The sequence below is a fragment of the Lagenorhynchus albirostris genome, chromosome 19 (genome assembly GCF_949774975.1).
Source record: "Lagenorhynchus albirostris chromosome 19, mLagAlb1.1, whole genome shotgun sequence".
In the NCBI taxonomy this organism is placed as follows: Eukaryota; Metazoa; Chordata; class Mammalia; order Artiodactyla; family Delphinidae; genus Lagenorhynchus; species Lagenorhynchus albirostris.
In genome coordinates, this window is record NC_083113.1 from 46,152,114 (window position 1) to 46,254,966 (window position 102,853).

The following is a 102,853-nucleotide window of genomic DNA, read 5'->3' on the forward strand; positions in this document are numbered from 1 at the left end:
TTTGTTAATATGGTTTATCACATTGATTGATTTGTGTATACTGAAGAATCCTTGCATTCCTGGAAAAAACCCCACTTGATCATGGTGTATGATCCTTTTAATGTGCTGTTGGATTCTGTTTTCTACTATTTTACTGAGGATTTTTGCATCTATGTTCATCAGTGATATTGGTCTATAGTTTTCTTTCTTTGTGACATCTTTGTCTGGTTTTGGTATTAGGGTGATGGTGGCCTCGTAGAATGAGTTTGGGAGTGTTCCTCCCTCTCTGATATATTTTGGAAGAGTTTGGGAAGGATAAGATTTAGTTCTTCTCTATATGTTTGATAGAATTTGCCTGTGAAGCCATCTGGTTCTGGGCTTTTGTTTGTTGGAAGATTTTTAATCACAGTTTCAATTTCAGTGCTTGTGATTGCCCTGTTTAAATTTTCTATTTCTTCCTGGTTCAGTCTTGGAAGGTTGTGCTTTTCTAAGCATTTGTCCATTTCTTCCAGGTTGTCCATTTTGTTGGCATGTAGTTGCTTGTAATAATCTCTCATGATCCTTTGTATTTCTGCAGTGTCAGTTGTTACTTCTCCTTTTTCATCTCTAATTGTGTCGATTTGAGTTTTCTCCCTTGTTTTCTTGGTGAGTCTGTCTAACGGTTTATCAATTTTGTTTATCTTCTCAAAGAACCAGCTTTTAGTTTTATTGATCTTTGCAATCGTTTTCTTCATTTCTTTTTCATTTATTTCTGATCTGATCTTTATGATTTCCTTCCTTCTGCTAACTTTGGGGTTTGTTGTTGTTGTTGTTCTTCTTCTTCTTCTTCTTTCTCTAATTGCTTCAGATGTAAACTTAGGTTGTTTATTTGAGATTTTTCTTGTTTCTTGAGGTAGGATTGTATTGCTATAAACTTCGCTCTTAGAGCTGCTTTTGCTGCATCCCACAGGTTTTGGGTCGTCGTGTTTTCATTGACATTTGTTTCTAGGTATCTTTTTATATCCTCTTTGATTTCTTCAGTGATTTCTTGGTTATTTAGTAGTGTATTGTTTAGCCTCCATGTGTTTGTATTTTTTAAAGTTTTTTTCCTGTAATTGATATCTAGTCTCATAGCGTTGTGGTCAGAAAAGATACTTTTCAATCATATCTTTCAAAAGATATGATTTCAGTTTTCTTAAATTTACCATGGCTTGATTTGTGACCCTAGATATGATCTATCCTGAAGAATGTTCATGGCACTTGAGAAGAAAGTGTAATCTGCTGTTTTTGGATGGAATGTCCTATAAATATCAATTAAGTCCATCTTGTTTAATGTGTCATTTAAAGCTTGTGTTTCCATATTTATTTTCATTTTGGATGATCTGTCCATTGGTGAAAGTGGGATGTTACAGTCCACTACTATGATTGTGTTACTGTCGATTTCCCCTTTTATGGTTGTTAGCGTTTGTCTTATGTATTGAGGTGCTCCTATGTTGGGTGCATAAATATTTACAATTGTTATATCTTCTTCTTGGATTGATCCCTTGATCATTATGTAGTGTCCTTCTTCGTCTCTTATAACAGTGTTATTTTGAAGTCTGTTTTTTTCTTTTAAAGATTTTTTTTTAATGTGGTCCATTTTTAAAGTCTTTATTGAATTTGTGATGATATTGCTTCTGTTTTATGTTTTGGTTTTTTGGCCACGAGGCATATGGGATCTTAGCTCCCCGACCAGGGATTGAACCTGCACCCCCTGCACTGGAAAGCAAAGTCTTAACCACTGGACCTCCAGGAAAGTCCCTTGAAGTCTATTTTGTGTGATATAACTATATGATGGTTATAACTATCACTAAATATTTAACTGCATTTTCCCCATTTTACTGGTAAAAATAGTACTGAAACTGAGTAATGAAAATTTACCTTTGTTAGAATTCATTAGAATATTCAGGAATGTTAAAAAAAAGTAATAAAAAAACGAAGAGAGCAACAAAACCAATAAACAAGTCCATCAATGATAAGAAGCGCTAAAAACTATACTAAGATAAACATAAAAATCAGAAACTAGTCAGTTGTATACAGCAAACCCCAAGCCTACAGTTGCTCCCAAAGTCTACCGCCTCAATTTTGGGATGATTCATTGTCTATTCAGGTATTCCACAGATGCAGGTACATCAAGTTGACTGTGGAGATTTAATCCGCTGCTCCTGAGGCTGCTGGGAGAGGTTTCCCTTTCTCTTCCTTCTTTGCAAGCTCCTGGGGTTCAGCTTTGGATTTGGCCCCGCCTCTGCATGTAGGCCGCCCTCTGGTGTCTGTTCTTCACTCAGACAGGAGGGGGTTAAAGGAGCAGCGGATTAGGAGGCTCTGGTTCACTCAGGCCAGGGGGAGGGAGGGGTACAGAATGCAGGGTGAGCCTGCAGTGGCAGAGGCTGGTGTGACGTTCAACAACCTGAGAGGCACCATGTGTTCTCCTGGGGAAGTTGTCCCTGCATCACGGGACCCTGGCAGTGGCGGGCTGCACAGGCTCCCGGGAGGGGAAGTGTGGGTACTGACCTGTGCTTGCACACAGGCTTCTTGCTGGCTGCAGCAGCAGCCTTAGCGTTTCATGCCCGTCTCTGGGGTCCACGCTGATAGGCTCACACCCGTCTCTGGAGCTTGTTTAGGCGGTGTTCTGAATCCCCTCTCCTTGCGCACCCCGAAACAATGGTCTCTTGCCTCTTAGGCAGGTCCAGACTTTTTCCTGGACACCCTCCCGGCTAGCTGTGGCGCACTAGCCCCCTTCAGGCTGTGTTCACGCAGCCAACCCCAGTCCTCTCCCTGGGGTCTGATCTCCAAAGCCCAAGCCTCAGCTCCCAGCCCCAATTCGCACTGGTGGGTGAGCAGACAAGCCTCTCAGGCTGGTGAATGCTGGTCAGCACCGATCCTCTACGTGGAAATCTCTCCGCTTTGCCCTCTGCACCCCTGTTGCTGTGCTCTCCTCCGTGGCTCCGAAGCTTCCCTCCCCACCCACCCACCATCTTCACCAGTGAAGGGCCTTCCTAGTGTGTGGAAACTTTTCCTCCTTCACAGCTCCCTCCCAGAGGTTCAGGTCCCGTCCCTCGTCTTTTGTCTCTGTTTTTTCTTTTTTCTTTTGCCCTACCCAGGAACGTGGGGAGTTTCTTGCCTTTTTGGAAGCCTGAGGTCTTCTGCCAGCGTTCAGTAGGTGTTCTGTAGGAGTTGTTCCACATGTACATGTATTTTTGATGTATTTATGGGGAGGAAGGAGATCGCCACGTCTTACTCTTCTGCCATCTTGAAGGTCTCCCTCTGATTGGATTGTTTGTTTTTTTGTTGTTGGGTTGTGTGAGCTGTTTTTATATCTTGGAAATTAATCCCTTGTGAATCTCATCATTCGCAAATATTTTCTTCCATTTTGTAGGTTGTCTTTTTTTTTTATGGTTTCCTTTGCTATATAAAATCTTGTCAGTTTGATTAGGTCCCATTTGTTTATTTTTGTTTTTATTTCTATTGCCTTGGGAGACTGACCTAAGAAAGCATTGCTATAATTTATATCAGAGAATGTTTTGCCTATGATCTCTTCTAGGAGTTTTATGGTGTCATGTCTTATGTTTAAGTCTTTAAGCCATTTTCAGTTTATTTTTGTGTATGGTGAGAGGGTGTGTTCTAACTTCATTGATTTACATGCAGCTGTCTGACTTTCCTGACACCACTTGCTGAAGAGACTGTCTTTTTCTCATTGTTGAGTTGAAAATACTCATTTGAAACCATTAAAAATGTGTCTTATACCAATATGAAGTGAGTCTTTATATTTGTCAAAGATTTATTTAGCTCATTAATGATAGAACAGGAAGATGAGAAAACTGGTTCAGAGGCATATGGGGGAGACCAAAGCAATTCTGGCTAATGCAAGACAGGATGTTGAAAGAAGATGGCCAAGTCAGTTCCCAAACTGCCTAAGTCATGCAGGTAGAGTAAACAACTGCCCCTGTTTGCCCAGGATGGTCCTAGTTTTAGCACTTGAAGTCCCACATCCTAGGAAACTTCTCAATCCTGGGCAAATGGCAACTGTTGGTCACCCAACACACATGGTAATAAGTTATAAATTTTGAAGTTATTCTTCCTACTAGATAAGAAATCATTTGCATCTTTACTTTATAAAAAATAATTGTAGGGACTTCCCTGGTGGTCCAGTGGTAAAGAATCCACCTTCCAATGCAGGGGAACACGGGTTCGATCCCTGGTTGGGGAACTAAGATCCCACATGCTGCAGGGCAGCTAAGCCCACGTACCGCAACTACAGAGCCCACGTGCTCTGGAGCCTGTGTGCCACAACTAGAGAGACCCCCATACACCGCAACTAGAGAGAACCCCATGCGCTACAACAAAGTGCAGGCATGCTGCAACAAAAGATCCTGTGTGGTGCAATTAAGACCAGACACAACTGTACACCTGAAACTAACACGACATTATAAACTGACTATACTTCAATTAAAAAAAATTTTTTTAAAAAGCACTTATAATTGGCAAATCTTAAAGAGCATCCAGCTTTACAGAGCCTGAGCCTGAATCAAGAGCAAGTGATAAATCAAACAAAGGTGCACTACCCTAGAGAATCAATAGTTTTGGGCAGGCCTGTTAATGCTCCATGTGACATTGAAGGCATACAGTTATTTTCCCTCTTACATCCAAGTGTTGAATAATTTTTCTACACCTCATCCACAAATACCCATTTCTCTAGAGGAAAGAGATATTGTCAAGGGCAAGCCCAGTCCTTTGAGCCTGGGGGACTCCGCTTGGTGTAAGCCATCCACTGGCATAATTAAGATTTATCCCTCCCCGGGACTTCACTGGTGGTCCAGTGGGTAAGATTCTGCGCTCCTTTAGAATATATATTTTAAATCTTTTTTTCTCAATAATGTAAGGTTTAGAACTTTGCTTTTATATCTCCTTTGATATTAAATTGAATTGTCATGAAGCGGTGTATTTTGGGTGATGCATTTTTGTTGAGCACATACTATGAGCTAAGTGTTGGAGATGTAGAGGTAAAACATGGTTCCTACCTTCATGAGCATACAATTCAGTGGAGGAGACAATGGAAGTCAAAGAAATAATCACACCATAAATATGATATTGCGCTTACAGTTAGTGCCAAGAAGTAAACCATAGTGGGAGCTGACATAGGAGATGTCAGGGAAGATTTCCCCAAGGAAGTGATGTTTGCACTGAGGTCTGTGGGATAAGAGTGAGGCTTAGTTTGATGAAGAAGGACCGGGGAGTTCAAGGCAGAAGAAAAAGCACGTGCAAAGTCCCTAAGGTAAAAAGGAGAATGGGACAATCCCAGAATGATCGGACGACCAGTGGGGTCTAGAAAAAGAAGCTCTACAGTGGGCAGTCAGACAACTCAGGTCTTCTGAGAGAGTGTTAGGGATTTTTTTCTTTTTATCTTAAGAGCAATGGGGAGTCAGTCAAAGATTTTAAGCAAAAGGTGAAGGAAATGAGTGTGACATGATTAGAAAATACCTTTGGACAGTATGAGTGGCTACAATATGGAGAACAGAGTAAAATGAGGGTAGGGACTTCCCTGGCAGTCCAGTGGTTACGGTTTCGCCTTCCAATGCAGGGGGTGAGGGTTCCATCCCTGGTTGGGGAGCTAAGATCTCACATGCCTCGCGGCCAAAAAAGCAAAACATAAAACAGAAGCAATATGGTAACAAATTCAATAAAGACTTTAAAAATGGTCCACTTAAAAAAAAATTGTTTTAAATGAGGGTAGATTTCCAAAGAGGTGATTACAAATAGTTCGGTCAAGAGATGATGGTAAGGGTAAGCTGGGACGAAGTGAGAGAGTGGCATGGATATATATACACTACCAAATGTAAAATAGCTAGCTAGTGGGAAGCAGCCGCATAGCACAGGGAGATCAGCTCAGTGCTTTGTGACCACCTAGAGGGATGGGATAGAGAGGGTGGGAGGGAGTTGCAAGAGGGAGGAGATGGGAACATATGTATATGTATAGCTGATTCACTTTGTTATAAAGCAGAAACTAACACATCATTGTAAAGAAATTATACTCCAATAAAGATGTTTAAAAAAAAAGAGAGATGATGGTAATTAGGGCTAGGAGGAGGTGGTGGAGATAAAGAGAAGGGAATGGATACCAGAGATATATGACGAGTAAATTTGCTTAGGACTGGGTGGTTGATGATATCTGAGAGTGAGGAGAGCAGGACTTTTGGAACGGCAGAGTGAGGAGCATGGCAAATCCTCTTCCCCCAAAGGAATAATAAAACTGAAAAAATTGTCAAAAACAATCCACTTGGGGCTTCCCTGGTGGCTCAGTGGTTGAGAATCTGCCTGCCAATGCAGGGGACACGGCTTCGAGCCCCGGTCTGGGAAGATCCCATATGCCGCGGAGCGGCTGGGCCCGTGAGCCACAACTACTGAGCCTGCGCGTCTGCAGCCCGTGCTCCGCAACAAGAGAGGCGGCGATAGTGAGAGGCCCGTACACCGCGATGAAGGGTGGCCCCCACTCGCCGCAACTAGAGAAAGCCCTCGCACAGAAACGAAGACCCAACACAGCCAAAAATAAATAAATAAAATTTAAAAACAAAAAACAATGCACTTAAGGATTCTGAAAGTTGACCAAAGGTGGACAACAAATTGAGAAATGTTTATTCAGGAAAAACTACTCAGCATCAGGTATGAGCAATGAGAGTTTATGACTTTCTTGTCTGGGACAATTCCCACCCTGGCACCCAATTCTTTTGGCTGGTAATTCCACCAGAGTGAGCTAAGCTATACAATAACAGCTACCTTGCCAGAGGGGACTGACGTGATTTGGAGCAGGACATGGGGAAAACCAAATGCCCAGGGTTTGGTAAAAAACCGCAGTGATCTTAGTGGCAGACAAATAAGGGAGGCAAATGCCATAGCTATCCTGAAGGTTTGGGCAAGGAACAGGACAGTAGATTGGCCAGAAAGTTGATAGGGAGATCAAGAACTGAAACAGTCATAGTGGGTCTTGATGAGCTCCCATGGACCTCTGGTGATCCAGAAGGCCGTGTGCATGAGCAGCTATCTAAATGGCTCTGGATCATTGCTGAGCATTAAGTTGTACTGATGAAGGGACAAGTCCAAGGAAGCCAGACTTAAAAATAATGAAAAAGAAAGAAAAAGCAAAACATGCGTAGATATCAGGGGCTGCCCTCTGTAAACAGCCGCTACAGCACTAGTCCAGGCAAGTCACTAAACAACCAAAAAGAAAAAAACACACAGCAATAGCAACAACCCTTAGGGAGAAAAATCAGAATTTAGAGCTGCTACAATATATTATATGAGATGTCCAGCGGCTGCTGCCATTTGGTCTGACTACTAGGGACGTATGAAGTTTGTTACCTCTGAGGTAATCACATGTGGAATTGTAAATGACAGATGATTGGAAGAAGCTGCAGAAATAGCTTGAGTATCATCAGAGGTCCCTAAGCTTCTGGGGAGCTTCCATTCTAAGCTATCATGTTACCAAAATTGATGTGACATACACACTAACATATCAAATAACTTAAAGTAAGTTTTATATATTTGGGTTGGCCAAGAAGTTCGTTCGGGTTTTCCATAAGACGTTCTGGAAAAACCCAGACGAACTTTTTGGTCAACCTTATACTTTGGCATTTTCATTGCTGTTTCCTTTTTCAATCTGTGATTTAGCCATGGCTTTTAAGAAGTTTGAGAGTTATTTACCACTTACTTAACACCCAGGTCAAAACCACTCACGGTAAAGATAAAGGTGACTGGCAAATTCTTGAAGAGCTTTTTTCTGGTCATATATTAGTGGTTAAGATAGATCTGGGAGCCAGGCTATCTGGGTTTGTATCCCAGATCCACTACCTGATAGATTTGTGAACTTGAGCAAGATATTTAATCTGTCTGGACTTAAGTTTCTTTCAAGGAAATGAAAAGTTTTCCTTCATTGAAAATGAGCATAGTAATAGAGCTGACCTCATAGGGTAGTTGTAAGAATTAAATGAATTAAGATATAAAACACTAGAATTGGGACTGACATATAATAAGTTCTATGTAAGTGTTAGCTGTCATGTTTATTTTCTCTCTGTCACTTTACACCTGAATCCTCCCATATTTTGCACAGAACCCTCCCAAATTTTGCACAAAATTTTAAAAACTTTTTTTAAAGAGAAGGAAAAATCATGATAGATATGACTTGAAGATGCATGGAGAAGGACAACTGGAAGTTGGAACATTACTGTTGTGCTGGAATTTTCTTCTGATCCTGCCTACATCAGACGCAAGTTGTGGTTCCCTGTTGGGGATTGTCACTCAATGCTGAAAAACCAAGACATATGAACTTGCCCAAATTGTCATTTTTATTAGTTAGTATGTATATTTTGGTCTGATTTATTTGGCACTTGTAAATCATATTTTTTATGAGTTTCAAAAAATGAAATGTATGAATGTGTTATATCTGACTTCCTCTTGGAAATAAACATTGACCTCTTGATTAAATTGGATTAAGTACTCCCTTGTGCATGGAACTGTCTAGAACTGTATAAAACAAGTTAAACAAATACGGCCCCTGCCCTCAGAAATGCACAAACATGAAAAGAAACAGAGATATATACACTTTCCCAGAGTCCACACTTTGGCACAAGCCAGGAACACATTGATCAAATATTTACAAGACACATAAGCGTTACAGTTAATAATTTTCATGTTAGGGCTCACTGACATCTAAGTGGGAACTTAGTGGTAGTTAAAAAATCAATAGAGCAGTAAAAATCAGAAATTTTTTTTCAACATGTTTATTGCAATATAATTGCTGTACAATGGTGTGTTAGTTTCTGCTTTATAACAAAGTGAATCAGCTATACATATACATATATCCCCATATCCCCTCCCTCTTGCATCTCCCTCCCACCCTCCCTATCCCACCCCTCTAGGTGGTCACAGAGCACCGAGCTGATCTCCATTTGTAAGCAATTTTATTGGTCACTTTGATAGATTGATCATACATAAAATCTCTTGAGAAAACACTACTGTATATATGTGTGTGTACTTATAACTGTGATTTTATTTTTAAAATTTATTTTAGAGAAAGGAGACAGCGGTTCCTGGGAGATCCCAGAACAGCTAGCATTCAGATGCCTTGTAGGTATGGGTTATTGCTCAGATGTCAGGCAGTATTCCATCACCATCTCCACAAGCCCAGGGCCCTTGTGGGTGGGAAACTTCACAGGGTTAATCTCCAGCCACTGTTTTTTGGTTCTTTCCTCACTCTCTTTATCCCTTGGCAGCCCCTAGTTATCCCCCACCTCATTTACTAGGATTTAGCTCTGCCTCGACTACCTGATGCTCATTTTGGGGGTCAGGGGGCAGGAGAAGAGATTTATTCCGTGGCACACGCAATAAGATGCAACACTGAGTCATTGAGTCTGTTTCTTAATATTTGCTCTGGCAGAGATAGGCGGCCAGAGCTGATCTCTTGTTGCAGGGCAGTGAAAACCATTCTGTAAAGAGAGGGGAATGAGTCCATCCAGCCTCGGGTCTGGCGGGCAGGAGGTTTGCCTGGAAGTGAGTCCAGCCTTCCTTTGCTCCCGCTTGGCAAACTGACTCCTTCATGTTTCAACCCGAGGGTCCACAGAGTCCTCTCTCTTCCTCTGGGCTCATCCTGAATCTCCTTACAGACCTCCATGGTGGCTATCGTTGGTTTACCTCCTTTGTGAAACAGGGCTTATAATAGTACCTACCTCGTGTTGTTGTTGTGAGAATTAGATGAGTTAACATTTGTATTTAGAACTTGCAAAAGTGCCGAGAATATAGATGTGCTCAATCAATATTTGGTGATGAATAAAATTATTATTTATTTTTAATAAATAAATTTATTTATTTATTTTTGGCTGCGTTGGGTCTTCGTTGCTGCACGCAGGCTTTCTCTAGTTGCGGCGAGCGGGGGCTACTCTTCGTTGCGGTGCGTGGGCTTCTCATTGTGGTGGCTTTTCTTTTTGTGGAGCAGGGACTCTAGGCACGCGGGCTTCAGTAGTTGTGGCACGGGGGCTCAGTAGCTGTGGCTCGTGGGCTCTAGAGCACAGGCTCAGTAGCTGTGGTGCAGGGGCTTTGTTGCTCCGCAGCATGTGGGATCTTCCTGGACGAGGGCTCAAACCCACGTCCCCTGCATTGGCAGGCAGATTCATAACCACTGCACCACCAGGGAAGTCCCGGACAGTTTCTTTGTAATATATTTTATCCAGTAGGCACACTCATGCATGCAAACAGTTCTGGATTACAAGACTAAAAGGTAGAAAAGACAAGAGCTTCGGGAACCGGAAATAATAACTGCTAACGTTTCTCGAACATTTACAAGGTCCCAGCATTGTTTGAAGTCCTTTACACGTATTAATTGACTGAATCTCACCACAACCCCATGATGTTGGTACTATCATTATTCCCATTTTTACCAATGAAAAAACTGAGGCACAAGGATTAAGTAATTTGCCCAGTTTATACAGTTAGGAAATGATGAAACTGAGATCCAAATCTAGCTGGGGCAATGGTCTTCAGGTGGGGATGAGCTTGGCTTGCTCAAGGACCCAAAAAGCCAGTATGGCCAAGCTTGGAGAGGTGGGGGTGGAGGTGTATGGTAGGATGTGGTGTTTTGTCCACAAAGGACACTTCTACTTCCTAAAAGAAAAACAAACCACCCTCCAGGTGATGATATCCCATCTGTTTAATCTGCAAAATAACTTTCATGGCACCCTTCTCAGTACAGGTGTTTTGGTTTGGGTTTGGGTTTGGGTTTTTTTTGTTTTTTGGGCAGTAACTTTGTATTCTTCCTTTTAAAAAGTGAAGGTGTAATTTACAAACAGTAAAATTCACTGGGTTTTTTCTGTGTGTGTACAGTTCCGCAGTCTTTGTCAAATGCATACAGTCATATATCTAGCACCACAAACAAGATACGGACAGTATCCTTCAAAATTCCTATGTGTAGCCCTCCCTTCCCCAGCTTCCAGCCCCTGGGAAACATCTGAGTTGTTTCCTATCCCTGTAATTCTACCTTTTCCAGAATATCCTATAAATGAAATCATGCTATATGTCACCTTTTCAGTCAGACTTCTTTAACTTATCCTAATGCATTTGAGATTCATTTATGGTGATGTGTATACTGGGAGTTCTTTCCATTTTATTGCTGAGTAGTATTCCATTATATGAATGTACTACAATTTATTCATTCACTAGCTGAAGGTCATGTAAGCTGATTCCCATTTTTGACAATTATGAATAAAGATACTATAAACATTCACATCCAGGGTTTTGAGTGAAGATAAGTTGGTTTTTTTTTCCTATGAGTAGGATGTCTTTTCTTGGTGTTGTATGACTAAGTGTATATAACTTTATGAGAAAATTGTTTTCCAATCCAGAAGACTCATCTTAAAAAAGAGCATCAGTGAAAACTGTTGTTATCTTTATATGTGCTCTCAGGAAGTGGCTGCTAGTATCACAATAATAAACAAATTTGGGTTAATGGATCATTAAATATTATCTTGAAGGAGCATTGAGGTGCTTTTCTTTTTTCTTCTTCTGTGAACTTCCTCTGCCTTTCACTCAGAGGTACCCACTGCACAGGGAAGACCAGGACGGTTACAGCAGAGGAAGAATCTAAGCTCAGCTTCTGACTTCCAAAAAGGATTCTCAAAGTCCATTTTAGACATAATAGCTGTGAAAGCCAGAGATTTTGATCCTCTTGGCTTTCTGAGAGAAAGGAAAAAGGCTTTTGGCAAATCAAATGAAGGGCCAGGGTTTTTTTTGTTTTTTAACATATATTTTATTTTTTTAACATTTTTATTGGAGTATAATTGCTGTACTATGGTGTGTTAGTTTCTGCTTTATAACGAAGTGAATCAGTTATACATATACATACATCCCCATATCTCTTCCCTCTTGCGTCTCCCTCCCTCCCACCCTCCCGGGCCAGGGTTTATCTCTAGGCAACGGATTGAGAAGAGAGACAAGAGGAGGAGGGGGTAAGAGTGGGAGGTGAATTGGGTGGGGGGGGGGGCAAGGAGCCGGGAACTCTGTGGCCATCTTTGCGTGTCCCTAACCCTCCTGCAGAAGACTTCCCACCTAGAGACTGAACTTGGAGGACCAGCCCTTCAGTAGCCAGGGGTGCTCACTAAGCCCCGAATATGAGAGATGGGCCCAGTACCTGGGGCAGGGAGAGGGGAGAAGGAAGGAGGGAGGCTGTCTTTGCTTGGATGGGAGAAGCCCAGCCCCAGCACTTGGGTGGGATGCAATCCAGTCATCCCAGGTGATGTCCTTCCATGCTCGTGACAGTCTATGACTGCCTAATAATTTCTAAAACAAGAGTAAGATATTTTAAAATAAATTAATATATTAATAGCTTTCCCATTCCTCTATAAAACCTGTCAGGGTCCTACAGCCATAACCACTGTGATCAAACCGTCACTCTGCAAGGCTCTCAGGTGAGGGCCAAGGGAACAGCTGGATTGGAAGGCCCTTGGGTGAGATGGAGGCGAGGGTATGGAAAATCCCTGTGGGGTGGAGTCACTTCCTGGGGATGGCTGCAGGGATGTCCCCAGCAGAGCCCCAGTTCTCTGTAGACTCAACCAGAAGGATAGCCCCCTAATTCCCATCTGTATCTCTGTCTGGTCCCTCCAGTCTGTGCCCAACAGCCAGAGTGAGGTGACCCTGCTGCCCCACCGCCAGCAGCACATGCCTTTCGCAGGTTTTATTTTAGTTTGCGAGGGCTCAGCACTGATGCAGACACGCTCCCAACCCCTCATGTCCGAAGGCATTTATTGGTGGTGAGTTGGAGCTAGAGGACCAGTCTGGGGCCGTGAAACAAATTTTCCTATGTTAAACTAATGACCTAGTTAGTCCTCTTGGTAGCAAGACTAAAGCACTTTCTCTCTTACTCCATCTCCTGCCACCCTCCACTTTGCTCACTCAGCCCACTGGCCTGGTCACGCCCTAAACACACCAGGTACTACCCCACCTCAAGGCTTTGCCCTTGCTGTTCCCTCTGCCTGGAACGCTTATTCCCCTGTCATCCGCTGGACTCATTCTCTCTCTTCATTCCCATCTCTATTAAACGTCACTACCTCAGGGAGGGCGTGGGGGATTGTTCTAATGATGATACACAAAGTAGCACCCCCTCTAATCCCACACTCTACTTTATTTTTCTTTGTGATATCGATGCCTCCTGACATATATTTCTTTGTTCCTTACTTCTCTTCCTCCACAGGAATGTCAGTTCCAAGCATGCAGGAACAGGGCTTAGTTTGTTTTCTTCACTGCTGCATCCCCAGTATTAGGAAAGGGCCTGGCTCATAAATACTTAGGAGTGAATTTATTAATGAAAATTGGTTGCAGAACTCTTGCTGTGGCAGAGCTTTAAGTGACAAGTAGGCACAGTACCCCACCTCTCCCCATGTTTTGGTTCAAACCTGAATCCTATTATCCTGACTCGTTCTTTTTTTAAAAAAAAAATTGAAGTATAGTTGATTTACAATGTTGTGTTTCTGGTGTACAGCAAAACGATTCAGTTATATATATATATATATATATTCTTTTCCATTATGGTTTATTACAAGATATTGAATATAATTCCCTGTGCTATACTGTAGGACCTTGTTGTTTATCTTTTTTTTTTTTTTTTTGCGGTACGCGGCCCTCTCCCGTTGCGGAGCACAGGCTCTGGATGCGCAGGCTCAGCAGCCATGGCTCACGGGCCCAGCTGCTCCGTGGCATGTGGGATCCTCCCGGACCGGGGCACGAACCCGTGTCCCCTGCATCGGCAGGCGGACTCTCAACCACTGCGCCACCAGGGAAGCCCTATTTTATATATAGTAGTTTGTATCTGCTAATCCCAAACTCCTAATTTATCCCTCTCCCACCCGCTTTCCCCTTTGGTAACCATATTGTTCTTTTTTATTCTCTCCCTCCCAGTCCTCCCACTGAGAGAGTTGTGTACCCCGTGGCACTCTTCTCAAGTACTAGAGACTCCATTGCGTCTCTTTGTTTCGTCAGGGTCTTGTGGGAACTTGATGTTCCCAGACTTGGGTAATTACTGTGGCTTGGCCCCCATCGACGGTCCTCTCCCTCTGTGGATCCCAGCAGTGAATCTGGACAAAGTTTGCTGAGTTGCGTCACCTCTGGCACTTGTTTCCAGGCAGAAGAGTGAAGGAGTGTCCTTGAGGCCTCATTGGGGGATGGCAGCAGCAAACACTTTAACCTTTGGAACAGTCTATGCTTCTTGGCTGAGAAACTTCTTCGGAACTTCAGACCTATGGAAATGTACTCGGGACTTCCTGCAGCGCAGAAGCCAGGCTCAGCACCTGCCTGGTCTGGAAGGAAGACCCTTATTACCCACTAAGGCACAGGGCAGGGGATGCTTAAGTCTGTGTTGGGCTACCAGGAGATGCTCTTCCTCATAGAAAGCGTGTCTTGTGACTCAAATCTCTGACTGCAGGAGGTAATGTAGGCTAAAGGATGGGTCTCCTAGGCTTTAAGGATCCCATTGAAGGTCAGCAAGAGAGAGAAACGCTTTGTATTTCATATTATTATTTTAGCTATCATTTTAGTTGACTGCTCAGAGCTCAGACTTGTTGGGAAGAGAATCCCTTTTTTCTTTCTTTCCCTTATATGTATGTGTTATATCTATATCTATATAGCCTACTCCTATCTACAGAACTAGGTAGACATTTACAGGAGGGGCTGAGCTCCTTTTTGGATACCACCACCCATGAAATTGTTCCAGGAAGGACAAGGAAAAAAATGCAAGGATTGACCAATTAATTATAGAGCCCTTGAAGAAGCTATAAAGACCCAATATGTTTGGCCTGGAAAAGAAAAAGTTGACACTTTTCTTCTGCTGCACTTGTTCTGTCTGTGCAGCTGAATGATCTGTTCTCCTACATGTGCTCTTGAAAGTGCCTTGTGAAAAGTGCTGAAACAGGTGACTGAGGTCCTGTGTTTAAAATAAAATAGATGGAGACAAATGGATGCAGGATGACTTCAAGCTGATGGCTTTCCAGGATTATCCCAATCCCTGTCACTCATAGGATTGTGTGATCCAGGTTAGAAGTTAGAGTGGGTTTTTGTTGCCAGACACTTTTGGTTGTCATCTATGGGGTCCCAGCAGGAAACAGAGGGTGCATACAAACGAGGCAGTTTGAAGAGAGTTTAATAAAGGAACCATATCAAAGGTTTTCTGGCATAAAATAATTTACTTTGGATCTCTTATGGTTCTGAGGGGTGACTGGAATAGTTGGGTGAATCTCTTTTGGGATTTCTCATGCAGTCGTAGTTATCTTGGCCTGGTGTAATCTGAAGGCTCAGATGGGCTGGACACCCAAGATGGCTTCCTCACTTACCTACCTGGCACCTCAGTGCTTCCCTAGGTGTCCTCTCTCTCCAGCAGAGTAAACTGAATTTCTTACATGGAGGCTCAGGGTCCCAAGAGCAGGGAGTAGAAGTTGGTAGACCAGTTAAGAACTATACCTGGAAATGGCACAGTGCACTTCCCTCAGATTCCATTGGTCAAAGCTGTCACAGTGTCCAGATTCAAGAGTGTGGAGGATAGACTCCATCTCTCAAAGGAGAAGTGGCAAAGCCACGTTTGCTGAGGAGCATGTGAGTGGGAGTATTGTTGCAGCCATTTGGGGGGACTACGTCTGCTATAAAAGGTATAAATAGGGCTTCCCTGATGGTGCAGTGGTTGAGAGTCCACCTGCCGATGCAGGGGACACGGATTCGTGCCCCGGTCCGGGAGGATCCCACATGCCGTGGGGCGGCTGGGCCCGTGAGCCATGGCCGCTGAGCCTGCGCGTCCGGAGCCTGTGCTCCGCAACGGGAGAGGCCACAACAGTGAGAGGCCCGCGTACCGCACAAAAAAAAAAAAAGGTATAAATAGGGTTTAGAGAAACCAACAGGGAAGCTGTCCCCACTGAGGCCTAAGGGGGCAAGGGGAAGAAGTGGTGACAAGAACCTGGAGAGGGTGGCTATATGGAGACAGCCTCCTGATGGTAGCTATGGTCTTCAGAAGATGAAACCCAACCAGAAGGGAGCCGACCTCATACACCCCTGACCCCACTTTGGATCTCCTACCAGTGACCCACAGTGGCCAAGGGGTCCCACTGATGAGTTCATGCAAGTCAGGTTCCTGGGGCACAGAGAAAGGAGAAGGGCAAACAGTGGATCTGAAGAGACAAAGGGAAGATAGCCAGCATCCCAGTGGATAACAAAATATCTAGGATATGTAACCCATGGGCAAGAATGAGATTTGGGACCAGAATTGCTCCTCTTAGGACTGGAAGAAAAATTCCCTAATTTTGAGCAGCTTGAAAAATTTCTAAATGCCCTGGAGTGTTGGAAAATAGTGTTAAGCCTTTTTCTTTGGTAAGAAGATGGTGCTACATTTTCTGATCACCTTCTCCATGAGCATAAGCTGGTCAGAGACTCCTCTGTACTTCCCTAGCCTCATTGTCCACTGCTCCCCTCTTATTCGCAGTGCCCCACCACTTCCTCTCAAGCCCCTAGCCCCTCAAGGCTTTCAGCATGCTGGTGTCACAGCTTGGAATCTCTCTCGTTCTTTTCTTCTGGCCAAATCCTTATCTTCCCAACCCAACTGAAACACAGCTTCTTCAGGGAAGGCTCCTTCAACCTCTCTCCTCACTCATGATGTTCTCTCTGCACTTCTCTGTGGCACTTATCCTAATAGCCATTTAAATATCTATTTGTATAATGATTTGGTTAAAGTCTGTCTCTCATTAGACATTAATAGTAGTACCCTGACAGCAGGGTCTAAATCTGTCTTGTTGAACCCTATATCTGTAGGACTTAGAACAGTGCTTAACAAATAGTAGGTACACAGTAAGCAGCTGTGAGTCAATTATTGAAAGAATATGGTAGAAAAATCAGCAATGATTTCTATAGAGGTGGGTTTTTTGGTGTTTTTTATGTATTTGTTTTCAGCGATAGCCGCTGTTGGCTGTTTTCATGGGGCCTGGAGGTAAAACATGAATGGGGATTAAGAATTAGGAAGATAAGGTATGACGCCAGGAGCTGAGTCAATTGGTAAATAACGAACAGCTATCAAAACACAATCAGTTAAGGAACAACCTCAGTATCTATCAGCTGATAAATGGATAAACAAAATGTGCTGTATTTCATCCAATGAAATATTATTCAGCCATACAAGGAATGAAATCCTGATACCTGCTACAACATGGATGAAACTTGAGGACATTATGCTAAGTAGACGAAGTCAGACGCAAGAGGCTACCTATTATACAATTCCATTTATAGGAAACGTCCAGAATTGGCAAATTCATAGAGATAAAAAATAGATTAAAGGTTGCCAGGGGCAAGGCAGGATTGAGGGACTAGAAAGTGACTGCTAATAGGTACAGGGTTTCTTTTTGGAGTAATGACAGTGTTCTGGAATTAGATGGTAGTGATGATTGTACAACATTGTAAATATACTAAAAACCAGTGAATTGTACATTTGGAAAGGATAAATTTTATGGAATATGAATTATATCTCAATTTTTAAAAACAGGGCCAAAAATAATATTTTTATTATTAGAAAAATAGTGAGAAATTGTAGTCTAGAGATAGGCTGATGGATTGGAGCATAGTTGAGACTCTAGATTATTCTGAACATTGGAATGGCAAGAACACAGAATCATTTCCCAAGAATCTAAGCTTATTTGCTTGGTGACTCCCCCTGTAAGTACAAATGACACTCTTTCCTGATGAATGCTAGGAATTGGAGTGAGATTGAAGTTCTGGCCATCCTCAAATGAAAGAACTCCAAGTTCTGACTAAAGAGAAATGACTGAGTTAATGGGAGAATGGTTTAAATGATTATGCAAAGCACAAAACAAACAGGATGGTATGATTTGCTAAACTCCATGAGAGAAGTAGCAAGCAGGTGCTTTAACCAGCAAACAGATGAAAGCTTTATTTCCTCTTTAACCTTTGTGAAGTGAGTAGCCATAACATTAAAAGCTCAACTTGTCTTTCTTTTACCATGAGAAAAACATCAGACAAACCTAAGTTGAGGAACATTCTACACAAAACTGCCAAGATCATGAAAAATAAGGGAAGTCTGAGAAACTGTCCCAGATTAGAGGAAACTGTTTGAGATTAGATTAGACTCAGGGGACATGGCCACTACATGTAATGTGGTCTCCTGGATGGGACCCTGGAACAGAAAAGGTGTGTTAGTGGGAAAACCTAGTGAAATCCAAGTGAAATATGGAGTTTGCTGAAGTTTAATGGACCAATGTTTATTTCTTAGTTATAACTAAGAATATGCCATGGTAATATAAGATGTTAAAAATGGGAAAAACTGTGTGAGGTGTATGTGAGAACTCTTTGTACTATCTTCACAACTTTTCTGTAAATCTATTCTATACAAGTTTTTTTTTTAAATAAATTTATTTATTTATTTATTAATTTTTGGCTGCGTTGGGTCTTCATTGCTGCGGGCGGGCTTTCTCTAGTTGCAGCGAGTGGAGCTACTCTTCATTGCAGTGCACAGGCTTCTCATTGTGGTGGCTTCTCTTGTTGCAGAGCACGGGATCTAGGCGCGCAGGCTTCAGTAGTTGTGGCACGCAGGCTCAGTAGTTGTGGCTAGCTGGCTTAGTTGCTCCACAGCATGTGGGATCTTCCCAGACCAGGGCTCGAACCCCCGTCCCCTGCATTGGCAGGCAGATTCTTAACCACTGTGCCACCAGGGAAGTCCCTCTAAATCTGTTCTAAAATAAGAAAGTTTACTTTAAATTTAAAAAGCGCAACCAGGTTCACCTGTCTGTTCTGATAGCCTTCTTCTATCTGTCTAGCGCACAGGTCTGTGGTTTGTTTGCGGGGTTTTTTTTTTGTTTTTTTTTTAATTACATGAGATAGTGAATGTGGGAACAAACTAGGACCTGAATTCCTCACCTCCTCTTCTATAACTGTGCAAAGGCTTGGGTTTCCTCTCATTTGACCACCACTCCTGCCATTCCTTTCCCTCTGGTTTATGTACTATTCACTGCCAACTGGCGAGGAAGTATCGAGTATGGCTGATAAAGTCACCACGCCAGACCTGAAGGAGGATGTAGGGAAGTATAAGGAATGCTCCCCACCTGGTACTTCCTCAGGGAGCTTACTATCCACCAGGGGAGTTAAAACATATGCATTCCTCTGTACCCAACAGATGAGTGATCATTGGGAATGGTTCAGGATGAAAAGTGACAAAGTAACTAATTATAAGCAATAAAAGGCAGGTGAATCCTTCATGCTTAATCCACACAGTTCATTCATTATTTTCTTAAAGTTAGCCCCAGCAACTCTCCATGTTTATTGTCCGCAATGAGAAGCCCGTGCACCACAATGAAAGAGTAGCCCCCCTCGCCACAACTAGAGAAAGCCTGCGCACAGCAACGAAGACCCAACACAGCCAAAAATAAATAAATAAATAAAATTGATAAAAAATAAAAAAAAATTAAAAAATAAAATGGGGCAGACTTCTGTAATGGGATCTGGAGCTGGATGGTGAAACTGGAACTGCAACTCACCACTCACTACTGTGGGACTCATTTTCATCTGTAAAGTGGAGGTGAAACAGGCCCTACTTCTGGGATGTAGATGAGGATTATGAGTTGATTTGGGTAGAGCATATCAAACAGTGCTGGGTATGGGATAGATACCCAGTGAGCATAAACTCTTATGCCTGGGTCGAGAAAAAAAGGATGTGGAAAGAGATGTATAAAAATGGGAGATCCTGGGCTTCCCTGGTGGCGCAGTGGTTGAGAGTCCGCCTGCCAATGCAGGGGACACGGGTTCGTGCCCCGGTCCGGGAAGATCCCACATGCCGTGGAGCGGCTGGGCCCATGAGCCATGGCCACTGAGCCTGCGCGTCCGGAGCCTGTGCTCCACAACGGGAGAGGCCACAGCAGTGAGAGGCCCACTTACTGCAAAAAAAAAAAAAAAAAAAAAAGGGAGACCCAGGGTTTTAGGCGATCCCTAAAAAGAAATTCAAAAAAATTTTTACAGTCTTAGGAAGATCACAATATCATGTAAAAAGAGACTCGTGGAAAACCAGATTCTGATATAGAAAGCCTGTGGGTGTACCCTTTGGAAAAAAAAATATTTCAAAATATTAATTGTGGGCAAGATGGTTAACAGTGGTTATCTCTGGGTGGTGTAACTATTTTTAAAATACTTTCCTATCAGAAAATAGAAAGGTAGAAAGTAGAAAGGTGGTTGCCAAGGGCTGTGGGGAGGGGAGAGGGAGAATTAGTGTTTAACGGGTATAGAGTTTCAGATTTGTAAAATGAACAAGTTCTGGAGATCTGCTGTGCAACAAAGTGAATATACTTAACACTGCCGAACTATACACTTAAAAATGATGAAGATGGCAAATTTAACGTTATGTGTTTTTTTACCACGCACATAGAAACACTTTTCTATGGCAAACACAATAGTGTTATACTCAAGAACAAACTCAATGCAAGGTTAATTTTTAAGTGAAAGCCTTAATGGCTGGTTGGTGTAGCTTTTAGTGAGTATTTCCACGGTTTACTGGGCCCTGACTGTCCAGTGAAGGTTACCTGGTGGCAGTTAGGCTCCGTAAGCAGAGTTGGGCCTTCTCTTTTGTTTTCCCCCCTCAGCTTTCTATTGAGAGAAAACATGAGCTACAGAAGAAGGGTGTGACCAAAACTTGTTTGTTTTGTCTGTTTTCCCGTCTGATCTGGGTTCGCTTGTCAGCTACTGAATGAGGGCGTGCCATGGGGATGACCTTCTGATACAGCAGCACCTGTCCCCTTCACACCCCCTCGGCCCTGCTGGTTCTGCGTCAGCTGCACTATTTGCAGGACCATCTGCCCAAACCCCGTGCTACTCACTGTTCTTTGATCTGTAAACCGGAGTCTGAGCCAGCTGGGTTGAAACAGAGGAGGCTGGGCCAGTGATCTCAGTGCAGCTGTTTTGTTGCCTTGCGGCAGCTTCCTCTGTCCGGGTCTCACCTAAGAAAAAGTTGAGCCCCTGGGCAAGACAGGTGAGGGATGTGAACAGGTAATTCACAACATGAGAAGAGCTAATATTAAATCATGAAAAATGACTGCCCTCACTAGAATATAAAGGAACAGAAATAACAGCAACCTTTAATATCCTTTTTTCCTATCAATCAATTTGGCAAAGATTTTTGTGGAAAATAATTCCCAGGGTTTGCAAACAATTACTGATAGGAAGGTTATTGGCCATTCAGAAAGGAAGCTGCCAATGCATATCAAGAACTGTAAAATTTTTCATTCTAGAATATAGTATTCCATAAAGGGTTAGGAAGGTAGAAGAATTTAGTACAAGATAAAGGTGACATTTCAAATTAACGAGGAGAGACTTTCATTTTTGGTGATATTGAGGTCAGGAGGACCTGGAAGATCTCCAGTTATAAAAATATCTAAAAATGGTGGGTTAAATATAACAAAATACCTAACTGAGCTCCAAAGATAAAAATGGAATGCCCCAGGGGCCAAGCAATGAGAAGGACTGAAAACCAGAGATACAGATGAGCTGACACTGCTGCCGCCCCAGGGGGGATTAACAATCTGAATAATGTAAGGCTCCCGGTTTATAATGTCGAGGTGGGAACAGGACACCAAGCCTATTGTCTGTGTGTGGGGGAGGGCGAGTTGAACCTGAGTCTCCAGTGTAGCTGGGATCTTTGAAAGTCTAAACCTTGAGTGGCAATAGCTTCTAACATTGAGACAATCGCATCCATGCCTGACTTAACTCTTGCAAAGGCCAATATCAAGAGGAGGTCTTAATCTCTGAGATTCTTTCCATCTGGAGAACCACTGCTGTAACACTCAGTTGATTCCCTGTGTCATCTCTCAAGCAGGATATGTTGTTCTGACAGCTGGTCTGAACTCCAAGAGGTTGTCAAAATAAGACATATTTGTGTTGTCTCTTCTCCCTATAGTCTAGTATTTGATCAATTGGCAGGTCTATCAGTGTTTGAAATGTGATTCTTCCTCTAGGAAATTATCCCACAAATTACAGGATACTCATAAAAATTCCCAATCATAAATAATGTGTGTTCAATATGATTTATTTGTAATAGAAAGAAAAATTGGAAGCTGCCACATAGCCAACAACAGTGGAATGGTTAACTGAACACTATGTAGCCATTAAAAGGAATTAAGTTGATCTCTATGTATGAAAATGGAAAGAATGACCACACAACATATAATTAAGACTTTTTAAAAAGCAAGCTATATAATCATTAGAGAAATGCAAATCAAAACTACAATGAGGTATCACCTCACACCAGTCAGAATGGCCATCATCAAAAAAATCTACAAACAATAAATGCTGGAGAGGGTGTGGAGAAAAGGGAACCCTCCTACACTGTTGGTGGGAATGTAAATTGATACAGCCACTATGGAGAACAGTATGGAGGTTCCTTAAAAAACTACAAATAGAACTACCATATGACCCAGCAATCCTACTACTGGGCATATACCCTGAGAAAACCATGATTCAAAAAGAGTCATGTACCACAATGTTCATTGCAGTACTATTTACAGTAGCCAGGACATGGAAGCAACCGAGGTGTCCATAGACAGATGAACAGATAAAGAAGATGTGGCACATATATACAATGGAATATTATTCAGCCATAAAAAGAAACAAAATTGAGTTATTTGTAGTGAGGTGGATGGACCTAGAGTCTGTCATACAGAGTGAAGCCAGAAAGAGAAAAACAAATACCGTATGCTAACACGTATACATGGCATCTAAAAAAAAAAAAAAGGTTCTAATGAACCTAGGGGCAGGACAGGAATAAAGATGCAGACATAGAGAATGGACTTGAGGACACGGGGAGAGGGAAGGGTAAGCTGGGACGAAGTGAGAGAGTAGCATTGACATATATACCCTACCAAATGTAAAATAGCTAGCTAGTGGGAAGCAGCCGCATAGCACAGGGAGATCAGCTCAGTGCTTTGTGACCACCTAGAGGGGTGGGATCAGGAGGGTGGGAGGGAGATGCAAGAGAGAGGGGATATGGGGATATACATATGCATATAGCTGATTCACTTTGTTATACAGCAGAAACTAACACACCATTGTAAAGCAATTATACTCCAATAAAGATGTTAAAAAAAAAAAGCAAGCTACAGAACATTATTCAATAGAAATGGAATGCAAACCACATAGTAATTTCAAATTTTCCAATAGAAATATTTTTAAATGTCAAAATAAATAGATGAAATTAATTTTTTTTCTTTTTTTTTTTTTTTTGCGGTACACGGGCCTCTCACTGCTGTGGCCTCTCCCGCAGCAGAGCACAGCCTTCGGACGCGCAGGCCCAGTGGCCATGGCTTACGGGCCCAGCTGCTCCGCGGCACGTGGGATCCTCCCCGACCGGGACACGAACCCGCATCCCCTGCATCGGCAGGCGGACTCTCAACCACTGCGCCACCAGGGAAGCCCAGATGAAATTAATTTTAATAGCATACTTTATTTCACTCAATAGATTCAAATATTATTTAAGCATGTAATCAGTATAAAACTATTGATGAGATATTTTACATTACAGTATTTATATGTCTTTGAAACCTGATGTATATTTTACACCAACAATACATCTCAATTCAGACAAAGCACATTTCAAGTACTCAATAGCCACTTATGAATCGTGGCTACAATAAGAGACAGTGCAGCTTCAGAATAAACATATAGTATATATATAATTTTGAACAACTCCAAAACCAGGTGTACAAGTATTGTGTAGACACTGAAGACACTTGGAAAGATAACCAAGAAATGGCTCAACGGGCTATCTCTATGGAATGGGATTATGGGGAAAGAAGGTATTAAGGGTTTAGTTCATAAACATCTAAATTTAATTTTATTATATGATGATATATTATACTTTAAATTATTAGGAGAGTAAAAGTAAAACCAAATGTTTATTGTCTTCAATTCAGTAAGTTAATGTATAGTAAAATTTATCTTAAGGAGATAGTAAAGTGTATGAACCGATATGTACATAAAATGATGCTCTTGGCAGCATTTCTTACAATGATAAAAACTAGACTCCACATTATGTCCAACAATAGGAAAATTATTCAATAAATTCTGGTACTTCTCTATGATGGAATGTTGTTCATAACATGGGAAAATATTCATGATATAATTAAAAAATTCACAATGCAAACACTGTCCATAACATGGCCCAGCAGCTCTATGCCAAGGTACATACCCAAGAGAATTGAAAACATATGTTCACACAAAAACCTGTATACAGATGTTAATAGCAGCATTATTCATAATAGCCAAAAAATGGAAACAACCCAAATGGCCAGCAGCTGGTGAATGGATGAACAAACGAAGTATATCCACAGAATGGACTATTTTCCAGCCATAAAAAGGAATGAAGTACTGATACACATTACAACATGGATAAACTTTGAAAAATATTTGCCAAGTGAAAGAAGTCAGACACAAAAGGTAACATATTGGGGCTTCCCTGGTGGCGCAGTGGTTGAGAGTCCGCCTGCCGATGCAGGGGACACGGGCTCGTGCCCCGGTCCGGGAAGATCCCACATGCCGCGGCTGGGCCCGTGAGCCATGGCCGCTGAGCCTGTGCGTCTGGAGCCTGTGCTCCGCAACGGGAGAGGCCACAGAAGTGAGAGGCCACAGAAGTGAGAGGCCCGCGTACCGCCGAAAAAAAAAAAAAGATAACATATTGTATGATTCCATTTGTATGAAACGTCAGGAATAGGCAAATCCATGGAGACAGAAAGTAGATTAGTGGTTGTGGGAGACTGGCAGGAGGGAAGTGGGGAGGGGCTCGTTCATGGGTATGGAGTTTCTCTCTGGAGCAATGAAAATGTCTTGGAATTAGATGGTGGTGATGGTTGCACAATGTTGTGAATGAACTAAAAAAAATCACTGAATCTTACACTTTGAAATGGTGAATTTTATGTTATATAAATTTTATCTCAATTTTAAAAATATGTATATAGAACAAGATCCAAACTTTGTGGGGGAAAAGTAAGACTAATGGATTAAGAGTGGTGGTGGATTATAAATGCTTTTAATTTTTTCTGATTTTCTCCAGCACATACATGTTATATTTTACATGTTATATTTTAAATGGCGGCGCTGGTGGAATAAAAGCATTTAGGAAAGAGTGGTCTTCTCTCTTGACAAAATCTATGTGCTTTGGAAATAACACCATGTTCTCACTTGGCAACTTAACCAAGGGCAGTCCGTCCAGCCTGTGAAGTATACTTCTTTCTGTACAGTGTTTCACTGCATTTAGTAAAACAAGCCATTCACCTTTTGCTATAGGGTGCCAAAGAGCAGAGCTGACTTAAGCCTTTCCTTTTCTGTCTTTTTAGATGTTGTAGACATAGCTTTTTGAAGCAGAGCAGTCTGGATTAGCTAGCTCAGGGCTCAGAGCTTCAGAACCTAAATTCTCTTTGACCTGACTGGCTTCCTGCCCTTACCTGGTGCTTCTGCTTCTCCACTGGTGAGATGAAGTGGTAAATGCTCACTTCACTGGAGTGGGGAAGAGAATGCATTAGGTAAGTCTTTCAAAGCACTAAGAGATAGAAGGACCAGAGAAATAAAAGGTTATTCAACCCCACTGGAGACTCAAATCACCGATAAGCAGCTGGAGAAGATGGAGCTTATGTAACAACTCTTTGTCTCTCAATAAATAAACAGATAGGATCTGAGTCATGGGGTCACTGAGGCTCCTCTTAACCCTTGGGTGGGTGGTACTTTTCATAGGCTCACAGGAATGCTGAGAGCTCTGCTGTGCTTGCTTAGCAAAGTTTTTTATTTAGATCTCACCTGACATCTTATTTTTCCAGTAGCTCCACAACAGGAAAATGAAGGAGAATTCACAATTGCACAGGTTTTGGTTGCCTTGGAGACCATGTACTTTTAAGATATTTATGGAGGGAGCCTTAGTTTACTCTAACTGTGCAGTATGTTCCAGCTGGAGTAGAACTTTGTGGACTGACAAGGAAAGGAGCCCAAGATGTAGGAAGTAAGTAAGTATGCTGCCCAACAAGTTGTAGAGCATGATCTCAGCTGTGTTTTGAAAATACATAAAATTCTGTAACTATGTATCTGTCATCTAATCTATCATCTATCTATCTATCTATCTATCTATCATCTTTAGATCAATTGATCTACTATCATCTATCCATCTTGGTGAATGGATAGAAATGGCCAAATCATTACCACCGCTTGGCCCTGGGAGTGAGAATGGAACATACAGAGAGCAAGACTCTCACTTTTTACTCTATACGTTTCTGTACTATTGAGATTTTAATAGGTTGTTTTGTAACAAAAAAGTTTTAACAAAAGTTACCAACTGTAATCCTAACTACCTCTCTGACAGTCCTTTCAAACATCTCACAACGTACGTGGAAAGAGTTAACGCAGAGCCAGTTCAAATTCCTGATTTGGTGGTGGAGGTGGAGGCAGGGTTAGAGGTAAAAAGAAGCAAAAAGTGGGGAGGGGAGGGAAGAGGAGGGCTGGCTGCTCAGTTCTCACCTGAACCAATAGCATGAACGTTTCAGGCCCAACGCCCATTTGTGGGACTATTTCAGGAGTCAGAGTTTGCATCTGAATTCACTGTCACTGTAACTGGCCAAAGAACTAAGACGACTTCCTGGTTTGGCTACTTGGAAGCTGCTTCTCCTTTACCCAGAAGGTAATATCTCAAGCCTCAGCTAATCTGGTGACGGTGACTTGGAGTGTGCACTTTTTTCTTTGTGGTGTATTGACTTCTTTATCCACAGGACAGTAGGATGCTTATGGAATAGGGCTTTATTTTTACTAATGACGATATTAACACTAAATTTCTAACAAGGTGGAATGGTTCTCCCTGGTTCTTCTTTGCACAGGACAAGACACAGTCTGTTGAAGTGTTAGGGAGGAACACTTGCATGGAAAGGAAGGAACACATATGCTTTCATTGTTTAACAGTTCTCATGTCATTTTTCCTTGGTTTCACTGGGAGCGTGGTTACATTTTCATGGGGATTACAGTTGCACACAGCGAATCTCACAGTAGGTAAGTATATGATGGAACACTCTCAGCTAATATTGTAGAATGGGCTCTTGCTTATTTTCCATCTCAGGGAAAAGTCTTAAAACTCCCCACATTCATAACAAAGCTACTTTACATGAGAAAGGAGTTTGGAAAGAGATGTCTGGTGAAATCACCCCAATGTTTTGGTCCAACTGTAGCCCCCCCAGGATGATGTCTGTTCTTAGTGTCACAGCGACCCCTTTTTTCCCCATAGTCTTTGTTAGTGATGGACCTATACATGATTCAGTTGCACGACCATGGCAACCTCCCCTCAGTGCTGGATGTGCATGTCAACATCCCTGGGAGAAGCTCTGTGCCGGGAAAAATGAAAGGCAGGAAGGCCAGATGGTCCGTGAAGCCCTCGGACATGTCCAACAAAACTTTCAATCCCATCCGGGCCATTGTGGACAGCATGAAGGTGAAGCCAAATCCAAACAAGACCATGATTGCTCTGTCAATTGGTGAGTTCGAGACACTTGACCGAGAGGCAGGCATTGTTCCTCCCACCCCCATCCTCATGGGTTGGTTGGAAAGGATGGAAGTGGAGGGTGGGTCTGAGCACTGGGCATGGAAGAATAACCTCTTGGCGGTTCTTTTTTTTGTTTTCCCATGAAAAGGGGACCCTACTGTGTTTGGAAACCTGCCTACAGATCCTGAAGTTACCCAAGCAATAAAAGATGCCCTTGACTCGGGGAAGTATAACGGCTATGCCCCCTCCACTGGTAAATTCCTCCTGAGACTCTAATCTGGTGGCTTCCAAATCTTTAGTGCTCTTCTAATAGGAATACATTTCTAGCATTCTTCTTTGCTTTCCTGATGCATAATTCCTAAGGAGAAGCTAAGATAAAATGGCTGTTGGATTTGGGGAAAGGGGTCTCAGCATGCTTAACCTCAAGCCATCAAGGTCTAACTTCTTTCCTGGCTTCCTCTGGCATTACGGCACCTCCCTGCTCTAGGTTCCCATTACATACTTATTTCTCAAATAACACTCCTATTCTATCATCGCTAATTCTAAACGGAGGCCTTGAGTGTGGCTGCACCTGCTTCTTTACAAAGCCCTCTAGCTCCCAAATTAATTTAATTACTGCCCTGTGTAAATAGCTTCTTGGCCTTATTTCTCCTTCTCTACACATTCAAGGTTTAATTTAATTATGGTCCTAATCACACTCTCAATGTAATTGTACTTGTTTCAAGGCAAAAACAAAAAACAAAACCAATAAAACCAAGAATAGCAAAGAATGAGCTGACCTACTGGAGGATAGAAGGTTTGTTTAGGACAGAAAGAAATTATTCTTAGGTTTAGGTTTAACTCTCTCCATCTATTAAACATTTCTACCCTAAGCATTTTGGTAAAATAAGTGATTCCTTGACTTTGTTTCAGTGTCGCACATTTCCCCGCTGTGTATATGTGCGCGTAGAAACATATTCTTTTTTTTTTTTTTTTTTTTGCGGTACGCGGGCCTCTCACTGCTGTGGCCTCTCCCGTTGCGGAGCACAGGCTCCGGACACGCAGGCTCAGCGGCCACGGCTCACGGGCCTAGCCGCTCCGCGGCATGTGGGATCCTCCCGGACCGGGGCACGAACCCGTGTCCCCTGCATCGGCAGGCGGACTCTCAACCACTGCGCCACCAGGGAAGCCCCCTAGAAACATATTCTTAATGCAGAATAAAACTCCAGTTTCATGCTAAACTAGAATTGTAAAAACACTTTAAAGAGATATCAGGGATGTGATTTTTAGGTTGATTATTTACATTTTATGAAGTTTCATAAATAAAAATCAAAACAAAATAAGACCAAAAGTTAAGTTGTAAAAAAAGTTTATACATAATGGAAAAGAATATGAAAAAGGATGTATATATGTATAACTTAAATCACTTTGCTGTACAGAAGAAATTAACATAACATTGTAAATCAACTATACTTCAATAAAATGTTTTAAAAGTTTATAATGACTTTTATATCCAAAGTATTAGGAAACTGACTTAACCTGAAAACCCCAAACCAAGTCTCCATTTGACAAAATGCAAAGGATATGAACACTTCATGCCAAAGGAAACACAGATAATAATATATATCTAGAAAATACTCTTCTTTATTAGTAATTAAGGAAGTGCTAATTTGTGTAACATCAAGAGACCTATCTCTACCTATTAATTTAACAAACATTAGGAAATACTGCCTCTAGTCTTGGTAACTGAAGACAATCTTTCTGGAGAGCAATTTTGTAAAACATAATAATTTGTATGAAACTGTCTATACTTCAAGCTTGTAAACCAACATTTGGAACTATTGTATGAGAGTATAATTTAAAAGAAAAAAATTTTAATTTCAATATAATTTTTAAAATTTATTTTAATTTATATTATTTATTTTTGGCTGTGTTGGGTCTTCCTTGCTGCTCACAGGCTTTCTCCAGTTGCGGCGAGCGGGGGCCACTCCTCACCGCGGTGGCCCCCCTCCCCCCGCTGTGGAGCATGGGCTCCAGGCACAGGGCCTCAGCAGTTGTGGCACATGGGCTCAGCAGATGTGGCTTGCAAGCCCCAGAGCACAGGCTCAGCAGTTGTGGCGCATGGGCCGGTTGCTCTGTGGCACGTGGGATCCTCGCGGACCAGAGCTTGAACCCATGTCCCCTGCACTGGCAGGCGGACTCTCAACCACTCCGCCACCAGGGAAGTCCATCAATATAAGTTAAAAGGAAAAATACTAATAGGTATACAGTACAATGTGAAAAAGTTAAAATGGACCCAAGGTAATGAATTCACTAATTACAAGTTTTCAAAAAATATAATACCTGGGGCTTCCCTGGTGGCGCAGTGGTTGAGAGTCCGCCTGCCGATGCAGGGGACACGGGTTCGTGCCCCGGTCCGGGAAGATCCCACATGCCGCGGAGCGGCTGGGCCCGTGGGCCATGGCCACTGAGCCTGCGCGTCCGGAGCCTGTGCTCCGCAACGAGAGAAGCCACAACAGTGAGAGGCCCGCGTACTGCAAAAAAAAATAAAAGAAATATATATATATATATATATATATATATAAAATACCTGGAAGGGATTTAGGAATAATCTAAATCCTAACTAATCTAATCCTATTTTAGATTATTTAATCTAAATTTTAGATTAAATAATCTAAAATAAAATAAAACATATCACAGTAACCAAGATACTGCAGAGTATTTTATAGTTTGGGGAACTCTTTTTGTTATTATTTATATATTTGTGCTCATTATAAAATTGTAAGATATAAAGTTAATCTCTTTCATCTATAGTGACAGAGAGCTAAACTAAATTGTCTGTGCTCTGAGCTGGGGCAGAAGGTAGCCTCGAAGCCCTGTTGACTTAAGGGCAAAGCTGTCAGTTGTGGAATGAAAACTTCCAGCTTCCTCATTCTGCTCTTTTCTCTCAGGCTACTTATCGAGTCGGGAGGAGGTTGCTTCTTATTACCACTGTCCCGAGGCACCCCTGGAAGCTAAGGTGAGCCCTAGACAAGGAACCAGTTTGGGAACAGTATTGGGCAAACTCTACCCTTTTCCTTGTTTCTGTGCCATGAGGAATAAGGGTTTCAAGTGGAACAAAAACTAAGGATAATTTCCCTTTGGCAATTCGAGGACTTTTCATACGGGGAGGCCACTAATCAGTGATTATATTTAATGTCATTATAGTATGATAATAACGTTGCCTACAACTCGTATAGTGTCTGTCTCAAGGAGGCTTAAAGGACTCAGAGGTCACCCTATATTTTGCTTCTCTGCAAAAGATCATTGAAAAACAATAATTCATAAACATCAAATAATTGAAATTTTAAATTTTACCAGTAGGTCTTTTATGAATCTGTAGCTTCCTTCACTGCCCTTAAGGTCACTTAGATGGGAATATAGAGCTTCCATGGCATACTGGATTGACGGCAGGGCCAAGTTTAAATGCTACCCTCTGCTCTGTTGTCCACTGGGTGGGGGTCAATATTTCTTAACATTAAGAGGTGCCCTATATCTGTCTTTCAGAAGAGAGTCAGGTTTCAAATCTCTGGTCAAAAGTAAATAAATAACCAGGTGAAAAAGTCCAAGGTCATAATGATCTCTCATGGAGGTCTGCTGAGTCACAACCAACCCGTCCTTTTTTAAGTGATTTATTTCTCTTAAGTGGCCAACATTTTCAACAACTTTTAGATATGCACATATGTAAATATATTCACTTCTTTCAATTTTGGCTTTGTACAGTCCCCACTACTTTACATAGAATTTGTAAAAATAAGGTTTTTTTTGCTTCCCTCTCATTCATCTGATAACCTTTCTCCTGTTGCTGTTGGAACCCCTAACAAAATGAAACTTTTCTGTTCTTTACAGGATGTCATTCTAACAAGTGGCTGCAGTCAGGCTATTGAACTTTGTTTAGCTGTGCTGGCCAACCCAGGGCAAAACATCCTAGTTCCCAGACCTGGCTTCTCTCTCTACAGGACTCTGGCGGAATCTATGGGAATCGAGGTCAAACTCTACAATTTATTGGTAAATGACTTTTAAATTTTAGACACAAGAGCTCAATTACTACTTCATAAAAAATATATGACCATTATCTTAGCAGAGAAAGATCTGGAAGTGGGTGGTCGAGGCCACAGACACATTTTGTTATTTACATTATATCTTTGAGTGAAGTGAGTAGTCCTACATTTTTCAGAATCATCTTAGTCTCCCCGTTTTTTCCTCCCCAGCCAGAGAAGTTTTGGGAAATTGACCTGAAACAACTGGAATCTCTGATTGATGAAAAGACAGCTTGTCTCGTTGTCAATAATCCATCAAACCCCTGTGGGTCAGTGTTCAGTAGAAGTCATCTCCAGAAAATTTTGGCAGGTGAGTCCAGCAGACTTCACTTGACAGGGGAGAAGATGGGGATGGAATCCTTCAGGTGTTTCATGGAACGAGAAAGGAGTCCTTCACTAAGTTCCAAGCCTAGGATGGAGGTGGGAGGGCTCCACTGGGGTCTCTAGTGAGTGGTGTGCCCCTGGAAAGGTAGGAATTTCCTGAAAGAAGGAGAAAAAGAGGAAATACTTGCCTCTTCACCACTCCCATCATGTGGAAGAGAGGGTTTGAAATATCTAGTTAATTAAAGAGCAAATTTAGGCTCTGTACCCTGGAAGAGTATAAGAAGAGTTTATAGTTCTTAAAGAGGAAGATGAAACATACAAACATGAAATGCAAAGTATAATAAGCCCAGGTAAATATTAAATGCTAAGGCAATTCACATTAAAAATGATTTCAGCATGTTTCTCTTATTTTCAGTGGCTGCAAGGCAGTGTGTCCCCATCTTAGCTGATGAGATCTATGGAGACATGGTGAGTCTCGGGTAGGATGCATCACTGCCATATTCTCAATCCCAAATTATCTCATGGCACCTTTAGATGTGGCACCTAGAATAATCAGAAGCAAATCCTAATCATTTCAGTACAGCACCAATCAGTAGCATCCCTGCGCTCTAAACAGATATACAGATAACCAGCCCTTAGCCAGTTTTCCAAGATCCAAAAAGCTATACAAATCTGAAGATTTTTGGAATTCATTTGGTGGCAAAACCTGACTTGGCCTGATATAAAGCTATTTGTAAATCTTTATGTATCTCACTTATGGAGCTATATAAGAGTGTAAGGAAAGGGGCGGAACAGTTACTGTGCTTGATATAAAGCTATTTGTAAATCTTTATGTGTCTCACTCATGGATCTATATAAGAGTGTAAGGAAAGGGGCGGAACAGTTACTGTGCTTGATTAGGAGTGCTGTCCCCTATTGCCCTGCGGCTGTTACATAATATATGGTACATGTGCTATATAACCTTTCTAAAATCCAAACAGTTCTACATTTTGCAACACACTTGAGCCCAGGAATTTCACATAAGGGATTATGGACCCATACCTTATTGTGAAATCTGTAACTCCAACGGTCATTCATTCCCTAGAGCCAAGGGTTATACCTATTACTGGGCTGGGGTCAGTTTCCTCATTTTAGGCTTCCTTTAATCTAGACTAGATACTGGGTTCAATGTATTTGGGTGTCCCCTCTGAAGCCTCTTGAGATCCCAATCATGCTTCAGGGTAGGAATGAGCCCGTAAATCTGAGACCCTGTCCCTAGGGATATAAGGAAAATTTTGCAAGGCATGGGATTCAGAGGAAAGTAAACCAGAAGACAACAGTAACAAGCACCTCTTCTCCTCAGGTGTTTTCAGATTCCAAATTTGAACCTCTAGCCACCCTCAGTAGCAACGTCCCCATCCTGTCCTGTGGAGGGCTGGCCAAGCGCTGGCTGGTTCCTGGCTGGAGGATGGGCTGGATTCTCATCCATGACCGAAGAGATATTTTTGGCAATGAGGTGAGAGCAATGTGGTGAAATCGTATGTCTAATTTAGGGGTGGTTATAGACATATATTTTTCTAAATATTTATTTATTTACTTTGCATGCACAGTGGTAAGGAGGTAAGGAGTTTTTTTCTTTCTTCTTGGCCCTGTAGTTCCGTATGCCTGGAAAGACACTGGATAAAGACAGTACTGGTTATTCCTCTCCAAAACTCAGTTTTTCTGTCTTGGTGAGGAAGTTCCATCCACCTCCAATTTTAGTACCACAAAAAAGAAAACAGTAGCAGTAATGATACCTAATATTGTTTGTGGGATTACAATGTGCCAGAGCTTTATGTACTTTATTTCAATTTAATTCTCCTAACAACCCTGTGAGGCCAGTATTAGTATTACCTCCATTTCACAGGTAAGAAATATGAGACACAGAGAGGTTGTATAATTTGCCCAGAGTCACACAGCCAGTGCACGGCAGAGCTGGGCTACAAACCTAGGTGGTCTGATCTAAGAATGACACTAGGCACCATCACTTCTCCAGAGATTAAAAACTTGATAGAATTGGCAGAACAAGGATCTCCACAGTGGGGATGCCTAAGAAAGGCTAAATAATGTGTTTGCTGGGGGGCTTTTTAGATCCGAGATGGGCTGGTGAAGCTGAGTCAGCGGATCCTGGGACCCTGCACCCTTGTCCAGGGAGCTCTGAAAAGCATCCTGCATCGCACCCCTCAAGAGTTCTACCACAACACTCTAAGCTTCCTCAAGGTAAGGGCAGCCCATGACTTTCCACTTTGGGAGTCAAGGAATGCCACCAGTGGAATTTGAAATAATGGGTCCTCATTTCTGGAGCAATGCTCCATTATGGGGCTTCCAAGCCAGGAGGTGGCATCAGTGTAAATATCTACCCATACATTTCTCTAACTTCTGGCAATCCACCCTGCTCCTGGCCAAAAGCTTCAAGTGGCAGAGTTTTTATCTGGTTACCCCTTATGCCAGGAGGGCAAACTTAGGTTCCCTGCCTTTGATGTGGGCTCTCCTTTTAATGACTTGGTTTTTCTTTTGCTTAACTTTTCATTCTTGATGTCTCTGTCTCCTCTCGTAGTCCAATGCGGATCTCTGCTATGGGGCATTGGCTGCCATCCCTGGACTCCGGCCCATCCGCCCTTCTGGGGCCATGTACCTCATGGTGAGTATGTGGGTGGCAGGCAGTTGGTGGTGGTGGGGGAAGCCAGTCTGCAGGGCTCACGAAGACAACCACATGGGCTCCTGAGGCAGTCAGTTTAGGAACTGCCTTGTTCTGAATTGTCCCATCGATGTGGTTTAACCTCAGTGCTAAAAAAAAGAAAAAAGAAGAAAAAGAAAAAAACTCTTAAAATGACTTAATTCTTCATACAGAGACTCATTTTATATGTAGATACAGGGATGACATAAGACACAAATAAGAGGCTTTTCACACTACTGTAAGTCTCACCTAGGAGAGATCTGGTTCCCTAGGAATGTTTGGGGATATATAGGAATTTTGTTTGTTTTCAGAAAGACTGTGTGGGGTGCTATTGGCATTTTGTGGGCCAGGGATGCTAAATATTTTTCAATGGGCAGGGTAGTTCCATGCAATCAAGAATAGCCTGGCCCATAATGATTATAGTGCCTTTTAAAAAATAATTAATTAATTAATGTAATTTTGGCTGCGTTGGGTCTTCGTTGCTACGTGCGGGCTTTTTCTCCAGTTGCGGTGGGCGGGGCTACTCTTCCTTGTGGTGCGCGGGCTTCTCATTGCGGGGGCTTCTCTTGTTGCGGAGCACGGGCTCCAGGCGTGCGGGCTTCAGTAGTTGTGGCTCGCAGGCTCTAGAGCACAGGCTCAGTAGTTGTGGCACACGGGCTTAATTGCTCCGCGGCATGTAGGATCTTCCCGGACTAGGGCTCGAACCCATGTCCCCTGCTTTGGCAGGTTGATTCTTAACCACTGCGCCACCAGGGAAGTCCCAATAGTGCCTTTTTTGAGAAACACTGGCATCCTATTTCCAGCTTTCATTTATTGGCATCCAAGAAGGAACCCTTCAGTAAACTAAAACATTAATATAAATACATCCTCTCTTCCCTATGAAAAATGCTGTGAGTTCATAAGAGCAAGAACTCTTAGTTATCAGTAGTGGAGTTCCAAGATGTTTTTTAGAGCAGTCCCTACCTTAATTTGTGGCATAGGGAGTTGGCCTGTTTTCCCTCCTGATAAATTTGCATCTCCCTGTTATTGGTATAGGTTGGAATTGAGATGGAACATTTCCCAGAATTTGAGAATGATGTGGAATTCACTGAGCAGTTAGTTGCTGAGCAATCCGTCCACTGCCTCCCGGCAACAGTGAGTGCTTACGTCTCTCAGGACACTCTCAACGGTTTCTAGAGCCTCAGGAACTCTCCCTGAGCTGGTCTTTAGCCTGACTTTCTCTCCCCCAACAAAGCATACTGTCGGCCTTCATATACTCAGGTTCCTCATCCACGGATTCAACCAACTGTGGATGGAAAAATATGAGGGGAAAAAAAAAAATCCCAGAAAGTTCCAGAACTTGAATTTGCTGCAGACTGGCAACTATTTACATAGCATTTACGTTGTATTAGGTATTATAAGTAACCTAGAGATGATGTAAAGTACACAGGAAGACGTATGTAGATTATGCAAATACTATGCCATTTTATACATGGGACTTGAGCATCCTCGGACTTTGGCACTCTCAAAGGTTCTGGAACCAACCCTCCATGGATACCGAGGGACTACTGTATTCTCTTTCGAAAAGATTCAAACTGATGGGTCTCATGACCTCTATTTAAAATTTGTTTCTCCCCCATCCAGGAAGAAAAATTGTGGTTGAACATTCTAGGTGAGAGGAAATCAAGCTTGTCTCACAAATTCCTTTTAAGATAAATTAACTCAGTTACTGGCTTAGCAGTCCAGTGGTGGGAACTGAGTGAAATGATAGCCTTGGGTAAATGGCATCACTGCTTTGCGCTGATTAGGGCCCTGGCCATATTAGGGTGGTCCAGTCCCTGATTCAATTGCTCTGAGAATAACAGGCTTTTGTTTTTGCAGTGCTTCGAGTACCCAAATTTCTTCCGAGTGGTAATCACAATCCCTGAAGTGATGATGCTGGAGGCCTGTAGCCGGATCCAGGAGTTCTGTGACCAGCACTACCATTGTGCTGAAGGGAGCCCGGAGGAATGTGACAAATAGGACGCAGTCCATTCTCCTGAGTGTGTGTCCCATCGGGCTGGGGAGAGCGGGACTGAGCCCTGCTGCTCCTCAGGTGCCCCTGCTGGGAGAGGGGCCTCACAAATACCACGACAAGGGCTCAGAATTGCTCCAGCTTTCCCCCAGCTGTATCCACACACACACTCTGAACCCCAGATTTCATCGCACTCTGCTCTGCTGGAGTGACTCACTAATTCATTAATCCACCCCTATGACTTCCATCAATCCATCCTCCCATATGACTTCCTCCTTTTAGCTTGAGAGTACCAGGTGAACAAAGTCACCCAGGAAACGGTAGAGACAGGAAAATTAAGAACTCAGGATTAGAGAATCAAAAGATTGAGGGAAGTTGTGCCCCCAACCATTTCCTCTTACTCTAAGTAAGAACACATTCTCTTCAGTCAGGTCTGAAGCCCAACTCTGTTACTGGCTCACTTCAGGTATACATCACTGTATGCAATAATGCTATAATGAAAGAAGTTGGGGACACATGTATTTGGTTACTTCTAAACACATTAGGAAAGCTTGCCAATTTGAAGGATCACTTACAGAAACTTTTCGTTGATTTTTTTTTTTTGTAGAGAATTATTTTGTGATACAAAGAAATTTAATTGATAGAGTTTCTAAATGTAGATATATGTGTATCAGGCTTTCTTAAAATGGCGGCACATCTGTACTAAAAAAAGGAGGAATCAGAGGACCTTCCAGGAACGCTGCTGTGTAAGGGCCAGAATTTTCTTCACTCGTCACTGTTATAGAATCATTATTACTTTTGCTGTAACATTGATATTGATTTATTGATATATATGTATATTATCTTTTCATATGTTTTCTAAGAAACATTTATATTGAAAAGATCTTTTATTTTGCCAAGGGCATAAATTATTGTTTTCCTTTTTCTTTTTTTTAAAATAAATTTTACTAAGTATTCTCTTCTGTGATGTCATTTTTCTCCTCTGTGGGGAATTTCTATCCCCAGGTGCTACTTATTGCTCAGTCTGATTGATTTATTACCCACTAGGTTTCATTTATTTCTTTGTAGATGTACTGACATTTGGAGTCACTTAAGAAACACTATTCCTAAAATATTTTATTTGGGAGCTCAACTTCTTGCTTGTACTTACAAACAAGACAAACTAAGAAGCAACATTATAAACACCTGGCCTCTGACTTCACACTTTCAACTTTTGGGATCCCCACTCTCCAATTTCCTACACTTGTCTAGATCTACTAACCACTCACTGGGTAACAAGTTGAACTGGTTCAGCTAATCAAGAGAATGAGGTGTGTCCGGTGTGCTCATCTTTCAGTATGAGCTTTTTGTCTGCAAATCCTCTTAAGCACAGTTGCCTGATTTTTTCCTAACCATTTCCCTTGGAGGAGGGAGCCTGAAGTTATTTTGCAAGGTTAGGGGCAGGAATATACCATAATCAATCTGAGAATTCTTCACTAAGGGATGTTTTCCTTATCTAGAATAGGAACTTCAAGTCTCAACTCTGCCAACCACACCCAATTAATTTCCTTTACAAAAATAAACATCAAACATCCCCTTCCCATCTATGTCGGACTTCGGTGAACTAAAATTTACCCTTCAATTTTTTTCAGCAAAACCAAGAGGAATATACAATGATTGAGATGAAAAACATTTGTTTCCTGTATGCCACTCCTGCCGATTTTTCGAAAATTCCTGGCTCCTCTTTTCCTGTACCTCTGGCCCCAACTCCCAAGGATATCTGTCCAGAGATAAACAGGAAGACTTAGTGGTTTACACAAAACGTTTTATCTTCACACGTATGTATAATTCTATCCAGCATTACTGAATCTAGACAGACTTCTTAAATTTCCAAATTTCCTTGATATCTACCATTTTGGTAAGGGAGTCAAATGAAAATTCAAAGATTTAAAAAACAAAACGGGACTTCCCTGGTGGCGCAGTGGTTAAGAATCCACCTGCCAATTCAGGGAACATGGGTTCCAGCCCTGGTCCAGGAAGATCCCTCATGCCGCAGAGCAACTAAGCCCATGCACCACAACTACTGAGCCTGTGATCTAGGGGCCATGCCCTAGAGCCCACGAGCCACAACTACTGAAGTCCACCCGCCTAGAGCCCGTGCTCCGCAACAAGAGAAGCCACAGCATGAGAAGCACGTGCACCACAGTGAAGGGTAGCCCCTGCTCACCACAACTGGAGAAAGCCCCTGTGCAGCAACAAAGACCCAATGCAGCCAAAAATATATAAATAAATAATTTTAAAAAATAAAATAAAATAAACAAAACAAAAATACATGCACATTGGACATATTTCAAACGATGCAAAAAAATAAAAAAACCCACTCATGCCAGTCCTTCAGCACCTTTTCTTCTCCCCTGAGGTAATCACAGTAGCAGTTGCTGATCCATTCTTTGACATTATTCTGTGTACACATAAATGTTTTTGCGTGTGAATTTTTCTTTTTTTTTTTTCCTTTCTTCAAAGTAACTATTACTCAACTTTTTAATTCAGCTTCTGTGGAAGTCTAAGGGGGGATGACATTTCTGTCCATCATGTCCTGGGTGATTCTGAATAAAAAAGGGACCCCCTGGTCGGGGCTGCTTCCAAACAAGATTAAAATTCCCAAGAGACAATTCCCAGCTGCTTCGCGGATGGCGGCAGTAGGATGGTGGCTTCCGAGCGTCCCAGGATAAAACAAAGGATGCTTTAAAAGGTCGGAGACAAGGGCTCGCAGCTGTGAATTCACCTTTCTGTCTAACCTACGGGATAACTGGCGAGTTACCACTGACCCGGTACCACACACCGTCCCACTCTAGTCCCTAGCAGTCACCAACGACGCAACCCTGCTCTGGGTGACCGTGTTGGAAGAGGAGGGGGTCGGGGGATGGAGCGGTGGGGGAGTTGCGGTGGGGTGGAGCGGGGGAAAGAACCCACGGCTGCGCAGGCACAAATGCTAATGAGGGCGGCGCACTACTCAGGGCGCATGCGCAGTCACGGGACTAGGAGACGCCGCAGACCGTGAGGCGCCGGCGAGGTCGCGTATCTCTAGTGGGAGCGACTACCTTTTCTCCGGATGTTCGGTTTTGTTTCCTCCTTCAGCCTATTTCTCGGACCCGCGCCTTTTTGAGAGATTCCCTTCCTCCTTTGCCCCCTTTTCGGGCCACATCAGGCGGGAGGCTTCCAGAAAGTCGACAAGTCATCTTTAGGTATTGTAAACACCTGTTAACCTTTTCCTAGCTGTGGGCGGGTGCCAGTAAGTCCCATAAGTTGTGAAACAGAAGCAGAAGTTCCCAGGAGCTGTTGTCAGTTTTCAAAAGTATCCCTGGAAATTTTCTTAGAAGAATCGTATCCTTCACGGTCCCGAGTGCATGGCATATATGTTTGGATTTCTGCCGAGCCAGAAAGGTGACTCCTCTGCTGTGCTTCACGCACACCACACTTTACTGTGCAGGAGGGCCTGTATTTTAAGTACTCTAAAGGTCGAAGTATTGAATCTGTTGGAGAAGTGAATCCCCGGTACATCTTATTCATACTCTTATTTACTTTAAACAGTTCGTGTGTTTACAAACGGGTTTCATAATGATGTCATAGAAACCGCACATCCGGATGCTCTCTATGGGTCAGATTGTTGCAGAGCACCTTCCAAAGAAAGTCACTTTCTGACACTCTAATTGAGGTGTGTTATGTAGGAAGCAGGTGATGCTAATTCTGCGAAGAAAACAGTCTGCAAACTAGCAAGTGTGTCTTAATTTTTGTCAGTGTTTCAAGCATAGAAAAGAATTCTTGCTCCTTGAGACATTTACTCATTTGAAAATTGAAATGCAAAGTACATTATGAAATTCAAAGTACGTTATCCCGGGCTTCCCTGGTGGCGCATTGGTTGAGAGTCCGCCTGCTGAGGCAGGTCACACGGGTTCGTGCCCCGGTCCGGGAAGATCCCACATGCCTCGGAGCGGCTGGGCCCGTGAGCCATGGCCGCTGAGCCTGCGCGTCCGGAGCCTGTGCTCCGCAACGGGAGAGGCCACAACAGTGAAAGGCCTGCGTACCGCAAAAAAAAAAAAAAAAAAAAAAAAAAGTACGTTATCCCGTGTTTAAAAAATAAAGCCGCAGGGAGTTCTTGCTTTGTCAGCACATATACTAAAATTGGAACAATACAGAGAAGACGAGCATAGTACTAGCAATCCAAATACAACAGCCCATTAAAAAGATTATGTACCATGACCAAGTGGGATTTTTTGTTTTATAAATTTATTTATTTTTGTCTGCGTTGGGTCTTCATTGCTGCGTGCGGGCTTCTCATTGCAGTGGTTTCTTTTGTTGTGGTTCACGGGCCCTAAGTGCGTAGGCTTCTGTAGTTGTGGCAGGCAGGCTCAGTAGTTGTGGCTCACGGGCTCTAGGGCGCAGGCTCAGTAGCTGTGGCGCACGGGCTTAGTTGCTCCGCGGCATGTGGGATCTTCCCGGACTAGGGCTACAAACCTGTGTCCCTTGCATTGGCAGGCAGATTCTTAACTGCGCCACCAGGGAAGCCCCGACCAAGTGGGATTTATTTCTGGAATATGGGAATGGTTCAACAAATGAAAAAACAGTGTAATACACCTCAATAACAGAATGAAGGACAAAAACGACCTGGTCATCTCAGTGATGCTAACAAAACATTTGGGAGGTCTGAGGTCTTCTGCCAGCGTTCAGTAGGTGTTCTATAGGAGTTGTTCCACATGTAGATGTATTTCTGATGTATCTGTGGGGAGGAAGGTGATCTCCGCGTCTTACTCTTCCGCCATCTTGAAGCTCCTCCGAGATTTCTTTCTTTTTAATTCATCCTTTCATTCAAGCTTAGCACTTGAAGGGTCCTGACTTCATGCAGAGTTTAAATTACAACTCCCTGCCTTACATGGGCCTAAGGTTTCCTCTCTAGTCTTAAAATCCAAACCTCTTGGTTACTGAGGTAGCACCAGCATAACCATAATCTTTTTTCCTCGTTTTCAGTTCCCTCTTTATTTGTGCTCCTTGGGAGTTACCCTTACCCTCTTGCAAAGTTAGCTCCGAATCTGAAAAAGTGTATGTTAGATTTTATCTAATATATCTAGGTGTTTTGAAGCACGCACATTTTCGCATTATCTAGTTTGTGATATTGCTATAGAAATTCCCATACTTTTAGCTCCCTCCAGCCTGATGCTTTCTCTTTCCATTCGTTCCCCCTGGAATTCTTCTTCCATGGCAGATTAAAATTCCCTGCCATTCCCAAATTGTTGAGCATAGTTCCTTCACGTCTTTGCTTTAACCATAACTCGGCTGTTCCCCCAAAGATACTGCCACCCCTACAGCCAGCTTGAAATTGCTTTTTTTTCACCTAGTCTAGAAATCTAACTTACTGTCCTTTCAGGATTTCTAGTCTCTCAGAGTCATGCAATAACCATCCTTTAAAATATAGGCTATAACACAACATTTTAAACCAACTATACTCCAATAAAAATTTTAAAAGTAAATAAAATATAAGCTATATTACTTTATACCCTTTCTGTACACTCTCCTTTATTTACTTAGGGCCTTGACATATGGGAAGTTTCAGTATTTCTTTGGATAACCCAACCAACACCTATAACGGCCTCCTGCCTATCTCGAACTTGAGGAGCTATATGTAAATCTTACTGCATTATGGCCACCCACTCCCACAGACACACCTTGTTCTTTTTTTTTAATAATAAATTTATTTATTTATTTATTTTTGGCTGCATTGGGTCTTCGTTGCTGCGTGCAGGCTTTCTCTAGTTGTGGAGAGCGGGGGCTACCCTTTGTTGTGGTGCATGGGCTTCTCATTGCAGCGGCTTCTTTTGTTGCAGAGCACAGGCTCTAGGTGCATGGGCTTCAGTAGTTGTGGCTCAAGGGCTCTAGAGCGCAGTCTCAGTAGTTGTGGCACACGGGCTTAGTTGCTCCGCGGCATGTGGGATCTTCCCGGACCAGGGCTCGAACTCATGTCCCCTGCACTGGCAGGCGGATTCTTAACCACTGCGCCACCAGGGAAGTCCCTACTCCTTGTTCTTTATCATGATCTTGAACTAGACTATTTTAGGAATCTTAAATCCTGATGTATAATTAACTCACTACAATCTTCTTCCCCTCCAACTGAATCACAATTTACACCTAGACATTATTCAACCCTCTGATCTCTCCACACTTTTCTCCTAAGTCCGTCAACTCCCCTGTATTGTTACTCTTCTCTTTCTTTCCAACATATACCCCATGGTGCAATACATACCCACATTCTTGCCAGCCACTTGAACTTAGCTTCCTTATCTTTGTGTAGCATCTACTGTGGAAAGTCTCTACCTGAGATTAATCTAACCCTGAACTCTCCATTTCTATACCTAAAAAAAGAAAGAAAGAAAGAAAAAAGGTAAATTGGTGCTATTGGTGCATGGTGTCCAGCCTCACTGAAAATCCTTTTACAAATACTGGACCAGTGCCGCCTTAGAAGCCTTGAGTTGAAGTTGGCAGAGCACATAATGGAAGGAGCCCAAGTACCTGCATTACTGCTTAGAGAAGAGCCATTTACTGAACATGTTGGGCTTTATCTGTGCAAGAAAGAAACTTCAGTTGTGTTTGAGCCACCAAACATTTGGGGATTTGTTATAGCAGCTTCCATTGCCTTAACTAATGCAATGAGATACCATTTCGAAATTTTAATTTTCATCAGTAATAAGAGAAAATTTTATTTAGGAGCAGTAATGTAAAATTTAATCCCTCTGTTTTATAATACATCATCAATGATACAATTAAAAATAGCACATGCTTTGGAGGCATTTCTCCAAAAAAGCTACTCAGTGGCCAATAAGCTCATGAAAAGATGTTTGACGTTGTTGATCATTAAGGAAATGCAAGTCAAATCCACAATGAGATATCACTGCACACCCACTAAGATGGCTATGATAAACAGACAAATGGTAAAATAACAAGTGTTGGCAAGGCTATGGGTAGTTAGGGACTCTCACATGCAGCTTGTGGGACTGTAAAACGGTACAGCTGCTGTGGAAAACAGTTTGTTGATTCCTCAAAAAGAGAAACAGAATTGTTAGCAATTCTACATTTATATCCAAAATAATTGAAAATAGGAGTCCAAACAAAAACCTGTTCATGAATATTCTTGGCAGCACTAAGCCATAAGCCATATAGCCATAAGGTGGAAACAACCCAAATGTCCATTAATGGATGACCAGAGAAACAAATTATGATGTATACACAAAATGGGATATTATTTAGCCATAAAAATGGATGAAGTATTGATACTGCTACAACTTGGATGAACCTTGAAAATATTATACTAAGTGAAAAAAGCCAGACACAAAAGGTCACATATTGTGTGATTCCTTCTGTATGGAATATCGAGAGTAGGCAAATCCATAGAGATAGAAAGCAGATTGTCAGGGGCTGGCGATAGGAGGCTAGCGAGTGATTACTTAATGGCTATGGGGTCTTCTTCTAGAGCGATGAAAAAGTTTTGAAACTAAAAAGAGGTGGTTGTACAACATCATGAATACACTAAATTTCACTGAAATATACAGTTTAAAATGGTTAATTGTATGTTGTGTGAATTTCACCTCAGAAAACAGAAAACTACCATGAAACTAAAAAGGAAAAAAAAAAACTTAACCCCCCGGTATTCCTCGTGACCAGAGATGAACACTGTTACCACTTTGTTGTGCTGAATTTCCTTCCAGACTTTTTTTTAATGTGTACTAAACGCATTGATTTGTAAAACATGTTATTTTATTTAATAGACCATCCATCTTCAAGATTTAAAACATAGCACACAATGGTGATGGAAATTGTCTGTATCTTGACTGTATCAGTGTTAATATCCTGGTTGCGATATTGTATTATATGTCTGCAAAATGTTATCTTTGGGGGTGGGAGCACTAAAATCAGTTTCATTAGAAAATATAAAATATGAAACATATTGGAAAATTACATTTTTCCATATTTTAAAATTTAATTTTTTGAATAGGTGATACAGTCACAAGGTTCAGAAAATTTTAAGTAAAGAGTCATAATAAGTTTCGTCCTTACTTATCATCTCTGCAATCCACCCTGCCTTATCCCCTATGGGGTCACTGTTTTTAGTGTCCCGTGTATCCTTCCACACTTTCTCTAGGCGTATACAAGTAAATTGTAATACAGATTTATATTCCCCATTAGTACAAAAGATAGCATAAAATCACAATTTTGTACTTTTCTTTTTTCTTTCACAGTGTATGTATATTGGGGAATTGGGGAGCTTTCCATATATGAACACAGAGAAATACCTCTCTCTGTCTCTCTGTCTCTCTCCACCTCTCTCTCTCTCTCTCTCCACCTCTCTCTCTCTCTCTCTCTCTCTCTCTCCTGCTACATAGTATTCCAACGTATGGTTATACCATAATTTTTGCCCCCAAATGTTGCCTATCACTAAGGCATTGGTTAGTCAACTAATTAATTGCTTAATAAATAAATTATGGGGGCTTCCCTGGTGGCGTAGTGGTTGAGAGTCCGCCTGCCGATGCAGGGGACACGGGTTCGTGCCCTGGTCCGGGAAGATCCCACATGCCGCGGAGCTGCTGGGCCCATGAGTCATGGCCGCTGAGCCTGCGCGTCCGGAGCCTGTGCTCCACAACGGGAGAGGCCACAACAGTGAGAGGCCCGCGTACCGCAAAAAAAAAACAAAAAATAAATAAATTATGGTATAGCTGGAAGGACACTGGGAGAAAAACCCGGCGGCAGAGCACCTTCCCCCAGGAAGCAGTGGCAGAAGACATGGGGGCTGCCAGCAGAGGCTTGCCTAGAGGGTGAATAGTAGAGCCCACCAGGTAGAGAAACGCATGAGCCATCCTCCAAAAATAGTGAAGGTGACCCCACTGCTGGCAGGAACACATTGCTTCTAGAAGCAGTGAGAGTGACACTGAGGTTCTCTCCCAACACACTTCTCGCTCAGGCTTGTGACTCAGCCCCCCTACTGCTCCCTTCCAATATTTCTGCATCAAAGCCTTCCCTTTAAGAATCAGAGGTTCCCATTGATTAAATCCTCCCTTTCTGAGGCCACCTTATCCATGCTTCAGTAGCCATAAGTTGATTAACCCCAAATGTACATCTCTAGTCTAGACTTCTCTTCTGAACTTCAGAGTTGCACGTCCAGCTGCCTTCTTGCATCTCCACTTGGAAGTCTCAAAAGCATCACCAATTCTTCATTTCCAAGATATGACTCACGTTACATCTTCCCATATCTGGCCTTCTTCCAAGTGCTCCTTCTCTCAGAGAATGGCATCTCCATCCAACTGCACAAGCTACAAACCTAAGACATCTTCAGTACCTCTTTTTCCTGCATTTCCCCATATCCAGTCTGCCCAAATATCCCCTTCCATCTCCACTGCTCATTCTAATACAAGTAACCACAGGTTACCACAATCTCTTAACTGGTACGTTGCAGCCAAAGTGTTTCTTTTTTTTTTTAAACTTGAAATCTCATGTTGTCACTTGCTTAAACCCTTTAGTAACTTTCCATTGCTTTTAAAATTGAACAGAATTCCTAGCATGGCCTTTAAGGTCCTACATGGTCAGACCCTGCCTACTTTCCTCCATTCTTACCTTGCACCACACACCTGCCGGCTCTTGGGCCTCTCCTACTGCAAGGTCATGCTCCCTCCTGCCATAGGCCTTTTGCTCACACACTTTTCCTTCTGTCTGTATCATTAACTTCTATTCAGTCTTTAAAGCACAACTCATAGAAGTCTTCTGCTGACCCTCTGCTTTGGTCAGCTTCCTTTTCTTCATTGCTCTGATCTCCTTTTGTTTTATTATATATATATATATATATATATATATATATATATTCCTTTGAGTGTTTCCAACATTTGATCAACATCTGTCTCCTCCACTAGGCTGTAAGCAACCTGAGTCTAGGGACTGCCTGTTTTTGCTTATTATTGTCACACAGAAATTAAATTTTGAATAAATGAACGACTGCTCTCGGCATAGCAATGCACCCTTACCATCTCCTTGGAGACACAGCCCTATCTCTTGCTGCCTGGGGATGCTGCAGAAGAAGAAGCATCCACCAGCCAGGAGCTTGTACTTTGGAGTCAGGGAGATCTGAGCCTGTTTTGGCGCTGCCATTTACCAGCTGTGGATTCTTGAGCAAGTCCCTTTATCTCTCTGAACTTAAGTTTCCCAGTCTCTACAAGAGGGTTACCACTTACCTCATAAGGTTGTTGTTGTTGTTTTAGTCACACCCAGTACATTTAATATGTATTTTTTAAAGAATCATCTTGGGGACTTCCGTGGTGGTCCAGTGGTTAAGACTGCGTGCTCCCAATGCAAAGGCCCAGGTTCAATCCCTGGTCAGGGAACTAAGATCCCACATACCACAACTAAGCCCGCGCGCTACAACCAGAGAAGCCCACGCACCGCAACGAAGAGCCCTCACGCTGCCACAACAGACCCATTGCAGCCAAAATAAATAAATAAATAAATTTATTAAAATAAAAAGTCATTGTGGGGACAATTAGAAACTTGGAAAATGGACAGTGTATTAGATGATTCTTTTTTTTTTTTTTTTTTTTGGCCACACCGCATGCATGCCGGATCTTAGTTCCTTGACCAGGGATCGAACCTGTGCCCCCTGCATTGGAAGCACGGAGTCTTAACCACTGGACCACTGGGGAAGTCCCCACAATGACTTTTTTGAATCTAGGATCCAATCAAAGTTCACCCATTGCATTTAGATGTCATACCTCTTTAGTCTCCTTTAATTTAAAGCACTTCACCTTACTTTTTAAATCTTTTGTCTGTCATGATGTTGACACTTTGGAAGAGTCCAGGCCCATTGTCTGGTAGAATGTCCTCTGTTCAGCGTTTGCTGCCTCCTGTTTAGATTCAGGTGAGACATTTTTGGTGAGAGGACCGCATCAACGAGGATGTGTACTTCCCCATACTCTCCACCTGGGGGCATACAGTACCATTTTGTCCCAGGATGGGTGATGCTAAATTCAATCACTTGGTTAAGGTGGTGTTACGTAACACAGCTGTGATGGGGGATTAAATGAAGGAATGTACCTAAGGGGTCTGGTCCATAAACCTTAGTTCTTCCGCATTCCCCTTCAGCCTTCACTTTGCGGCAGATGCACAACCAACCTTTTTTTTTAAAGATTTTTTGATGTGGACCATTTTTAAAGTCTTTATTGAATTTGTTACAGTAATGCTTCTAGGGGCTTTCCTGGTGGCTCAGTGGTTAAGAATCCGCCTGCCAATGCAGGGGACATGGGTTTGAGCCCTGGTCTGGGGAAGATCCCACATGCCGCGGAGCAGCTAAGCTTATGCACCACAACTACTGAGCCTGTGCTCTAGAGCCCACGAGCCACAACTACTGAGCCCATGAGCCACAACTACTGGAGCCTGCGTGCCTAGAGCCCGTGGTCTGCAGCAAGAGAAGCCATCACAGTGAGAAGCCCGCGTACTGCAATGAAGAATAACGCCTGCTCGCTGCAATTAGAGAAAGCCCTCGTGCAGCAACGAAGACCCAACACAGCCAAACAAATAAATAAATAATAAATAAATAAATACATTCTTAAAAAAATAATAATGCTTCTGTTTTAGGTTTTAGTTTCTTGGCCCTGAGGCATGTGGGATCTTAGCTCCCTGACCAGGGATCAAACCCACACCCCCTGCATTGGAAGGTGAAGTCTTAACCACTGGACTGCCAGGGAGGTCCCAAGATATACAACATTCTTGACTACACTTTCTCACCACAAGTGCCTCTTGGTGGGACTGGTAGTTATCACTAATTTGAGACTACTTTTTTTTTAATTAATTAATTTTTATTTATTTGGTTGTGCTGGGTCTTAGTTACAGCACGTGGGCTCCTTAGTTGTGGCATGCGAACTTTTAGTTGCGGCATGCATGTGGGACCTAGTTCCCTGACCAGGAATCAAACCTGAGCCCCCTGCATTGGGAGTGCAGAGTCTTACCCACTGTGCCACCAGGGAAGTCCCAAACTTGAGACTACTTTTTAAAAAAATATTTTATTATGAAATTTTCAGGGGACTTCCCTGGTGGTTCATTGGTTAAGACTCTGCACTCCCAATGCAGAGGGCAAGCGTTCAATCCCTGGTTGGGGAACTAAGATCCCTCATGCCACACGGCATGGCCCAAAAAAAAAAAAAAAAAGATAAGCAAGTGTGAATAAAACACAATTAAAATTTTTATTATGAAACTTTCAAATATACACAAAAGTAGAGAGAGTAGTTTAATGAATCTCAATGTATTCATCACCCAGTTCAAAACAATTATCACTATTTTACCAGTAAGCTTTGTAATTACTTTTGAGTTTTGTCCTTTGAGCCTCTTCTTTTCTTTCCCTAATACACAGGTCTTTGAATTCTACAGGGGACATTTGGGAAAACTTTTCACTTATGAATTTTCCTTGTTCCATTGGTCCAGCTTGCAGGTAAGTGCTAATGATAAATGCATGCTGTTGGAGATAGTAGGCACTGGTTCAGCATGTCCAGAAGTGCTGCGGCACTTCTCAGACTGCACACCAGTCACCTGGGGGTCATGTGAAATTACAAATTCGGACTACATAGCTCTGGAATGGGGTCTGAAATTCTGCATTTCCAAACAGACTTCTAGGTAATGCCAGTGGTGCTTGTCTGAGAAAAAGCTTTGAGCAGGGAAGTGTTCTTAGAAGGTAAAACCTTGATATTTTGGATACAGACGATAAGAAACATCTGATAAGAAAGAAAGAAGCTAAGTAATGCCTGAGGTTCCTTCAAGCACTTAAATTCTTTGAGTCTTTGTTCCTAGCCTCTAGCAATTGCAGAAGTAACTAAGCACAATGACTTCACTCCTACTTGTAGGAAGAAGCAAGCTTGAATTAAAGACGTGAAACCCCTGCATAAAATTGCAGTACGTTTGTTCCAGTTCCTCCTATATAATCAACAATCCTAGTGTCGAGTTCGAGGCAATGGAAGCACTGCTCAGACTGTCACACAGATTTTTCCTTACCTTTTAAAATATTTGTTTCTGTAGGCAGGCAGATGTATAGTTAAAGCACGGATGAACCAGTCTGTGGAGGTATGACCCAAGAATTTTTAATTCTCTAAGCACTGAGGTGACAGTTCGTTATAGTCCCGAGAAATGAGAGGAGTGGTTAGAAAGTTCCAAAATATTTGCTCATCCTTTCACCTTAGATTATCATGTTGGTGTGGAATTTGGTCAATCAGCCACCACATATTAAGCATCTACTATGTGGACAAACAAGACAGAAACATCCTAGTGGTAGAGGAGACAGAAAATAAACATGCAAACAAATAACTAAGACAATTTCAGATACTGAGACATGTTCTAAAGAATTGAAACAGACCCTGCTTTTCCTTGTTTCAGGCTTTACCTCCTTTTTTTTCTTTCTCCTTTCCTTTCCTTTTTTCCCCCTTTCTGTCAGTCCTTCCCATGAACTTAATTAGCATTAGATGATTGAGAAGGCTTAAAGATAGCTCTCAAAAGAACCCTTTCAACTGCTACCAAAATAAGACTACACCAGCAATTACAAGAAAGAGGCAGGAATATCCCAATATATCCCACCCTTTTAAACTGCAGTGTTTTGCAGCAGTTACAGATAAAGAAAATTGCAGCTTGGGACAATACCATAACCATATACCCCTTTCTGCTCTTGCCTTATAAAAACTCCAATTCTGCTGCAGCTCAGGGAGTTAGCTAATTTTGAGGTGCTACCTGACACGCATCAGCTGAATATCTGAATTACTTTATTTTTTAGTTCCTTGACAGAATATAAAAGAGACCATTTTAAGGGGGAGAGACTGCTTTACTTGGGATGGTCAGGGAAAATGTCTCTGAGGAGGATTCATTTGAATCGAAAGTAAATAATAATAAGGTCAGCTTGAGATAATTTGGGGTAGAATGTTCTAAGCAGGAACCACACATAAAAAGTCCAGGAAATTTGGTAGAAAGTGGAGAACATGGATGCAGGTGAGTGAATGAGGAGAGAAGGGCCACGTGGGTTGGAAACCCCTGGAGGTTTCTGTTTTGTTTGTTTTAACAGCTTTATTAAGACATAATTCAGAGAATTCCCTGGCGGTCCAGTGGTTGGGACTCCGCACTTTCACTGCCAAGGGCCCAGGTTCAATCCCTGGTTAGGGAACTAGAATCCCGCAAGCTGCACGGCGAAAAAAAAAGACATAATTCATATACGATTCACCCATTTAAAGTGTACAATTCAACGTTTTTTAATATGTTCACGGAATTGTGCAACCATCACCACCATCAAGTTTAGAACATTTTCATCACCCCCAAAAGAAATCCCATAGCCATTAATATTCATTTTTTACCTTCACACCCCGCTCTCACCCCCAGCCCTAGGCAACTACTAATATATTTTCTGTCTGTATGAATATGCCTATTCTGGCCATTTCATGTAAATGGAATAATACAATATATAGTCTTCTGTGACTGACTTTTTTCACTTAGCATAATGTTTATCCATTTTTATGGATAAAACATCCATAAAGTTTATCCATGTTGTAGCATGTATCAGTACTTCATTCCTTTTTACGCAGAATAGTATTACACTGTATAAATATGCTACTTGTGTTTATCCATTCATTAGTTGATGAACATTTGGGTTGTTTCCACTTTTTGGCTATTATGAATAATGTTGCTATGAACATTCACATACAAGATTTTGTATGCAAGTGTGGGTAAAAGGTTGTATTTCTCTTGGGCACGTAACTAGGAGTGAGATTGCTATTTCATATGGTGACTCTATGTTTAACCTTTTGAGGAACGGCCGAACATTTATTATCTTTTTATTTCAGCAATCTTAGTGGGTATCTCATTGTGTTTTCTTATGTACTGTTTTTTTTTTTACAGTTTTATTAAGATATAATTGACATACAGCACTGTATAATTTTTATTTATTTAAATTGAAGTATAGTTGATTTACAGTGTTGTGTTAGTTTCATGTGTACAGCAAAGTGATTCAGTTACACATATATACATTTAAATTAGGTTATTTATCTTTTTATTGTTGAAGTGTAACAGTTCTTCATATATTCCAGATACAAGTTCCTTATCAGATATATGATTTGCACATATTTTCTCCCATTCTGCAGGTTGTCTTTTCACTTTCTTGATGGTGTCCTTTGAAACACAAAAGGTTTTAATTTTAATTAAGTTCAACATCTCTTTTTTCGTTAGTTGCATGTGCTTTTAATGTCATACCCTAGAAACCACTGCCTAACCAAGAGTCATGAAGACTGACTTCTATGTTTTCTTCTCAGAGTTTTATAGTCTTAGCTCTTACATAAGAGGCCTATGATAATAGATAATAGTTAATTTTTGTATATGGTGTGAGGTAGAGGTCCAACTTCATTCTCTTACATATGGATATCAAATTGTCCTAGCACCATTTGTTGAAAAAACTATTCTTTCCTGGTGGCACAGTGGTTAAGAATCCACCTGCCAGTGCAGGGGACGTGGGTTTGAGCCCTGGTCCAGGAAGATCCCACATGCCGCAGAGCAACTAAGCCCATGCGCCACAACTACTGAGCCTGTGCTCTAGAGCCTGCAAGCCACAACTACTGAAGCCCGCCTAGAGCCCGTGCCCTGCAACAAGAGAAGCCACCGCGGTGAGAAGCACACGCACCACAAGCAGAGTAGCCCCTGCTCGCCGCAACTAGAGGAAGCCCACGCACAGCATCGAAGACCCAATGCAGCCAAAAATAAATAAATAAAAATAAGTACATTTATAAAAAACAAAAAGAAAAACACTATTCTTTCCTCTTTGAATCGTCTTGGCACCCTTTGAAAGATCATTTGACCATTTATGCATGGATTGATTGATCTATTCCATTGATATATTTGTCTGTCTTCATACTACTACTACATTGCCTTTTTTTAAAAAATAAATTTATTTACTTATTTTTCGGCTGCGTTGGGTCTTCGACGCTGTGCACGGGCTTTCTCTAGTAGCGGTGAGCAGGGACTACTCTTTGTTGCGGTGTGTGTGCTTCTCACTGCGGTGGCTTCTCTTTGTTGTGGAGCACAGGCTCTAGGCACACGGGCTGCAGTAGTTGTGGCTCATGGACTCTAGAGCACAGGCTCAGTAGTTGTGGTGCACGGGTTTATTTGCTCCGTGGCACATGGGATCTTCCCGGACCAGGATTCGAACCCATGTCCCCTGCATTGGCAGGCGGATTCTTAACCACTGCCCCACCAAGGAAGTCCCCACACTGTCTTAATTTCTGTAGCTCTGTAGTAAATTTTGAAATCAGAACTTTGTTTTTTCCCACAGTATTTTAGTATCAGCTTGTCAGTTTCTGCAAAAAAAAGCCACCTGGGATTTTGATAGGGATTACATTGAATGTGTAGATCAGCTTGGGGAGTATTACCCTTTTAGCAGTATTAAGTCGTCTTCTCTATGAACATAGGGTATTTTTCCATTTATTTAGATCTTTTTATTTCTTTCAACAGTTTTTTATACTTTTCAATATACAGGTTTTACACTTCTTTTGTTAAATTTATTACTAAGTACTTTATTTTTGATGCTATTGTAAATTAAATTGTTTTTTGATTTCATTTTTGAATTGTTTGCTAGTATGTAGAAGTAGAATTGGTGTTTGTTTATTCATCTTGTATCCTGCAACCTTGCTAAACTCCTCTATTAGTTCTAATTTTTTTTAGTGGATTCCTTAGGATTTTCTATATATAAGATAATGTTATCTGCAAATAAAGATCATTTTACTTCTTCCTTTTCGATCTGTATGCCATTTCTTTCTTGCTCAATTGCCCTGGATAGAATCTCCAATATATTATTGAATAAAAGGGTGAGAATGGACATGCTTGTCTTGTTCCTGGTCTTGTGGGGGGAAATATTCATTTCTTCACCATTATGATATTAGCTGTGAGTTTTTTATAGATGTCCTTTGTTTCAGTTTAAGGAAGTTCCCTTCTATTCTTAGGTTACTGAGTATTTTTAATCATGAAACGTTTTTGGATTTTTGTCAAATGCTTTTTTTTTTTCTTGCACCTATTGAGATGATCAAATGGTTTTTGTCCTTTATTCTATGAATGTGGTGCATTAAATTAATTGATTTTCCAATGTAAAATCAACCTTGCATTCCTAGGATAATTCCCACTTAGTTATGGTGTATAATTCTTTTTATATACTACTGCATTCAGTTGACTAGTATTTGTTGAGGCTTTTGCATCCATATTCATAAGAGATATTGGTATGTAGGTTTTTTTGGTAACATGTCTTTCTGGTTTTTGTATCAGAGTAAACTGGCTTCATAGAACGAATTGAGAAGTGTTTCCTCCTCTCCTATATTTTGGAAGAGTTTGAGAGGATTCATATTAATTCTTTAAATGTTTCATGAAATTCACCAGTAAAGTCATCTGGGCTTGGGATTTTCTTTGGGGGAAGTTTAAATTACTAATCCAATCTCTTTACTAGTTATAGGCCTTTCCAGACTTTCTGTTTCTTCTTTAGTTGATTCTGGTAGTTTGTGTCTTCCTAGGACTTTGTCCATTTCGTTTGTTATATAATTTGTTGGCATATGTTTCTTCATGGTATTCTCTTATAATTCTTTTTTTTCCTGTGAGGTCAGTAGTAATGTCCCCTCTTTCATTTCTGATTTTAGTGATTTCAGTCTTCTCTCTTCTTGGTCAGTCTAGCTAAAAGTTTGTCAGTTTTGTTGATCTTTTCAAAGAATGAAATTAGGTTTTATTTTTTCTTTTCTTTTTTTTCCCCTCCTGTTCTCTATTTTGATAATTTCCACTCTAATTTTTATTGTTTTCTTCTTTCTGCTTGCTCTGGGTTTTGTTTGCTTTTTTTCCCCCCTGTTACTTAAGGTGGAAATTTAGTTTATTGATTTGAGATCTTTCTTTCTTTTTTTTTTTTTTTAACATTGGCATTTATAGCTAAAAATTTCCCTCTGAGCACTGTTTTAGCTCCATCCTATAAGTTTTGGTATTTTGTGTCTTCATTTTTATTTATTTATTTATTTTTTAAACATTTTATAACTCTCTTATTGATATTCTCTGTTGGATGAGATGTTGTCAACATACCTTCCTTTAATTCCTTAAATATGGTGTCCTTTAGTTCTTTGAACATATTTACAATAGGGGCTTTGAAGTTTTTGTTAAGTTCAACATCTAGGCCCCCACCAAAGCAGTTTCTGTTGCCTACTTTTTTTTTCTTCTTGTCATGGGTCACATTTTCCTGTTTCTTTGCATGTCTCATAATTTTTTTGTTGAAAATGGAACATTGCTACAATAATATGTTGTAGCAACTCTGGATTTTGATCCCTCTCTCACCTGGGGCTTGTTTTCTTATTTATTTCTTCAGTGACTTGCCTGGACTAGTTCACAGAAATCTATCAATATTTTCTCCACAGTGCATAGTCTCTGATGTTGCTCCTCAAAGAGTGAAGCTTTGACTATGTGCACAGTCTTCTGACCACCAGGGATTATTGTAGTTTTAGCTCTCTTTCCCTGGTCTCCCTGTTAAGCTGCTAGGTGATCTGACTTTACTGTAACACTCACAGCCTTTAGCCTCCAGTAATTGCTAGCTGACTGCTCTGTTGTTTTTGGCAAAGTCTGGGGCATAAATTGTTCCACAGTGTGATCCAGCTAAAGTCAGACCCCTTTGTGGGGGCAGTCTTTGAGGCTTGCTCTGAGCTCAGAAAGGCCCTTCTTATCTGTCTCTTTCCCTGGTTTACTCTCTTAAACTTCTAGCTGGGCTACTATTTTGTTTGTTGCTGCTAGTTTAATGGAGCTAAGAGCCTCGTCTTAACTGTTTACCACGAAAATCTCCATTGTTTTTGACAATACCCTTATGCATGAACTTCCCCACATTGTCTTCCCAATAAAGTATGTCCTCTTTGGGAGAGCTACTGAGCTCTCTGTTCTTTTTTTTTTTTTTTTAAATTTATTTTTGGCTGCGTTGGGTCTTCGTTGCTGCGTGTGGGCTTTTCTCTAGTTGTGGCGAGTGGGGGCTACTCTTTGTTGTGGTGCTCAGGCTTCTCATTGCAGTGGCTTCTCTTGTTGTGGAGCACGGGTTCTAGGCACGCGGACTCAGTAGTCGTGGCTCGCAGCCTCTAGAGTGCAGGCTCAGCAGTTGTGGCACATGGGCTTAGTTGCTCCGCGGCATGTGGGATCTTCCCGGACCAGGGATTGAACCCGTGTCCCCTGCATTGGCAGGCGGATTCTTAACCACTGCGCCACCAGAGAAGTGTCTGAGCTCTCTGTTCTTATGGCCTTCCTCTCCCCCACCTTCCAACAGAATGCCTGTACTACTGCATTAGAGTAGGGCATGGGCAGGGACTGTTGTCCACTTCTTCTGAAGTGATAAACCTGGGTTGCTCCACGAGTGGGGCGTTGGATGTGGATGGCAGCCCCTAGTCTTTTGGGCTTGCCCTCCTGGCATGGAATCTATGAGTGAGCTGGGGTGGGGGCAATTGGGACCCAATATTCTCAGCTTTCTGTGCCTAGGTAAAACTTCCACCCTATGAGTGGGACCTGGGATTTGGAAGGGAGTCCCAGTCCAGGCCCCTGCCAGAAAAAGGGATGACATGCTGGCCACTTGCCCTTCCTTGGGTGAAACCATACTCCTAGACTAGGAGCTGAAGGGAAAGGGAGTCCTGTCTTCTTTGACCTCCCTGCTTGAAGTAGAACTTATGTCACAGTGAGCTGGGAGGAGATAGAATCAGACAGTGGCTCAAATACCATAGACTCTTACTGTTCTTATCAAGATTTACTAAACTTTCTTGAATAAATGTTTCTCCACTTTCTGTATACTCCTAGGACAATATCCAGAGATTTTAAATGGTTGGTTTTTTAAAAAATAATTTTCGCTAGTTAAATGTTTCAGTGGGGAGATGAGCTTCTCACGCTGCCATTCCAGAAGTGTGGTCACCTTGGCGTTTTATTTCCCCATCATGTTTTAGTATGAAAAATTCTAAACAGCAAAGTTGGAAGAATTTCACAGTGAATACCCATATTCTCCTTACTAAGATTCTACCATTAACATTTTGTTATAATTGTTGTATCATATCTGTCCATTTATCTATCATTCACTCTGATGTATTTTTGGATGCAATGCAAAGTAAGTTGCAGACATCAGTAACTTCTAAATTCTCTCATATGTGTATCATTAACTAGAATTCAATATTTGTTTGCAGTTTTTTTTTCTTTTGAGGTAACTTTTGCATACAATGAAGTACATAAATCTTAAGTGTACAGTCATTGAGTTTTGATAGATTCACGCACCTGTGCAACCCAAACTCCTGTCAGGATATGAAACATTTCTATCACCCAACAAAGTTCCCTCATATCTCTTCCCCGTCAATCACCATGACCTCCCCGCCCTCAGAGGCAACCACTGTTATTATTTTTTTCTACCGTATATTAGGTTTTTCCTGGTCTACAACTGTACATATTAAGAAATCATATAGTATGAACTCTTTCATGTAGAACTTCTTTCACTTAGCCTAATGCTTTTGCAAGGCATCCATGTTGCATGTATCAACTATTAATATTATTACTGAATAGTATTGCATGATATGAGTTTACCAACTTATTTATCCATTCTCCTTTTTACAGTCACCTGGGCTATACTTTACTGGAGGACTTTAGGCGGAGAATTGGCATCTAATTTACCCTTTAGATAGGTCATTCTGGTTAGTAAATGGGAGGTGAACTATGAGAGCAGGGCAAGAAGAGGCCTGTTAGGAGGTTCTGGCAGCAGTTCAGGTGAGATTTGAAGTTGGTTTGGATGAACATTGTAGCAGTGCAGATGTTGAGTGGAGATGGTCTGATTCAGGGTACATTTTGGAAGTCAAGCTAACAGGACTTGCTGATGGACAGGATTGTGGAAAGTAAAAGAAAAGAAAGAATCAAAGGTGACTCTATTCCCCCAAGACATTCATTAAATAAAATTTTGCCATTATGAGGGTGGAGAGGCAATAAAAAAACAAGCCATAAATTTTCTGCTTGGAGATTTGGCTAAGAAACAGTTGCAAGGCAATCACTAAGCAAATATTTGCCAATTGCATCCAGAAGGCAATTGGTTAGTTCATACACCTTGTGAACACATGCAGCTCTTTAGACAACCAGCATAATTTGCAGCTTCTCTTGCTATGATAATATGTATCACTATACATATATATATATATATTTTTTGCGGTACGCGGGCCTCTCACTGTTGTGGCCTCTCCCATTGCGGAGCACAGGCTCCGGACGCGCAGGCTCAGCGGCCATGGCTCACGGGCCCAGCCGCTCCGCGGCATGTGGGATCTTCCCTGACTGGGGCACGAACCTGTGTCCCCTGCATCGGCAGGCGGACTCTCAACCACTGCGCCACCAGGGAAGCCCTTGTATCACTATTAGAAATACAATTCAACTTAATTTTTGAATCTCTGCTTTATCCACCCTCCCACCTGCCACCCCACTTGACCTAGCACTTCAGAGCTGTTGGCTTTAAGATTCAACTTCCCTTATTTCACTCAGACAGGAAACTCTTAAATGTTGGTTATTTCTTATCTGAATCTTTAAATATGTCACTGTGTTTCTGTGATTGGCCTTTTAAAAAGTATTACATAAAGACTGATCCCTTTACATAAAATGAGGCTGAGATCAAGCTTTCGTTTATTAAACAAATATTTATTGTGTGCCTACTAGATGCTAGGAACTGTGCTAGGCATTGGTTATACCACGGTGAGTAAGATAAGACTCTGCTCTCAAAGAGCTCAAAGAACACATAAATTGGGCAGTTTTTTTTTTAACATCTTTATTGGAGTATAATTGCTTTACAATGGTGTGTTAATTTCTGCTTTATAACAAAGTGAATCAGTTATACATATATTCCCATATCTCTTCCTTCTTGCGTCTCCCTCCCTCCCACCCTCCCTATCCCACCTCTCTAGGTGGTCACAAGGCACCGAGCTGATCTCCCTGTGCTATGCAGCTGCTTAAATTGGGCAGTTTTATTACAGTGTGATAAATACTATAATAGAAAGCATGTAAAAGTGGCATTCAAGGGCTTCCCTGGTGGCGCAGTGGTTGAGAGTCCGCCTGCCGATGCAGGGGACGCGGGTTCGTGCCCCGGTCCGGGAGGATCCCACATGCCGCGGAGCGGCTGGGCCCGTGAGCCATGGCCGCTGAGCCTGCGCGTCCGGAGCCTGTAGCTCCACAACGGGAGAGGCCACAGCAGTGAGAGGCCCGCGTAACGCAAAAAAAAAAAAAAAAAAAAGTGGCATTCAACAGAGGCTTAAGGATCAAGCCAGGAAAAACTTCCAGAGGGTATGTTTTAGTTGAGAACTGAGGGATCAAGAAAATGAGCCAGAGAAGTTGAAGGTGGGACAGAACAGGGTATTCCAGGTGGGAGAAGCAGCATGATCTAAGATCCAGACATGGTACATTGGTAGAACTTCACATTTGAGATGGGGGAAGTGGAGTCTAAGAGGGAGTTATTAGAGAAGGATGCAAGGGACGGATCTTGAAAGGCTTTCTAAACCTGAAAGTCCTTTGGAGAGGGGGAAAGGGTTGCAGGTGAGTGTTGAAGTGATCATAAATTGATGGGGGTGATTATAACTGCCTGTGAACTAAGCTGCCCTCATGTGATTTTCTCCATTCAGAATTCGCCTGCTTGGGCTTGGGAGAAGGCAAGGAGAAGGCAGAGTGCTGGGAACGTCCAGGGTTGTGAGTGCTGAAGATAATTCAGCATTTCTCCAACTGCTCTTTCTCTAAACATTCTACTGACAGATGTTAACAGGATGAAAACATCCTTGGTCAAAGAAGTTTGGGAGAACTGCTATATACTCTAATCCCTTCTTAATATACACATAAACATATTTGAAGTTCTGAGGGTCTCACATTTGAAAACCCAGTTAAATTTAGTGTAGTCAACTTTTTAAAGCTTATTTGCATCTAGAATGGCCTGTGTGTGTGTGTGTGTGTGTGTGTGTGTGTGTGTTGCATCTGCTAAGGTCTCATAGTTTGGTTCATGATGGATCAGATAATCATACACCTTACCACTACATAAAATAATAGGAGCCTTTATTTCTTTTCATTCAGCATGTTTAAATTATAGGCAGTTAGTCATTTAAGTCCACATTGATTTAGGGTAGAGCAATGGCTAACTTTTTCTGAAACGTACCTCATTCTTTATGAACCTATTTTACGTTCCTATTCCATTTGTTACTAACTCTTGTCATAAATTTAAAAAACAAACAAAGCATAAACTAGCTTCCTTATTTTTCATCCAGGATCATAAGAAGCCAGTGTGAAAATTGGCAAGGAAAGCTGGACCATGCCAAATGGTTAGGATTAGGGCTGGCGGGGAGGACAGCAGTCAAGAATTACTTGTATTATTATTTTACTAATAATAATAACCAGCGTTTTCACAGTCTTTACAGTTTACAGATTACACTTATATGTGTTATTTTACATAATCACATTCAATTATTGATGAGCAGGGTACAGCTATCATTGGTGAGAGCAAGGAACATAATTTGGGGAGATGACAAATGAAAAGACATGTTGAGGAAAAGAAAGATAGGAGCTGGGTGGGAAAGGAGTTTAAAAAATACTAGGGACGGTAGTCTAAAGCATGCATTCCCAATGGAGGTGAAAATTACCAAGGGGGTGAAAAGCAGTTTTGGGGAGGCCAAAAAAAAAAAGAGTAGATATTATGGTGGTTTGTGACCCTCCAAAGGGCCACCATACAAAAACAGACATGCAGTGTATTTACGGTATTAACATTTCATGGCAGAGGTGCAATTAGGGAAAAAATGTCTAAAAAAGCTTGTTGAGGGTGAGGGGGTGATAATAAAAAAAAGGTTGAGGAACTGTGATGTAAACTCTGTGGTGCCCATGGAACTTTTTGACGTTTGTCAGTGATTCTTCTGTTCTCCGACATGTTAGACAACTCATTTGTCTAGCACAGTGTCTGCTCATGGCTTCATTTGTCTGCCCATCTTCCCCAAGGCCCTAAATGGCCATGTTTTGCCCCTTTAAACTCTTCTCTTCAAGCTACAGCTGACTGAATTAGGGTGGATGCAAGCAAAGACCGGTTAAGGCATAGATTGCCCAGTGAGTGACCGGGAAGCCTGGCTGCACTCACTTCCTCTCATCAGACTTCCATGGTGCTGTATTGGTGTAATGTCTCCTCCACTTCTCCCTTTCAGATGACTTGAGTGGGTATCAAAAGAGCCCAGGTTATGACATCTCCCCAGTCAAGACGCTTTCAATCTCATTTGAGTGAGATTGAATGTAATTGAATGAAGATGGAAGAGAAATTTATTTGAATCATTAGCTCTTTGTCCTTTGTATACTAATCATATATTAGTTAAGGGAGGGCTTTCCTGTACATTGTAGGTTTAGCAGCACTCTAGGCCCCTCCCCAGTAGATTCCAGAAACACCCCCCTCCCAAAGTGTGACAACCAAAAATGTCTCTAGGCGTTGCCAAATGTCCACTGGGGGGCAAAGTCATCTCTGGTTGAGAACTACAGATATTGAGAAACTAGAATATCAGAAAATTATCAATCTCCTAATGGTATCATTATGATCAGAAATGCCATAAAGGGTTTGTGATCTGCTGTTAAACATCACCTTAATAAGGATGTTACCAGAAATTATGGAAGACAGTCCTTGAGAGCCGAGACCAGTGTTGTTACCAAGATATTCACAGCTAACAATAGTGAGCAGCAGATGCTTTCTAAGCATGTTCCGTGTATTAACTCATTAGTTCTCCTGGCAACTCCAAGGAGTTGGTACGACTATTATTCTACCCACCCTACAGGTAAGGGAACTGAGACATGAGATGTTAAGGGACTTGCTGAGGTCACCCAACTGGTGATAGCAAAGTCACCCAGGCAACCCAGTTCTAGAGCCCACATTCTTTTTAAATTTATTTATTTTTGGCTGCGTTGGGTCTTCGTTGCTGTGCACGGGCTTTCTCTAGTTGTGGCGAGCAGGGGCTACTCTTCATTGCGGTGCGTAGGCTTCTCATCATGGTGGCTTCTCTTGTTGCAGAGCACGGGCTCTAGGCGCGTGGGCTTCAGTAGTTGTGGCACACAGGCTCACTAGTGGTGGCTCGCGGGCTCTAGAGCACGTGCTCAGTCGTTGTGGCGCACGGTCTTAGTTGCTCTGTGGCATGTGGGATCTTCCCGGACCAGGGCTAGAACCCATGTCGCCTGCATTGGCAGGCAGATTCCCAACCACTGCGCCACTGGGGAAGCCCCCAATTAGGCATTTCAGGCCATTATGTTTTCTCTAGACATGAAACAGCTCATTCCCCAAACCTAATTACTAGCCCTGAGAAATTTAGATCAAATTCATCCCTCATCTATGTTCAAACTCATCCTTAGATCTCATGCAGCTCAATAGGCTTGGGAGGCAAACAAATGCCTTCCTATTTGGGGGTTGGGGGCTGGAACAGATACCTCCAAAGTGGAAAGGCTGTTTTGCAGAGCACAGTCCTCTATACCCATCATGGGTTCTCAGCTCCCCGAATTCCCCATGTTTCATAACTGAGTGTACTGCCACTCGCATCCCTGAACTCTGGTGCCAGCCGCCTGAGCGCTTCAATAGGAGATGTTCCATTGCTCTCTAAGTCTCGCTCAGCACTGGGTCAGAGTTTTATTTATTTATCTATTTATTTTAAAGTTGAGGAGTTTATTAGGGAAATATGAAAGGTTAAGACACCTCAAGTGACAGAAAGAAAACTCTGAAAATGTCCCTTTTCAAGCCAAGTGGAGGCCTGGCCTTGACCTTCCCAAAAGGACAAGAAACTGATGGGTTAGCAACAACATTCTCTGGCAGCCACCTCACCAGGGCTCCTCAGCCAGGAATGCTTCCCACCCCTGGCCAAAGTTGGGGAGGAGACAGACTATTTATAGAAGCAATGCAGAGGCAATGAGAGCTGTAAGGAAAGGCTGAGAGAGAGAGAGAGAGAAAGGTGGGGAGGACCTGGACAGAGTCTCAGGCTTTTGGCTCTTAGCGCCTCAAATGTGTTGACAAGTAGTCATACAAAGTGTTACTGAAGAGGTAAAGTGCCTACTGTTGTTTCTGAGAGTTCCCCTGGACTCCTTCCCACGCGCCACATCACACTGCTGGGTGTACATGGCAGAGCACAAAGGTCACAGTTTTGAAATAAAGAAAAACAAGAATAAGCCCTGTTGTTCTTTAAGGAGAGAGGAAGGAACTGAAGACTGCTGGGGCCTTTCCCACGAGGCCTTTTTGTTCTGCAAAAGCAACTTCCTAGCAGCAGCATGGCACAATTATAGGTGAGAGTCTCACCGCTTGTCACCCTCGCTTCATTCAGTGTACTCTATTCTCTGTTCAAGAGCTGTCAGTTTCTCGTTTAGTGTTGCGAGTCTTGAGTGGAGAAAGTCTGCGATATCAAACGAGTGGAGAAAGTCTGCGATTTTCTTGCTGCTGCTGGTGATGACCTCAATGTACTCCCAGCTCGCCCAGTCCTGGTGAACCTCGCGCTGCACTGGATCCTCTTGTCCCACCATGGCTGCTGCCTAAGGAAGCGCGACTAGGTCAGAGTTTTAGAGGTTATGTAGCATGATTTTATACTGCACAGTTTTATGTTATATAAAAGTGCCATTATAGTATTGTTATATATTCTCTAAACATTTTTGGGCAGGGTGCAATTTGAGGTTAAGGATAAGATGCTACAAACAAATAGAAATTAATTTAGACCAGAACTGTCCAATAGAACTTTTGCAGTGATGGAAATGATTTATATCTGTGCTGTCTGGTACAGTAGCCACTAGCCACACGTTGCTATTGAGTACTTGAAAGATGGCTAGTGCAACTGAAGAACTGAATTTTATTTTAATTTTAACTTATTTAAATTTAAACAGCTGCCAGTGGGCTCCTATATAGGGTAGTGTATAGGCTGTCTTTCAAGAGGATGGCTACTAGCTGTCTGGACCTCATCTGACTTAGGACTTGGAATATAGGAAATTTAAAGCTGTTTTAAAGTAGATCTTAAATAAGATCCTGAGATTTCCATGTGGCTAGTCTCTTTCCTTGTCTTGGGACGGATGACTCATTTGGAGATGGAAAAGCAAGCAGCTCTGTACTCCAGCATCCCACAGAGATGGTTCCTAAGGAAGTTGCTGACTTTAAGACAATTCAGGTAGAGGCTGAAATGTCAGAGGGGAAATCAGAGATGGTCGAGTCTATCACTGTCTCTCCCCCTCACTGGCCCTCTTCACTCTGTTTGCACCCTCACCTACTGCCCTGGCCTTATTTTCAACGTTGGGGAAATTTTCATAGTTTTGGAAGGTTTGGAGAGGCAAGAAGCATTTACCTGGGAGATTCTAGGCTCTCAAGGAGGGTCTAGAGTGGCTTGGGTTTAGGTATTAGGATAAATTCACTCCTTTAAAGCCCATGTAAATTAACGTCAAAGACCTAGCTGGTAAAGGTGCCTACTCGAGCATCTCAGGTGGTGGTGCAGCCCAAGAGCTACTCGGCGGAATGGAGCGGGAGAATTCCCATCTGCCGCCAAGGGAGCTTTGTGAAGCGAGGACCATGTCAAAAGTGGGCGTGGGGACAAAAGGAAAGATGAAATAATGGTATCTCTCAGAATTGAATAAAGTGAAATGTTTCGAAAGTCAGGACCCAGAGGTTCACGCAGTTCCAGACACACAGAAACCTTCCTATTCCTTCCAACCTGAGGACAGCACCTGTGTGAGGAGGAAGCGCTTAGATACTTGGCATGTGCTGAAAAGTCACCTGTCTTGGAACAAGAAGGCAGAGAGTGCTGTTGCCCAGGGCAGTGTGTACCATCGTCAGGCTGGCTGTGGAAGAGTTACACAGAGTCAACTGATAAACATACAGAATCCCAGCCTCTCCTGGGAGATTCCATTTCCAGCAGATCTGAGGCAGGGCATGGCAAAACACATCTTTAACAGGTGATTCTGATACACAAAGTAGATCTGGGGAATCCTGCAAAGATTGGGGGAAACAACTTTTCTTGTTAGGGGAGGTGACCAGGAAGAGCTGAAGAGCACCAATCGTATTACAACCGAGGTCCTCTGGCTGAGGTATGAGATTAAAAGAACTCCAGAACCTAGAGTGATCCACCTGGTATTACTATAGCTTACGCTGCACACAAGAAAGGGCTTAGCTGCTAGCTGTCTACTTTCTACAAATTCTTAAGAGGACAGTGTATCGATCAGTATTGATCAGTTTAGACCTTAGTCCATCATCTGAACCAAACACTGTCTTAACATGTTTTTCTATGTGTGGATGATAGATAATAATAAAAGATGAGAATATATATATTTATATATATATATGTATAACTGAATCACTTTGCAATACACCTGAAACCAACACAACATTGTGAATCAACTATATTTCAATAAAAACGTTTTAAAAATTAAAAAGTAAAATATCCCAGTCAAAAAAATCTGTAAAGATGTTTAGGCTCTTAGTTAGGATCCCATAAGAATGAGCATTTACTACTAAGTAATTAGAAAGCATAAAAAGGTACACTCCAAACAGAACCTTATTTTGGAATTTTAGTGTTAACAGATGGCAGCTTCACAGGTTAAAATAGGAAAACACTGAGGGGAACAGATGTCCAAATTGGGCCCAGCCATCCCGTGAACTTCAAAGCTTCCTCTGGGGGCTTCCCTGGTGGCGCAGTGGTTGAGGGTCCGCCTGCCGATGCAGGGGACACGGGTTCATGCCCCAGTCCGGGAAGATCCCACATGCTGCAGAGCGGCTGGGCCCATGAGCCATGGCCGCTGAGCCTGCGCGTCCCGAGCCTGTGCTCCGCAATGGGAGAGGCCACAACAGTGAGAGGCCCGCATACCGCAAAAAAAAAAAAAAAGCTTCCTCTGTTGTGCAGATATTTTGTTCCATATTTGTGGTAATGGATAGCTGTGATGGCCAAGCTCACAGGCAAGCATCCAACCCTGTTGCCCATTCTCTGAGGACTCAGAGTTCACATCCCTGTTGAATGTGCTGATGGACTGTTTGGTGGGAGACCTATTTCCCTGGTTTTTCCTGTCTCTCTCCTTTCCCGCCGGGCAAGATGTGGACAGAAGAGTTTATGGATTTACTCCAGTGATACTGCACGGTGCCACATAGGACCCAGGCCACAAAGTCTCTGAGGTATACATAGGTAAGAAGGCCAAGAAGAGAATAAAGACATTACTTCTGCTTTGTTGCTGGATCGTGCCCCTCACATAAGGTTCCTAAGTCTCTTCTCTAGATATGAGCAGAGACGCAAAGATTTCTCGACTTGAACATGTTTGGGCACAGCTCATGCTCACGCGTACGCTGACACACACGGTCGAGGCTCAGAAGCTGCCATCAGTTAACATGGTTGAAGCGGGTGCCAGGTGGAGACAGAGCCTCCTCAGCCCTCTTGGTAGACTTGCTCAGCGGGGCTCCAGGTAGACAGAAGATTCAGCGACAGGTTTTTCTGCTCTTGCTGAGATGTGACAAGGTGGTAGCCCAGCAAATTCATGGTATTCCTGCAGACTTTCTGAAGCCGAGAAACCTTTTCATAAGGCAAGGACCAGCGCCAGGCCTGAGAGACATTGAGGGCATTCCTGGCATTTGTGTGGAAGGCATGCTCACCCATGCCCTTGCCTCGAGTGATGTTGTGCACCCAGGTCTGGAGCTGGGGCAAGAATTTCAACCCTGCATATTCATACATTCGGGCAGTCTGGGCCAGGGGGTCCCGGACCAAGTCCTCATAGCGCACGAGCAAGTAGCGCTGCCTCAGGGCTTTGGGCAAGGACTGCACAGCCTTGTAGATCTCCAGCTGGCTTTGGCAGATGACTTGCATTGCGTAGTAGGGTTGATCCTCCTTTTTGAGTTTCTGCAGATGCTGCCCCATCACAATGTGGGTGTCAATCATGAGTTCCTCCGTGGTGTGTTCTCGGGAACGGAACACCGCCCGGGGGTCCCGGACCAGATGCACAATGTGCAGATTGAGGGAAGGGTCTCTCAGCAGCGGGTAGAGCACCTGCAGTTTGAAGAAACGGACCTCCTTGAGCACCACGTGGCTGTAGGTGCGGCAGGCCTTCTCCACCACCTCAAAGGGCTCTTGATTGCACAAAAGCTTACAGTGAGCCTGGGGTATGATCTTGTCTCGCGGGAAGATGTTGCAGGCAGGTGGAGAACACAGGGCCCGGCTGCCTTCCCACTGGAAGAGGCTGGACTGTTTTCGGGGGCCAGGTTTCATGTAGGCATCAAAGACGCTCATGTCACACAGAAAGACGGCCCGTATGAGATCCCGCACTGCCATGTGCAACCTCTGGGGAGTACTTTGTGTGAAGGTCATCCAGACGTGCCAGGCAGGCTCCATCAGGTAGAAGACGTCTGGGTGCTGCCCAAAAAGCTGCCCTACGAAAGAAGAGCCAGAGCGCCACGAAGACAGGATGAGCACATGCATGTACGCGGGCTTGGGTTCTTCCTTCATGTGCAGGGAGTTGAAGTTGTGGGAGTACAGAAGGATGAATAGAACAAAGACAGCCATCTGGGAAGCCAGGAACAGTAGTAGCTTCATTTTTGGGGGCGGTGTCATGCTGAAGTAGAAGACCTTCAAGGAACAAGCAGAGGGGCTATGTTAGGCTAATGTTTTGGTATCTGGCTTCCATCCCATTTCTAGCCAAAGCTACTTTCTCCCTGACCCGCACCAAGGGACAATGTAGAATGCTGGAGCCTTCTTGCAATGAATTGCACAAATCCTTCTCGAAATTAATTCCTGTCCCTTGCAGTTAGTGTGTCAATAAGCACTATTTCTTTCTTTTTTTTTTTTTTTTTCTGGTACGCCGGTCTCTCACTGTTGTGGCCTCTCCCGTTGTGGAGCACAGGCTCTGGACGCGCAGGCCCAGCGGCCATGGCTCACGGGCCCAGCCGCTCCGCAGCATGTGGGATCTTCCCGGACCGGGGCACGAACCCGCGTCCCCTGTATCGGCAGGCAGACTCTCAACCACTGCGCCGCCAGGGAAGCCCAATAAGTACTATTTCTTTTTAAGCTCTTTCTTTTTAGTCTCTTTACTTCCTCCCTCCTGGTCCTTCTTGTCCATGGAGCTACAAAAATGTGTGAACTCAGCCATATTTCATGAATATAGGGAAAACAGGTTCACCCTGGTGACACACATGTCTTCACACAGGCCATGTAGGCAAAGCTTAACCACAGTCTGACCCAAGTTTTGGTTGAATGCCCCATGATTCCTTCAGAAACTACAGGAGATAAGCTGACTTCTGAGGAGCTGCCTTGAGGCCCGGCCACCCACCCCCATCGTGAGGGATAGTGCCGAGGCCATTTCTCACTACCCTCCTTCATCTCAATTAAGCACAGGACTTTCAATACCCTGAAGGATATGGCTGCAGAGTATAAAACTGCTTGGCTTTGGTTTGGAGTTGTCTCCTCAGTGGCAAAGTGCCCGTGGCACCTATCATCTGATCCCCTCTGATTTGGTCTCATCCTGTGGGACTAGGGACATGAGGAGCTGACCCAATGCTGTCCTCGTGTCTGTGTATGTAATAAACTATCTGAATCGATTTGGGTTGAATCGTTGTTGCATTAGCAGCCAACTGTATGAAACTGTGGCAAGCCAACCTAAGAGCTGCAGTAGTGATGCTGTGGCCTGTTAGCCACTGTGCTGCTTCTTGGGGTAATGTTTGACCACTTGACACAACTTACTCAGGGTTGCTCAGTACAGTTGGGCATGTTGTATACTGCCCAACCCTAGGGAATGCCACTTCATCAAGAATTTAAGATATTTATTATTTAACAAAATGTCTGGTAGGTGACAGTTAAGTATCTTGGTTCAGTAGGATAAGTACATTAGGATGGTTTTCCAGTTCTTAGATGTTAAATATCTAGAGAAAGGAATTTCACTTTGTAATTTACACTAAGGCTTAAGCAGACTGGTGGCAACGCTGAACTTACTCCCTTCACACCAGGGCTTTGTGTGAAAAGACCATTGTTCCCAGTGCCATGCTAGAATATTATTCCAGGGGAGCTCTTAACTATGGGTTGAGATGACTCTGGATCAATCTGGGTGACTTCCTGACATAAATAACTATTGAGAAATATAATAGATATTTCACATAGTGTAAAATGTTAACAGTAGCAAGGTGCTAATTTGCATATCACTCTATACTCAAGAAATTCTTCCTTCAAGCTTTAATAAAGAAGAGAAAATATGTTTCTAGACAGTAATTGCAGCTGGGTTTAGGATATGCTATTCTCCTGGTGATAGGTCTCATCACCAATTTTTTTAAAGTTTTGAATAGCTAATAGTCACATGGTTCAAATTGTTTTTAAGAGTATCATTATCATGGACATTAAATCAGACTCAGAATTTAAAAGAAGGCTTCCTAAGATTCCACATGCAGGAAGGGAATAAGGACAGTGCTTCCCAGCCTGTAGCCTAGCCTGTCACACTCCAGGTCTTTTACATATTGAATATTAGGTGAGGGGAAGTCCTATGACAACAGTTATGTCTCTGGAGGAGACCTATAGTCATAAATTGGAAAATTTCTAGAGCTATTTGTATGACATACTTTTTAAAAGGGTCATAGAATTTTTCTAGGGGAAAGAACACCTAAGAATTTTACCAGCTGCTGAATCAATAATCTCTTCTCTGTTTACTGACAGCTAGTATTTATCTACGAGCTGGTGTTTTATCATCACTATACAGTGAAATATATACTTCCAACACCTGTCCTCCATCTGCCCATTTCCCAACTTGCCCCCAAATAGCAACTGGGTTCTTTTTTTTTAGCGGTATGCGGGTCTCTCACTGCTGTGGCCTCTCCCATTGCGCAGCACAGGCTCCGTACGCGCAGGCTCAGCAGCCACGGCTCACGGGCCCAGCCGCTCCGCGGCATGTGGGATCTTCCCGGACCGGGGCACGAACCCGTGTCCCCTGCATCAGCAGGCGGACTCTCAACCACTGCGCCACCAGGGAAGCCCCTGGGTTCATTTTTTAATGTGTCCTTTCAGTTGCTTTATGCGTACACAAGAAAATTCAAATGTCTATGTATTCTTAATTTTTCCCCTTTTGATAACACAAGAAGTTGCAAGTTATCCACACTGTGCTGCAACTTGCTTTGTTAACTTAACAATATGCCTTGGAGAGCTTTCCATGGGAGTACATAAGGCGTTTCCTCATTCCTTTTTACCACTGTGTAGAATTTTATTGTATAGATGTACCACAGTTTATTTAACCAGTGTCCACACTGATGAGCTTTTGGGTTGTTTCCAGTCTTTTGCCATTTCAAAAATTTCAATAATGACCTTTATGTTCATACATCATTATGTAAGTATGTAAGCTTACTCCCCAGAAGTGGGATTGCTGAATCAAAGAGTACAGGTATGTGTACCTTTGGGATCTGTTGTCCAGACAGCCTTCATATTGGTCATAAACCATTCTGTGTGTCTAGAAGTCCAGAGATTCTAGAGAGTAAATTTTAGAGGAGGAATTGGGCAGTCACAGATGTGACTCTTGGAGTTTATAGCTTGCTTCCTGAAGAGGTAGAGCATGCTTTGCCAGCCCATGGACTTCCCTTGGAAGTCCCCTGAACCTTCTAGGAAGTGTGTAATGACCTCAACCAAACCTTGCGTGGCAATGGCCCAGAAGCCCCTCTCTGTCATTCATTACAACAATGCATTTGCTCCACATGTGCCAGAAGATCCAGTGAGGATCATCTCTCCTACGTGCCAAAAAAACCCACTTTGCTGTATGCCAGGAAAATGCCGATAAATGGGAATCCTTGTCTTGGCCCTGAAGGTTAGAATGGGGCCGGCTAAGATATGTTCCTATTCTTTTAAACTTGAGCCCAAGAGGAAATGATTAGAAACTAAGCCATTTTTGACAACGGCTCAAGAATACCCACCCCCCAGCCCCCCAAGTATTGAGGAAATGACTAGCAAGAGATCTTCTCCCAAAGGCAGTTATGAGTATGAGGAAAAGTTTGGAACAAAGATAGGAAATAATGGAGCAAAAGAGAGAGGAAAGAACTTGACCTGTGTATAATTATAAGGATAGAATTGTATATGCAGGGCCTATAATCGGCTCAGGAAAAAGCTAACATTTCCTAGGAACTAGCAACATAGACCTTTCAAAAGTACGTCCTCCCTCCCCCTATCTGGCTTTGGGCCAGTTCAGTGTTTGAGAGGGCTAGCATGCTCTGAGCCCTCCTTGCCTGCCAATAGCACCTGGTGTCATGCCCATTCTCTCCCAGAGCTGGAGCCTGGCCTTTGAACTCATCCCCAGTTGTCCTCAGGCTTTAATAGACCACGGTTCTCAGGAATTCCCAAGGAAACCCTCCGACTGCTTTCTCTGCTTTTTCTTTCCATGAGCAGTTTCCCCGGCCAGAAGGAAAGTATGCTTTTGTAAAGTGAGTCCCATCTCTTGTCACTGGGATCTAGACGCAACCTGGATCTAAGCAACCCATGATGGGGCTGATGAGAACAGTCAGGGGACACTTTAGGGTGTGTCTCAGGGAAAGCTTATCCCTGCAGTCCCTGGAATCAGTGGTAGAGGTGGCTCCGGGAAGACAAGGAAACTCAAGGCTTTTCATGGCAGTTTCCTCTATTCTAACCATCATCTCTCCCCAGCTGTCCTATATTAACCTCCTCTGTAGTCCTTGGGGTCAGGAAGCATTTATGAGCGGTCTGTGATGTGACTTCCATCTCAGAGTCCCTAGTCCACCTTCCTGAGTGTTCTTTTTTGGCTATTTGATTGCATGCTTGAACCTGCCCTCCCTGTTATCTAATCCTGAATGTGCTAGCCTGGTCTTGATAGTAAGTGGCCTCTCTCTTCTGTCTCTCATTTCTCCCCCTCAGCTCTCCCCCTCATCCACTGCTGCCTTGAAAAACATCACGAAAGGGTGGTAGTGATGTAGCACCTACTTCAGGCACAGGGACTATAAGGCACCAGGATGGGTGACTCACCCAGCAGCCTGATTACAGAGGGCTGAATTATAGAGGACCCTCAAGTCCATATCGTGTAGCCTATTAGAAACAAAATGATGAATTCTGAGGAAAAAACCAAACATACATCAATTTAAGAGCCCTGGATTCCAGCCGCTGACAGATTTCTAATTTATATTTCCCAGTGAGATTATGCCCCCCAAACCAGAAATTAGAGATGGCAGAAGACATTTGCACAGAGAGAGAGGAGAGCTGGATCGGGGAGACCTGCATCCACACATATAGCTGCAGAACCTGGAAACCTGTGAGATAAGCACCTGGGCAAAGGGTATCCGTACAATAACAAGCTCTAACTAGACTGAAGGGTCTTTGCAATTTCTGTGTCTCTAGTAACAACGACAGTGCCTGGCGTCTAGTAGGGGCTCAAGAAACATCTATTGAATGAATGACTGAATGAACAAACATTTGTAGCGTTTTTTTTTTTACTATTTGAGGTGCCCTCACTGACCTGGGTAAGGAAAGCAGGACAAGATTTTTTTTTTATTTTGCACATATAAAAGTATTTAACTTCCAATTAGAAGTTCCAGACTTATCCACAGCCTTACAAGATAGAAGTCTCTTCTACCTTGGCTGACTCACTGGTCTCAAATTTAATCTTATTTTACATCTGAACAGGGCTCCACAACTTTGAAAGCCCTTTCAGCCACCGTAATGACAACAGTCCAATTAAATATATAGAACAGTGATGAGCCACACCTCTGTGTTTCAGAATAAGTGAACTTTAATTAATTGACTCAACGATAGAAATAGCCCTGTCTGATCAGACCCGGATCTTTTGGGTCCCAGGTCTGAGAATTCAGTTATCACACTAAATCTTACCTGAGCTAGAGAAAATCTGTAGCTCCCAGCACCTCCCGTCCCTACTCCCCAACACCTGAGCAGAGGAGAAGCTGCAAGACGTACAGAGATCCAAAGCCAGCATCTGAATGAGTAAAACACGTCAGGGGGACTAGCTACAAAAATATACATCGGAATAGCCCTACTCACATTCTAGGCTCTTTCTTAACTCTTTTAGGGATAGAGCTGGGTGGGGAGAGGGGAGCTGCTGGCAGGCAGCTTGTGCTTTTCGGGGAAGATTATCCTGGTGATTCTGATTCAACCCCCCACCAACACCTCCCCTCCGCCATCGCCCAGAAAATTCCCAGCTTAGTTGCCCCAGGTTATCTGATACTCCGCCCCAAGAACCTGGGAATAATGGCCCTGCTTTGGAGGTGTAGAGAAAATTCTCTCCTTACCTTGTTAATGGCTTAGGCTTCCCCACTGCTCTAAAGGCTCACTGCTAGCCAAGTTGTGCAGCTTTTGTCCTCTGACTCACCAACTCTCCTCTCAGATTCCTCTTCCTCCTTGCATCTTGCATAACCATCCCTACTCAGAGCAAATTCCACTGCCTTCTTTCTCTGGCAAAAAATTACCCACCTTCCAAGACAGGGTTAAGAAAGCATCGCTCCCAGAGAGACTTGATATTAGCAGCTTTAACCCTGAGATACTCAAGGGGTGGGGAGACTCTGCTGGAGTGGGCGGGGCCCGGAGAAGCAAAGGAGGAAGCATTCTCTCCCACCACTGGGAGGCGATCCTGGAATGTAGATCCCTTGAAGGCAGCTGAATAGGTTAACTACCTTAGGGCAAAGTGGAAAAAGAACAGGGACCCCAGAAGTAGATGAGGTTGATAGGGAAATCGCAGGACAATGACAGCCAAAATGGACACAGTGTGAAACCTTGCTCTTATCTCTGCTGCAAAAAGAGGAGAAAACCTGGAAGCGATTTCTGGATTCCACCTTCCTGCTCACTTCACTGGATTTAGGGAGAAAACATTTTTTTTGGCCTCTGTGTCTTATTCAACATCTTCACCCTTCTTGCAGGAGGTAGTAACTAGAGCTATTACGTAGATGTAATAACTCGTTTTATGGGAGGACACATATGTATTGGCGTTTAGTTGGGGTACGGGAAAAGAAATTTCCCCCTCAAGAAAAAAAGAAACAAGTTATCATGAAAAATTATATCTTCTTACTAGCTGTGTGTACTCGGGCAAATCACACAACTACTCTGAGCTACTTTACATGATTGTTGTGAGTGTAAAACAATAGGTGAATTTTTATTTTTATTTACTTATTTTTGGCTGTGTTGGGTCTTTGTTGCTGCGCGTGGGCTTTCTCTAGTTGTGGTGAGCGGCGGCTACTCTTCGTTGTGGTACGCGGTCTTCTCATTGCGGTGGCTTCTCTTGTTGTGGAACACAGGCTCTAGGTGCGTGGGATTAGTTGCTCCATGGCACGTGGGATCTTCCCAGACCAGGGATCGAACCTGTGTCCCCTGCATTGGCAGGTGGATTTTTAACCACTGCGCCACCAGAGAAGTCTCGATAGGTGAATTTAAATATATATATATATATTTAATTGAAGTGTAGTTGATTTACAATGTTGTGCCAATCTCTGCTCTATAGCAAAGTGACTCAGTTTAGGTGAATTTTTTATTCAATTAAATTAAACTTAGAGCTTCCCTGGTTTTTTCCAGGGAAATTTTTTTCCAGTAAGTTCCAAATAGCAAACTGGAATTTGCCAGGCACAGGCAATTATTAATATAGCATTTACAGTGTATTTACAACTATTTACATAGCATTTACATTGTATTACAATGTAATCTCGAGGTGATTTAAAGTATACAGGAGGATGTGTATAGGTTATATGCATATACTACACCATTTTATATAAGGGACTTGAGCATGGTATCAGCGAGGGTCCTGGAACCAATTCCCTTGCAGATACGGAGGAAGGGTTGATTGTACAGGCAAAAATATGCAGATCACTAAAGGGAAGTCTTCAGGTCAAAGGCCAGATTATATAAAGCAACACACCAGAAGTCCCAAGCCTTGAGTCAGCCACGAAAAATAGCCTGTATAGCTTCCAGGACACTGATTAATTCAGAAACTGTTCGATAAATGTTTACTCCCTTTCATAGAGAGGGGAGATCCAGAAGAGAAGTCGCCTATAGTGTAGCACAGGCACAAACTGACTTCTCTTTCGTGGGCGGCTAAGAGCCTCTTACACTGTATATTCTTGGACTATGTCAGGTAGTCATAGATTCAGCCACTGGATTTGTCACATTATTAACTTCATAATCACTGTGTAATTCACACAGACCTTTATATAGTCCTTCCTTCCTGGAGGCGAGTTTATTGTTGGAATTAAATGGACTGCCACTCCCTGGGGAAGATAGAACCAACATTTCGCTTGGCTCATCTTGGCTATGAGGAAGGAAAAAAAAGATGAGGAAGCTCTTTTTACAACATGTACAGGAATAAAGGTAAATTGTGGTGGAGTGTAAAAGCGACTGATTTTGGAGTCAGACGTCTGGGCAAGTCATTCCACCTCTCTGAGCCCTAGAATATCACTGTAAAATAAGGTGTAAAGTATCAGTGTAAAATATATGTTCACCTAATGGAATTCTTGTGAATGTTAGGATTGGATTCATGCATATAACACCCCTAACACAATATTATGACAATAATGAGTTTAAAAGTGGTAGTTATTATAGAATCATAATAACACCTCTTTTTTTCTTCCTCGGCTGTTGGCTTATTTTCCAAGGCCTTGAAAGAGAGAACAGGCAGAGTTGTGTGAGTCCTGGGATAAATCTAGGCAGTATATTTGCTGGTTTCAATCAGCTGAGCCCCCTAAGGCCTTATCATAAGCACAAATAACCAGACCTGTGGTGGTGCCTTGTATTGATTTCAGTCGTGTGGCCTTCTCTTCCTTCCTGTTTCTCTCTAGCAGGTGGAAGAGAAATTTCTCTTCCTCGAGGTGACTCCATTGCAGAGACGTAAATTGAAGAGCAAAACTGGGCCGTTGGTAGTTCTGCTTTTATTCTTACTATAAAAGTAATACTTGTTAATTATAAAAAATTTGAAAAATACAAAATGTATAAAGAAGACAACACAAATCTCTTTACATTTTGCTGCCGAGAGAAGAGCACCATTGATCGTTTTTCCCAAGCCTGCAGAAATCTGTATAATTGGGATCACACTGAAAATATAGTTTTGTATTTATTTTTCCTTAGTCTTTAAAACATTTTAAATTATGAAATTAAAATTAAGGTATAAAGGTACAATTTAACAAATGATATAAAGGAACTACCACTCCAAAATAGAACACCCAAAAAACAGAACATTGCCAAAACTGCCTCAGTATCTCTTCACTCTCACGTCCTCCCCCTTCCCTCATCATTCAGAGGTGACCACTTCCAAGGTAAGCAGTTCCTTATTCTTCCATATAGTTTATCACCTTAAGCAGTACAATTGACCAAACTGACCCCAAATTGACTTCTTTCTAGGTAGAATTATAGCACATGTATTCTTTTGAGATTTGCTTTTTTCATTTCATTTTATCCTTGTAAGTTTCATCACATTGTTACATACAGTTATGGCTTTTTTATTACTGTGTAATATTCCATGTATAAAGATGCCACAATTTGTCCATGCTCATGTTAATGGACATTTGAGTTGTTCATAGTTTGGAACTATGACTGAATATTCTTGACATGTCTCCTGGCACACGTTTATACATGTGTCTCTAATAGAGGCTGGGTCGTGGGGGTTAGATCTGCTTTTTTCACTCACATTATATTGTGAGCATTTACCCATCTCAACACGTATTTATGGGAGACATTACTTTGAATGGATTTATCATATGCCAGTATTCCAGGATTCTATTGACAGATGTTTAGATTGTTTCCAATTTTTCCTTATTGCATTTGCATATAATTCTGTGATAAATACAGTGATCTTTTTTTTTTTGGTTGTGTTGGGTCTTTGTTGCTGTGTGCGGGCTTTCTCTAGTTGCGGTGAGAGGGGGCTACTCTTTGTTGCGGTGCACGGGCTCTAGGCGCACAGACTTCAGTAGTTGTGGCACGCGGGCTTCAGTAGTTGTGGCTCACAGGCTCCAGAGCACAGTCTCAGTAGTTGTGGTGCACGGGCTTAGTTGCTCCACGGCATGTGGAATCTTCCTGGACCAGGGATCAAACCCTTGTCCCCTGCATTGGCAGGCAGATTCTTAACCACTGTGCTACCAGGGAAGTCCCAAACACAGTGTTCTTAATGATTAATGAAGCACCTCCCACAGTGCTCAGTGCAAGTAGCCATCACACCTCCTTCCTTACGTGTAATACCACAGATCTTAGCCTCTTTAATTTGTGATCCATAAGTCAGTTAGGAAGAACTCCTGGAAAGGCTGGCTGGAAGCAGTCGTTAAGAAATAGGTATTCATGGGACTTCCCTGGCAGTCCAGTGGTTAAGACTTCACACTACCAATGCAGGGGGTGTGGGTTCAATCCCTGGTTGGGGAACTAAGATCCCCTATGCTGTGTAGCACAGCCAAAAAAAAAAAAAGAAATAGGTAATTAATCGAAAACTCAGGGTATCCAAAACAGAGGGCACTTCCAAAAAGGAATTATGGAGCATGAAGGTTATGAAAGAAGATCATTGTAGCTACTGCTCCTTCAGAGCTTGCGACAAACCAGGTACTATACTTCACACTTATTTGGGTTATCACATTGTCTTTGCCATGGCCTTAGGAGGTAAATTTCATAATTTCCAAATGATGGAATAGAGGTTTGGAGAAGTTAAATAATGTATCCACAGTTACATGGTTTATAGTGGCAAAATCTGGACTCAACCCCAGGTCTGTTGAAAGCCCAGGCTTACTCATCAGGTAATGTTACCTTCCTACATGACCATGGACCATTTCTTTAAGGCAGCACTGTCCAATAGAACTTTCTGTGGTGAGGAATGTTTTTGCACAAATACAGTGGCAACTACCACTTGTGGACATTGGACACTTGAAATGTGGCTAATGCTACCATTTTGGAAAGTGCAGATAAGGTTGTACAGATCCAGTCCTTGTTTTTGTTTTTGTTTTTGCTTTCAATTCTGTTTATTTTTTTAAGTCTGTCTTGAAAATACAAACAATGTGATTAATTGTGCCTTAAACAAAATCAGTGTCTAAACAAATTCAATATCTAAACACATCTTCACCAATGATATTAGGGAAAAGGGAAGGAATTTCAAAACACAGACCAGGAAACAATCACAAAATATAGGTTTAATTACTACTGTTAAAAATTTTAAAAAAAATTAGAAAAAAGAAACTACCAAGAAAACAATCGTAAGTACTTGAGTAAGTCTCGCTATTCTGAATAATGTAACATCTTTTCTAAATTGTAGACTTAGAAGTTTTAGAACACACAGACACTAAGGAAAAGAAAGGCTAGTTCCTTGGGAATTACTATCCAGTATGATACAATTACTTCAGGATAACAGAAGCAGAACCTTCCTTACAATTAGATTTTAACAAATGATTTTGCCGCTAATAGAAATGGGGAATGTATGAATGACAAGTTTTGGAGGGTGAAAGAAAAAAAAATGGACTGAAGGTAAGCACTGGATACAGAACTGAGGTTTGCTTATTTTTCACAACCAAAAATAAGCAAGTTAAACTATATTGTACAAATAAAGCTTGATACTAAGTATGCAAACAGAAGCATAAACATTTGTAACTAATCACACCCAAGAAAGACTAGGTTAACACTTCAAACACAGTATTGCTACTAGTGGACATACAAGGCAGAAATTTCTAAAATACTGTTACACAGATGAGTAATGTTAGTATAAATTCTTTATTTACATTAAAATCTGTTTCAGGGGGCTTCCCTGGTGGCGCAGTGGTTGAGAGTCCAAAATAACATTTTCTGTCAGAGATAATATGGACAAAAATTGTGTGCTGAACAGAAAGTTTTGAAACTGCTTAAAATGCACCTACTGTTTAAAGCAAACAAGTTTAACAAGTATAAATTTATACTGCGAGTCCTTAGTGGTCATATATGAATAACTGCACATTTCTTTTTTGTAAACCTCAGCAACTATATTCACACATCAAGAGTTGTCAGTGAGCTCAGTCTTAAACTACACCTTTTTTTTTTTTTTGTGGTACGCAGGCCTCTCACCGCTGCAGCCTCTCCCGCCGCGGAGCACAGGCTCCGGACGCGCAGGCCCAGCGGCCATGGCCCACGGGCCCAGCCGCTCCGCGGCATGCGGGATCCTCCCGGACCGGGGCACAAACCCGCGTACCCTGCATCGGCAGGCAGACCCCCAACCACTGCGCCACCAGGGAAGCCCTGTCTGCTAAAGATTTTTATCTCAACTTTAAATCTTCCTAAAATGGCAACATCCCAAAATAAAATTTAGTATCACCTGACTGTAGACTGAATAAACCTTCAACATCAATCCTTAGCACCTCAAATAATGACACAAAGTCATAACACATTTTTTTTCATGTAAGGACCAAGCAGTTTTAAAAACAATCTAGGGCTTCCCTGGTGGTGCAGTGGTTGAGAGTCCGCCTACTGATGCAGGGGACACGGGTTCGTGCCCCGGTCCGGGAAGATCCCACATGCCGCGGAGCGGCTGGGCCCGTGAGCCATGGCCGCTGAGCCTGCGCGTCCGGAACCTGTGCTCCGCAACGCAACGGGAGAGGCTACAACAGTGAGAGGCCCGCGTACCGCAAAAAATCAAAACAAAACAAAACAAAACAAAAACAATCTAAATGGCCTCAAAGCATTCCCAAACTTACATGAAAATTTGAGTACACATAATACTTCCAAAGAGTAGGATTGTTTTAAGATTCTCTTTGGATTCTAAGAATAACCATTTTGTTCATTTTTAAATAAATTATTTTACGAAAATAAACAATTGAGGATGTTTGTTGTTTTTAGTTTACCCAGGCAAAGGCCTTTGTGTCGCGCAGGCAAAGGCAACCACAATGTACACGCAGGCTAGATTGGAACCTGTCCGCACAGAACAAGTCAAGAGCGAGCAAGCCAAAAGGGACAAACGAAGCCTCCAATCTGATTTAAGCTCTTGTAACTATGGCTCCTAGGGCAGCTTATTCCTGCCCTCTAGGTCTAAGATTGTGGGGCGCAGTTCCAAACCTACCAAAAATGGAAGCCAAGGGCATAAGCTGACAGGCAGGCAAAAAGATCTTTTGACAGGAATCACTCCATGAGTTAGGGAAGTGGATGGAAGTGAGGGGAATATAACGAAGATTCTAGAATAAAGGCAGTGGCAGGATTAAGGAGAAGCCTTAGGAAGGGTTCTCACACTTCTAAATTATACATGTTAACTGGGTGAGGACAAAAGTACAGTCCCCAGATTCAAATGAAATTTTAAATAATTATACGAGTGCCTACAGGCCAGAGTTAAATCCCTAGCAGTACTATTAATATCAGATGTTATCAAGAGTGAACTGGAAACAGATTTTGTTTGTGCCTTTCCACAGACATTGAAGTCAAAGGAAGAAATTGCACCTACAACTAAGAACTAAGAGGCCCAAATACCACCTTCATAAACCTTTGACCATAAATTTCCAAATTTGTGCTCTCATTTAGTTGAAGTTGCATTTATCCTAATTTACTGACATTTTTGTTTAAGTATGCCTACATTTTAAAAAATGGTGATTAGTTTTGAAATTTAAGATAAAACTTCTAGAACCTTCACCGAGATTACTATTAAAACCCTTAGTATAAAAGATTTCTGTGATCCTTACAATTGATGGAAACCCTACTACTTTCACATTTTTTAATTTATATTTTCTGAAATATTAATGGTCAGATATCCCCAACTGCTAAAGAAAATATAGTATGATCTGGTTTCCCAAAATCGAAACATGGTTAATAATGAAAAAAATTGTATTTACACAAAATAGCCTGAAAAATTAAAAAGAACGGTGTATCCTAGGTCCTACAGGGGAGGGAAAAGCAGCATCATAAATAAGTTCAAATTGAAAATTTGGAGTTTTTGTCCTGTGCCCCATGCTATTTATTCACTGCCATATTTTAAAAACAACAATTATGTTATCCACATTTCTTCCTCATTCAGGTCAGCTTGGCTTTCTTCTTCGCAGGTCCTTTGTGCCCTTTGGCCTTTCTTCTTAAATTCTGCCTGTCGACCACAGGCACTTCCACTTCTATCTCCTCTGAGCTGCTATCCACAGTCTTCTCTGTTGATTGTGTCAACTGATCCAGTTGCTCAGAAGATGCTTCAGACTGCTCCTCTGACTGGCTCTTCTGTCCTGCATTCTGTGCAAATGGCACATCTTCAAGTTCAACCTCTATTAAAGAGCTCTGAGGAAGAGCTGGAGATGTTTCCTGAGGCTTGGCTGCCCCCTCCTCACCCTGGTCTTCCAGTGAGGCAGTAGTGTTGGGTGATACATTTTCAGGAATCGATTCTTCAGAAAATTCAGTTATCACGGAGTTTGGAAAACCATTCTTCATTTGGGATAGTAGCCACATTGTCTGAACTCCCAAAATGTGCTTTCTTTCTTGAAACTAGAGGCAGCCTCTCTTCAGTGTGCCCCTTGTCATCAGATGGGCCTTCATCTAGCAACATTTCTGAGTCAGTTACATGTGAAGTCTTATCCTGTGCAACAGCCTCAGGAGATTTTGAAGATTCTACCACCAGTGGAACAAGATTCGTAGAGTCTTCACTGGCATTAAAAGACTGCAATTTTATTATATTTTATTTTTTATTTTTATTATTTTTTATTTTTTTTTGCGGTACACGGGCCTCTCACTGTTGTGGCCTCTCCCATTGCGGGGCACAGGCTCCAGACGCGCAGGCTCAGCGGCCATGGCTCACGGGCCCAGCCTCTCCGCGGCATGTGGGATCTTCCCGGACCGGGGCACGAACCCGTGTCCCCTGCATCGGCAGGTGGCCTCTCAACCACTGCACCACCAGGGAAGCCCCAAAACTGCAATTTTAATTCTTCACCTAAAACTTCACTAGTGGAGTCCTCCTCTTCTGTTATAGGTGGAGTCTTAAGAGTATCATCCATTATCTCACCATTCATAGGCTCTAATTCAGATTCCTTTTCACCTTCTTGCTTTTCCAGGCCTGGCTGGGTTTCTGGTGCTGGTCGAACATTTTTATCACTACTTTCATCTTCAGATTCAATCACAGTCTGTTAGGGTTCTTCTTCCAAGAATTTTTCTGAGCTCTCTGATATTTGTGCAGTAGACTCCAATTTGTTCACTGAAGCTGTAGGTGAAGTCTGGGGAGTCTTTTCATCTTCCGCTCGAGAACTACTAAATTCAGAATCCTGAAACCGTTTTCCAGTCTTTGGCTGCTTTAGATGACTACTTCGAGTACGAGTGGAAACAGGTGTTTTATCGTGACCTTCAGAAGTGCTTGCAAAGGCATCTTTTAGAGAATCAATAGTTAGCTGCATCTCACTAGACAAACTGTCTTCAGCTCCTGCTTCATAGTCTGGAACAGATGCAAGACCATATTCTCCAGACACAGGTCTTTTAGCTTCATTTTGAGAAACTGCAGTCATTTTACATGTTTCTCTTTGTAGTGCTCTGGTGATTGGTATTCTCTGGTACCAGTGTCCAACACCTTCAACTTCCCAAAGCAGTTCATGGTCTCCTGGATATTTTTCAAAGTACTGGTTGCAAGCTGTGTACATAAGAGAGGTCAGTGGATACCACAAGCCAAGTGCATCTTCTGTGAAGGAATCAACAAGTCCTCCAGCATATGAAGCCCAAAGTCTTTGCCTCTATATTTCTTTCTTATGAACATTGTATCAAGAACTGGCAGTTGGTAGCTTTGGGTAAGAAACGAGGCACATATGCTTCCTGTAGGCTTAACTGGATAAAACCCAGTGGCCTCTCCTTTCTTCCACAGAATCTTAGCATAATCAGTACTGCTATGACCCAGGAATGGGATCTCATTTCTCTCCATTTCCTGCTTTCTGTAAATAATTCGATTCAGTACAGAACCCCTCTCTCCCCAAGAGTTCTCACCTGCTTAAGTCTCTCTCTAGAAGGGACAGATGTTTTCACAGTATCATCAATAGCCCACCACTGATCAGCAAGGTAAAGTGGCGCAGCTGTGAGTGAGTCCTCGGGTGCAGAAAGAGCAAGAACTTTCTGGGTCTGATCTCCATCATAGAGAGGTACAAAGCTAATTTGACAGGCTAATAGGAATCGTAATATTGAGAAGAGAAGAACATTCAGGATTTTCAGGGTCCCCACACCTGAGATCTGACATGTAATCTTCAGCAGAATTTTCCATTTCCTCGTGACTGCAATTATCCAGCATATCCACAGGGAATGCCATCCTCTCGGACGCGCCGCCTGAGCCCGGGAAAGGAGGCGGAGCCGCGGGAATGAATGAAGCCGGCGGCGGCTCGCTGGCGACCCCCGGCCGGGACCGGGCTGCGCCGCTCGCGGCTACCGGGGCCGGTACAGCCGCCTGCCCCTCGCCCGGGACGCCCGGCTCCTCCAGTCCCTTTCTTCTTGAGTCTCAGAGAATCTGATGAAAGATAAAGACCTTCTCTCTAGAAAAACGCACATTTGCAAATCATCCAATTTCAAGGGGTCCCAAGTTAAGAATCCTTACAAAAGTCTGCACGCACTTCAGGTGCTTCCCAAACTGTGATTTTGTGGAGAGAGCTTTCTCCCAGGGACCACTATACAGCAGAGCTCTGAGCTCCATCAGTTGCTCTTGGATCTTTACAGTCTGGGGACCCATCTGAATGGTGAAGAAATCCTTGGTCAGCCCCTGAACCAGAGTCTGATTTTCTCAAGAGATCAAGAAGGATTTCTATGCTGGTTACACTACGCATTCCTGCTACCTTCACCCAGACCATCACTCCTTGTGTACTAGGATTGGAGTTTCTCAACTGCTGTACTTGGCTACCTGTCTTTCCTGTCCACAGTGACACTAAAAGCACAGTCCAGCTTTCCTTGCGTTCCTTTTCACGTAGGGGCTCCAGCACTCCTCATTTCACTCAGTATGCCTCAGCCTGCAGTGTGGATGTTAAGGCCTGAAACTTGAGTGACGTTACACTCCCTCCATTGTTCACCAGCCCTGTGTGGCTTACCAAAGCCTGGTGTCAGTCCCAACCAGGGTACTGGCTAAGCGGCTGGGTTTAAAGAATGAATTCTGGAGGACTGGAGCTTTCTGTTTGGGCTAAGCATCTGTAGACGGTAGCAGTTAGTTGGACCTTAGCATCCTAGGGAGCCAAGACCTTCTGAAGAAGTATGCCGGGAAGGGAATCTTGGTTGCTGTAAATCCTATTATCAAATGGACAACAGCCTTCAGTAGAACTTGCTTCCTTGAGCTGGGCCCTGAGGGAGGACACCTGGGTGGGGATCCCCTGGAAATAGGATAGCCCCTATCTCTGTATTAGAAGTATCTATTTCAGTCAACACTGGGAGAACACGCTGAATTAAGGTAGGTCAGTAGGAGGTAAAAGGTAAACACGGTTTTAAGTTTCTTGTTGGTTCTTGCTTGCTTAAGTCTCCTTAACATGTCAGAGTGAGTGAGAAAATGGGAAATAGAGCCAGGTGTTCCTTGTTCCTTACAAGAAGAAGTTCCTTACAAGAACTTGTAAGTTCTTGGTGGTTCAGGAGCTTGACATTGTTGGATGATGCCTTAGCTGGAGTCAGGACAGGATGTGATCTGAGGATTCTGCCTCCAGGCTTTCAAAAATCAGTGGAGACTGCTGCAGGTGATCCATGATGGCCCAGTCAAGGAGTTGCTGGGGATGAAATCTGGGGAGAATAAAAGGGTGTCTTCTGTTGGTCTGGGGATGAAATCTGGGGAGAATAAAAGGGTGTCTTCTGTTGGTCTGTATTCCTTGTATCACATTGATCACCAAGGTCTGTCTGTTCTACCCGTAAGTAACTGTCAACTTTGCTCCCTTTCCCTTTATGTCCATAGCCACTGTCTTTGCTCAGACTCTCAATTTTCCTTGCTTGAATCTCTGCCAACAGCCCCTCAACTATTCCCTCCACCTCCAATCCCACCCCTCCAGTCTTTGCTCCACCCTACAGCTAGAGTGATCTTTCACTGTACAGATCTGATCCCTATCACCTTTCTGCTGGAAATGCTGCAGTGGAGCTCAGTATAGGCAAGATGAAAACTTGGCATGCCATTAAGTATTTTTTTCAAGTGCTGTTGTTTCTGTACTCTCCATCATAATCTCCTTCATGCAATAAATTCCAGAAATACTTGTTGGGTGTCTCTTACACTCCAGGCACTACTCTAGGCCCTGAGAACAGCAGTGAACAAAACAGGCAAAATTCTCTGTGTCTGTGGAGCTTGCATTCTGTTGGGTGGGGAACAAACACATAAATGTGTAGTATATCAGATTGTGATAAGTGCTATGGAGAAAAATAAGGAAAGAAGAAATTGTGACCAGGGCTGGAGTTGTTCCAATTTTTAATTTATGTATTTATTTATTCATTTTTTAGTTGTGGCACACAGGATCTTCATTGTGGCATGCAGACTCTTAGTTGCGGCATGTATGTGGGATCTAGTTCCCTGACTGCGGATGAAACCCAGGCCCCCTTCATTGGAAGCATGGAGTCTTAACCACTGGACCACCAGGGAACTCCGTTTTCCAATTTTTAATAGAAGGGTCAGGGAAAGTAACATTTTGGTGAGAACCTAAAGGAGGTGAGGAAAATACCTGAGGAAAGACCATTCTAGGCAAAAGGAACAGGCAAGTGCAGAGGTGCTAAGCCAGGAATCACAAGGAAAGCAGTGTGACTGATCAGAGTGAGTTAGCAAGGAGAGCATAAGAGAGGAGGTTGCAAGGAAGCAAAGGCAGGATGGGACAAATGGTGTAGGAATGCAGTAGACCTTATTAGTTGGAGTTTGACTCTGACGTAGGGTGAAATGGGAAGCTACTGGAGGGTATAAGTTTAGGAATGACATATTCTAAGGGATCATTTGGGTTACGGTGAGGGGAATAACCCATAAGAGGGTCAAGGGCAGAAGCTGGGAGGTCAGCTAGGAGGCTAGGCAAGAGACCATTGTCTCGGATCAGGGTAGTAGCAGTGGAGGTAGTGGATTCTAAAATATCTATTAAAACATATATTTTAAAGGTAGAGTCAAATAATTCACTGATGGATCAGATGTGGAAATGAGGGTAAGAGAGGAGTCAAGGCTGACTCAAGTGTATGGTTGCCATTTTCAAAGATGGGAAGAATTAGACTTTGGTGTAGAAATCAAGAATTTGGTTTTGGATGTGTTAAGTTCAAGATGCCTATTGGACAACCAAGTGGGAATGTTGATCGGGCAGTTAGATATATGTATATGCATACATATATGGAATTCAAAGGAGAGGTCTGGGCTTGAAACGTATATTTGAGAATCATCAACATAGAGAGCCACAGGGCTGGATAAAAGCACTCAGGAAGAGTGAGAAGTTGGAGAAGAGGACGAAAGAAACCAAGGAGTCCCCAGCAAGATAGGCGGAAAACAAAGTGCGTGTGGTGCCAAGAGAAGAAAGTGTTCCAGGGACAAAGGAGTAATCAATTGTGTTTAAAGCTTCAGAAAGATTAAGGATAGATATTGACCATTAGATATAGCAATTTGGATGTCATTCATAACCTTGACAAGAGGACATTCTGTGGAGTCATAAGCATGAAAATCTGATGGGAGGAAAGGTTTGGAGATGGGAAAATAGCCAATTCTCATTGTCTGAAGGGGAGGAGAAATGGGACCGTAGCTGGAAAGAGAAGTGAGATCAAGAGACAGTTGTTGTTGTTTTTGAAGATGAGAGAAATAATGGCTTGTTTATTTGCTGAGGGAAATGATCCAGCAGAGAGAGGAGAATGGTTGGAGTGATGGAATCAGGTTTACACAACTGGAGGAGTTGGTCCAAGTTAGGAGCACATACCATTCATCATTATTGATAGGAGGGAAGGCAGAGTAGATGAGCATGGATGTGGGGAGGTGGGAACCTTGTGGACTTTCTCTTCTTATTTTTATTTTCTCAGTGAACTAGGAGACAAGGTTGTCATCTTAGGATGGGGAAGAAGTTATGAAAAGTTTGAAAAGAGAGGGGAAGGTATGGAATGGTCATCTGTGAGAATGCGTTAATGACTGTGCTAGGATAATGTAAGTAGAATTGATGAGTGACATTGAAGGCCTTTTTAAGGTGAGTGGTCATAAACTTAAAGTGAGAGCAGTTAGCAGAGGTATGTGAATTTTCCAGTCATGTTCAGCTGCCCACTTGTGCATGCATAGGTGGAAGGTTAGATTTTATTAAGGCCTGTGTTCTGTCAGAAAAGTACAATGAAGCGAGAGAGAGGGGAAAGGGAACCAAGGTTATATTCGAAGGAGTGATTATAATAATAAACCACAGAATCTAAGTGAGATAAAAGGTGAAACAAGGACACAAAGGGAATAACTGAGCTACAATGGGGGACAAACTTTTTAGAGGAGAGGCGGTCAGGGATTTTAGAAATTAGTGTTTTGGAAGCATCATCTATAAGGATACTGAGGTTATGTGGGAGCAGGGTTGGAGACTGGTAGTGGCCACATGACGGCAATGAGGGTAGCATAATCTAGTTAACATCAGAATCAAAGCTGGACACTTTTGGGAAGGAGGGAAGCAGAATGGTCTGGAAGCAGCAATAAGGACAAAGAGAAAAAAAAAAAGGACAAAGAGGATACCTATTCCACTGCAAGGTGTGGGGAAAAAACAGCCACCACTTGAGAGGGCTGCAGAGGAATCACTGTCCTCAGAGGAGACCCAGATCTCCTTTAGAGCAAGAAGGAAAAATTCAGAGATTTTGAGAAAAGAGGAATTTTGCGGATCCCAACAACCAATTCCTGAGAGTTTCAGGAGATGAAGAGGGTAGGAAATGGGGTTAGAAAACAGAATGTACAGGACCATTTGGGATGAAATGCAAGGGATAATGAATGATCTAGAATCCTGGGGCTTCTTGTGTGACTAGCATAAACCAGGCTAAAGGGAATAATGATAACAGATAATGATGGTCTGAAGGCAGATAACGGTGGCCAAACTGTGAATACTGAGGAAAGGGAGGTATGAAGGACCTTCCAGGCATGTCCAAGGTATGCCCATCTTTACTCTTCACAGTGATGAGGTCAGGGGAGGGGTGTTGTCTTGTCGAGGGCACCTGAAATTCTAGAAATTTAGAAATGTCATTCTGGAGATGAATAGTGTCACCATTTCTGCAAATGATGCAAAGCATCTGGAGTCAGCTTGACTGAACAAATGGGAGTTTTGATTGAAGGAAGAAAGGGGTGGAGTGTGGAACACTGAAGAACAAGGTAGTTCTTCAGGGGATCTTACAGGAGTTTCTGGTGCTGACTCATATGACAAGAAGTCTGGGCATAGTCAGTTGGGGCTCTTAACAGTGGCTCAGTGATGTGTTAAGTGCCGTCTTTCTGCAGACCTTCAACCTGACACTTATTGCCTTATAGTCATAAGAAGTTTGCTGCACATGTAGAACTCAAATCTAAATTCCAAATGGGAAAGGGGGAAAAGGTTAACAGGCAAAGGGTGTATGCATCTATGAGGCAAAAATGTGGAAGTACTTACAATAGCTCATGTGGATTGCTCTGTTTAAAGCCTCTTCTTTATTCCCTAGCTAACTTCCATCTTCTCTTTCAAAATTCTACTCAAGTCAACATAACCTTCTTGGAGAAACCATTCCTCATCTCCCTAGGCTGAGTTAGGTGCCCCTGGTGTGTGTGTTCAGAGCCTGTGGTAGATTGCAATGTCAACCCCCATTCTTCCATCTCTGTATCCATGCCCTGTGCCGTATAACTCTGATTCTGGTCTCAGCCATGCAGCTTGCTTTAACCAATGGGATATTTTAAAGCAAAAGCTTAAAACTCCTCAAGAGCATGCTCTTCCTCTTGTGTCTAAGCCCGTGCCATGAGAACATACCTGCTGGAGGATGAGAGACACGTGAAACAGAGCTAGATCAACATGGTGAGGCCATCCTAGATCAGCCAGCAGCACCTAACCCCCAGACACTTCACTGAGCCCAACCCAAATCAGCAGAACTGCTGAGGCAACCACCGAAATTAACAGTTACTGTTTCATCCACTAAAGTTACGTGGTTGGTTGCTACTTAGCATTATTATGGCACTGGATCATTGACACAGAGTCCCTTGGGTATAGCTCTGCTACAAGCCTTAGCCCTGTCTCCTGAACTAACGTTAGGGAGCTCCCTTAGGACAGGACACTTTTATCTGTGTACATCTGTCACCTAGCACAGTGCCTGGCACCTAGAAGGTGCACAGTGAAATCTTGTGAAAGGAATGAATGAATGAACCTTTGTTCAACCTTTACAAAGGGCCTTACTTCTTTGTGCACGACAGGTGCAAAATTCCCCATAGTTAAACAGTGTAATCAAATGGACACACCCACAGAAAACCTAGTTCAGCAAGATATGTGAAGCTACAGTATATAGTAAACACTCATCACAGATTAAAGCTTTTTACTACCTCAAGTACAATGACTATTTCTTAAACATTGCGCAATCTATTTTATATTTTATTATGTTGTATAGATCCGTTTAAAGATAATCTAAATACTGTAAGAACACTTTAAAGGGTAGAGTGTAAATGGATATGACTCAGTCTACATATCTTTACTATTATCTTCAGTACACAATACCAAACCATTGTGAACTACTGATATTTCCTAAATCATGTCAAAAAACTTGCATGGCTTAAAAAAAAAAGTATTTGTGTTAATATAAAAAAAAGAGAAAGAGAGAACTTCCTCTAGGGGTCTACAGAGGAAAATATCATTTCTAGTAGCCTAGTCAGGTATGGGGGTGGGGAGAAAGGCAAGAATATTATCCTTATGAAAGGTCAGCAACAATCACATGGTATCGCATGTTTTGGGGACACTGAGCAAACTAGTTTTGCCTAGGAAGAGAGTTTCTACAGAGAAATAGTTAAAAAAAAAAAAATGTCTGGGAGTGGTAGGGCAGGATGGAGCCCAGTCGTGGAGATCTTTGAATATAAGGTTAGGGACATTTTAACATTATCTTTTACTCAGCAGGGGATAGTTAACTTTTGAGCAAGCGAGTGACATAATGAAGGGTTGGGTCAATCTTAGCTGCTAAATTCTAGCAGCATGGTGTGGGATGGTTTTTGCAGAAATATGGCTAATAGTCATATCAAATAATTTAATACAAAAATAATATTATGCTCCCATTTATCTTTTTTATTAATTAACCAATTTATTTATTTTTGGCTGCGTTGGGTCTTCGTTGCTGCGTGTGGGCTTTCTCTAGTTGCCGTGAGCGGGGGCTACTCTTCCTTGCGGTGCACGGGCTTCTCATTGTGGTGGCTTCTCTTGTTGCGGAGCACGGGCTCTAGGCGCGTGGGCTTCAGTAGTTGTGGCTCGCGGGCTGTAGAGCGCAGGCTCAGTAGTTGTGGTGCATGGGTTTAGTTGCTTCGAGGCATGTGGGATCCTCCTGGACCAGGAATTGAACCTGTATCCCCCGCATTAGCAGGCGGATTCCTAACCACTGTGCCACCAGGGAAGTCCCCCGTTTATTTTTAAATCACATCTCTTATTAAAGTCTAGATTTCTGCTGGATGCCATGACCAAGGAATTATTTTGAGATGAAAAGGTTTGCTATTCTCTCCCTGACAGTCATTTAGCCTGTTGTCCACTGGGGGTCCATGAATTGTTTCTTCCCCGCTCTGGCTATTGGGTTGTCTCATTTTCTTCTATTTTGCTTTCCATACACTCCCCTGGCCTCTGCTGGTCTAATTCTGTGAAAAACTAATTATAGCCAGGGGTAGAAGTCAGATGTAAGAATGAACGAGACTCCATGTAACCAAAACCAGAATCAACATCGGAATAAACTATTCTAAGTGCTTTTCTTAAGAGCACATCTCACCTGAGTTGTGGTAGCATTTACCTTTCAGGTGTGAGGATGTCATTTTGTCCTCAAAAAGTGTTTCATAGTCCACTAATTATATTTGTTAGGTGGGTGTCACTGTTTTTCATGCAAGTGGAATTTAGTCAGGAAGGATAAATACCTTATCTAAAATCTTGTGTCATGTTTTCTCTAGAATGTTTTCTCCATTTTGCTCCCATTCCACCTGACACACTCCTTTTAAGCCTTCTAAACTCTGTTCAGACATGCCTTGTCTGTGCAACGTTTCCTTACCCCGCTGCTCAGTTCAGTGTCCTCCTTCCCTGCCCCACTGCAATGGTCTCTGGGTTGTACAGACCTCTGCAGTTATGCACTTTGCTCTACATGTCTGTCTCCCCTGTGAGATTACAGGGCTGATGAGGGGGTTGTGGAATCCAAAGCGAGAGAATCTAAAGGCAAAGTGGAAACTTCTGAACTTGGCCAACAGTCTGAGCAAAAGATAAAGGGGCAACACCTAAAACCATCCCCAGCTAGATTCATTTCCTTCCTGCTTTAAAATGTTTGGGAAGGGAGTTTTCACAGCCCCCCAGTAGCCGTCAGGGCAATGGTGTTCACCTCAGGGGCTCCCAGGCCAACTCCCTGTGCTGTTTGCTGAGCACATCTCGCTTCTCACACCACCTCATCCCCTCCTGGGCGCTCCTCACAGCACGGCTTTTTCTGCTTCACTGCGTTTCCAGCGTGGATGCTTACGCCTCACTTCACTTTGCCCCGTTTTCTCACATTTCTGTCGCCTGGGAACTTTGTTTCCTCCTTCTGAGGAGATCTGCCTTCACCACCACATCCTCCTCTACTCACCGCCGCGCCTCCCTCCCACGGGCTCTTGCGGGAGGGAGCTAACTCCTCTGGGCCCCCGGGGCATGTTTTCTATTGTGCGGTGAATGTTCCTCCTGACTTTTCAAATCTGTAATCAGACAGGCATGAAGTGTAATCAACAGGTGGTGAGGACTGAATGAAAGTGAGCACAGTTTATTTAAGGGGCAAGGAGGAAGTCTACACTGGCAGGCCTGCTCTTCCAGCTTCTTCAGACTCCCTATGGACAAAACCACTGGTCAGCCGGCTTAGGGTTGAAACTGGCAGGTGGACCTTGGGGAAGCTGAGTCCTGAAGCTTCACACACAATCTGTCCTCAGGATGCCGAAAGAACCCAGTACAGGTCTGCTGCTCCCCACCTTGAATTCCTCAGATCTGTAACAAAGCGGGGGGCCCAGGTGGCCCCACTACTCCAGCTCTAGGGTCTCCTTCCAATAGGTGATGAGAAGGGATGGAGTGGGGAAAAGAAATATTCCAACCTCTCTCTCCTCCCACCCTCTGGTTTCTAATAGGTGCCTCCTGTTGGTTGAATCCTACTGGAAACCAGAAGGCAAAGAAGCCCATTGATGCAGTCCTCAGGGACCAGCCCCCCAGGGACCAGAACAGGGCTGAGAAGGGCAGAGAATGGATCTGTTGGGAAGAAGGAACATACAGAAAATAACCAAGCACAGTCAGTGGGGCTGAGTGGGGCAAGCATAGGGTTGGAGCCTGCTTTTCTTTAAAACTTAGGTATTGGGCTTCCCTGGTGGCGCAGTGGTTGAGAGTCCGCCTGCCGATGCAGGGGACATGGGTTCGTGCCCCGGTCCGGTAAGATTCCACATGCCACGGAGCGGCTGGGCCCGTGAGCCATGGCCGCTAAGCCTGCGCGTCCGGAGCCTGTGCCCCGCAACGGGAGAGGCCACAACAGTGAGAGGCCCGCGTACAGCAAAAAAACAAACAAAAAATACCTTAGGTATTGTGTCATACTGGATGTTTTGCAATAATTTTGATTTTTTAAAAAATTAGAATATTACTGATTTTTTTTAGCGCTTTCCCCTCCCCTGAAATTTTGCACCTGAGGCAAAATTCACCTCACCTTAATCCTGGTCCTGAAGTGGTGTTCTGTGGATTAGGGAGATTATGAGTGGGTCTTATTTTGTCACTTTTGCTCACCTGTATGTTCCAGTTTTTTTCAAGTGATCCTATATTTGTTATAAAAACAGTTAAATACAAGATATCTTCTTTGAAAGTAGGGATCCTTCGTTTGTACAATGTGGAGCAGACTTAGCAGAAAAATCAAATGTTTGTTGGATAAGTAAATAAAAGAATGTGTATGTCAACTCTATTCCCAAATCCTACCTCTTCTCAAAATTCTAACTCAAATGGTACTTCCTCGTAAAACATTTCCTTATATCCCAAATCACACTGGCCTACCAAGGCCTACACAATGTGTCCATGGCCCACCCCGATCTCTCCATATCCCCCCTTACCTCCTGCCACCCTTCCTCTCCACTATATTGGCCCCCTACTGCGTGTCGCTCCTGAAACACAGGAAGCAATTCATTAATATTTGTTGAGAATGAGTGTGACCGCTCTCTCTTCTATCATTCTTGTCATAATCTTTTGTTCTCACAGTTATGCATTTATTTTATCTCCCCTACTCTTAAGTGACTCAGGCTATTTTCCTCACTTTGATATGATCCTTGGTGCCTGGCACAATGCTTGGCATGTTGTCATAACAAATATTAACAACAGTAGTAAAAGAGTCATCATTTGAGTGATTACTAGGGGCCAAACACTATATTAAACATTTATCAGTGTCACCTCACTTCTGTTGTTTTTTGTTTGTTTTTTGTTTTTGCGGTACGCGGGCCTCTCACTGTTGTGGCCTCTCCCGTTGCGGAGCACAGGCTCTGGACGCACAGGCTCAGCGGCCGTGGCTCATGGGCCCAGCTGCTCTGCGGCATGTGGGTCTTCCTGGACCGGGTCACGAACCCGTGTCCCCTGCATCGGCAGGTGGACTCTCAACTACTGCACCACCAGGGAAGCCCCTCACTTCTGTATTTTAAATGACTGTGAGGACTCACATTTATAGGAATCCACACAAGTCTGTTATTAGTCCAACTTCACAGCTAAGGAAGCTGAGGTCTAGAGAGGTCAAGTAACTTGCTGAAGGTCGCATTGCTAATAAGTGGCATTACAGGAAAGTGTAATCCTAAATTACATCAGATCAGTAGTTCTCAAACCGTGGTCCAGGAACTACTGAGATTCCCAAGACATTTCAGGGGAGTCTGTACATTCCAAACCACTCTTGTATGTATACAGTGTTTTTCCTGAGGCTCCACTCCATGTGATATCAAACACCTTGAATACAGAAGCAGAGAGAATCCAGCTGTCTCCAGTTAAGTCAGGCACTAAAGAGATTTTCAAAAATAATGCTGATCTTTTTACTTATTTTTTTTCTGTTTTGGAAAATATATTTATTTTTCATAGAAAGTCTTATACATATAATATGTTTATTATTGTTATTTAAAAATATATTAATAAATATTTTAAAAAATTCATCAGTGTTCCTTTTTAATATAGTAAATATAGATAGACATAGCCTACATAAACAGAAACTTTTGGGGTCCTCAGTATCTTTAAGAGTATTATGCGGCCCTGTGACCAAAGTCCTTGAGAATAGATGTGTTAGATAATTTCTAAGTTTCTTCTCAGCTCAAAAATGTAGGGGTTCTCTATCCGTGAAGCAGTTTTGGAGGGTAGGGGCTCAAGATCATTAATCAGTCTGAGAAAAGAGGGGCAGTCTTGGGGCCTGACTCCATGCCTAGGTTCTACATTGACTGGTCTTGGTTACCTGGATTTATTCTGATCTTAACTGCTCTGTGGGCTTCTGAAAACTCCTGTTCCTGCCTTGGGCTCACACATAACTCGTAGTTATAACTCAGCACTCCCAGACTCATTATTTCATTCCTTTGTCCCTCATCCTCTTCTTTGCTTCTGTGCCTTTTTTATCTCGACCCTGCTTCCAACTTTCTACACTTAGTCTTCCGTAGCAAAGGTTTTACAATAGCCCAACACTTCCTGGGCTATAGATTAGCCTCAAATGGTTTCTCTTATGTTGCCCCAGGCATATACAGGATTACAACAGATTTCATGTTTTAAATTCTTTCTCATTGATAACCTCTGGTGAAAGGAACAGGGTGGAGGAGGAAAAGAGTGGAAGGGAAGCCTCTTTTGTAATACCTTTTATATCTGTATAAATGAAAATTTTGCTTCAAAGGAAGCAAAGAGAAAAACAAACAAAAAACCCAAAACTCTCCTGAAGTGTAATTCTTTCTTTCTTTTTTCTCTTTTAAAAAAAATAAATTTATTTATTCATTTTAGGCTGCGCTGGGTCTATTGTTGCTGTGCATGGGCTTTCTCTAGTTGCGGCGAGCGGGAGCGACTCTTCATTGCAGTGCACGGGCTTCTCATTGCGGTGGCTTCTCTTGTTGCGGAGCATGGGCTCTAGGTGCGCGGGCTTCAATAGTTGTGGTTCACGGGCTCTAGAGCGCAGGCTCAGTAGTTGTGGCGCACGGGCTTAGTTGCTCCGTAGCATGTGGAATCTTCCCAGACCAGGGCTCAAACCCGTGTCCCCTGCATTGGCAGGAAGATTCTTAACCACTGCGCCACCAGGGAAGCCCTCTAAGATTTTTGACAAAAATGTATTTAAAATGTGGGATGAGATAAAATTATTTTTATTGGAAAAATATTGAATCGGCTGGGATGCATTGGAATTAATATTTTGCCTTTCCTAATATCTTCTGAGTTTATCAGATCAAACAAGGTATATCTTGAGTGAAAGAGTAACATATAATTCATTGTAATTACATAATACTCAACATTAATAATTATGTAATATAATCCTTGAAATTTTAAAAAGTATACTAGTTTACAGAAATTAAGAAAGTGAATGACTCCAATAAGAAGGCAACAAATTAATTTGCAAGTTTCCAATGATTTATTTTTGTCAAAAATGAAAAAGGAAAATAAAAAACAAAAAAATAAAAATAATGAAAGAGGAACTTATAATGAAATGATGGATCTAAGAAATGATCATTAATGATTGCTAAAACCATTAGATGAAAAGCTAATGGGGACCTTGATAATGAGTGGATACATTGAACCCACAGATTAATACTATCAGAAAAAAGAGATACTCGGACGTTATGTACCTCCAATGAAACAGGAAGCACACACACACCACCTATGAAGGATTCTTTTTTCTTTTAAGTTTTATTTAGCAGCTAAAGATGACATTTTCAAAGTATATGGTTTTTGGGGGGTTTTCTTGGCTGTGCTGGCTCTTTGCTGCTGCATGCGGGCTTTCTCTAGTTGTGGTGAGAGGGGGCTGCTCTTCGTTGCTGTGTGTGGGTGTCTCATTGCAGTGCCTTCTCTCTTGTTGCGGAGCACGGGCTCTAGGCACGTGGGCTTCAGTAGTTGTGGCTCGTGAGCTCAGTAGTTGTGGTGCACAGGCTTAGTTGCCCCATGGCATGTGGGATCTTCCCAGACCAGAGATTGAACCTGTGTCCCCTGCATTGGCAGGCAGATCTTAACCACTGGTTCACCTATGGAAGATTCTTGCCAAAGTATCAACTCTGAATCTGACCAGGCCTAAATATCAATTTTCAGGAAATACAGAGGCCAGGGAGAAGTAAACAGCAAAATCCAGAATGTGGAAAACCCTGCAAGAAAAATGACCCAGTTTTTCAACAAACCAATTACAAGAGGAAAGAAAAACAGGAGGAAGAATCTATCACTAAGAGACAAGAGAAATATTAGCCAAAAGCAATTTGTGGGCATTGTTAGGACCTTGAATTGAAAAACCAACACTAAAATCCAAACCAAAACAAAACAAAAAGCATGTATGAGACAACCAGGGGAGATTTGAATGTTGCCTGAATACTGGATGACTTACATTTTTTAGGTGTACTGGTTTGTTTTAAAAAGAGTCCTTATATTTTAGAGCTATATATAGAGGTATTTACAGAAGAAGTGGCCTGATACTTGGCATTTGCTTCAAAATAATCCAGCAGTGGTGAAGGGTGGGGGATGGAGAGCAGATAGTGGGGGCAGATAGAGATCAAACAGGATTGGCCATAGGTTGGTAAAGCTGTTGAAAGCTTGATGGTGGTCACGTAGAGATTCATTTCATTCCTCTTCTAAATTTGTATAGACTTGAACTCTTCAATAACAAAAATTAAAAGATAAATGAATAAATGAATCTAAAAAATAAACTCACTGAAGAAATACCTAATCTAGCTGTCAGCAGATAGATCACTGACAGTAATCTTTTGATGATTGACCATTGGGTGGGTTTTGGCATATACCTTCAAAGGATTGATTGACTGACATTGCTATAACAAAACTCTCTATTCCCATCTACTTGTTTATGTGAACAGTACTTGAATGTGTAGAAGCAAAATCAAGAAATAGAGGTTTATGCTGAACTTTTTCACTTTGGCAAGAGGTAATATTTATCATGAATTCAAGAATAAACAGAAAAAAAAAAGCCCCATCCATTCTATTAAGAGATCTCTATTTTCAGCAAATTTCTTTGTGTTTAATAACTGTTTGTATTATTTATCAAAATTTGTAATACTTACATTATTTTGATCAAATGTATACTAATACCAATTATAACAACCCAATCCAGAAGAAATTTTTAATATTTGGGACCTTTGGTATCAGGAAACTAAAACAAAAACAAAAACCATAAAAAATTACACAAGGATAAAAATATGTGGGGAAATGTAATGGCAATATCATTTTAAGGAGAAAAAGGAGCGATGTAAAATAGTGATAGCTCTTTTTTCCTATGTGTATGAGCCATACATTCTGGTTTCTTTGTATATCTCATAAGTGGTTTTTGGTTGTTGAAAACTGCACATTTTAAATAAGATAATGTGGTAACTCTGGAAAAATAGATAAAATATCTGATAGTTAAAGAAGAGTTTATTCATGTATTTTTACAAATAGGTGATGGGGTATCAATTAGAGCATTAGGATTATATGGATATATTTAAAAGAATGATGTTAACAGTTTTATTTTAAATTGTCATTATTTATAATATACTGGAAAGCTGCCCTCTTAGTGCAGCCAGCAGCACATCGGGCTTATATAATATACCGGAAGTTACATCCTTTGCAACTCTTTAAACTTCAGAAATGTTAAATATTAGCTAAAAACGAGTAGGGGGACTACTTAGGTCTTTTTTTCTTTTATTGATTTTTTTATTGAGTAAAATTCACAAAACATAAAATTAACCATTAACCATGTTAAACTGTATAATTCAGTAGCAGTTAGTACATTTACAGTGTTGCACAACCATCACCTGTATTTCCAAGACATTTTCATCACCTCAAAAGGAAACTCTAAGGTACTTCCCTGGTGGTGCAGTGGTTAAGAATCTGCCTGCTAAGTCAGGGGATACAGGTTTGAGCTGTGGTCCAGCAAGACCTCACGTGCCATGGAGCAACTAAGCCTGTGTACCACAACTACTGAGCCTGCGCTCTAGAGCCCGTGCTCTGCAACGAGAGAAGCCATGGCAATCACCACAACGAAGAGTAGCCCCTGCTCACCACAACTAGGGAAAACCCCGCGCACAGCAACAAAGACCCAATGGAGCCAAAAATAAATAAATAAAATAACTTTTTTAAAAAAGAAAAAAAAAAGGAAACTCTACACCCATTAAGCAATCACTCCTCCTGGCAACCACTAATCTGTTTTCTGTTTCTATGGATTTACTACTCTGGACGTTTCATATAAATGGAATCATACAGTATGTAACCTTGTCTAGCTTCGTTCACTTAACATGTTTTTGCTGTTTATCCAAGTTGTATCATGTATCAGTATTTCAGTCCCTTTTATGGTTGAATAGTATTCCACTGAATGGATATATCACATTGTGCTTATTCACTCATCAGCTGATGGACATTTGGGTTGTTTCTACCTTTTGGCTATTATGAATAGTGCTGCTATTATGAACATAGGTGTACAAGTATTTGTTTGAATACCTATTTTCAATCCTTTTGGTTCTATACCTAGGAGTGACGTTGCTGATAATTTGGTTTAACTTTTTGAGGAACTACCAAACTCTTCCACAGCTACTGCAACATTTTACATTTCCACCAGCAATGTATGAAGGTTCCAATTTCTCCACATCTTTGACAACTCTTGTTATTTTCCATTTTAAAAAAGTCATGGGCTTTCCAACCCTGGCCGGGCAGGATGGCTCCCGCAATGAAGGGCGGCAAGAAGAAGAAGGTCCGGTCTGCCATCAACGAGGTGGTGACCAGAGAATACACCATCAACATTCACAAGCGCATCGTGGAGTGGGTTTCAAGAAGCGTGCCCCTCGGGTGCTCAGAGAAATCTGGAAATTTGCCATGAAGGAGATGGGAACTCCAGATGTACTCATTGACACCAGGCTCAACAAAGCTGTCTGGGCCAAAGGAATAAGGAATGTCCCATACTGTATCCGTGTGCGGTTGTCCAGAAAACATAATGGAAGATTCACCAAACAAGCTCTATACATTGGTTACCTATGTACCTGTCACCACTTTCAAAAATCTACAGACAGTTAGTGTGGATGAGAACTAACTGCTGATTGTTCAATAAAGTAATAGAACTGCCAAAAGAAAAAAGAAAAAAAAAGAAAAAAGTTATGGTTAACTTAGTGGATGTGAAGTGGTATCTCAATGTGATTTTCATTTTCCTAACGAGTAACAATGTTGAGCATCTTTTAATATGCTTGTTAACTGCAACTACCTAGTATTCACAAAATTACCTTAGGAGGTGTACAAACAAAAAATGTATGGCTCATGACTCTAGGCCTAAACTGCTGTGTTTCTTTCCTTTTCTTTTTTTAACATCTTTATTGGAGTATAATTGCTTTACAATGGTGTGTTAGTTTCTGCTTTATAACAAAGTTTATCAGTTACACATATACATATGTTCCCATATCTCCTCCCTCTTGTGTCTGCCTCCCTCCCACCCTTCCTATCCCACCCCTCTAGGTGGTCGCAAGGCACTGAGCTGATCTCCCTGTGCTATGTGGCCACTTCCCACTAGCTAGCTATTTTACATTTGGTAGTGTATATATTTCACTGTTACTCTCTCACTTCGTCCCACCTTACCATTCCCCCTCCCCATATCCTCACGTCCATTCTCTACGTCTGTGTTTTTATTCCTGTCCTGCCCCTAGGTCCATCAGAACCTTTTTTTTTTTTTTAGATTCCATATATATGTGTTCCATATGGTATTTGTTTTTCTCTTTCTGACTTACTTCACTCTGTATGATAGACTCCAGGTCTATCCACCTCACTACAAATAACTCAATTTCCTTTCTTTTTGTTAGCCCTCTTCTATTTTGAAGACATCATTATATATGCTAAACTTCCAAGCCTATATGATGGAATTTGAACGCCAGTTAGCTAGCCCCTTGGACATAGTGAGCTTTTTCCATGCTAATTTGTTAGTTTGACATGACAGCCAGAAGAGACCTTCAGCTGTGCCAAATTGTGGTTCTCACAGACTGAGTGGGAATGCTAAGGGAAAGACATTTTTGTGTGAGGCTGGAGGAGAGTGAGGAAATGAGGAGGGATCTGCACAACGTTGTGCCTAGGCAGGGATCTGTGAAAGCAACAGGAGAGTCTCAGGACCCCATGTCTACCCTAGGACAGCAGGGAGCTGTACAATTGGCGATATCCCCTGTATAGATCAATAGTTAGTTCTCTGAGGACAAGAACAGCATCTTAGTCTATATCTTTACATGTTCCCTAACCCAGAACCTGGCTCATAGTAGGTACACACAGGATGTTTGCTGAATGGGAAAGTGCACTGGCGACACTCTGACCCATGATGACTGTCTCCTTGGTGGGAATTAGGAGGTAGACATCCTGGTTGTTGCTCCGGATTCTCGCTCCTTCCTGTCCATCTCAGTCTGACATCCTCTAACAGCTCTTCATTACCCCCACCACTGTGTTCCTAAGATCCCCAGCTTCAACATAAAATATCCCCTATATCCTTGATCATTATTTCTAGAGCATTCCCTCTACTTCCGTTATATCTCTGTTACCTTCGACCTACACATAGGCATGGCCATGCTTGCGACCTTAGAATCACATCCAACACTTTGTAGGAAAGAAGAATTCGAGAGACTGTTGAATTTTTTGTCGATAGACCCTTACCACAGATGTCTGTAGGTTTATTGGGTGTTATTCCCTTTATTCCTTGCCTCTAAAGAGGGCCCTTCCAAGCTCCTGTGCAGACGGTATAAAGCCGGGTTGATAGAGTTTGAGAGCCAGGTGGGAGAATAGATCTCGGGGGATGGGGGAGGAGGAGTTGAGGCATTGTGATATTTCTCTGTACAGTTTCCAGACTTTCATTCATCTCCTTGTTCTAAATCCACTGCTTCAATCTGGCCCTCTGTAATTTTTTTTTCCCCCAGAGAATAAACCTCCTGTGTTACAGGGTTTGGGGGCAGAAATCTCTGGGCTGTATACATGGGGATGGGATCTATAGGTCCAGTTGTCCCTATACCTCTTCCCTCTTTCCTCTTCCCTGTGTTTTGTGTCTGCTGTGCAAAGTGTCTGACGCCTGATTCCTGAGCCTCTCTGCTGGGTGAATCAGTTTGCTTTGTGGTATTATCCACGTGTGCTAGCCACCCTCCTCCCCTCTCTTGTCACATGCAAGGCTTCTGGTTTTCTCTGGTTACCACTTCTTTCTCTCTTTCCATCTGCTCACACTGTGTTGACATCTCTCATCAGTTTTCATCTCTTTTCTCATTCTCTTGTCCTTGTAAATCCTTATCCTTGTTGTACTTTTAGTGTCATGTTTTAGGATTCCAGGAATTCTTGTGTTCAGTCTACCCTTATTTAATAAGCAACTACTCTTTAAGGTCATCAGTTCCACACAATGTAATACTCTGTAGTTGTTAGATGGAATAACATAGCTACATGTCTGAACCTGTGGAGTGGACAATATAGAGAGTTAAATGAAAAAGAAAGTTGCAGGGAATTCCCTGCCGATCCAGTGGTTAAGACTGAGCTTTCACTGCTGTAGCCCGGGTTCAGTCCCTCGTTGGGGAACTAAGATCCCGCAAGCTACATGGCATGGCCAAAAAAAGAAAAAGCAAGTTGCAGTTGGTATGTATAATATAATACCATTTGTGTTTAAAAATTGTTTATATTAAGACTCCGTGCTCCCAATGCAGGGGGCCCAGTTTCGATCCCTGATCAGGGAAGTAGATCCCACGTGCATGCCGCAACTAAGGAGCCTGCCTGCCACAACTAAGACCCGATGCAACCAAATAAATAAATATTTTTTAAAAAATTGTTTATATTATATATATACACATATACACATGCAAATATCATATATATAATATAAAATATAGTCTCCTTAGTATTATCTGAGACAGTATAAGTATCAGAATAGGGACTTCCCTGGTGGTCCAGCGGTTAAGACTTTGCCTTCCAATGCAGGGAGTGCAGGTTTGATCCCTGGTCAGGGAGCTAAGATCCCACATGCTTCCCGGCCAAAAAACCAAAACATAGAACAGAAGCAATATTGTAACAAATTCAATAAAGACGTTAAAAGTGGTCCACATAAAAAAAAAACTAAAAAAAATAGAATATATAGAGCTATTTTCATTTGGCAAAAATATTTAAAACGGTTTAGCTTAAAAGTCTAGGCAATCTGGTGAATGTAAAAATTTACTTTGGGGGCTATGGAGCCAGGAAGCACCATTCGTGTTGTGTTCTATGTGAACAGTACCCCTGAAGTTGTGCAACTGCAGTGGCCCTTCCTGGAGTTCCCCCCCAAAGAAGCTGTCACCTCCCAGAGCAGCGGCAATGATTAGCCAGCTTGCTTCCCCCATGTGTGACTCCTAGTGGCCAATTTCCCAGGACGTGACTGTTTGTAGTTAATGATCCTTCTGATGTATACCAGCGAGGCCAACTCCTAAGTAGGTGAATAATAAGCAGCAAAACTTATATTTGTGGAGATGTCCATTCTAGCATGTTGTGGGGTCCTCCTTACGAAAGCAACCAACTCTTCCTTCTTCCAAGCACCTTCAACCTCCAACCCAACTCACGATCCAATGAGAAGATGTGGAAATTTTCCAGTTGAAACTCAGTGGCACAGGGTTGAAAGCAATTTAGCCACATATGCAAATGTTCTCTAGCAACAGGTTTCTAGCTTTTTTCCCTCAAACTTAGCTGCATAATGGAATCACCTGGGAAGGTTTTAACTCCCATGCCAATGGGAAAAGACTGAAAAAGAATAGATACATGGTTATGTAAACTGAATCACTTTGCTGTACACCTGAAACTAACACAACATTGTTAATCAACTGTGCTCCAATATAAAATAAAATTTTTTTAATTGAAAAACAAAACTCCCACACGCAGGGTGAACACATATCTAGAGAGTCAAATCTTTAATGAGGTTTGTCAGCATTGGCCATATTGACATTTGGGACCAGACATTCTTTACTATGGAGGCCTTTCTCTTTCTCTGCATTGTGGGATGTTTAGTACCATCCCTCGGCTCTACCCACTAGAT

The 102,853-nt window shown here is 42.4% G+C and overlaps 3 protein-coding genes and 2 pseudogenes across 3 annotated transcripts; 2 read left to right on the forward strand and 3 right to left on the reverse strand.

The window, feature by feature from the left end:
- The first annotated feature begins 27,316 nt into the window (after positions 1-27,316).
- TAT (tyrosine aminotransferase) lies at positions 27,317-36,637 on the forward strand. Its single transcript, XM_060131051.1, has 11 exons — positions 27,317-27,551; positions 27,708-27,812; positions 30,490-30,557; positions 31,427-31,585; positions 31,789-31,927; positions 32,357-32,409; positions 33,284-33,436; positions 34,051-34,179; positions 34,517-34,600; positions 35,672-35,770; positions 36,497-36,637. Exons 1-11 carry the CDS (start codon positions 27,317-27,319, stop codon positions 36,635-36,637), a joined length of 1,365 nt encoding a protein of 454 aa, XP_059987034.1.
- A 3,027-nt stretch (positions 36,638-39,664) lies between these two features.
- On the forward strand, positions 39,665-98,914 carry LOC132509640 (large ribosomal subunit protein eL31-like; annotated as a pseudogene).
- On the reverse strand, positions 63,006-63,209 carry LOC132509641 (probable protein BRICK1). Its single transcript, XM_060130901.1, has one exon. It carries the CDS (start codon positions 63,207-63,209, stop codon positions 63,006-63,008), a length of 204 nt encoding a protein of 67 aa, XP_059986884.1.
- Positions 65,579-72,984, reverse strand: CHST4 (carbohydrate sulfotransferase 4). The gene is made up of 2 exons (XM_060131084.1): positions 72,913-72,984; positions 65,579-67,267 (listed from the first exon to the last, which is right to left on the reverse strand). The coding sequence occupies exon 2, from the start codon at positions 67,250-67,252 to the stop codon at positions 66,077-66,079; it is 1,176 nt and encodes a 391-aa protein (XP_059987067.1). The 5' UTR covers positions 67,253-67,267; positions 72,913-72,984; the 3' UTR covers positions 65,579-66,076.
- Positions 80,582-82,887, reverse strand: LOC132509609 (soluble lamin-associated protein of 75 kDa-like; annotated as a pseudogene).
- Positions 98,915-102,853: the final 3,939 nt, after the last annotated feature.

Coding starts and splice junctions, on each gene's coding strand:
- TAT (XM_060131051.1), top strand. CDS start 27,317: ATGGACCTATACATGATTCAGTTGCACGACCATGGCAACCTCCCCTCA. Junction 31,586..31,788: donor TCAAACTCTACAATTTATTG/GTAAATGACTTT, acceptor TTTCCTCCCCAG/CCAGAGAAGTTTTGGGAAAT. Junction 34,601..35,671: donor CTGGGGCCATGTACCTCATG/GTGAGTATGTGG, acceptor TTATTGGTATAG/GTTGGAATTGAGATGGAACA.
- CHST4 (XM_060131084.1), bottom strand. CDS start 67,252: ATGACACCGCCCCCAAAAATGAAGCTACTACTGTTCCTGGCTTCCCAG.
- LOC132509641 (XM_060130901.1), bottom strand. CDS start 63,209: ATGGTGGGACAAGAGGATCCAGTGCAGCGCGAGGTTCACCAGGACTGG.